Source organism: Dicentrarchus labrax, unplaced genomic scaffold (genome assembly GCF_905237075.1).
Source record: "Dicentrarchus labrax unplaced genomic scaffold, dlabrax2021, whole genome shotgun sequence".
NCBI lineage: Eukaryota > Metazoa > Chordata > Actinopteri > Moronidae > Dicentrarchus > Dicentrarchus labrax.
The window spans coordinates 470,001-572,500 of NW_026136718.1; the positions used below are offsets into that span (position 1 = coordinate 470,001).

General features: G+C 42.7%; 5 protein-coding genes and 1 pseudogene across 8 annotated transcripts; 4 read left to right on the forward strand and 2 right to left on the reverse strand.

Annotated features, from left to right (window-relative positions):
- Positions 1-4,749: 4,749 nt before the first annotated feature.
- On the reverse strand, positions 4,750-30,209 carry ptbp1b (polypyrimidine tract binding protein 1b). 4 transcript variants are annotated; one of them, XM_051375621.1, is made up of 15 exons: positions 30,141-30,193; positions 27,167-27,200; positions 19,766-19,826; positions 18,914-19,086; positions 16,213-16,359; positions 15,897-16,025; positions 15,333-15,443; positions 15,051-15,228; positions 13,178-13,255; positions 12,368-12,492; positions 11,352-11,385; positions 9,593-9,685; positions 9,048-9,264; positions 8,821-8,898; positions 4,750-7,895 (listed from the first exon to the last, which is right to left on the reverse strand). In XM_051375621.1, exons 1-15 carry the CDS (start codon positions 30,146-30,148, stop codon positions 7,763-7,765), a joined length of 1,599 nt encoding a protein of 532 aa, XP_051231581.1. In that variant the 5' UTR covers positions 30,149-30,193; the 3' UTR covers positions 4,750-7,762. The 4 variants fall into 4 exon arrangements, with proteins under 4 accessions (XP_051231581.1, XP_051231578.1, XP_051231579.1 ...); XM_051375618.1 differs by having other exon boundaries at positions 12,368-12,510; positions 30,141-30,192; XM_051375619.1 differs by having other exon boundaries at positions 12,368-12,510; positions 27,167-27,197; positions 30,141-30,163.
- A 2,200-nt stretch (positions 30,210-32,409) lies between these two features.
- Positions 32,410-49,632, forward strand: stil (STIL centriolar assembly protein). Its single transcript, XM_051375691.1, has 16 exons — positions 32,410-32,911; positions 34,926-35,033; positions 35,308-35,423; positions 35,510-35,691; positions 43,546-43,796; positions 43,877-43,960; positions 44,721-44,807; positions 44,882-45,053; positions 45,157-45,257; positions 45,382-45,490; positions 45,643-46,446; positions 46,969-47,068; positions 47,539-47,764; positions 48,099-48,183; positions 48,268-48,521; positions 48,820-49,632. Exons 1-16 carry the CDS (start codon positions 32,832-32,834, stop codon positions 49,355-49,357), a joined length of 3,297 nt encoding a protein of 1,098 aa, XP_051231651.1. The 5' UTR covers positions 32,410-32,831; the 3' UTR covers positions 49,358-49,632.
- A 173-nt stretch (positions 49,633-49,805) lies between these two features.
- serpinc1 (serpin peptidase inhibitor, clade C (antithrombin), member 1) lies at positions 49,806-59,482 on the forward strand. The gene is made up of 8 exons (XM_051375634.1): positions 49,806-49,967; positions 51,178-51,550; positions 51,634-51,849; positions 52,246-52,383; positions 52,518-52,736; positions 54,137-54,311; positions 58,266-58,330; positions 58,739-59,482. Exons 2-8 carry the CDS (start codon positions 51,179-51,181, stop codon positions 58,913-58,915), a joined length of 1,362 nt encoding a protein of 453 aa, XP_051231594.1. The 5' UTR covers positions 49,806-49,967; position 51,178; the 3' UTR covers positions 58,916-59,482.
- A 1,013-nt stretch (positions 59,483-60,495) lies between these two features.
- On the reverse strand, positions 60,496-68,941 carry zbtb37 (zinc finger and BTB domain containing 37). The gene is made up of 4 exons (XM_051375626.1): positions 68,622-68,941; positions 66,682-67,620; positions 66,504-66,603; positions 60,496-65,829 (listed from the first exon to the last, which is right to left on the reverse strand). The coding sequence occupies exons 2-4, from the start codon at positions 67,599-67,601 to the stop codon at positions 65,305-65,307; spliced, it is 1,545 nt and encodes a 514-aa protein (XP_051231586.1). The 5' UTR covers positions 67,602-67,620; positions 68,622-68,941; the 3' UTR covers positions 60,496-65,304.
- A 5,933-nt stretch (positions 68,942-74,874) lies between these two features.
- On the forward strand, positions 74,875-76,413 carry LOC127349775 (growth arrest and DNA damage-inducible protein GADD45 beta). The gene is made up of 4 exons (XM_051375682.1): positions 74,875-75,143; positions 75,276-75,377; positions 75,489-75,711; positions 75,861-76,413. The coding sequence occupies exons 1-4, from the start codon at positions 75,100-75,102 to the stop codon at positions 75,972-75,974; spliced, it is 483 nt and encodes a 160-aa protein (XP_051231642.1). The 5' UTR covers positions 74,875-75,099; the 3' UTR covers positions 75,975-76,413.
- Positions 76,414-98,476: 22,063 nt separating this feature from the next.
- Positions 98,477-100,470, forward strand: LOC127350630 (adenylate cyclase, terminal-differentiation specific-like; annotated as a pseudogene).
- Positions 100,471-102,500: the final 2,030 nt, after the last annotated feature.

Here is a 102,500-nt window from a genome sequence, read left to right on the forward strand (position 1 = left end):
ACTGAAGTTTGTGTCCTGGCCAGTGATGGGAATAACGGCGTTATAAATAACAGCATTACTAACGGAGTTACTTTTTCAGTAACGAGTAATCTAATCGATTACTCTTCCCATCCGAATAACGCCGCTACTTTGGTTTTATTTGCACTACAAAGAGTGTATATATTTGTTATTTATTTTTGGTATAGTGCTTAACAAACATAATTGAATTTTGCCCAGTTGTGGCCTGTTGAGGGGCAATAAATATCAAAAGTTCCAAAACATCTATTGTGTTATTGTATGGATCCACTATATAAACATAATATCTACATACATGGCATTTGATTGGAGGCTAGTCTCACTTTGTTCCACAGCAACATTAAAATAGTTTAGATTTGTGTCCATTGTTTCTGTTAATAATGGATTGTAGTATCGTCCATCTCATTATAATATTCAGATTTATCATAAATAATTGAACATGTATTTTAAGTTCAGTTAAAGAGGGGTGGAGGTGGGGTCACATTGCAGCATTTAAAAATTGACTTGAAAGTAACGCAATAGTTACTTTCTGAAGTAACTAGTTACTTTTATAATTTGTAACTGAGTAACTAATTTAGTTACTTTTTGGAAGAAGAAACTAGTAACTGTAATTTATTACTTTTTAAAAGTAACTTGCCCAACACTGGTCCTGGCATTTCAGGATTTGGGATATAATGAAATCAGTTGCTGCAGGTTACCTGATGTTTGCCCTGACAGCGACTGTGGCTCACTTTGTTTCAGCTACGACTTAAAAATAGGTAGAATTTATCATCCCCTCCCATAAGGTAGCATCAGAGTGGACTCTTAGGATGGAAATCATTGTTGCACATGATAAATGTTGAATTGAATTTGTTTTACTATTTGTCCTTTTTCACTCAGGTTTAACAAGTTAATCAATAGTTGCATTTTCTGTTTGGTCAGAGGTTCGAATCCTGACAAGAAAACTGTGTCAAACTCTTTGAGCTACTTTGCAGTAATAGGACTTAAAAATGTTCCACATCTTTCATACAGTTTGCTTCTTTTGTTTCATCTAATCTTCACCAAACCCGGTGCATAGCGCTATAGATACAGGGCAGAGGTCAATGCTGTCTATTTGAATAATAATACGATGAATAGTAACAATAATGGCATTATTAATATGAACCTTATTTCATGTTTTAGTAAAGTCCAGCGATTTGACAATCAATTGTGTGATTGCTTCAATCAAGCAGACATTATTATCTTCAGTCTATATTTTGCTGATTATTCATATTTGTGTAATTCTTTTTTAATGGCGGTCAATGGGAGTCACAATGTGAAACTCTATACATGCTAAAGTCATTGAATGCAGGCCCATGGAGACGTGCTAAACACATTAAAATGTATTTAATAGCACCACCATGTGGTCGTTATTTTTGAACAGTGAGTTCCTTGGATGAATGATAAACAATGATGATATTATTATTGTGTGGCGGTATTGATTCCCCAAGTCTCAATTCGAGGAACAGGAGCCTGAGAATCAGTTCCCAATTGCATTATAAAAAAATAAATAGAAACCACTTGGAATTACCTCTTAAATAAAAAGTAACAAATGGCTCCTCAATGACTGTTGAATAATGAAACAATGCCTCATCAATAAAGGGGAAAATGGGTAAGGAATTTAATGAAAACAAAACCATGAATAAATAAGCCTGCAGGCAGCAGGTAACTGGGAGGAACTGGTGCCTCTAACAGCGTTCACTCAGTGTTTAGTGACTTTATCTAAAAAATTATAGTCAAGCCCAATAATTTGATACTAGTTGTTTTTCAAAGACAGTTAATAAAGATTTTATCGAGGCCATTTGACAACAATGCTGTCATAGAGGTTCATATCTTAAAGAGCTCATAGTACCCTATTACCCCACTAGAACACTACGTTCTCTGAATGCTGGGCTACTTGTGGTTCCTATAGTCTCTAAAAGTAGAACAGGAGCCAGAGCCTTCAGTTACCAAGCTCCTCTCCTGTGGAACCAGCTTCCAGTTGTGGTTCGGGAGGCAGACACCCTCACCACATTCAAGAGTAGGCTTAAGACATTCCTCTTTGATAAAGCTTATAGTTAGGGCTGGATCAGGTGAGTCCTGAACCATCCCTTAGTTATGCTGCTATAGGCCTAGACTATCGGGGGATTTCCCATGGTGCACTGAGCTCCTCTCTTCCTCTCTCTTTCTGCACTCATTCATGTTCCATTAATGCATGTTACTAACTCCACTTCTTCCCCGGAGTTCTTGTGCTTTCTCGTCTCACAGGTTCTTATCGATCCTGGTGGAGCCTCAATATTACTGATATTATTATTATTATTCATCCCCCATCGTTGCGGCTATTGCCATCATCATCATCTTCATTTCCAGTGTTGGGCAAGTTACTTTTAAAAAGTAATTAGTTACAGTTACTAGTTTCTTCTTCCAAAAAGTAACTAAATTAGTTGCTCAGTTACAAATTATAAAAGTAACTAGTTACTTCAGAAAGTAACTATTGCGTTACTTTCAAGTAAATTTTTAAATGCTGCAATGTGACCCCACCTCCACCCCTCTTTAACGGAACTTAAAATACATGTTCAATTATTTATGATAAATCTGAATATTATAATGAGATGGACTCTTACTACAATCCATTATTAACACAAACAATGGACACAAATCTATTTTAATGTTGGGACAAAGTGAGACTAGCCTCCAATCAAATGCCATGTATGTAGATATTATGTTCATATAGTGGATCCATACAATAACACAATAGATGTTTTGGAACTTTTTATATTTATTGCCCCTCAACAGGCCACAACTGGGCAAAATTAAATTATGTTTGTTAGGAATATACCAAAAATAAATAACAAATATATACACTCTTTATAGCGCAAATAAAACAAAAAAAACTTCAGACAATTGGTAGATATACTGTACTTCAAGTAACAGTGTAACAATATGAGGTGCTTTCAATCTAACATAATAATAATAGCATAATGTGCATTTCACCATTACATTGGTTCCTTTCATTCTTGGAGGGAACAGTAATGACTATACTTCCATTTAGAGAAGGCTACTTTTGGATTATTGGAGCTCGCCATACCTGTCTCTCGCTGACTGACTCTTGTGTTGTTCGTTGTGTGTCCGACTCTGCGTGCTTTCGAACATCGCCCAACTCTACCTCTGATTGGCTGACCATGACTCAACCTCAGCCAGTCGTCAGCATGTACGCGTTTGTCTCGTGCACTGCCCACTAACCGAAGAACAGTAAATAAAAGAGATCTCGTTGGTCTGATGAAAACAAACAGCTTCAATTATAGTTTCTGGCAGTAACGGTAACGGCCTTATTCAGATGGGAAGAGTAATCGATTAGATTACTCGTTACTGAAAAAGTAACGCCGTTATTTATAACGCCGTTATTCCCATCACTGTTCATTTCTACTAGTGTTGTTGTTGCTGTGCACCTGTCTCTCTCTCAGTATATTAAAGGGACATTGTGTAGTGTTGTCAGTATTTTATTAGCTAAAGTCTTCATTCATAAATGTGTCCTCATTGGTGTAACATTACCTCTGCCAATGATCTGACTTATCCTCGTAAGTGAAGAATTTCTTATCTGTATATACATTAGACGGGCAAGTCCACGGAGGCTTCCATGTCATTCCACCATTTTGAAAAACTATAATCACCGAGAGGGACATAAAGCACTAGGCTACCTGTCTCACTAATCCACAACGCGTTCTCGTTCAGAGCCAGCGTCACGTGACTGAAACCAGCTATAACGGAGAAGGAGATCAGTGAGAGGCACATTTGAAAGTCTGCACTGCACTTTAGTTAATAATGGAGGATCATACTAGAGCCACAGGAGAAGGAATCCTCGTCGCCAACAAAGCCAAAAGGGAATTAAAAAGGCAACGTGAGCGGCAAATTCAAAAAACGAGGGTAAACATCGGGGTAGCTTTTCCCAGGTGGAAAGAGCTAATGAAGGAGAAAGACTTTCAAAGGGACGCTGAAGTTGCCTGCTTTCTCCTCCACAGGTAAATCAATGTTACAGTCTAAATTACAAGGTTTTTTTATTGCTTGGGTGTGTAAGTCATTATATAGGCAGCATAACAGTAGAACATGTATAGTTAAAAGCTAAACAGCCTCGTTGGTTGGTGATTAGCAGCTAGCCAGGCTATGCCCACTAGCTACCTCCATCAGTAGCCTACTTTCATGGTCTTACGCCTGGCATCAAGTTGTAATATTATTTTTGTCTCAAGGGACACTTCTATTTTTCTTATTCATGTTAAGAGTGGTCCTGAATGCAAACCCAGGTGTGTTGACGACAAGCCCCGCCTGCGAATGGGGGATGGGTTGGCATAGCTTCTTGGTACATAACAGCTACCGTAGTTGCAACACGCATTTGAAAACGCGAGGCACTAGAGAGCACTATTCGTTTAAATGCAAAATACAATTTCACCACTAGATGGGAGAAATTCCTACACCGGCTACCTTTAAGGTTTATGGACTGATGATATCCAAGATTCACTCACATTTTACTTTAATATGTTAAAATGAAAAACTTAGAACCTGGCTTTATGCAATGTGCAGTTTTAATAGATGATGCCTAATTTGCATATTCAGAAAACGTATGAATCAAACAATAACATGAGCAACGAGACGTTTCATGCTTCATCTGTCTGAGATTCTGTTCTGATGTTCTCAGTTCGCATCCTCACAAACAGTTCATACAGAAAAGAAATCAAACGACACTTAGATAAAAAGTGATTTAATCTGTTTTTTTTTCTTTGTGACACAAACAGTGTAAGGCTCAGAACCGGTCGCACACTTGAATCAAAATATACACGTTTCATCAGATATAAAACCAACAATCAGCTCTCAGACACGTTACTGTGGTATAAAACACGTATGTACAGATTAACACCCCCCGCCCTCCAACCCCACCCACCCACCCTGCACCTCTTACTGACCCACTGGTCCCAGTCCTGCCTCACCCGTCTCACCCGACACCGAAGGTCCGTGATGCATTCAAGTCACCTGGGAAAGACTGACAGATGTAAACGTGTCCTGTGTTTGTGGTTTCTGTTGACAGCAGAACGGATAATAAATAAACTATTTACATCCAGGAGGAGCGTTCTCATTGGTCCATCTGGGAGAAACAGCTGCTCACATCTGTTTGGGACGCACTGAGGACCACCGGGACGTTCTCCCGTGTGGCGTCACAGTCGATCTCCGTTTTGTCAGTTTATTCAAATGAATTTCGTGTTATTTCAAATTCTTACCGTACGCAGACGCAATGTGGGACGAACTGAAACTGATCACTGAGTCCAAAGTACAACAACAGTGACCTCCGCAGCCGGGCGGTCCAACTGGAGGAGGTAAACCTCAATCCTCCCCAAGAACCACCAACAAGCAGGAGCCCAGAGTCCTTTGTCACAGTTAACCTCTTTATTAAAAACTGATCCACGATCAAACTGCAGTTGTCGTTTGCAGAAATTCAACAATGAAATATTTTTAAAAAACGTTGCATTCAGTCTGAGAGATTAAAAATATAAGCTAGCAACAAAAGCGTCGATTCTGCACCATTTCCTGCTGGATTCTGATTGGCTGGTTTATACACAGTCATCAATTTGATCCTGAATATCTGACAACGGTCGTTTTTGGTCCCTAAAACCATGAACGCAACTCAACAGAGACCGAAGTTCTGCCAGCAAGTGGGTGGAAAAAATAAAGAGTTTCAAAAAACCAGCATTCCAGAACCGATCCAGGGCGGTGACATGCGATGTGCTTGTTGTGCTCTCTGCACCATATCTCTGTTTCAGTCAGGAAACAAGGATTGGAGAATGGAGGGAGAGCATTTTAAAGAAAGGGGCGTCCTTGAGTAAGGGCGTACATTCCTTAGCAGCTGTTCAAGCATCTACTAGGATTGGTAGGCGCGGAGATCTCCCATCTGGTGTCGCAAGACCACCAAAACTCTAAATCCACTGCCAGATGTTTAACTTTCATCTGGGACAGATCAACGTTGCGAGAACTGGAGTTCAGGTAGAAGGAAACTTTCTCTGAGCCTCTGGAATGAGACAGGACTTCAGTTTGTTCTGGAAATTAAAGAGGAAGAGGTCTAGTTTCAAAATCCCATCTACCGAACCTCCCAGGTGTTTTGAATGCACCACGTCTGTTCAGGTGGACGTGTGAGCGGCTGGAATGTCGACGTAATAATATTAAGACACACAGATAAACCAAACCAGCTTCTGGTTTCAGTACGGTTCTGACGGCTGCGGGGCTTCTTCTCCGTCAAACTTTGAGAATTAAGAGGAATTGACACCTGATGTACGACTCAGCGCTGCGTTGAAGGCACTCCACTTTACATCTGGTTTAACAATAGAGACTGAAGTCGCACTGGTGGGCTGAATCCAGTGAAGCGGTAGAGAAATCAATAAAAAGATTCCCACAGGAAAACACCAACAGAGCCTAAAGTTCACCATAATTGTGTTTTAAGTCTTTAAAACCAGAAACCTGAGGCAGGCGGATTTGTTTGCATCTAGAAGGCCGTTTTTGGTTTCAGCTGTAGTGGATCACAAACTTTTATAAATAAAACCGTTGAGAGGAGCAACGCGACAGAAAAGACAAGCTAACATCATGATTCACAAATCCAACAGAACACCAAACAAACAAAACAACATTCGTCTGCGGATTGTAAAAGGCAGCGGAGCGGCGGGAAGAACCGCCAAGCTCGCCAAGACACCAAAAACCCAACAAATAAAAGTTCAGGAATGATTAAAATATTGCTACAATATTTGATTTGAATAAAACATGATTGCATACATGGAAATAAAGAAATCAAAAAGGAATAGGAAAAACAGAGAATTGCATCTAGGACTAAAGACCCAGCAAACCCGCTAAAACAGAATCAGTTCACATGTTTGACGCTACAGTAACCAGCAGTACAAAACACTAACATAAAGGACTGAAAACACCAATAAAATACACAGAAAATATGGATATATCTGTAATACATCTCATCAACAGTAAACCTTTACCAACTGTAAACCTGTTTTTTGCCAATTTACAGAGGCATGATGGGAGATTTGTTATAATTATTTATTTTTTTTAAACATGTCAAAGTCGAGGTCACTGACTCCAGGAATAAGGCACAGGGATCATTTGAAGGCTAAACCAGGCCAAGGCCCGGACTAAGATCTGACAGCTTGAGGGTAAATGTGTGACTTCCCAAAGTGTCAGAGCTGATATTTTAAAGACCGAAGTGTTACCTCAGAGGGGAAACTTCAAAGAAGAGGATTAGGACCACAGGAAAACCACTGGGAATCTGAGATTAAAGAAGAATTCTGAAGACAACTCCAGTCCAGAGAAATTAATTTAGAAGGCTGACTTTAATTCCTTGATTCTGGGATTGAAGTCAAAAGGCAAGAGTGGCTACAAGGTATCAACTTCAAAACAAGAAGGACACGAACACGAGTCCGAATTCTGACTACAATCTGAGAATTACTGCTAGTTCCAAACGTCCTCAGAATACTGACTTAATTCCCCGACTTCTGAGATTAAAAGGCAGAATTCTGACTTCCACCAGTGATCCCAGAACGGACCCTAATCCTCTTTGAAGGCAAAAAAAACTACAAAAATAATTTAACACCACACCAGACTTCACGGTGGTTTCTGCAGACATGCGTTGGAATGATCGGAGTGTAGTGGACACCATTGAGTACACTCTCGGAGGAGCGTGGAGGATTCAGATGCTAAAGCCTGAGGCTCAGATGGAGGACTTGGAGAAGGACACCCGCAGATGGTGGTTCTCGCCCAGGTCATGGTTGTGAAACTCGATGAGGGACTCGATGGCCTCCTCCACTGAGCCCATCTGGATCAGAGCCATCTTGTGGTCCTTCCTGAAGGAGAAACGAACAGGAGGTTATCAGACTCTACGGGAAGTTCACATGATTAAATATAAAGAATGGAAACTTCAGGACAAGCCAAACCCAGAGACTTTAGGGCCAAAGACAAGGATAGAGTTTTCAGGGCAACTGTGAAGACTTTGGGGCAAGGACTGGGACTTGAGGGTAAAGATAAAGGTTTTGGGACTTGGTCAAAGACTTCTGAACATTTATTATTGTTCTGAAGCCTTCAGAACAAAGACAAAGGCAAGAATGAAGGCTTCAGAACAACGATAAAGGTTCTGGCAAAGAAGGAAAGCTAAGGACCCAGGGTAAAGGTTTTAGGGCAAGAATGACCAGGGCAAGAATGACCAGGGCAAGCACAGGGAAGGAAGTCCAGGGCAAAGAGTAAAGCAAGGTATGAAGCATCAGGTAGGATAGGGGCTTAAGGACACAGCATGAATTCAGAGATGCAGGACAGGGCAAGGACATGGTGGCTTGGGGGCACGATAACAGTAACGGTTTTAGGATTTGGACAAATACTTCAGGACAAAGATAAAGGCTTCAGAACAACGAGGAAAGCTTTAGGGCAAAGACAAGTGCTTCAATGCAAGGATCCAGGCAAGCATGAAGGCTTTGTGGTGGGACAAGGACACAGGGCAAAAAGTCAGGAACATTAGGGTGAGGGTTCATGACAAGGACATGTGGACTCTAAGGACGAGGGTAAAGGTTTCTGGGGAACAACAAAGGCTTCAGGACAGACAAACACAGGAAAGGAACTTCAGTGCAAAGATGGAGACTTCAGAAGAAAGACAGGGACATTGGGATTAAGGAGGTCAGTGCGAGGGGCAGGAGACTGAAGAGAGAGACAGAGTAATTAATTAATTAAGACATGGATCAATAAAGCTTTGGGTGCAGAGAAAGTAAATGGTTGACTCACTGGAAGAACTTAAAGGCCTTGACCGTGGCTCCTGAGCTGGAAAACAGCATCTTGAGATCGTCCTCAACCACAGACGGGCTACAAGCATAAAAATAACATTTGCATTAAAGACACATTATCCCTCCATACTGTCTCACATGGTTGAGGAATGTTCCTGGTTGTTTCAGCCTGGTGTCGGTGTATAAAGTGCAGCCAGGTGTTGATAATCCTGCAGTGGAAGGACTTACGGGATGTTGGAGAGGTGTAAGGTGGCAGATGGTGGGAAGATGTTAGAGTAGTTTTTGGAGCCGGGCTTCTTGAAGCGGTGCAGGGGGGAGTTGCTGTAGTCTTTGGTTAGACCCTGGTCCTCGTGGCCTTCGCGGGGAAGCTGGACACTGGTGTGTTTGGACAGCGTGATGCGCAGAGACTTCCCGTGCAGCTGCTGGCCGCTCAGGTGGCTCATGGCTGAAAACCAGACAGGAGAAAAACGCTGCTCAAATTCCTGACTAGATTATTTATTGTATTATTTAATTTTTCTTTTCCTGTAATACATGCACATATTTATTTTATTTATTGCATTCTTTAATATGTTTTTCCAGCACGTTTCAGGACTAGAATGCTTATAATGTATATTGTACATACGTATATGTAAGATGTCTAAAATGTCCTACCTATCTCAAGATATCACCACTGCCGAGCCTATAAAAATACATTCTAACTGACTAACAACTGTCACCAGAAGATATCCAGATAATTAGACTCTAGTCTCGAACTGTTGGCCTAAAGAAGTTACCTAGCTGAGCCTGTGTGCTGTCAGACATCTGAACCAGAGCGTTCTCCTTCTTGTTGAACAGGATCTTCACTCTCATCACGTCACCATACACACCTTAACAGAGCCAGACATAGATAAAAGGTTAAACTATTGTTACACAGGAAGTCACACAAACACAAGGATCTACACAAAGCTAGGCCTGTTACACCCGACAGAGAGCGGTGCCTGAAACTGGTCTGACTGCAGCCTGCCAAGCCACTGACCCTTAGTCTAATGGTCAAATTAAACGTATATGGAGGAGGTTTAACTGAGAGATGGGGACTCACTCTGACGCAAGTGCTGAATGTAAAACCTGGAGTTGAAGGGAGAAGCAGCACTTAGACGCTGCCGTCGAAAGCGGGAACGCTAACGAATTTGTGAATTTCATTTAGAAGGCAGGAATTTCTGAATGTTATACACAGGAAATGCAGTGAGGAAATTAAGGGTAAGGGTCAGAGAAAATTAAAATGGCAGATTAACACCACGTAGGAGCTATGAATTATGGGAGTGTTGACTAAAAAAACAAGAGCAGCTGATTCAGCACTGAGGACATGCAAACTGAAGGAAACCCAGCATGCAAACTCAAAAACTCAGGTTTACTGAAATAAGATGAAACACAATAAATGCAGCTTGGATAAGAAAATGAACCACAGAGGCAACTGGAGAATGCTTCTCCACCTCAGTACGATGGAGGGGAACTGAGTTGAGTTTATAGCAACATCTATTTGCCCAAATCCTCCAAACACACTGGAATCTGTTTAGATTTCAGCGTCAGTCACTAATAAGTGAAGCTCACAGTTCAGTGACATCTGCAGGTTTTTGATCCCTAAATAGTCACAAACAGATTTTTAGAGTCTAAATCACTGAGATCTGTGACAGGCAGCATTGTAGACTTTAACAAAATATTCTGACAGACTGATTGTTAAAGCTGCCATATGTTTAATGTCTCTATAATAATCAGTGTGTGTGAGCAGAGAGTGAACAGGTTGTAGTGTAGCTTTGTCCCTCTGCTGCCTGTGGACTGATCTCTATGTGTCTCTATGTAGGGTTGAGGGTCAAAGGTTGTGACCTTTATGCTCCCGAGTGCCAACAGTGGGCAACACTAGCTAACGTTAAATGTCAATGTGCATTATTTTCCATATCTATATGGTCTTTCACTTTGTTAATGTTTGGATATTCAATTAAAGGACCTGTGTGTAGGATTTAGTGCCATCTAGTGGTGAAGTTGCAGAGTCCATCAGCTGAATACAACTCAGCCTTCCAAGTGTGTAGGGGAAACTAAAATTAGCTGTGAAAGGACCTATGGCAGTTCAACATGGCGGACTCTGCCAGAAGAGGATCCGCTCCCTCTGTAGATAAAAACATCTCACTCTAATGAAAAACACAATGATTCTTATATTCAGGAGATTAAACACTAATGTAAACATACATATGAATATTATATTACAGGAATGTGACACACTGGAGCTTTAGATATTAGTTTTGCATTTGCAGAGCCTCTGGTGGTTTTTGGGACTTCAACTGTTGCTGCTCAAGAAGAAGCCTGAATTCAGCACAGAGCAAAAGCTGCAAATATTGTGAATAAACTCAAATCAAAACACGCAAAAAATCTGACAAAACCAGCAGACACTCATTATTTTTCATTAAAAAACAAATGAAAAAGAGGAAAAACAAACAGGAACTTAAAATCAGAACAACCAGGTGGTACTGATAATTCAAAATAAGAAGCTAGTGAACATACCGAAGAGAATAAAGAGGCAGTGGGGCGTAACTCTCTTTAAAGACAGCAGAGAAGGCAGCGGAGGGACAGGACAGGTAAAGGTGGGAGGGCAGGACAGGTGGAGGTGTCCGAGGCGTTTCCATGGCAACAAATTTAAAAAAAAGGGGAAAAAAAGACAGGTGAGGGGTCAATCAGGAGGTTAATTACCTTTGGAGAGGAGGGGTAAGATCATGTCAATATGGAGGAGAACATGTTCACATGACTTGACAGTGTGTGTGTGTGTGTGTGTGTGTGTGTGTGTGTGTGTGTGTGTGTGTGTGTGTGTGTGTGTGTGTAGGACAACAGGGTTTAATGTGAAGCCATTAAAAACATTACAGGAATGTCAGAAGCCAAACAAAGTGCACGATGTTCTTCTGACATCACTCAGGTGTGATTGTTTGGGATTCAGATTGGACTTGAGGACGTGAACCCTGACGTCTGTGTTAATGCGAGATCTCTCTTTAGGGAGCTGTGACCTCTGACCTCTCTGATTGGTTGTAATGTTGGTGACGTAAGAGTTGTTGTGTCCCAGTTTCAGCATCCAGGTGAATAAATCATAAAGTAAACAATAAACAGTAATAGTCTCTCTGACGTCCCCAATATGTTTGTGAAGAGCCACAGTCACAGACGGCTGTTTTCAGTAACCAGGCTTCATTCAGCTCCGCCTCCACACTGAGACCTGTGGGGGACGTCACAGAGACTACAGACAGTTTATTATACAGTTTGTGACAGCTGTGTCCTTCTGAAACATCGGCTACAGACATGCAACTTGTTTGTGTTTGTGGATTTCTCATGAAACAGGTGAACATAAAAGGCGGTTTGGTTTATGTAGATGTGTGAGTGTAGCAGGGACATCGATAATAATAGACATAAACATAAAATATAGTTTTAAAAGTAAACATGAAAAATGTTTGACACAAAGTTTAAAGGTCGATGAGAACTTTGATCAACATGTCTGAGGATGACAATGAAGCAGGACAAGATGGTGAAGGACCCACCTCGGGGTTGAGGTTGCTGATCAGCAGGACACAGACTCCAGCAGGGAGGGGGGGGAATCCCAGCCTGGTAGCCCCGGGGAGGGACAGAGAGGCCAGGCCTCCGGGCAGAGCCGGGCACGTCAGGCCTGGATAGGGGAAGGACACTGGGAGAGGTGAGACGAGTGAACAACGATCGAAAAATTGCACGAGACATCTGAATGACACCAATGACACCAAAACAGGGTTCACACTAACAAATCAGTTTCCAGGACCTTTCCAGGACCTTTCCAGGAGTTTCATTACAGGACAGCACTTGCTCGCAGTCATATAAACTGCAGTTTAAGGCAAACTGAATGTGTCCATCAGTAAGTGTTCATTAACAGTGTTTGTATCCATCAACCATAGCAACAGATAGCTGATCAGTAACAGGCTGTATGTGTGGAGATATGTTCACTGTCTGTAAACCTGCTGTGAAATCACAGTTTATCCACCAACAGCCAGCTTCACTGAGTGACTCAATGAATATTTACCAGAACAACACTGATTATTTACAGGATATTTGCTCATTGTAATCAATTTCCAGGTGTTTCCAGGACTAGAAGAGAAGTCTCTTCCATCCACACTATGATCCTGATAATCCAGCACAGATATGACTGGCTCAGTTCTGATCATGTGACTCAAACTCATGACTGGCTGACCTGTTACTATGGTTACAGACAGCACATTTACTGACACTGATTTCTGCCACTAGGGGTCTCTCACATCCAAACAGTAACAAACAGCGTTCTGATGCAGCGCGGGATCAAGGGAGATGTTGCAGGGGAGACTCACTTGCAGGCTGGATAGTGAAGGCCGGCGGGAAGGCGTGAGTGGCTCCTGCGTACGGAGAAGCTGAGATGATTCCTGGAGCTGCAGAGAAGAAACAACAGCTGAGTTACCGAGAGAGGAAGAAAACAGTGAATCTGTCAGAAAGAAGAATATAAAGTCTGATTGTTAAAATGATAAAAATACAGAATACAGACAGAGAATGGATCAATATATCAGGATAACTCATCTCTGATCAATATTCACAGGAAATAATCAAACTTCAATCAATTAGAGTTTCTGTTATTGTTTTACACTGAATATAATATGAAATGAAGTTGTAGCACATTTCTTTTGTAAAGCTACAGAACTTGTTTGACTCATCAATGTTTTGTAAGTTTGAGCCATGTGTTTATTAAGGTCTGAAATAAAAACAAGATGAGAACTTAAATATTCCCAGCACTTTCTGTGATGTAGTATGCTTGCTTATCATAGGAAGTAATAAGAAATGACTCTTTACATTAAGGTAGTAGCCTAGTGAGAACAGGGTGTTCGGGGAATCGCTTTTTTTTCTCTTTTTCATCAAACTGCAGTTTTTGCAAGTTCCTGCAATTTCATCGCATAATATTGCATAAATATCTCACATATTCCATCGAATTTTTTAAGAAAACGTGCCGCATAATCAAGGATTTTTGCCCGCAACAATCACAAAAAAATTTTTCTGGAAGGACTGATTAAAATACTTTTCTTTGTTTTGTCTTGATGGCGAAGAAACGATACTCAACCGAGGAGGTTTTGTTCGCGGGCGGTGACGAAGAATAAGCACTTTCCTCCGGTCCGGATTCCTTCTTCAATTAGATCATTTTGTTGAAGGAGTCGATCAATACTAATATCAATTATTATGGTTTATTGACATACATAACCTTTTAGCTTAGGTTGTAGGGGAGAGTGGGGTTAGTTGAGCCACCCCTTGTTGCTAGGAAATGGTAAAAAATATTGATCATGTGACCAAATATTTAGGAGGAAGGCTTCATTTCATGGAGTCTGTGAATGTAAGAACCACATGGGTAAAGTGGTTAGATATTTATTTCCAAAAAATAATTTTTCACTCTTGAAAGTGAATTAAGTCTATCATAAGTTTCATGAGAATTGTGTTTAGACCAAAATAGATCATTTTAAATTTGTTTACGGCTCAACTTACCCCATACACTGGGTAAGTTGAGCCATGAGACCACTTTTTTTGGACATGCTATATTATGGAAACAGTTATGTTTACACTCATTCTGTTTGTTGGAAGGGATGCACAACATCCTGAAATATATGCAGATATATTAGTTAGTGACAAAACTATGATTGCCTTGATGTAGTGATCCTAAATATGAAAAATGACTCATCTTACCCCACTCTCCCCTACAGATTTTAGGGACATAAAAATGAGCATCTCTCAAAAACTAAAAAATGTTCTTAGTTCACATAACCTATGGAGGTAAAGAAATATTTTGTTCATGTTTCTACAATTAGAAATATTGTGGATCAATATGTTTTGTGTGTTTATTTAGTAAAATTTGATGAAAAAAGGATTTTTGTATTTGTAGACACTGGCGGACCGTTTCTATTGCAGAGTTTAAAGGGTTAATGACTCCTGATGACGCAGACTGGAGACTGGTGGTGACCTTACACTGACTGACTGCTTCAGGTAAGAACTGGTTCCTCAGGAGTTTTTAGGAATCCCAGAAACTGTTCCACCATCAGCGATAGCTTCCTGTCTGTGTCTGTCTGTGACACAACCTCCTGTTTCATTAGGTGTGTGTGTGTGTGTGTGTGTGTGTGTGTGTGCGTGCGTGCGTGCGTGCGTGCGTGCGTGCGTGCGTGCGTGCGTGCGTGCGTGGGGGGGTCTTACTGAAGGCCGTAGCCATGGCCGGGTGCTCCATGGTGGGCTGGCTGTCTCCGGAGGGCAGGTCTGGTCTGGTGAAGTCGCGGCTCTTCTCGTTGTTGTATTTGACGTTGAGGCTGGTGAGTTTGGAGAAGCTGATCCTCAGAGTGCAGCAGCCGTTATAGATGTTCTGTCCGTCCAGAGACTGAGACACACAGCAAGTTCACACAGTTAGCAACGCCGGTTAAATGCTGAACGGATGATGGAGTCTGTGTGTCGGCACTGGGACCAGCAGAGTGGGACTCTCACCAGTTTAGCTGCCTGGGCGGACGCTCCGTCCGGATACTGCAGCAGAGCCTGGAACTGGCTGTTCTTGGTGAAGACGATGATCCTCAGCACGGTGCCGAACTTTGAAAAGATCTAAGGACCAGACAGGAGCTCGACTTATCACAACATGTGTGAAACCCTCTCCCTGTCTTTATGTTGAGATTGATAGCACAGTAAATATGAAGCTACGCTCATTCTACCCACAAACAGAAACACAACCGACCATAGCATACAGTGGCTGGCTATGCTAACACTCACTAGCTGACCTACTCAAGTGCAGTTCGTCTTTTCACTCACGCAATAAACTGTGTCTGAGGCCCAAATTGTAGTTTTAAGCTCCTATTTTCTTCATTTTATGGCGGTTACTCCAGTGACTGTGTGTTGAGGTTACCTACACTCAATACTGCACCTGAACGCATCCTGTGTAAACACTGTGCTGCATTCAAAGTACAACCAACCTGATGATGTTTTCCATTCTCTGTGTTGTGTTGTGATGTGATGCTAAATGTACAGATGCTAACTTCGACTGGTGGGTGTTGGCGTTACCTGGCAGAGGGCGTCCAGGGAGACGGGGTAGACCAGGTTCTCCACCACGACCCGCAGCACCGAGCTCGGGGCCGCCACAGTCGTGTCCACATGAGACGTGCTGAGGGCACGAAGAGCTGCCTGGGCCCTCTGAGGGAGGATGGAGGGATGAAGATGAACACATGCTAACAGTGACCAGGCAATGTACAGATACTAACTGTAGCTAACAGATACCAACAGTGGCTGGGAGCTACATAGTTGCTAATATAGGCTAAAAAACAGGAACTTGGCAACATAGAGACGCTAACATATGCTAACAGTCCTGACTGAGGTGTACCTCCTGGTTGGGGGAGTTGTCGGTCTTCAGCTCCTTGTGGTTGGAGAACTGGACGTAGACCGGGTGGTGCCTGATGATTGGCATCACTGTGGAGTAATAACCCACCATGTTCTGAGCCGCTTCCTCCGAGTTCATCTCCAAGAAGGCCTGAAGGGACACAGAGGACGGTTCAGTATAGGACCCAGAGGACGGTTCAGTATAGGACACAGAGGACACAGAGGACGGTTCAGTATAGGACCCAGAGGACACAGAGGACAGTTCAGTATAGGACACAGAGGACACAGAGGACAGTTCAGTATAGGACACAGAGGACGGTTCAGTATAGGACACAGAGGACCAGGGGGTTCAGTATAGGACACAGAGGACGGTTCAGTATAGGACACAAAGGGGACTGTTCAGTATAGGACACAGAGGACGGTTCAGTATAGGACACAGAGGACACAGAGGACGGTTCAGTACAGGACACAGAGGACGGTTCAGTATAGGACACAGAGGACACAGAGGACAGTTCAGTATAGGACACAGAGGACACAGAGGACGGTTCAGTATAGGACGGTTCAGTATAGGACACAGAGGACAGTTCAGTATAGGACACAGAGGACGGTTCAGTATAGGACACAGAGGACGGTTCAGTATAGGACACAGAGGACGGTTCAGTATAGGACACAGAGGACAGTTCAGTATAGGACACAGAGGACGGTTCAGTATAGGACACAGAGGACACAGAGGACGGTTCAGTATAGGACACAGAGGACGGTTCAGTATAGGACACAGAGGACAGTTCAGTATAGGACACAGAGGACACAGAGGACGGTTCAGTATAGGACACAGAGGACAGTTCAGTATAGGACACAGAGGACGGTTCAGTATAGGACACAGGACGGTTCAGTACAGGACACAGAGGACAGTTCAGTATAGGACACAGAGGACAGTTCAGTATAGGACACAGAGGACACAGAGGACGGTTCAGTATAGGACACAGAGGACAGTTCAGTATAGGACACAGAGGACACAGAGGACACAGAGGACGGTTCAGTATAGGACACAGAGGACGGTTCAGTACAGGACACAGAGGACACAGAGGACGGTTCAGTATAGGACACAGAGGACAGTTCAGTATAGGACACAGAGGACAGTTCAGTATAGGACACAGAGGACACAGAGGACGGTTCAGTATAGGACACAGAGGACAGTTCAGTATAGGACCCAGAGGACAGTTCAGTATAGGACACAGAGGACACAGAGGACGGTTCAGTATAGGACACAGAGGACAGTTCAGTATAGGACACAGAGGACGGTTCAGTACAGGACACAGAGGACAGTTCAGTATAGGACACAGAGGACGGTTCAGTATAGGACACAGAGGACAGTTTAGTATAGGACGGTTCAGTATAGGACACAGAGGACGGTTCAGTATAGGACACAGAGGACGGTTCAGTATAGGACACAGAGGACGGTTCAGTATAGGACACAGAGGACAGTTTAGTATAGGACACAGAGGACACAGAGGACAGTTCAGTATAGGACACAGAGGACAGTTCAGTATAGGACACAGAGGACACAGAGGACGGTTCAGTATAGGAGACAGAGGACGGTTCAGTATAGGACACAGAGGACGGTTCAGTATAGGACACAGAGGACGGTTCAGTATAGGACACAGAGGACACAGAGGACAGTTCAGTATAGGACACAGAGGACACAGAGGACGGTTCAGTATAGGACACAGAGGACGGTTCAGTATAGGACACAGAGGACGGTTCAGTATAGGACACAGAGGACGGTTCAGTATAGGACACAGAGGACAGTTTAGTATAGGACACAGAGGACGGTTCAGTATAGGACACAGAGGACAGTTCAGTATAGGACACAGAGGACGGTTCAGTATAGGACACAGAGGACGGTTCAGTACAGGACACAGAGGACGGTTCAGTACAGGACACAGAGGACGGTTCAGTATAGGACACAGAGGACAGTTCAGTATAGGACACAGAGGACGGTTCAGTATAGGACACAGAGGACGGTTCAGTATAGGACACAGAGGACGGTTCAGTATAGGACACAGAGGACAGTTCAGTATAGGACACAGAGGACGGTTCAGTATAGGACACAGAGGACAGTTTAGTATAGGACCCAGAGGACGGTTCAGTATAGGACCCAGAGGACGGTTCAGTATAGGACACAGAGGACGGTTCAGTATAGGACACAGAGGACGGTTCAGTACAGGACACAGAGGACGGTTCAGTATAGGACACAGAGGACAGTTCAGTATAGGACACAGAGGACACAGAGGACGGTTCAGTATAGGACACAGAGGACACAGAGGACGGTTCAGTATAGGACACAGAGGACAGTTCAGTATAGGACACAGAGGACGGTTCAGTATAGGACACAGAGGACAGTTCAGTATAGGACACAGAGGACAGTTCAGTATAGGACACAGAGGACACAGAGGACGGTTCAGTATAGGACACAGAGGACAGTTCAGTATAGGACACAGAGGACAGTTCAGTATAGGACACAGAGGACGGTTCAGTATAGGACACAGAGGACGGTTCAGTATAGGACACAGAGGACGGTTCAGTATAGGACACAGAGGACACAGAGGACGGTTCAGTATAGGACACAGAGGACGGTTCAGTATAGGACACAGAGGACAGTTCAGTATAGGACACAGAGGACAGTTCAGTATAGGTAACAGTACCTGGTTCTTGGCTTTGAGCATCAACAGGTTGGTGACGTCTCCGAAGGGCAGACCGAGGCTGATCACCTCGGTCTCTGTGATGTCGTTGGGAAGCTTGCGGATGTGGATGACCCTGGAGGGCACGCCGGGACCTCTTATGTCACCTTTGAACTTCTTACTGTCGTTGCCATTGGCTACGGAGGACAGGAAACAGTTTACAACCACAGAGATACATATAGTCCTGATATTCACGTTATCAATAACGATAAAAATAATAACGAACAAACCCAGCAAGCAGTACGTCTGTGGGCGGGGCCTAACCCAGCGACAGTACGTCTGTGGGCGGGGCCTAACCCAGCGACAGTACGTCTGTGGGCGGGGCCTAACCCAGCAAGCAGTACGTCTGTGGGCGGGGCCTAACCCAGCGACAGTACGTCTGTGGGCGGGGCCTAACCCAGCGACAGTACGTCTGTGGGCGGGGCCTAACCCAGCATACAGTTTAAGGTTACGATAGATTCAGAATATTATATATGTGATATCCCTCAATGCTCCTTTCAAAGCCCCCACACAGTCAATTTACCTCCAGTGGAGCTCTGAGTCTATCTGGGATCATTATTAGTTTGACAGTATTTATTTATTTTAAGTAGAAATTCGGGCTCGTTGTTCGGGCTCGTACAGAACATTTCGGGCTCATGGAGATTTTTTGGGCCCAATCAGCTCTAATTCCAGGACTCAGTATTTCTTTATCTTTTTAAAAGAGCTAAATCTAACAAATAATACTCCTGACATTAAAACATCAAAAATCCTTTCACTCGTTCATCCTGCTGCGGCCAATAAGAACAACAATAAGAGCAACATTAACATATTTCTGACCTGTGGTGCTCATGATATACGGGCCGTTGGAGACGCTGGAGAAAAGCTCGTCAGATCCTCTCTGAAACAGAAACCAATTAGGTTAACCTCCACTGGCAGTTGGCCACACACAGACACACACACACAGACACACACACACACACACAGACACACACACACACTTAGTAAACCAGCAGTCAGGAAACAAAGAGGACAAGTGACAGGAAATGAGTTCAGCTGTATCACAGATTATTATTATATTTTAGAATTATAAACTCTGAATTATTTGTTATTAATCTATATAAACTTTGTCTGTTTGGTCAGAAAAGAGTGAAAATGTTCTCAGAGCTGATTTCATTTATTATCATAGAGACAAACTAAAGCACATTTCAGAGGCTCGAACCAGAAACGTTTTAGACATTTTAGTTTGAAAAATTATTTCAAAAGAATAAATGATTGTCCAGGTCTCTCCCACCAATGGTCTTGTGAACTGTGACCCACTGATGACCCTTAGTGTCTGTCTCAGGACCATATACAATTCCTACCCCTCCTAAAACATTGTTCTCCCACATTATCATCAGAACTGTCCATTAATGAATCAGTTAATTGATCTGTTTCAGTCTACTGCCACCAGAGGTCACTACAGAGCTGCGTTCACTGAGAGCTGCTGTAATGCAGATTTATCTCAAATCATAATAATAATAAATATGATAATAATAATAATAACTTTATTTACATACACATAAAACAGCAGCAATAAAAAATAACAGTAATATAAGAGGTAAACAACCAGGAACACAACAATCAGAGATATAATGAACAACAGATTGTGTGAAAACAAATATTCTGAAAGTGTGTTTCTAGAAGGATTTAAAAGATTATTTGACAAGGTTAATTTGGTCCAGTTGCCCTAATGGAGACCGCAGTCTCCTTAAGTCCTGATCCTGGACTGTGGAGCCACCAGAAGGGTTTCCTGAGGATCTGAGGCTCATAAAGAGTTCAGAGGTTAAATAAAAGTGGTCTAAAGTTATCAGCAGGACCTTAGAATCAACCCCAGCTCTTACTGGTACAGTCAATATCACAGACCACAAATCCTTACAAACATATCCAGTGAGTTTACATGTCTAATGTGTGATTTCTATAATCTAAATTTACTGTTTATTTCATAAATTAAAATGTTAAATTCAAGCTTAATACATTTCTAAAATTATGGAAAATAATGTATGGCTGATTATTTGTATTATAGCAGTGTTTGCCTGTATTTATAGCTTATTGTTTTATTTTATGTTAAATTAAAGCTACAAACTGTATTTTAAAGACAGTAAATTACTGGATTTGTACCAGTCTGTAATTCTACAGTATTGTTGTTGTTTGGTTATTATCTTATTTTTTACAGTGCAGGTCTAACATAATCCAGTGTGCGACCCTCAGCCCCCCCCCGGCCCCCAGCAGGCAGCCGGGGGGGAATTCCTGAGCTGCTCAATGAGAACCAGATGTAGACAAACAGGCTGAGCTTCATTCAGCAGTCCTACAGAGAGAGACTGCAACACTCCTCACTCATCCCTACAATAATACTGATCAATAGCTGTTACTGATCAATAGCTGTTACTGATCAACGGCTGCAACCAACACACGGCCTTTCCTGTCAGAGTTTCACAATGAAAGTCTCCTGCTGGTTGACTCCAGTGTGTAACAGTGAGGAGGATCAATTATTAATATCTATAGATTCATTAGAGGATAATCACCTGAACTGATACCATTTATTGATACCAATACCACTATTGACTCCTATAAACTCAGAGGTCATTGCTCCACTGTCTTCCTGTCTGTTGTTGTTGATGTTTCTATATATCTGTATATGGACATTGTATGTGTGCACATACCTGATCAATAACAGTGATTCAGTGCACGCTGTGTCCATATATTAAATGACTGAACAGGTTAAAGAATATCTGTTTAAGGAAACAGCCAGTCAGCAGCGGCCATATTGGTAATCAGTGAATGTTTCCCTCTGAAGTCGGTCAGACTCACTTCCTGCTGGTGTTTCACATTAAAGGTCTTCCAGTGGCTCAGAGGGCACAGACTTTAAATGTGAAACATCTGCAGGAAGTTAACGTATGATATCGCAGTACTCAATCATGTAGTACATCAATCATCAGTCCATCAATCAATCCATCAATCATCAGTCCATCAATCAATCCATCAATCATCAGTCCATCAATCAATCCATCAATCATCAGTCCATCAATCAATCCATCAATCATCAGTCCATCAATCAATCCATCAATCATCAGTCCATCAATCAATCCGTCCATCAATCATCAGTCCATCAATCAATCCATCAATCATCAGTCCATCAATCAATCCGTCCATCAATCATCAGTCCATCAAACCCCAAACCTCAGTCCATCAATCCGTCCATTAATCATCAGTCCATCAATCAATCCGTCCATCAATCAATCCGTCCATCAATCAATCCGTCCATCAATCATTAGTCCATCAATCATTAGTCCATCAATCAGATACATTTTTAAATAATTTCATTTTTCAAGCTAAAGTACCAAATATTTGTTTGTTCCAGCTTCTAAAATGTGATTTTTCTTCTTCTTCTATCCTATTTAAGTAAAGATGTTAGCGTGTTTGACGTGGTCAGATAAATACTGAGAGCGTTAACGGCGTTACAGTGAGTCTGAGAGCATTAACGTTAACGGCGTTACAGTGAGTCTGAGAGCGTTAACATTAACGGCGTTACAGTGAGTCTGAGAGCATTAACGTTAACGGCGTTACAGTGAGTCTGAGAGCGTTCACGTTAACGGCGTTTCAGTGAGTCTGAGAGCGTTAACATTAACGGCGTTACAGTGAGTCTGAGAGCGTTAACGGCGTTACAGTGAGTCTGAGAGCGTTAACGTTAACGGCGTTACAGTGAGTCTGAGAGCGTTAACGTTAACGGCGTTACAGTGAGTCTGAGAGCGTTAACGGCGTTACAGTGAGTCTGAGAGCGTTAACGGCGTTACAGTGAGTCTGAGAGCGTTAACGGCGTTACAGTGAGTCTGAGAACGTTAACGGCGTTACAGTGAGTCTGAGAACGTTAACGGCGTTACAGTGAGTCTGAGAACGTTAACGGCGTTACAGTGAGTCTGAGAACACTAACGTGAGTCTGAGAACGTTAACGGCGTTACAGTGAGTCTGAGAACGTTAACGTGAGTCTGAGAACGTTAACGTGAGTCTGAGAACGTTAACGGCGTTAGTGAGTCTGAGAACGTTAACGTGAGTCTGAGAACGTTAACGGCGTTACAGTGAGTCTGAGAGCGTTAACGGCGTTACAGTGAGTCTGAGAGCGTTAACGGCGTTACAGTGAGTCTGAGAACACTAACATTAACGGTGTTACAGTGAGTCTGAGAACGTTAACGGCGTTACAGTGAGTCTGAGAACACTAACGGCGTTACAGTGAGTCTGAGAACACTAACGGCGTTACAGTGAGTCTGAGAACACTAACGGCGTTACAGTGAGTCTGAGAGCGTTAACATCAACGGCGTTACAGTGAGTCTGAGAACGTTAACATTAACGGCGTTACAGTGAGTCTGAGAACGTTAACATTAACGGCGTTACAGTGAGTCTGAGAACGCTAACATTAACGGCGTTACAGTGAGTCTGAGAACGTTAACATTAACGGCGTTACAGTGAGTCTGAGAACGTTAACATTAACGGCGTTACAGTGAGTCTGAGAACGTTAACATTAACGGCGTTACAGTGAGTCTGAGAACGTTAACGGCGTTACAGTGAGTCTGAGAACACTAACATTAACGGCGTTAGTGAGTCTGAGACACTAACGGCGTTACAGTGAGATTGAGAACATTACGGCGTTACAGTGAGTCTGAGAACGTTAACGGCGTTACAGTGAGTCTGAGAACACTAACGGCGTTACAGTGAGATTGAGAACATTAACGGCGTTACAGTGAGTCTGAGAACGTTAACGGCGTTACAGTGAGTCTGAGAACATTAACGGCGTTACAGTGAGTCTGAGAACATTAACGGCGTTACAGTGAGTCTGAGAGCTGCCACAGTCTCTCTCCGAGGAACCTGAGCAGGTTTTTATCCGAACAAAAGGAGCTCAGATCTTCTTTCTGCTCCTCTCATGAATAATAGAGCAGAAACCTGAATCCTGCTCTCCTCTGGACCGGTCCCTGCTGTCTGACAGCTGCTGACCCAGAGTCTGCCTCAGGCCCAGGACCAGGACAAAGGGCCCACAGAAACTGAACCACCACACCTCACATCATCACTGACAATCTGCTCTTCATCATCAATAAGGCTGAAACCATTGTTTTCATTGATTCATCTATTGAATTTATTTTCGGTTTTGATCGATCACTTGTTTGGAGCCTGAGCTAACGTCCCCAAATGTCTCGTTTTGTCCACAACCCAAAGATATTCAGTTTACTGACAGAGAAACTGACACCAGAAAATCTTCAAAAATCAATTAATTGATTATCAAAGAGTTGTTGACCGTACAGCTCGCCAACCTGTTAGAGTCCATCTGTCTGTCTCCATATGAATGTAGGATTAGTAATTGTTTAAATTCTCGTTTGTCCATTTTTCTTTAGTTTTTTAGTAGCATAAAGGGAACTGTTTCCACATTTCACTGTGCAGCCCTGTAAGGGACGATACCATTCATGTCTCCATTAGCTAAAATAACCACTGGACCACCGGGCCAGCCACTGGACCACCGGGCCGCCACGGACCACTGATCAACCCCAGATAAAGGAGGAATGAATAATGAGGGTTGTTCGCTGTAGCGCATTCTTTCCAGGAAATGTCTCAGGAATAATTGATCAGCTGAGGAAACCAGCAGCACTCGGTCCATTTAGCAGCTGTCCTGGAGCTTTTGATCGATCTTCCTCTGCAGACAGAGCTCTTCGCAGAATTCACAGTCGTTCAAATTAACATCTTTTCTGAGCATGTGAAGGACTTTTCATCTCATCACGTTCGAATCCTTCTGAGGAAGAACCAGTGATGGGACTGAAAGCTCCAACACAGCCATTAACAGACCATGTGGACCTTGTGGTGAGGAAGTAAAACGAAGTGTGTCTGAATGCGGTTGCACCCGTCTGTCCCCTTTCTTCTTCTGCACACCAAACAGTGACTTCCTGTTTCAACAGGAAACACATCAGACTGAGGAAGTATAGAAACCCCTTCATGGGACCTTTAAATTCACACTTTTAACCAACATCCAGCCTGTAAGTCCAGTCACAAAAACCCCACCTGATAGAACCAGAACCAGAACAGCCTCTGGTGGTCTCAGACCTGCTGGTTTTTATCTAAAGTAGTTTCTGGGTGCTCAGGAGAAAACCCTGAACTGACCCTTTAACGGGAGCCGGTCTGAGCGTTCAGGGTGGTTTCAGATGACTCGCCTGAGGTCAGAGGAGGAAACAGGAGAGCTGTGATCATCAGAGGGACTCCTCCTCCTCCTCCTCCTCCTCCTCCTCCTCCTCCTCCTCCTCCTCCTCCTGTCACTTCCTGCTCTCAGATCACAGCCTCTCTCTGCCTTCATGTGGTTTGGCTCAGATTCTGGTTTTTGTCCTAAAACCGGCAGCAGCAGCGGTCACCACTCTGCTGCCGGACGCATACCGAACACGATTACTGAGGAGAGAGCAGAGGAATGTGAGCAAAGGCTGCTGGGAGATCAGACACTGATATATTATTGTAAAGAGTTTCATACTCTCAGGTCACTTTGAGTGACAGCAGCAGTAATACTGCAGGAGAGCCAGGAGGACCACAGTAAGCTCACAATGAGACACCAACAGGTAGTCTCTCTCCTCCGTTACTTCCCCTCAGTAATAATTACATTCACATTTGAATCCCATCCTTTTGTCTTAAAGCTCCAGTGTGTAACATTACTGTAATATTCACAGGTATAATACCAGTTACATTAATAAACTGTTCATCTTTCTCACAGATCATAAATGACTCTTATTTGTTTTTTGTTAGCAGGGTTTTTGTTGCACTTGCAGTGGCATTGTGAGTGTGTGGCTCTCCACCGCTGTCTGTATCTCCTCCGAGCTCAGACAGACAGCAGAGAGAGCAGAAAGCTTCAGAGTAGAGCTGGGCGATATGCCTTAAAAATAAAATCTCTGATTTTTTCACACCAAACCCGATTTACGATTTTAATCGATTTTTTAGTTTTGACTGTTTTTTAGCGGGTGTTTGTGGGCGGCGGTCCTGTATATCCCACAAAGAGCAACATTTCTCCCACTCGGCTGCATGCCTCTGCTTGAGTTGATCGCAAGGGTCGTTAATTAAATTAAAGCTTCAACAGTTTTAAATCAGTCTGTGATACATTCATGGGTTTGGCTGATACATCAATCGAATACCAGAAATACTCAGGAAGTCACACAGTGTAAATGCCCCTTTCACAATAAAAGAGTTCAGAGCTGGCGTTATTCTGTTACAGGAAGTGAACAGCTGACATTCCCGCTGGGTTTCCCAACAACACAACATGTCCGACACCAGAGTCTCTCCACAGAACCTCATTTAAATGAAACCCACAGAAACAACCGGTAACGCAGAGTAACGCCTGCAGCTCTGAAAGTTTCACACAACAAATGGTGGAAATTAAATTTGATTGTGTTCGGTCCCGGGTCCGGCTGTGTTCAATGGAAAGTCGACACTGACGTTAGCTCATAGCGCTAGCTGCTGTTGGACAGGTCCCTCTCTACAGGAAACACAAACACTCTACTTCCTGTTTGATGGAGACTCCCTTCCATAGAATCACAGTTACTCTGACAATGTGCTTTATTGTATGTATGCATTTTTATATGTCTTATTGATTATAGCAGAGCAGATCAATATCTGTTGACTTTCAGTTAGTCAGAATATTCCCGTTAAAGAAGCTGGAAGCAGAGGATGAAGGACTTTATCAGCTGACTCATTAATGGACTCTGTAGTGAAGCTGTACGCTGCGCTCTTTCAGCAGCCGACTCAAAGCTCTGGTGTCAGACAGTCCTTGAACGCATCAACAGAGGATTTTAACATCTTTTAACAGAAACTCTCAAACTCTCTGTGAGTAAAGAAATAAAGTGACGTTTGTGAGGCAGCAGGAGGGATTCTGGATGAGCTGAATGATGGAAATCAGTGGTATGCTCCTTTAAGAAAGTAATAAGCGTGTTGTTGACTAATCTGATGATCCTCAGACTCATTGTGGAATGTGACTGAATTACTGCAGAGTTTACGACACTGAGCCGCTTCCACGCTAATTACACACAAAACCTCTGAATGGTTCCCAGACGGCAGCGTGTCCGTGCTGTCGGACTCAGAGCGGAAAGCAAACGGCCTGAGAGACGTTCACCGCAGAAAACAAACCAAGCAGAGCAGGAGGAGGCGGAGGAGGAGGAGGAGGAGGGGGAAGGAGGAAGCAGAGGTGCCTACCTTAGTACCAACTGTTATATCTTGGTGGACACTGCTGTGAAGAAAAGACAGCGTGTTAGAAGCAGCAGGGAGAGAAACTCAAAACAACAAGCAAAAAAAGTTAAAATGGAGGCAGAGGAGACGCCGCCTGAGGAGGCGCCGCCTGAGGAGACGGACGGAGGGGAAGAAACCCAGCAGAGAGGAGAGAGACTGGATCTGCTGATTATCGACCTGCGCCCACTAACTTCTGTTCAAACCAGTTCACTGTCATCACATAAAGTCTGAGGGTGGCGTGCGGAGGCGGGGCCTAAAGCTTCACGTGTTTCCATGGCGATTAAGAGATATTTGCAGCGTATACAGCGTATAGAGGGGTTAGCGGCCGACTGTTGCTCTGTGATAAATATCCTCACTGATGACAGAGTTTATACACAGTCGTATCCTGTAGTAACACTTTACTGCTGTCCTACATTGAACTGTGTTTATACATTTATTTTACTTCATACGTACTAATGGAGACACTGAACTTAGTTTGAAGGTGATCTCCTGGAAAAAGGTGACAGTGCTAACGAAAGCATTACATACTGAACACCTGAACACCTGATCACCTGAACACCTGAACAGTCTCTGCAGGAGACCGACCAGAGCTGCAGCTACAAATACTCTTATTATATTTAATATTATTAAAACTAGAATAATATCTTCAAACTGATCATATAGCTACAAATATACAGAATACACTGTATCTATTGATTATTGATCAGTATACACTGTATCTTTATGGATGATATTGATCAGTATACACTGTATCTTTATGGATGATATTGATCAGTATACACTGTATCTTTATGGATGATATTGATCAGAATACACTGTATCTATTGATTATTGATCAGTATACACTGTATCTTTATGGATGATATTGATCAGGATACACTGTATCTGTATGGATATATTAATGACTCCTAATGAAAGAGATATTTAGCTGAAAGTGTCAGTTAACAGAGTTACAGATCCAGAAGCAGGAGGAGGAAGAGTGCAGGTGATTAGAGATCAAACATTATCCCACTGTACAAAGTAATGAGCACAAACACAAACCGACAGAAACAGCAGTAATACTGCGCTGCTGAGCCCCCATAAAGAAACGGCCTTAGACAACATATGTGATTAAATGCAGGTAAAGCAGAGACATGTCCAACAGCACAGCGACACATATCCCCACTTCCTGTGCAGACAGGAAGTTAAAGGACAAAATAATACAGCTGGTCGTCCGGGGGAGGAAATAGTTTCCTTCAAAGATCGGTTCGTATTCTTGTTCACATCCCATCCAGTATTTAGACAATGTGCACTATAACATATGTCTACATATATTCATTTGTCTTTCACTTCATCATTAATAATGTGTTAATGTGTTGGGTGCTTTAATATATATTATTCATTCCTTCTATTGTACATTTGCCTGCAGACAAACTAAAATACTCTCACAACTACACTATTAATTATTAGTGTGTCCCAACTGGATGTGGGATCTATTTGTTGTATAATTAGTATTTTCTAGATAATACAGGCCAGTACAAATGAGCAGGTGAAGTCCTCAATCTGTTCATGTACATATATGTGTCAGAAGCACAGAGCTGGTTTACAGCAAATGAAAAACCGGCTGGTCGGGTTGAAGCTGATGTGACTGTACAGACAGTAAACCAGCTGGAAGAGGACCCCTCAGGGCCTGAATGAGCCCTGACAAAGCACAAATATTCACATCAGGGACTCAAACGCCTCAACGTCTCCTGACTGCACATGACCTGACACTTATTATATTCAACAGTTAAAAAGGTACAGTGAACACAACCTTACTGTGCTAAAACAACTGCAAGTCAACACATACGTCAACAACACTGTAATCAATAGAAAACAAACATGTCAGTTTCTCACTGTTAGTTTTACCTTTGATAACATCAGCTGGAAGCTTCCAGCTGCAGGCTGGCTCAGGTTTCCTCTCTTTAACTCACTGAGTTCAATATAGAGCCTGTACCTGCTATACAACACAACTATTTAATCTGTATAATGTGTAAACTATATTCAGCTTATACGAAAGCATCCAATCTAATTCACTCTGTTTAACAACATCTGAGCACCAGTTCTGTCCCACTAACAACGTTGTGCATTAGTCCATAAAAAAACCTTTAATGTTAAAGAATTCTTCCTAATCCTTAAAATCACAAACACATGAGAACATGTCTCTGAACTTAAAACTAATGAACTGGAACAACTCTTCAATTCGGCACACATGTAACACACGATGCTGCATTAGCTTAAATAAAATCTGCATTTAATAAGTGAGAACTTGAAGTTATAGCTACAATCAGCTTCAATGGAGGCCTGCAGTGTGAATTACAGTTTCACATTACCTGAGCACCGGTTACTTCCGCCCACCTTTAACGACTCACCTGAGAGCTTTCACTAATTCATTAATTCATTAATTCATCAATTCATTAATTCATCAATTCATCAATTCATTAATTCAGCACACGAACCAACATCCATTTAATAAAAGTAAACTTTTACCAGAGCAGGAAACCACAGCACAGTGGGCGTGAGAACAACATAAAGCTGGGCTGGAAGTCAGCTTATAGCTTATTGATTCTCTTCACAACAATTATATCGATTACATCTTAAATACAAGCCTATACGGTTAAAAGAAAGTCGTTTTCACAGGTAAACGAGTCCCCGTTAAATGGCCGGTTTTATAAATGGAGTCTGGTGTAGAGCCCGCAGACAACGGCCCGTTCGGAGGCTACCGCTAGCTCAGTTAGCTTAGCTTCCTGTTCCAACCACAAACACAAGTTTACCGACAGCTGAGCGAACAACGGGAACAACAGCGGCTCTCTGGAGGAACACTGCCGGGCCACACGCTCCAGCGGTTCCTCTCAGGCGTCAGTAAAACAGCCACAAAGTCTATTTAATGTCAGTGTACCCGTAAGTCTGTGGGATAACTCACCCGTCCATTGCACAACACGGAACTACGGAGCAACAGGTTCCAGCCAGCAGGACGCCCAACCGCCGCCGCTATAAGCCCACAAAATGGCGTCCGGCCCGAGGAGCTCTCTCATTGGACGGTTGGCAGACATTGTGGGCGTTCCAGACGGTATCCGGGCGCTGATTGGCTGATTGGATGGGGGCGCAACAACAAAGAGCCGAGGGTCCGGGGGGCGGGGCGGGGGGGGGGTACCGCGTTTTTATGTCTTTACTTTTTTACTTTATTAAAAAACAAAAGATTTGCAGATTTGAAGGTTTTCAGATTATTTTGAACAAAGAAAAAGTTAAAATTTAAAACAAACACAAGACGGGGAAATATTAAAGACTTTACATACACTGTAAAAACTGTTTATGGGATTTCCCCCTTTTATTTTACAGAGTTTTTAAATAGAATAAATAAAAATACAGTTCATTTCTGAAGTGTAAGAAAGTGTAAAATAACCTCTGCATCCTGTGCATCACTACTGACCTCCGCCCAGGGACTACAGAGGAAAATATATATAGCTATATCTGGTGCAATACATGTATTCTGCATTGTCCCTGCTAAATAAATAATAAGTAAATAAACTTTCATGTTATGGTTCAACCAATGTGAGTTTGGAAGAGTTTTCGATCTGAGCTCTAATAATAATATTTATTGAGGTTTTATTGAACAAAGTGAGGCTCTTTCCATAATCAGGCAGATACAACACAATAACTGTTCAGTTATGTGTCTTTCATTTAAGTTATTTTATTATCTTTTTCCGGTTCGCCCTTAACGACAGGACATCACAGAACAGCTGCAGGCATGGGCACTGGAAGTCGGGGCTCTGAGGGGGCCGCAGCACCCCCCAAAATCTGGCATAAACTTATACTTACTTTTTTACTGGGATTTACATGTGCACACAGGTAGTTATTTAAACATTTTATTGGCTAAAAAGTCATAATAAAATGTGTAAACTGTTGCTAATAACTGTAAAATAGACGAACTATCCCGGCCACATTCAAATGAATGGAAAAACCATGAATGTCTGCAGCACTTATGTCATTATATAGACAGAATTCCTCTCAGCAACCCTTCTGCAGGTAAATAAAGCAGCAAACAATTATACAACATGGCCAAAACTATAGAAACAAGAACAGTGTGTAAGTAGCACAGTGTAACAGCTAACAACAATAAAAGAAGAATGTGTTAGCTGTTGATTTATTGCTTTACCAAAACCTGACAACTTTACTCTCTTGTGCAATGAGACGCAACAATGAAAGGACTCTTGTGCCCTCGAGTACACTGTTGTTTCCTGAAGACCACATCAGTCAGAAGTGGTCCTTTAGGTTGGGGTTGTTAGCAGCAGGTTGCTGATGCTGAGAATTGAACCTGTGACTGCTCGGGGACAGTGCAGCCTGTAGCCTATGTTTCTGTGTGCTGGACTCAGTGTCGTGTAACACGCTGATAAATAATTCCTCCATGTGCTGCTTTTCAGGTGATTGCTTTGTGTGTTGGGAAGATAATCCAGCTGCTCACATGAATAATTCAACACACACACTCACTCATTCACAACTAACTCACACTGTGAAAAACCGTCTGTCATTTCCAGCAGCTGAGGCACCAAAACATACCGTAAAATAAATAGTAAAAATAACTGACTCAAAAATCATTTCATGTTATTTTCTATAATTCAAATACAGTTATCAGCTTTAATTTTTAGCTTTTTGTCTTTTTAATGTTTAATTAAAGATATTTAAACTGTAAAAACAATGAAATTACCAATAAATACAGACAAACACTGCTATAATACATATCTATATAATATACAACTACAATTAAATTTACAGCAGAGTGCTGTTATTATTTGATGTTTTCTTGTTTTAATCTACATTTTAAAGTTATAGGATTATAATAAAAGTCCTTATCTGTGAAGTTAGAGTAATTATTGTTGATAAAAACTGTGAAGTTAGAGTAATTATTGTTGATAAAACTGTGAAGTTAGAGTAATTATTGTTGATAAAACTGTGAAGTTAGAGTAATTATTGTTGATAAAACTGTGAAGTTAGAGTAATTATTGTTGATAAAACTGTGAAGTTAGAGTAATTATTGTTGATAAAACTGTAAAGTTAGAGTAATTATTGTTGATAAAACTGTGAAGTTAGAGTAATTATTGTTGATAAAACTGTGAAGTTAGAGTAATTATTGTTGATAAAACTGTTTTCTGACAGTTAACCAACGATATAAATATAGTTTATAACTCACACGCTGCCCTGTGGGGGCGCTGTTCTAACCCCAACCCTGGCGACACAAGAAGCACCAGAAGAAGACAGGGAACGAAGCGATTGGTCAGAATGACACCGGAAGCGCTTGCTATTGGCTGGTTGAGTTGCCCCGCCAGTGGAGAAGAAGCGGCGCCATTATTAAACTGCGTTCAGCGTTTGTTCCCGGCGGACTGTTTGTGGCTGAATTAGTGTCAGTTAGCTTCAGAGAAACCAAAGTAAAGTCGTTTTCACAAAGTTCGTTACTTCACTGAACGTTCAGTTTAACGGACTTCGTCCGGTACGCGGAGCTAACGGAGCTAACGAAGCTAACAGAGGGAGCTAACGCGGCTAACGTTAGCGGAACTCAGCGCGGTGTTTCCCGCGGTCGGTGGCCGCTCGCAGCTCCACTCTGTCGGCCGCTGCACGGATGAGCTGCCCGGTGAAGCTCCAGGCGCTGCCGTCCGCAGTGTTTGAGACAGTTTTTACTCCGGACAATGTGAGAGGAAGGTGAGTTCATGTTCAGGTAACAACACCTGCTGGTGCACCTGTAAACACTACAACAACAACAACAACAACAATAATATAATAATAATAACAACACCTGCTGGTGCACCTGTAAACACTACAACAACAACAACAACAACAACAACAATATAACACACCTGCTGGTGCACCTGTAAACACTACAACAACAACAACAACAACAACAACAATAATATAATAATAATAACAACACCTGCTGGTGCACCTGTAAACACTACAACAACAACAACAACAACAACAACAATAATATAATAATAATAACAACACCTGCTGGTGCACCGTAAAAACAAAAAAAAAAAAATATAAATAAGGTGCACCTGTAAACACTACAACAACAACAACAACAATAATATAATAATAATAACAACACCTGCTGGTGCACCTGTAAACACTACAACAACAACAACAATAATATAATAATAATAATAATAATATAATAATAATAATAACAACACCTGCTGGTGCACCTGCACATTAACGTTAACGGAGAGTGTGAAAACAGCCAGTATCTGTCAGTACTGCAGCTCTGTAAACACAACAACAACAACAATAAACACCATAATTATAATAAACACAATAATAATAATAATAAACACTATTATAATAATAACAATAATAAACACTATAATAATAAACACTATAATAACAACAATAAACACTAAATAATAATAAAAACACTATAATAATAATAATAACAATAATAAACACTATAATAACAATAATAAACACTATAATAACAACAATAAACACTAAATAATAATAAATACACTATAATAATAATAATAACAATAATAAACACTATAATAATAACAATAATAAACACTATAATAATAATAACAATAATAAACACTATAATAACAATAATAAACACTATAATAATAACAATAATAAACACTATAATAATAACAATAATAAACACTATAATAATAACAATAATAAACACTATAATAATAATAATAATAAACACTATAATAATAATAACAATAATAAACACTATAATAATAACAATAATAATAATAATGATGCACTGTGTTCAGACAGACAGACAGATGTGTATATGAAATGGAAATAAAAATATAAACTGTGTGGAAACAATGATCTGTTGTAGGAATATAAAGATATTTAAATATTATGGTACACAGTTTATATCTCAATATCTCATCATTTTATAAAGTCGTCATCAATTATCTGAACTCGTCAGTTGAGTTTATGGTTACGTCTCTAGTCTGTTGATCAATGAGTGGATGGTTAGAAGAACTCAGCACTGGGACTATCTGAACTATCTGAATCCATCATATCTCCCACCAGGAATACACAGATATTATGGGATGTTATGGGATATTATGTGTCAATAACAGGAACTGAAACTACATGAACTGAGTAAATCATCCATCAGCTCAGGAACAGGTTTAAATCCTCTGTCAGTTACCATCAGCATCTCCAACAGGTTCTGTCACCGAAGCACCGAACTGTTGGTGGGTTTATTCGTATGTCTCTCTCTGTGTTACTGTTGCTGTAAGTTGAGCAGTGTTAGAGGAATTATTCCATCAATCAGTGAAGTCATTGTTGAACTCAAACATTCCTCGTCCACATTTAGCATTGTGAGAATTTACTGCTTTATGGTCTGTTTTACTCTAAATGGGACCATCAGTTACTAAATGAACATCATGCTGTATGGAAGAAGACTGAAACTAGAGACTGAGACCAGAAACTCATCAGGAAACTGTTTACTGAGCTCATTCTCCATTAGAGTGAATGGGACCAGTTTATATAGCAGTCAGTGGAGTGCCCCCTGCTGGTTGTTACACAGAATGCAGGTTTAACACACTGTCATTATAAACAGTGTCATTGGTCTGATGTGAAGATAAACTGAACATCTGATTGTATTGATGGTGTTTAGTTGTCGCTCCGGAGCTGGAAGGACTGTTTGTCCACGTTGTTTATCGGCTGAGATTCAGATACTTTATCTCTCCTTCAGAACCTCCATGAACTCTGTCAGTCCGCTGAGTTTCCCTAAATCCAGATCAGCTCTGTGGGATGGCAGCCCTGCAGGAGAGAGGCTCCGCCTCCAGCTCTGCTCTCACAGGTAAACACACACACCTGCAATAAAGTCTGCCATCTAACCACGTCTGCAGTGTTCAGGGTTCCTGCGCAGTCTCTTTTCTAAAATATAAAATTCATCATTTCTTAACATAAACTGATCATAAAAGCGGCTGCGTGACACAGCGAGACTTTTCTTCTTTTCTGTGTGTGTGTGTCTGTCTGTCTGTTTCTCACTCTCTGTCTGTCTCTCTGTGTGTGTGTGTGTCTCTCTCGCTCTGTCTGTCTGTCTGTCTGTCTGTCTGTCTGTCTGTCTGTAGGAAGCCTCGGTTGGTGCTGATGGAGAAAGCTCTGCGATTGGCTCAGCGTCAGGCCCGTCACAACAACAAGCCCCGCCTCCACTGCTTCTTCCTGGGCTCAGTGTCTGTGGACACAGGTCAGAGGTCACCTCATCCTCCTCACCGATTGGTCACTTTCACTTCTCGTATTAACTCCTGTCCTCTGTGTGCTGCTGCGGTCCAGATGAGGAGGGGGTCACTGTGACTCTGGACCGGTTCGATCCGGGTCGGGACCAGGCTGGAGCCTCGGGCCGGGTTCCCTCGGCTCTGCTGCCCGGAGACGTCCTGGTTCCCTGTTTGTTCTCCACGCAGAGCGAGACTGAGGCTGTCGTCCAATCAGAGGCTGAGATACATCACTGCTTCAAGGTGAGTCTGACACCTGCAGCTCCTGTCTGTCTGCGCGTCTGTCTGCGCTGTCTCTCTGTCACCCTGTCTGCGCTGTCTGTCTGTTTATCTGTCACCCTGTCTGTCACCCTGTCTGTCTGACTGTCTGTCACCCTGTAGAGGAGTCGTGTTACATTACTGCTGATGAACCTCCTGATTTTGCTGCTTCATAATAAAAGCTTTTAAATGACAAAATAACTTTTATTGTGAAGGATTTATAGGAACTGAATTAGCAGAGCTCAGTTACTCTGTGTGTTGTGTGTGTGTGTGTGTGTGTGTGTGTGTGTGTGTGTGTGTGTGTGTGTGCGTGCGCGTGTGTGCGTGTGATGTTATGTGCAGTTGCTCTGTTTTCCGTTGTCATGGCAACGTGTCATTTATGTCACCAACAGCTGATTTTTCTCAGCTCATCCAAAAGGTCCTGATGTTTTCTGTCCTCAACAACATGATGCTGATTAATTGTGCTGAATGTGCAGTTTGACTTAGAGGTTTAATTTAAATCTGCAGGTTTCCACATGTCCTGGAAAACCTGGAAAACCTGGAAGATTGATTATAATGAGCAAATATGGTGTAAATAATCAGTGCTGTCCTGGTAAATATTAATTCAGTCACTCAGTGAACCTGACTGTGTACAGTCTGAAACTGTTGGTGGATAAACTGTGACAGTGAACATATCTCCACACATATGGCCTGTTATTGATCAGCTATCTGTTGTAAATAGTTTAATCAATAATGTCAGTAAAAGGATCAATATATCAAATAATACAACAATAAAACTGAAGTGTCTCTCTCTGTCTCTTTCTGTCTCTCTCTCTCTGTGTCTGTCTCTCTCTCTCTCTCTCTCTCTCTCTCTCTCTCTCTCTCTGTATGATGTAACTCTGAACATATTGCCAAGCAAGCGTTTGGAATTAAAAATAATAACATTAAAGGAAAACAATATTTACAATAAATTAGTTATAATCTATACTGTTGGTAATACTGTAACTATGATTGACTCAATCACAATCACAGTCACAATCAATCTCAGTCAATAAGTAATTAATTACAATCAATCAATCAATCAATCAGTTTGTGTCAACTAAAAATGTCATTAAAACAATAGTAAAGTAACTACAGTTAAAACAAGTAGTCTGTTGTCAATATAACAGTAATAACAAATTATTAAATATTATATATAATAAAATATATTAAAATAAAATAGATAGATAAAACTGTAAACGTGTGTGTGTGTGTGTGGGTGTATATATATTAAAAAACAACAACTAAAACAATCAATTATTTTATACATTTATCTGAGTTTCCACTGGTTGTCCTCAGTTGGTGGCATGAGGAGACATATTTTGCTGCAATAATTTGACTTTCTGTGGGATGATTGTATCAGGATACGCTTATTCAATGGTATGACAACAGTCAGATCGGGTGCCCAGTAAATAGGGGAGTTTCTGTGTGTCTGATATAAATTAAAAATTGGGGAATATTGGGGAATATTTGGGAAATGTTTGCGAATTGTTTTTCTCTTAAAGTTTTGAATTTAGGGCATGAGGTTAGAAAGTGCAGCTCTGTCTCTACCTGTCCTCTGTCACACTGGGAGCAGAGTCTCTCCTCTTCTGGTAGCCAGTTCTGTCTGTGGCGACCCGTTTCTATGGCCAGGCTGTGTTCACTCAGTCTGTACATTGTCAACATTGTTCTTAGTTTAGGACATTTTATTGTGCTCAGGTAATTTGCCAGTGTGAATTCTCTTTTTAGGGTCAGATAACATTGTAATTTACTTTGTGTTTTGGTCGTTTCTTTCCAGTGTTCAATATATTTTTCTTTTTGCTTGTTGATAATTTGGTTTGGTCTGATTGAGTTGGTGTTGCTGTCCTGAGGCTGTTGGGGACATGTTACTGCAGAGAGCCTCAGGACCAGCTGGCTGAGGGGACTCTTCTCTGGTTTCAGCTCCTGGTATGTTAGGGCTTTGTGATGGTATGTCTGGGGGTTAACTGATTTTAAGTGATTGTAAAATGTAATTGATCTTTTCTGTATTTTTAGTAGGAGGGGGTATTGGTCGAGTTCTGCTCTTCACAGATTATTTGGTGTTTTTCTCTGCACCTGCAGGATGCTCTTACAGAACTCGCTGTGGAAAGATTCTATGATTGTTTTGTCCCATTTGTCAAATTCATTATTTAGTTTTGGTCCCCAAATTTCGCTGCCATGTAGAATTATTGGTTCTAGTACAAATTGGAAAATTTTAAGCCAGATTTGGATTGGAATATATATTTTAATGTTTCTCTTTATTGCATAGAAAGCTCTCCTTGCTTTGTCCCTCAGATCTTTCACAGCCATGTTGAGGTTTCCTGTGTATGTAATGTTGAGGCCAAGGTAAGTGTAGTTTTTTGTATGTTGTAAGTTAGTGGTGTCTAAATAGAAATTGTGTGTAACCTGATTTCTGTATTGTTTCTGAAAGATCATTATCTTAGTCTTTGCTGTGTTTACTGTCAGGGCCCAGGTCTGACAAAATCTCTGCAGGAGATTAAGGTGCTGCTGCAAACCTTCTTTAGTAGGTGAAAGCAACACTAAGTCATCTGCATATAGCAGACCTCTGATCTCTGTGTCGTTCAGGGTGAGGCCAGGTGCCTTGGAACGCTCTAGTTGGTTCGCTAATTCATTGATATATAGATTGAAGAGAATTGGACTGAGATTGCATCCCTGCCTGACTCCCCGGCCCTGGGAGAAGAACGCTGTTTGTTTGTTTCCAATCTTTACGGTAAATTCACTTTTTGTATACATGTTCTTAATCAGATCATATGTTTCTCCTCCAATGCCACTTTCAAGTAGCCTATAGAAAAGGCCCTCGTGCCAGATGGAATCAGGCTTTCTTGAAGTCAACGAAACATGCATATACCTTTCTTTTCTTAATTTTGAAAGTCTGGAGGGTAAATATATGGTCCAATATATGGCAGTTGGCAAGAAACCAATTTGGCATTTATGCAGAACATTGTGGTCATCAAGAAAGTTGACAAGTCGTTTGTTAATGATGTTGCAAAATATTTTTCCCAGGTTACTGGGTCACATATTCCTCTGTAGTTATTTGGATCATATTTATTTCCGGATTTATGAATTGGGGTTATTAAACCTTTGTTCCAGATGTCTGGAAAAGCTCCAGTTGACAGAATAGTATTGAATAGTTTTAGTATAGCCATTCTGATTTTATGGTCTGAGTATTTGATCATTTCATTGAGGATTCCATCAATACCACAAGCCTTTTTTCCTTTCAGGGACTGGATGACTTCTGTTAATTCTTGTTCTGTTACTGGGTAGAGGGTTTTGGTTGTTTTTTTATCACCGCCTCCAGAGTTTTCCATTTTGTGAATATCTTGTACTGATCATCATTTTTTGTAATATTACTTTATAATTCACTAAAGTGATTAATCCAAGTATTTCCATCTTGGATCGCCAATTCATCCTGCTGGGTTTTGTTTAGGTTGTTCCATTTCTCCCAGAAATGGTTGGATTCGAGGGATTCCTCAGTTTCACAGAGCTGGTTCTTGCTGTGTTGTTCTTTCTTTGTTTTTAGGGTGTACTTGTATTGTTTCAGAGTGGCCTCATATTGACAGCGTATGTTGTGGTTATCTGGGTCTCTATGCTTTTCATTTGATAATTTCCTTAAAGTTTTCCTTAGGTTTTTGCATTCAGTGTCAAACCATTTGTTATTGTTCATTTGTTGAGATTTTGGTTTGGAGGCTTTCAAATTAGACAATAGTGCCAAATGATGAAAAATTGAATTGATTTTGTCCACAGCAGAATTTACACCAGAATTATTGTGGGGAAATGTTTCAGTTAGAAATAAATGAGTTAAATCATATATGTTTTGATTTTCCAGTGCCTTTTGTTATGCCCCCCAGGCTGTCAGGGGTCCATCTGTATGAGTATGTGCTGTTAAACAGTTCACAGGCACTAGGGGCTCCAGAGTTAGACTGGGCCCTTTTCAGATAGATTGTGATTTTGCTGTTGTCTGAGAGGGGTGTGAGGGGGCTGACTGTGAAAGCTCTGAGAGACATTGGATCTAGATCTTTAATGAAATAATCTACCGTACTACTGCCAAGAGCTGAGCTGTAAGTGTAGCGACCCAGAGAGTCCCCTCGTAGCCTCCGCTGACTATGTACAGACCCAGTGTACGGCAGAGCTGTAAAAGCTGCATACCGCTTGTATTAGTAAGCTTGTCAAAGCTCTTTCTAGTAGGACATTCAGGGAGGGGGAAGCAGGTGCTTCCAGGTAAGTGTTTGTCTCCCTGGGTGTTCATAGTGTCAGCTCTTTCCCCTATTCGAGTGTTCAAGTCCCCACAGAGTAATACATTTCCCATGGTTTTATAATGGTTAATTTCCTCCTCAAGAATAGAGAAAATATCTGGGTTGTAGTAGGGGGATTCTGATGGAGGTATATAGATGGCACACATGTAGACATGTTGCTCAGCACAAATAATCTTTTTGTTAATTTTCAACCATATATAAGATTCTTCTTTTTTAATAACTGTGATGGACTGGCTCAGTTCTGATTTACACCATATAATCATGCCTCCTGAATCTCTGCCTTGGGTTATTGTGGGATGTTTTGTTGATGGTATAATAATCTCAGTGTAGCCGTGAGGACAACTAGTGGAAACATCTTCTCTGCACCATGTCTCCTGTAAAACTATGTCAGAGTCTTTTAACTCTCTATTAAAATCTGAGTTTCTGCTCTTTAAACCAAAAGCTGATGATCTCAGACCTTGAATGTTCCAACATGTTATTGTAAACGATTTCATCTCCAAGTGTGATCCATTCAAAAATTAGACAAACACCTTAAAAGAAAAATAATAATAATAAACTAGATATTAAAAAATAATAATGGTAATAAATGAAAAGTGTAAAAAGAGGTAAATTAATAAAATATTAAACTTTGAGTGACATTTTAGAGTGTATCATGTATGAAATACTGTTAAGAGTTGTCCTTATATTACTATTCATTATATACAACATGTTAAACTATTAATAATTGTGGTGTCTCTGCTCTTCCACCATGTAGCTACATGAGGCGAGAGCAGAGCAGGTTTAGCATGTGTAATATTTCTGAGTTCACCAGAGGGGGGTGGGGCTGTGGCACCGCTGCAGCATAGTTCAGCCCAATAGGCTGCTGCTCCTGTAGTCTTGGTTCTGTCGTTGGGAGGAGGGGGGGTATAGGACCTCCAGGCTGGGGGGCTCTCTGGCTGGGTATCAGAGGCCAGTGTTGTGTTGGCAGTGGGGTGGGCTGTGGGTTGTGATGTTGGTGATGCAGTGGATTTGGTGGCCTGGTCATCCTCTCTGACAGCCGGGGGTGGAAGCATGGTGGAGGTCTGGATGGTCTTGAAGGTCGAGGAGGTCCTGGCGGTCTGCGTGGGGTCTGCGTTGTGTGGTTACCCCTTGGAGTGGTAGTAAGGCTCCTTCCAAGGGCAACATCCTTCAGGGTCCTAGCAAGGATGGGGACTGCATTCCTGTGTAGGTGTATGTTATCATACAGGCAGTCCAGGTGGAGAGTCGGGTGGTGGGCCAAGAACACGTTGGGTTTGAGGGCACAGTCCCTGGAGAGGCTGATATTCACTCTGTGAATGGTGTGGGGGTGGAAGTCTCTCCTGTGTAGCAGTGTGGATATGATTATCTTGCTGGTAGGAAAATTGGTGGAAGCTTGCTCAATGACTCTCCTCAGAGAGTCTGCCAGTCTGTCCTGTTGGGACCTTAAGTCGTTGGTGCCTGTTGGATGATGATGTGGCTAGGTGAGCCTAGCTCAGGCACTGTTAACAGCTCCAGGGCTCTCCTGGTGTTGGGGCACCAGATCTTCTCCGTTCTGTGTCTTGGAAATGAGGTCTTTTCATCCAGGAACTTTCCATTAGAGTCCATAAGGAGGATAATGTCAGCCCTTCTGCCTGTGTGTGTTTGTTCAGTCTCAGCTGTCGGGTCTGGATGTGGAGCTGCGGTGGTGGTTTCAGGTCTGGAGCTCCTAGTTGGAGGCTGGCAGAGGCCAGGCTTTGGACAGTTTCAGGGGTCTTGGCTTGGGATGTGTGTATGGAGGCAGCAGGTTGATACGGGGGATTAGAGTCTGACCAGGCTGGGTGAGAGGGGTGGTCCTAGAGGAAAGGGCCCTGTTGTACTTCAGGTGTAGTGGGAGTTTGGCTGGATGTGGTCTGGGTCTGAAAGGTGAGCACAGGGGGTTGTGTGGAGTTCAGTCTGGCTTGTAGACTGAGCCCTGTTCTGTCCCTCTCATGTAGCTCTTCTCTCAGAGTAGCCAACTCAGTTCTGCAGTTGTCTCTGTCCTTCCTAAATTCCTGTACCTCCTCACTGAGATGGTCCAGCTGTGAGTTGACATTGTTCTGTTCTTTCTTGGCCTGGAAGTCACTGACAGTAGGAGAAGTAGGCTGCTGTTGGTCCAGCTGCTCTCTGATCTGAACCAGTTCTATTTCCATCTGGAGAAGTGTTCTCTCATTATGTCCAGAGCCTCAGAGTGCTGTAGCAGGGGAAGATCAGTGTCAGCATCTGCAGGCTGTCTGTCTGGAGCAGGGACAGAACAGGGGGGTTTGGCTCCCAGTGCTGGAGCGATGTTTGTGAGGATCTCCTTTTCCTTCTCAGCACTCAGTCTCATAGCAGGAAAGTCGAGTTCAAACTGTCTCAGGTCGCCTTGTATCATGGCAGTTCCATTTTTGAACAGGTTTACTGTTATTCTGGTGGTGTTAGAGTCATTCTCTTCTAGTACACTTATTTTCCATCCATTACAAATACCTGTTCTCTTTATTGCTGGGTAATGCGAGCTGAACATATTCAGCCAGGCGACTGGTTCATCAGTCCAGAAGATTAAATTGCAGAACCTTCCATCTTTGTGATGGTCCAGGAATAAGATTTCTGGTCTTTCTCGAAGTATTGTTTGTTTATATTTTCCTTTTGCAGTTTTGCTTTTGATAGCTGGGGGGATGTTCAATGGTTTCAGAGTGTGTAGACATCATGATACAGCTGTTGATCTTCAAGGTTTTGTGTTTGTGTTTAAAACAGCACTACTGCTGTTATTGATGCCGTTGCTAGGTAACCACAGTCCAGTATTAGCTTGTTAGCTATTAGCTTGAGTGTTTCAGTTGGGACTTGTTTTATAGTAATAAATGCAAAAACTTACTGATGTCAGTGTCCAGTAGTTTGCTGTTACTTGCTTCAGTCTCCCCTGTCCTCTTCTTGGTTTGTTTTTTGTTTTCTCCGTGTTTCTCTTAAGCTTGATGTTCGGTTTCTGAGCTCCTTCTTCCAACTCTATCTTTGTTCCTTCTTTCTCTTTCTTTCTCCTTCTTTTCCTCTTTTTCTCTCTTCTGGTGTATTGTGGTCACTCCTTTTGCATTTTCCTCATAAAAAGTCGGTGTTTATCAAATTTTTGGACCAAAAACAAGCGTTTTGTTTAGCAGCAAGCCGAAAACATGACTTCTTCTCTCTCTCTCTCTCTCTCTCTCTCTCTCTCTCTCTCTCTCTCTCTCTCTCTCTCTGTCTCTCTCTCTCTCTGTCTCTCTCTCTCTCTCTCTGTCTCTCTCTGTCTGTCTGTCTCTCTCTCTCTCTCTGTCTGTCTGTCTGTCTCTCTCTCTCTCTCTCTCTCTCTCTCTGTCTCTCTCTCTCTCTCTCTCTCTCTCTCTCTCTCTCTCTCTCTCTCTCTCTTCTCTCTCTGTCTGTCTCTCTCTCTCTCTTTCTGTCTCTCTCTCTCTTCTTCTCTCTCTCTGTCTCTCTCTGTCTCTGTCTCTCTCTGTCTCTCTCTTTCTCTGTCTCTCTCTTTCTCTCTGTCTCTCTCTGTCTGTCTCTCTCTGTCTCTCTCTCTCTGTCTCAGGCGTTGCAGCAGTCGGTGAGCAGCAGACAGACTCTGGATCTGTCCCAGCTGATAAAGGTCAGCGGTCGTGTCGTCTGCTCTCAGCAGTCTGACCACGCAGCGTTCGTCCTCAGCTGGTCGTCCGTCTGTCCGTCCGTCAGCATGGATGTTCAGCCGGTCCGAGCCGTTCCCATCATCCCCACGGCCCTGCTGAGGAGTCTGACCAGCATCAACCGACCGCCGCCGCACGCCACCTCGGGCCGCCAGAGAGGGTGAGGACGAGTTCCTCTGGAAGAGGAGTTCATCCTTCTGACGGAGCTCGTCACTTTCTAACTGCTGTTTGTGTTTGCAGGTTTCTGACCATGGATCAGACCAGAAAACTGCTCCTGCTGCTGGAGTCTGATCCTAAAGCCTCCAACCTCCCGCTGGTGGGACTGTGAGTTCATCATGTGTCCGATACCCACAAACCATCCAAGTATTTATTATATTATATATATTAAAATTCAGGCCCTCGAGTTGCGTTCTTTCTCTGCGGTAGAGTCCAGAAAGCTGCTGTTACTCCTGCTGACGTCTGACACAAAGGAGAAACCTTAAAACTAACAATATGTAGTTTCTGCCACTAGGGGGCTCTCACACCAAAACAATAAGAAAACAGGAAGTTTAATGAGGTGGTGAAGCAGCGTGGGATCATGGGAGTTGTTGTCTTCACCACCATTGCTGTCATTGCAGTCAGCTTCTCCCACGCTGTTGGACAGACAAAGGACGTCCCGGAGGGGCTGCGAGCCGAGCTGCTGCTAACGTTAGCTCAGCTTGTTTCTCTGATAACTTAAGATCCAGACGTCCGATGACTAAAATCCTTCATCCGGTTCAAATCTAGAGTTAAAAAGCACCAAGATCTAAACAGTGGATGGTAACAATGTGGCTTCACACTGGATCAACAGTCAATGTATGACAGCTTCTGGCAGACAACCACAACGCTGACGCAGGCACAAAGGGGATATGACGCCATCGACAGGCGACCGGTGAAACGCAGCGTTACCTGAATAAAATGACAGATTTTAAGTCATTTTGAGTCATTTAAAAACGTATTGATCCATCCATCGATGTTGGTGTTCAGAGCTTTATTGTTTTTAATCAGAGCAGCCTGTTATAATATTTGTTTGTGTTAGTTAACTGTACTTCCTGTCATGTGACAGCTGGCTGAGTGGAGTCACACACGTCTACAACCCTCAGGTGTGGACCTGGTGTCTGAGGTTCCTGTTCAGCTCCGCCCTCCAGGACAGGTGAGGTTGCTGTCAGAGGTTCAGGTGTTTAAACTCAGCAGACAGTCTGACTGAGTGTTTCTCTTCTGTTGCAGAGTTTTATCAGAGAGCCGCTGTTTCCTGCTCGTTCTGTTCGGTTCCACGCACAGAGCTCCCCAGTTCTTCCAGTGTCGAGGACCAGGATCTGGACCAGGATCAGGACCAGGATCTGGACCACAGCTAGACTACCAGCTGCTCACAGCCTCCCAGTGTGTCACACTGTACCAGGTAACGACACCCCCAACCCGCAGCTTCAGACACAGCTTCTGTCAGATACTGTAGTGATGAACACCTGAATGTGGTCTAATGTGGACATGTGGACCATCAGCAGGTGGTGCCGGTGGAGGGTCAGACTCTGCGCTGTGAGCTGGGTTCAGAGGATCACAGCAGGCAGAGGGAGGTCTTCAGAGAGGCTCAGACCACCTTCAGCAGGTAACACAGTTTAAGGTGTTCTCTGACTGTTCATTAATTAATTACAGTTCATTCTCAGGTTGTCAGAAACAGACACAAGCAGTCTTCAGTTAGTAAATCCTACACACTGTCTCTCTGTCCTCAGCGCCGTCCCCCCGGCTGCCGGTCTGTCCGTCACCGATCAGGACTCTGGAGTCGAGGATGAAGACCTGTCTCCAAGACCGTCTCCGAGCCCCCACCCCCCCGCTCAGCAGGTCAGTCACAGGTCGAGTTTCAGGTCAGAACGGCTAACAGACGCTGAGGTGCAGTTGTCACGGTAACAGACGTGTCTATGACATCGCCAGACTCTCAGCCAATAGCAGCACAGTCGGTACCTGAGCTCACCTGCAGGAGTTTGTTGTTTCAGGCTCGGAGAGTTCAGCCGTCTGTTCCTGAACTTTCTCTGCTGATCGACGGCAGCTTCACCTCCAACCCTGGCTCCGCCCACAGACCTCCTGCTCCCACCTCCTCCTCCTCCTCGGTTCCCAGACCCACTGCTCCTCCTGCTGCTCCTCCTCACATCCACAGCACCCCCAACTCCAACCTGCAGCAGCCCTGCGCCTGCTGCCCCACCCACACCTACGACTGCACCTCCATCTTCTCCTCCCCAGGACTCCACCCTGCTGCTCCTGCTGCTCACTCCCATCACCACACTCCTCCTCCTCCCTCCAGTCTCCACCCTCCTGCCGCTCACTCCCATCACCACACTCCTCCTCCTCCTCCCTCCAGTCTCCACCCTGCTGCTCCTGCCGCTCACTCCCATCACCACACTCCTCCTCCTCCCAGCAACCGTCCAAGTTCTCCTTTTGTTCCTCCTCGCAGTACTCTTCGGTCCTCCCATCACCACCCTCCCTCCCACAGCTCCTCCTCTCCTCTCCCCAGCCACCAACACACTCCTCCTCCCTCCACTCGTCTCTCTAGTCCACCTCCTCCCTCCACCCTCCTCCCTCCTCCTCCCTGTCCCTACAGCCTCCCTCCTGCTGTTCCGTGGTGTGGTGACTCCCCGTCTCCTCATCCCTCCCGTCCAGCAGCAGACCCCGTACTTCCCCCCCAGTTCCCCCGTCCCTCCTGTGTGAATCAGTGCTGCGATCAGGCGGCAGGAGTCGTAACGACAGACACCTACCAGCTCCTCCTCCAACAGGACCGACAGCTACGCCTCCTGCAGGCTCAGGTATCATCGTTTTTTATTCCACACTTACAGTTCAAAATAAAAATCTGTATAAATTAAATCAACGTGTAAATCAACGTGTATCATGGCAGCGCTGAGTTTAGTGTATATTTCCATTGTTCCATTCATATTACAGTCTACAGTTATATACATATATGTTGTGTTAGATTAAATAAAAGATTAAATTTGTGATGTAAAAAATATGGTTCTCTCATAATCTCAATATAATGTTTTTACCTCATCGTGCAGCTTTAATTGAAATATAAACAAACATCAGGTTCTACTGTAGAGATGTCCTAATAATATATATATTTAACACTAAAGTAAAGGTTTTAGATTAGATAAGAAAGGTTTCATTTAGAAAAGACGATAGAGGTTATTGTGTAATGTAATGTTTTACAGCAGCAGAGTTACACAGAAGGAAGGTAGCACAGAAGGTACAGCAGGTAGGACGGCTGAGGAGGCTGCTGATTGGTCCACCTGTAGCTGTTTGACTGAGGTTGAACCAACTGTTGTTGTGTTTAGGTGCAGATGTTGCTGGAAGCTCAGGGGAAACTTCAGTCCTCCAGTCGGCAGGTCGACGCTGAGACACCCAGGAGCACGGCCAGCATCGCTGTGGGGACAGGTGAGCCTGATGGGACAGGTGTTTCCTCTGGTTAACTACAGGACAGGTGTTTCCTCGGGTTAACTACGGGACAGGTGTTTCCTCTGGTTAACTACGGGACAGGTGTTTCCTCTGGTTAACTACGGGACAGGTGTTTCCTCGGGTTAACTACGGGACAGGTGTTTCCTCTGGTTAACTACGGGACAGGTGTTTCCTCGGGTTAACTACGGGACAGGTGTTTCCTCGGGTTAACTACGGGACAGGTGTTTCCTCGGGTTAACTACGGGACAGGTGTTTCCTCTGGTTAACTACGGGACAGGTGTTTCCTCGGGTTAACTACGGGACAGGTGTTTCCTCGGGTTAACTACGGGACAGGTGTTTCCTCGGGTTAACTACGGGACAGGTGTTTCCTCGGGTTAACTACGGGACAGGTGTTTCCTCGGGTTAACAGGTGTTAACAGGTGTAAGTCATCTCACCCTCTGGTTTTCAGGTGCGAGTCTGTTCTGGGGGAATCCTGTTCAGCTCCTCCCACACCAGGATGTACAAGCTCCTCCCCCCTCCTCACCCACACCTCCCCCCTCGTCCTCTCCCAGCCCCTCCTCCTCCTGCAGACCGCACCCACACGCCGACCTGTCTGTCATCAGGCCTGGGGACGGAGCTGAGGACAGTGACATCACAGGACACGATCCTGCCGTCTCCCCCTCTAGTCACCACAGGTGAGTCTCGTCTACTGATGGAGACCTGAGACTTGTTGTTTAAGACCTGAGACTTGTTGTTTAAGACCTGAGACTTGTTGTTTAAGACCTGAGACTTGTTGTTTAAGACCTGAGACTTGTTGTTTAAGACCTGAGACTTGTTGTTTAAGACCTGAGACTTGTTGTTAAAGACCTGAGACTTGTTGTTTAAGACCTGAGACTTGTTGTTAAAGACCTGAGACCTGTTGTTTAAGACCTGAGACTTGTTTAAGACCTGAGACTTGTTGTTTAAGACCTGAGACTTGTTGTTTAAGACCTGAGACTTGTTGTTAAAGACTTGTCGACTCTGTTCCAGTGGTCTCCAGAGTCCGGTCCTGGGGGAGAGTGTCAGTATGTACGCAGCTGCAGACGAGCAGCAGAGCTTCTATCTCAACCTCATGGTAACTCGGAGCTTCACGATCAATGAGCCAATAAAACTGATAATGTCAGACCGATCAATACGTTTGTCTCCGTTTGTCTCTCAGAATCAGCTGACCAGTCGTCTGCAGGAGTCAGACAGCAGACAGGAAGTGGAGGAGGAGTCCAGGAGGAGGAGCCTGTCTGTGGTTCCCGATCGCTCCCAGTCCTCCCAGTCCTCCCAGTCCTCCAGGAGGAGGAGCTGTGGGGACCCGGTGGTCAGCGCCACCCTGCGACAGCTGCAGCAGCTCGGAGTCCACGTGGACCGAGAGGATCTGACCGAGTCTGACAGAAGAATCCAGCAGACTATAGAGAGCAGCAGGTACTGGACTCACCTGGTCTGAGAGGATTCACTGCGGTTCCAGATCCAGTATTCATATTTTTATACTGACGCTCAAACATACATACAATAAGTTACAGACTGAAATGGGAGGTTTTAGAAACTGCTATTCTTCAAATGGAGTCTGGTGTGTCCACGGTGCTCAGACTGGTTTTACTGGAAATATCTTCAGCCAGAGATGAAGATTGTTTCTGACTCATGAAGTTATTGATCCGTGTATCAGCCGTTCTTTCTCTGATGTTTCTGTTCTCACTGTGTTTGTTTGTGTGTTTGTCGTCAGCACTCTGGCGAGCATCAACCCGACGGCGGTTCTGTCCAGACTGAGCGTTTCCGAGCCAACGGCCAGCATTCTGTTCCCGGGAGGCAGCGTGGATCTGAGTCTGGAGGCCAACGCCATCGCCCTGCGCTACCTGAGCGACTCTCAGCTCAGCAGACTGTCTCTGGGAGGCCACGCCCCCAGTCCGGGCCCCGCCTCCTCCAATGACACCCTCCTGTCGCCTAGCAACATGTCTCTGGCCACCAGGAAGTACATGAGGAGGTACGGCCTGATCGAGGAGGAAGAAGAGGAGGAGGAGGAGGAGGAGGACGCTCACCAGCCACTTACTGAAAATCAGAGGCTCCTCCCACAGAGTCAGCTGATCCGGGACCTGCGGCCCAAAATGCAGCTGTTACCCGGCAACAAACCGAACACAGCCAACAAGGAGAACAGTTCCAGTGGGCGGCCATCTTTAGTAAGGGCGAGCAGCCGTCAGACGGAGGGATCCGTGGGAAACATCCTGGACCTGAGCCGCCTGAGACAGCTGCCCAAACTCTTCTGACACTAAAACCATCAGACTGAACTCTGAGGGAAGATTTTAAAAACTGCTATTTTTTAAATGGAGTCTGGTTTGGAACCGGTCTGCAGGTCTGATTCAGGTCCTGGTTGTCATGGTCAGACTGGTTTTACTTCAGTTTCTCTGTTTCAGGAGTTCATGAAATGTGTTTTTGTGTGTTTGATTGTTTTCGTCACTTCCTGTTTTTATGTGAAATGTAATTTGCAATTTTTTTATATATATTTATAATTTCACAAATAAAATTCTTAATACTTTTAAAACCTGGAGCTGAATCCATATTTATTTCAGTGTTAAAGGCTTTAAAGGGCCAGTTGTGGTCCTGGATCAATACGTGTGTGTGTGTGTGTGTGTGTGTGTGTGTGTAGGCCTACAGGCCTGTTGGTGCGCCCCCTGCTGGTCAGACGTCCGTCCTGTCACTTATTGATCAGCGATCGGTCTGAGGGGGAGTCCAGTTGGATCTCTGAGCTGTTGACTAACAGACGATCAATGTCTCAAAGGTTGCTGTGATGTTTCAGTGCTCTGCCGGACACTGACCTGAGTTCAGCTCAAACTACGCTCATTAGTCAGTCGGAGCGCACGGACTCTACCTACTCAGGTAAGATTTTACTAATTAATCTTCATTCAGAGAATTACTGAAGGTGTCGGGTTCACAGAGGCTCTTCTGGTCGACTGATCTGTTTTATCTCCTTCCAGTGATTGTGTCCTACTTACTGCAGCTGCACAGAAAATATCTCTGAGTTTAAAAGTCAGAAATTAAAGAGATTATCTTTTTATTTTACTCAGATTTATAAGTTTTATTAATGATTATTAAAAGTGTCAGTTTAATCTAAAATCAAATATCAATTAAATCAATTAAAGGTTTTGATCTTTTTAAATCAGCAACTTTTTTCTGAATCTTATTTCTAACGAAAAGAAATAATCTGATATTGATCTTTACACTTTTCATCAAATAATCAATGTGAGCAGATTGTGTCTGTAGACTGAAGAGAATCAGAGTCTCACTGATGGTGGAAATAAAGGTTTTACTTCCTTAAAACAGCCATTTTTGAATGGAGTTTGGTGTGACAGTGTGGAGCAGAGGGGATTTGAACCTTAATAATTCCCATAAACTGAACTGACCTACCTTCTAATAATGAACCTTGGAAACAGCAGACAGTAACAGGAAGTGGAGATTGAATTGAATTGAAATATCTTTAATGTCCCCAAGGAGCAATTTGGTTCACAACAGGTAGCCAACACATACACATTCGCACAAAAACACATAAAAACATGAAATGATGAATAGATAAAAGGGTTAGGGTTAGGGTTAAACCCTCCTGTTTTCTAATTCTGTGGTCTCGTAGTAAAAGGTTGATTCAAAAAGGGGGCGGGGCTTAATGTGAGGCCCAAGTACCCGAGGAACTTCTCTCATCTATTAGACAATTAGCTTTTCTTTACAGAAGTGAACCAGATGCAGAAATATAGTTGGACTGTGTATTTTTAAGTTTTCTTACACGCTTTAAAATCAAGAAGGCCCCCTAGTGGTGGGGGTCCCAAACCCTAGGTTGGGAACCACTGGTTTAATATGGATCAATCCGATACAGTCTTTAATGTTTGTTTAATATAGACATTTGTTTTCCATTCTACACTAAAATAATTCTATAAAAGTAAAAGTTTACCTTCAAATACAGATTTTATAAAATATTGATATAAAACAGTCTGCGTACGATGTACTCGCATCTGTAACGTTAAAACACCTCTAATTAACCTGATTATCTAATAATAAATAATCTAATACTCTAATTAATCTGACTGTCTCTGTCCAGAATGAGGGCTTCTGATTGGCTGTTGGCTCTGGCGTTCCTGCCGCTTGTCTCTGCCGCCCATCCGGACATCTGTAGCGCCAAACCCAGAGACCTTCCCCTGGAGCCACGCTGCATCTACCGCAGCCCCGACCCCGAGGACCCCGAGGTCCCAGAGGGCCCGACCCCGGAGCCGGAGGCGGTCCCCGAATCCACCAACCCCCGAGTGTGGGAGCTGTCGAAGGCCAACGGCCGGTTCGCCCTGTCGCTGTACAAACAGCTGGCCCTCAGCAAGACCCCCGACTCGAACATCTTCATGTCCCCCATCAGCATCTCCACCGCGTTCGCCATGACCAAACTGGGAGCCTGCAACCAGACGCTGGAGCAGATCATGAAGGTCAGACAGAAACTGTTTACACACATTAATCTCAGTGGCAGGACGCAGTCGGCTACAGGCTCCGCCTCTGTTTGTGTCTGCAGGTGTTTGAGTTCGACACCATCAAAGAGAAGACATCGGATCAGGTCCACTTCTTCTTCGCCAAACTCAACTGTCGTCTGTACAGGAAGAAGGACAAGACCACCGAGCTGATGTCCGCCAACCGGCTGTTCGGAGACAAATCTCTGATCTTCAATGAGACGTACCAGAACATCAGCGAGACAGTGTACGGAGCCAAACTGCTGCCGCTCAACTTCAAGGTAACGAGTCCACTCTGGGCTCATAAAGAACTGAACAGGTCTTCCACCATGGTCTCAGTACTGGATTCTGATTGGCTGCTGGGTGTGCATTACTTCCTGATGTAGGACACCGACTGAGTCCAGAGAAATTAGTTCAAAATGAATGTGCTGAAATAAACTAAAAACAACTTGTGAATATGTGATAAATCTGACACTCACATCCCATTGGCTGCTCACCACTGCAGAATAATGTCCTTCCAGGTACATCCGGAACTAATGGACTCTGTGGAGACAACCTCCACGCAGCGTCTGGCCTCCACAGAGTCCATTACTGATTACAGACACCTCGAAGGGATTGTCTCTTACACATCAGATATCTGACCACAGTTACACTAATAACCCGGTTCTGTGCTGCAGGAGAACCCGGAGAAGGCCCGGGTCACCATCAACAACTGGATCTCCAACAAGACAGAGAACCTGATCCAGGACACGCTGCCGGCAGGGGCTCTGGACTCCAACACGATCCTGGTCCTCGTTAACACCATCTACTTCAAGGTGCCCCCTCCTGCCCCCCCGTAGAGACACGATACACGGCTCTTTATTCTGCCGCTGCGGTCCGAAATAATATGGTTAGCAATTATTTCTTTGCGCTTTACTTTGCGCTGACGTGTTCTCGTTCCTTCCCTCAGGGTCAGTGGAAGAACAAGTTCGACAAAGACAACGTGTACAACTCAGACTTCAGCGTCAGCGAGAGTCGCACCTGCTCCGTCAACATGATGTACCAGGAGACCCGGTTCAGGTACCGCTACTTCCCCGATGACAAGGTGCAGCTTCTGGAGATGCCGTACCGCGGAGATGACATCACCATGGTGATCATCCTGCCGGGCATAGACACCAAGCTCAGCAAGGTAGTGCCCCGAATGTCATTGAAAGCTGTTTGGGGACAGGAAATTAAAACAAGGATTGTGCCACTTCTAAGGCTAGGTGGGGGGGTGTTTGTGTAGGTTTTCATATTCAAGGAATTTGCCATGGTAATTTGGTGCAATGACATATAGAAAATATAAATACAGATGAAACCAGAAACAATAAATACATTATAAAAAGAGCCCGAATGTACAATATGGCCGAATACTTAAATCAAATAAAAATTTAAATAAGTTTGTTTCTTCACTTATATATTATATTTAGTATATATATAGTAGTAGTAATATATAATATTACTAAAATAAAACATCTTCCAGGTTCGTCAGTTCGTTCATGCGCTTCCATCCACATAAGATCTGTAATGAGCTGTTTTTTGTCCCTGCAAATATCATTATGTCACACTGCAGTTTCCTGTACAACTCAATCATTTATATTTATTCCCAAATGTCAGTATTTGTTGGAGAGCAGCTGTGAGTAATGAGCTGCATATAGTGAGTGCGGAGTTGCTGGTTTGATCCCGTGTAGCTTAAGAGAGTGAAACCGGTGCAGGTCTGAATGTCTGTACGATGCCTGAACGCTGTCTGTATGATGTCTGTACGATGTCTGTACGATGTCTGTACGATGTGTGTACGATGTGTGTACGATGTGTGTACGATGTGTGTACGATGTCTGTACGATGTCTGTACGATGTCTGTACGATGTCTGAACGCTGTCTGTACGATGTCTGTACGATGTCTGAACGATGTCTGTACGATGTGTGTACGATGTGTGTACGATGTCTGTACGATGTCTGAACGATGTCTGAACGATGTCTGTACGATGTCCGAATGATGTGTGTACGATGTGTGTACGATGTGTGTACGATGTCTGTACGATGTCTGTACGCTGTTTGTAGGATGTCTGTCGATGTCCGTACTCTTCTTACTCTTCTTAGATGTCTTTACGATGTCTGAACGATGTCTGAACGATGTCTGTACGCTGTTTGTACGATGTCTGTACACTGTTTGTACGATGTCTGTACGCTGTCTGTACGCTGTCTGTACGATGTCTGAACGATGTCTGTACGCTGTTTGTACGATGTCTGTACGATGTCTTTACGATGTCTGAACGATGTTTGTACGCTGTCTGAACGATGTCTGTACGCTGTCTGTACGCTGTCTGTACGATGTCTGTACGATGTCTGTACTCTGTCTGTACGATGTCTGTACGATGTCTGTACGATGTCTGAACGATGTCTGTACGATGTCTGTACGATGTCTGTACGCTGTCTGAACGATGTCTGTACGCTGTCTGAACGATGTCTGTACGCTGTTTGTACGATGTCTGTACGCTGTTTGTACGATGTCTGTACGCTGTTTGTACGATGTCTGTACGATGTGTTCAGGTGGAGGAGAGTCTGGACCTGAAGAAACTCACTGACTGGTTGGATCAGATGACAGAAACCACTGTCTCCGTCCACGTCCCTCGGTTCCGGGTGGAGGACAGTTTCAGTCTGAAGGAGAAGCTGCAGGCCATGGGACTGACCGACCTGTTCAGCTCTGAGAAGGCCAGTCTACCAGGTGAGGGGGGGCGGGGACACACCTGGAGGAGGTCAGACAGTGACCCAGGAGGTTCATCAGGTGTCCACATGATCAGGTCCAAGATAAAAGACAACACTGTGTTTAACAGATACAACCTGAGTCCAAGGTCCACATCGATCCATTAATCAATGGTTGTTGGTATCAGGACATCCCAGTGACACAGAGTCTGTTGGAGGACCGGCTGCAGGCAGCGAGGGGAACTAATCACTGTGTGACGTTCAGGAACTGAAATAAACATGGGGCGTTTAGGAACCAATGTGAACAGTGGGAACAGGGGGCGTTGCTGGTTTGATGTTAACAGTGAATTCTTTAACTGGACTTCATGTTGTTGTCTGATCCTGATCTCTGAGTTTATTGAATTTGGTTTTATAAACCTTAAATCTATATAGTTCTGATAACTTTCACAGATATATTTATTTATTTATTTATTTTTGCACAGATTAGAATTACATTAAAAACGACAAAGATAACAAATAGTGTAAAGTGCAGGGAGAGGCAGAAAACCCAGATGGGCTTATTTAAGGCCTCCACCTAAAATTTCATAGTTATAAGGAACAGAAAATGTACATACAGAGAATATTATAACTACATAAAGTAATAACAAACTGATAATAGTGAAAAAGAATATATGACATCAACAACAAGTTATAATGAAAACAAAATAACAATATGAAAACAAAAATATGAACATAATATAAAAGTGTATTTGTGTGTGAATTAAAATTTTAAGACAGCAGTTAAATGGGCTTTTAGACATCTTTTAAAACATTTTATAGAGATGGAGTTTTTTGCGAGATGGGAAAAGGTATTCCATAATTTGGTACCCCTAAATTTAATAGTAAATTGACCTCTGCACGTAGAAAATCTTGGGGGATGAAGATCTAAAGATTGTCGCGTTGGATAAGAGTGAACCTGAGAATTAAATTTAAAATAAGTTTTAAAGTGCTCTGGAAAGGTTTCATGATCTGAATATACCTTATAAATAAAAACACATATTTGAGAGATATTGATGTCATGAACAGTAAGTATCTGGAGTTTCTGAAAAAGAAGTAGAGATGAGACATGTGACTCAGATCAGGTTGCCATCCTAACGAAACGTTTCTGAAGAACCAAAATTCTATGAAGTGAAGTAGGAAAGGTGCTTGCCAATACTATATTACAATATGAAAGATATGGATAAATTAAACTGTAATGAAGTGCAAGAAGACAGTTTGTGGTAACAAGATTACTAATCCTCCTAATTATACCGATAGATTTATTTATTTTTTTTGCTAACCCAGAGTATTTGTGCTTTCCAATTCAAACTCTCATCAACAAAGATTCCCAGGAATCTTGTTGTTGAGACTTGAGGCAACTCAACAGACTGAATTATAACTTTACAAAAATCCTTAGAGTATGATTTTTTGCCACAAAATATTATATAGTTAGATTTTTTTATATTCAGAAATAACTTATTTAAACTGAACCATGTAGCATATCTAGTTAAACCAAATTTTTAATCAGAGAATGGAAATTTGAGTGAGAATAAACTAGAGTTGTATCATCTGCAAACATTATTGGAGAAAGAATATTTGAGACATTTGATAAATCATTAATATAAATAAGAAATAATAATGGTCCAAGAATGGATCCCTGTGGGACCCCACAAAGTAGTGTAGCTTTGTTGGAATAGCATCCATTAATACAAACAAACTGTCTTCTATTTGAGACAGTTTTTTAACCATTCAAACGTAACATCATGAAAACCATATTTATGCAGTTTTTTCAGTAAAATATGATGGTTAACTGTATCAAAAGCTTTTGAGAAATCGATGAATGTACTACAAATAAATTCATTATTTTCTAATGCAGAGGTAACTTTGTCAATCAAATGAAGCAAAGGCATATAAGTGGAGTGATTTTTCCGAAAACCATACTGATGTTTGTAGAGAATTGAATTACATGAGAAAGGATCCTTTTGTGATTTTTTTCTAATATTTTTGAAAAACATGGCAAAATCGATATGGGTCTATAATTATTAAAACAACACGGATCATCCGCTTTAAATAGAGGAATAACTTTGGCAACTTTTAAATCCTCTGGTACAAGAGCCTGTTGCCATAGACAGATAAATAATGTAACCTAGTGGCTGCAAAATTGACTGCTTGACCTGTTTAACTAGGGATGCAGAAATGTCATCATGGCCAGCTGAAGATTCCTTTAGTTCATCAATAATGTCACTTATTTCTTGGACATCAGGAGGCTTAAAAGAAGAGATAGAAGGATAATTTCCTGTAATGAAATCCAGTGGATTACCACAACTAGGATGAACTTTACTGGCTAATTCATAACCAATGTTAACAAAAAATCATTGAATTTTTGAGCTATATCAAATGAATTGTTAAAAGAATTGTCACCATCTAAAAAGATTGAAGGTAACTCTGGGTGAGTCTTTTTTTCTCTAAGCAGCAACTGATTTATAACTTTCCATGTGGTTTTGGTATCATTTGAACACCTCTTACATTTTTCACAGAAATATTTCTTTTTTGCAGATCTAATGGAATGAGTATATTTATTTCTATAAGATTTGTAAACACCCTGGGTAAGGGGTGTAGGATTTGAGACATTTTCTGTACAATTTATTTTTTTTCCTCAGCAGCTTCAGCAAATCAACTGTAAACCAAGGCCTACTTAAGTCCTGACTGCATTTCCTAGTAGAACTGCCTATTGGAAAACATTCATCCAAACTATAGCTAATGACTTTCATAAAATGTTGATATGCAGAATGAGCATTATTTTCTTTCTATAGATCATTCCATGAGATACTGGCAAGCATATCTTGAAATTTAGAAATGTTTGACTTGTTTGCTCATAATTCTTTTGTACATCTTTTTGTTATTTGGTTTAATTTTATTAGGCTTGATTAAAGAGTACTGGAATATAGGAAAATGATCTGACAAATCTAAATATAAAACCCCAGATTTCATTCCTTCACTCAAGTTGTTTGTTAAGATGTTATCAATCAAAGTTGCTGAATTTTCCTTTACTCTTGTAGATTTATGAATAAGTGGGAAAAAGCAACTAGAATAAAGAATATTAAGAAAATCTGTAGTTAATGAATCTAAATTATTTTTTAAAGAGGTTTATGTTAAAGTCTCCTAAAATATAACAAAGTTTATCCTCCTTGTTTATCAAATCAAGAGAACTGGACAGACTTCATTAAAATCTTTGACAGTAGAGTCAGGTGGGCGATAAATAACACCAACTATAACATTTTTTCCACCAAAGACACCAGAGAGCTCCACAAACACTGATTCCACCTCAGCCCTAGCTGACTTCAGGGAAAGATCATCTCTAACTTTAAATTCATAGTCACCAAGAAAAAAGAGATACTCCACCTCCAGATCTATTCTCTCTTACGCAGTGAACTGAATTATAATTTGGTAATTTAAATTTTTCTCTAGAATCTTCTGTAGGCCATGTTTCAGATAAGGTAATAACAGAGAAATTATGTTTGAGTGAAGATAAATAATGAATACATTTGTCATAGTTGCAAGGAAGACTTCTTATATTCAGGTGGAAAGTGGAGAATATATTAGAAGGCATAGAAACACATAAGTCATTAAACTGAGTTTCATCATAAAATCTGCAGAGGTTAGTGGCATCAAATGATGAAAAAAAATGTAGATGTGGGTCAACATCAACATTGTAAGAATCAGTCGCAGAGGAATCAAAAGGCTTAAAAATATGGTCATCAGACTCAGATGTGTTGCAGTAGTCCATAAGGTGTAAATATAATGTACTGTGGATATGTCATTAAAAAAAAATCAGAGTACTGTAAAAATGAATCATAAATATTGATCTGTTGATTAGTGTTAGTTGGGTTAATCAGGACAAAGACACGGTCAGTAGTTAATAATAAAGTGTGTGTGTGTGTGTGTGTGTGTGTTTCAGGGATGTTGGAGGACGGCGGTGATGGTCTCCACATTTCAGACGCCTTCCATAAAGCCTTCCTGGAGGTCAGTGACACACTGCTGACATCACTGTTGACATCACTGACAGCTGCTCACTGATTGGCTCTGTTTTACAGCGAAAGGTTACTGTAGACGGAGAGGTTAAAGTTTCCTCTCGACCAACAGTCGACACCTGAAACAGCTCCTCTGGATCTGTTTACAGAAACGACTGTTTGGTGGATCAATATTTTTGTTGGCCTAAAAGAAGTCTGAAATAATAATAGTGAAATATGCACAATTAGTTAAAGTAATAACATATATATAATATGTACATATATACATATATTATATATTATATAATATATACATATATGAATGTACTTTTGTTACTGAACTCAGAGGAAGTGATGTCAGTGTCCTCTGGGATCCAGAGTCGGGACCGGGTCCTGAGTAAACCTGTTTTGTGGTCTGCAGGTGAACGAGGAGGGCAGCGAGGCGGCGGCGGCCACCGCTGTGGTGGCAATCGGTCGCTCCATCAACTTAAACCGGGAGGTTTTCCTGGCCAACAGACCGTTCCTGCTGCTCATCAGAGAGTCCACCATCAACACGCTGCTGTTCACCGCCCGAGTGGCCGACCCCTGCAACCCTTAACACCCGTCCAATCATCCAAACATTACCCAGAATCCTACACTGAGACGCTGTATGGATTCAGCTCGTCCTCATTCAGCGTCAGCAGCGTAACCTTCTCACCCATCAGTGTGCTTACTGCGTGCTACAGTACACACACATAATACAGACGTTTCATAGCTATATAGCAGAATCAATAATCAATAATAAATACTTTAATACAGTGGAACCGTCAATGTGCAGCTCTCTTTCAGCCATGCATTCATTACTTACTAGTAACAGCTGCTGCATTGTGGGTAACGAGTGAGTAAAGAAAGAGGCGAGTCGGTGGTGGTCGACACTTAAAGTGCTTTATTTCCTCTGAAGGAGATGCGACCTGTGAGTGATCTAGTGGTCATGGTGAAAGAAGCTTCTTCACATTTTTCTGAACTAATAATCAACCTTTGGCCTCACCCCCCCCCCCCCCCCTCCACCAACAGAGACATGCAACAGAAAAGATCTTCACATAAAACCTGTCCGGTTCTTCTACGACACAACTGAAGTACCTCCTCTTTAAAACAAACGTACAGTATTAAAAGTTAATTTACTAAACATTTTTCCTTTGACTCATTTTCTGCTTCGATATATTAGGATATACTTTGAGGAATCAACAGTAAAGAGTAATCTCATTAAGTGAATATATCTAAATGATTTATAATTAGGCATGTTGTGGTCAAGGTTACTGGATATTCATATACTAAACATCTGATTCACACAGTAAAAATAAAACATGTTTCAGACTGAAGCTGAAGAAAGAAACAAACGTTTGGCGTTAAAGCAAACTGATCGGAGCCTCGACCGACTCCATGAAGAGCAGACGGTGGTGATGAAGACGACGATGGTGATGATGAGGAGGAGGTTGGGCTGTTTTCACAGTTTGACTGAAGATGAAACTGAAATGAAGTGAAGAACCATCAAAGAGGAAAAGTCGGATTATGAGCCCCCCCCGTCCCGCTGCCCAGCTGACGCTCGACGCTTTTGTTCTTCCACGAATACAAGTTTGAATGTTTTTAATAGGAAACTGTGAAAAGTTTAATTTCTACCAAAAACCACCAGCAGGTGGCGCTAACGTCTGACCGTCTGCTGCTTTAATACAACACAGGATCAAATAATTCATAACGATATTTCAAATATAAAGTGACGGGCCAAATTCAGACAATCTGATCATGTAACAAAAATAAATAAAAGTCGATCTTTGGTTCTCAAGTTTTAATCGAGTTCAGACTCGGTTCACGAAGACTCTGAACGCAACTCGGATCCGACTTTTCCTCTTTTTACAGATTCCTCGAGCGTGATCAGCTGTTCTGGAAGCAGCTTTTTATTGATCTTAACTGGCTTGAAATGATTAAAGATAAAACTACACTAACACGGAAACCCGTTTCTGCCAATGTGGAAAAGATCGGTCGACATAATGAGAAAGTTTCTCGTTATTCTGAGATTATAATGATTTTCAGGATCCCTTTTTTCCTCACATTGGCAGAACTGGACTTCCATAGACTTCAGCTCAGTGCAGAGAGGTTGAAGACATACGGAGGACCCGGTTCAGATATCGTTAGTGGCCGAGGTTAACTTAACAGTTTCTGTTGACCTCTGCTGCACTGAGTCCGTCTGTTCCCGGAGGTTCTGCAGAACCAATGTGTTCGTGTGGTCGGAGCTGGGCAACATGGCGACAGTGCAGTCCCTCCAGGTCGCTCTAAGCCTCGCACTTCTGATTTCATAACAACTTTTCTAAAAAGTATTTAAGTAATATTTCTGGGTATTTTTTTGCAACTAAATTGTGGGAGAAAGTGAAACTGTCATTATTATTATTATTATTATTATTAAAAGTTAGCGGCAACTTGATCCAGTCAGAATAAAATTGTTCACGTCTTCGTCACAACAATAAAAAAGGGATCGAGTTTTGCGGCTCAACGTCAGATTTACAGAAAAGTTGTGGTGACAAAATTTACCCAGAATTCAGTGAGATTGGTTGAAACTTCCTGGAGGGACTGAGTTCATGTTTGTAACATGAATAAAAATAAAGTCTTACATTTATTTTGTGAATCCTAATTCGTCCGTTAACGTTGCTCCACAGTTACGGAGCCGGATTCGTCCTCAGATTTCAGTTAAAAAATGAACTTAATTAAAAACTGAAATTTTCAAGCATAGTGTTTTTAAATTGATCCATAAAGATTAAAAGTTTGCACGAGGTGATAAATCAGAATCATTATTATTTCTGGGTTTTATGGCTGAAATTGCATGTTAACCTCTTCTGAAGGCAAACCGTCATTATTTTACATTTTATTACATATTATTCTTATTTATTTATGGTGTAAGCCAACTGACACACGTAACGTTAGCTTAAAATACTAAATATTGAAATATCTGACCTGTGTAATATTGATGGAAACAGAAGATTTGAAATTACATTTCACAAAAATAAACCTCAGTTATATAATGTCAGTTAGCTGCATGAATACTACGATCAATAAAACAAAGTCATACATTTATATTCAGTTTACGGTTGAAGAAGCTTATTGATGTGATTAGCAGCCAAAAGATAGAAGAGAATATTTATTTCAATTTCAACGTTGAAAAGAAACTGATCGTATTATCACACACACCAAATGACTTAAGTTCTCTGCAGTGATGTACAGGTGTACTCCAGGACACTGTGACATCACTGCTGGGTGTGGTCACAGGTGCAAACTCTTCAGTTTCCTTATATGGAGCAAAAATACTGTTTTATAAGATTAATAAGATGTAAATAAACGAGGTTTTAGTGAAGAGAAGATGATTGTTTGTGCACACATTCACAATAATAGATTTCTGTGTAATATTTGAGCGTTAATGTGCGACAGAGGCGGTGAAGATATTTACGATGTAAAATAAAATGACCAGTATTTTCTGTGGTACGTTGGAAAGAGGTCTTGCGGTTGTCACGGTTACTGAATTTTACTCCATTTTGCCCAGCCCTGGTCTGTTGTGTGTCGTCGCCCTCTGCAGCGACTCGCAGGCATTTCTTACCTGCTGCTGTTACAGGTGAGCTCTGCGGCGGGTAGCTCGCACTGAGGTTTAGCCGTTAGCGTTCTGCTACGTAGGGAAAAGGTAAACGTCTGATTCACTGAAGAAAAGAAAGAGTCTGTATACCTGATAGTTCCTGGTTTTAGCCTGAAGAGTGAGTGCGGCGGCGGGCGGCGGCGGCCGGAGTGAGGACAGAGCCGCTGGATTCACTTGCATAAAAAAATGTAGCGTCCACTGAGAATCAGATTCACAGCTCTGTATAAAAACAGTAACAGCCCGTCTGCGTGCTACCGAACTACCAAACATCTGAACTTTACTCCGAACTCACATCATTCAAAAAAACATCTTAGTAGTTTAAATATGTTCGTCTGATAATATGTGATTTTATATCGTTCTTATAAAAAGTTCTGGTTTTGATCCCGTCTCTCTGATAAGTGCTGAAGTTATTGTGGAGGGCCAACGTGGCAACGTGGTCTTTCCTTTGGTTGCCAGGTGGTCCGACCTGCTCCCGCCCTCCAGCAGGTGACCTTTAACCTCTGGTGGGGTTTTATTTTAGTCCAGCTCCTTGGCCTGGTTCCTACATCCATCTGGTCTGACAGGGTCCGGCTCCTCGTCCCGTCGCTACCCGATCTATGTCGACCCGATCAGAACCCGTGTATCGTAATGACGCGTTACCTCGACTGAAGCACTCTGATTGGAAGATTAGGTTAGCGAGAATCAACACGTTAGCGTTGAAGTTGTTGGGACTTTGATTCTTTTAACTTTAGTGGAGCTATGCTAGCAGTTTTCATCCACTTCCAGTGTTTGTGCTAAGCTAGGCTACACACATACGGAGACTGTAATCCACCTGAAACATCCGCTAACAGGAGCTAGCTAGCTCACACACATCAGCTAGCTTGTACATTATGTTGTGTTTTGTGTGTTAATGTATCAGCTAATACCAGTTAGCAACTGTTAGCAACTGTTAGCTCCTGTTAGCTCCTGTTAGCTCCAGTTAGCTCCTGTTAGCTCCAGTTAGCTCCAGTTAGCAACTGTTAGCTCCTGTACTGATGTTGGTCTGTAAGAAAACAACAATGAATGAGCCATCTGTTAGCTTCCAAGCTAATGTTGATTTTCTTAATAAATTAACATCAGCTAACGTAAAGGTGGCAGACGAGCTCACAAACATTAGCGGTTTTTAAAAATGTTTGTAATAATTATAACAGTTTGACATAAAAGTAAAAACATAAGCTAGCTTGTAGATTAATGTTCGTCGATATCAGTTAAAAACAAGTAGCTACGAACTATTAGCTCTAATAGATATGTAGGTATGTTTGTAATTGATTGTAATAATTAATAGCTTCAAACAACTGGAACACTATTTGTAGCCAGTTAGCCTGCAGGCTAATGTTAGCATATGATGACAGCTGTATACTCATTAGCCAGCTAAACGTTTTCAGTTTATTCTCCCTGAATGATTTTTTGATAAACTGGAGCTTCAGCAGCAGATTTAACGCGTCATTAACTGCGACAGAAGTTCCTGATCCGGTTGCGACACACTGTCGTCTGTCACACACATTGTCAGAGCAAAAAAGTGTCCAAGAAAAACAAAACAAAAACAAAAACACATGCTTGTTATAAAAATATCTGAGAAGACTGACGGAGATCTCTGTGTGAGTGGATCAGAGCGCCCCCCGGTGGTGCTGTGCTGTGCAGTGCAGCAGCTGTATTGCGTAGTGATGAGAGGTAACTGAGCTGTGTAGCTTATCTGAGGCTGGACGCCGTCCAGTTTTCCTGCTGTAAGTCTGTTCAGTCAACAGGCTGCCAGATGGTCCTTTTTCTAATCTACCAGATCATTAAAAACCGAGTTCGACACTCAATCTGAAGAATTTATACTCGATTTACAGCCAAATCAACAAATCCAGTGTGATCAGAGTTCTTTTCACTGCATCATAAAGCTTCGTTCTCCACCGTGGGACACAAATATATCAGTTTATCCCACAACCTCCTCCCAGGTGAACAGGCGGGGAGGTATCGGAGGCAATGTCCCTCCACATACGACCACCCGGTATTACGAGACCGAAGTCCTGAACTTAGGTCTCGTGATAACACCTGAGCAGATTCTATTAGCCAGAGAAGGTCATGGGATACAGTCGAAAGCTCCATGTAGAGCTAAGTAAGTGGACCTTGTGTTTAGAATATTTAGTAGAGAAGATCATAGAGGTGTTCCGATACCAAGTTTTCCTTCCCGGTTCTGATTCCGATACCAATCCAACTGAACAAGCCTGAATGATTTCATCGTTAACCCTAACCCGGCCCGGCGCAGGTTCTAGCTAACGTTACACTGAAATCAACTTGCTGCTGGTTGTTCCTCGATGACCTTGTTGGTTTTGGTCAGTTAGAGTAAGAATATCAGAATATCAGGGTAAGCCAGTGAGTCGGAGGAGGTTGAAGGACACTGGTGGAAGTATCAGGGTTCCGTTTCGGGGATATGGTATCGGATCGGTGCGCAGATATGAGTACTTGCAGATACCACGTTTTAGGAAGTAACGGAAGAGCTTTAGATACTGGTATCAGAACAACTCTTGTCAAGACTTTACTACATTTTATAGAGTAAAAACTTTATAATAGTCTTAAATACAGAGTTTTAGAAACTGGAGCTTTCGGTAAACCCTCTCGGATCAGGACTGGGATCAGGACTGGGATCAGAACTGGGATCAGAACTGGGATCAGAACTGGGATCCGGACTGACTGATTAACAAGAGATCAGTAGTGTGAAGCAGTGTAGTGTGAGATCTTTATCTATTTACTAAGATTTGATCTAATGTCCCAAAAACTGGAGAACGGGGAAAGACAAGAACCTCCAATCACACTGAAACTGAACTTTAACAGTCGAAGTTTCTCATTGAACCTTTTTGTGCAACTGAATCGTTTAATGCCGACGTGGCACTTGAAGAGCGCGCAGGATTATTATTATTAACCTCACTGCTCCAGATTGTCTCAAGGCAAATACGAAAGACTGGAACTGTTAAACTGGCACTGAGTAGTTTGGCAAAGTTTCCACCAGACAGACTGTTGTGATGCTGCATTGTGAACCTGTAATACCTGTAAATATAAAAGTAGAAATCTGTAACATAAACTCGACGGAGGCAAACGAGGACCACTGCATCGTGTGGCGTATGAGGTTGTTGGAGTGTGTGGCGTTTCTTCATTTTAGCTTAATCTGTTCGGTTTGGTTAGTGAAGGTAGATGCGGTTTAAAGCGGAAAAATCTCAGTTCAGACTCTGAGGTGTCCTTTCTGTCGCTGCGGGTTCAGCGTCCTGTTGGCTCCAGGTGGATCAGACGGCCCCCCTACCCCAACCTCGACACTTCCCTACTTCCCCCATTTGAGGTCAGTCGGGCCCCGTGGTGGAGACTGAGGCCTGGGGACCTTCACTGTACTGGCCTCCGCCGCTGCTGCTCCCGCCCCCGCCCTCCGGCTCCTCCTGGCTGGGGGAGGCCTCGTCGCTCGGCCCTCCCCTGGATGTGACGGAGGCGGTGGTGGTCTCGGGGGAGGCGCTGTGGGCCTCCTGAGGGGCACAGCCTGGGTGGTTTTTGCGGAAGTGCTGGTTGAGGATGGCCTGGAAGGGGAAGCTCTTGCCGCAGACGTGGCAGTGGAAGGGCTTGTTGCCGGTGTGCTTGCGGATGTGGTACTCCAGCTGGTCCTTGCGGGTGTACTTCTTCCCACAGATACGGCAGACGAACGGCGTGATGCCCATGTGCAGGCGCATGTGGCGGTCCAGGCTGCCTTTCTGGTTGAAGGACTTGCAGCAGTAGATGCAGGTGAGCCGTGGGTTGTAGCGGAACCAGCGGTCTCCTACCTGCTCCCTCAGGTAGTCCTCATAGCCACCCATATCGAACGCTGCATGCTCCTCCCCCTGACAGGCAGAACGAAACGTTAATACAGACTAGAACCAGAACAGAACGCAGCAAATTGGGTTTTCAACCTCTTGATCAACAAAGAGCGCTCTTAACCTGGTTTCAGACCGCTGAATCTTTAGAGGTCTGCTAGTGACCCTGTCTGAGGATGGACGTTGGTACCACGTCGATGCCAAAATTCTGAGAAACGTGACGGTACTCTTTTTTTCTACAGTACCGTAGGTAGGTACCGGTCAGGTCTTCCGGACCTGATGGGATCAGCGTCTACGCCTACAGGTATTGTTTTGTGTATTAGCCTGTGGACAAATATTAATGTATTGTTACGAGTGGTCGAGTTTCAAGGTACAATTGCTCAGTCACGTTCATCTAGCTGAGCACTAGTAGGGTTGCATCCCCTCCTCAGACAGCTGAATGGTCACAACTCGGGCTGGGTACCGAACTTCGATACTTGAACGGTATCGACTGAATCAGGTTTCGGTATCAACTACTAAATATCTCAGATTTCTGTACTGCGACATAATTTGAAAACAAAAACTAATTAAAAAATGAAAATGTGAAACTTAATTCATTAAAAAATATACTTTTGTAAATGAACAGATACATTTTTAAGTCTATGTCTTCTATTGATTTTGACTTTGAGGGGAACACCCACTACCGTCCTGTGACTGGTTACCTGGGAGCTCGGCTGTCGCAGCTCGTCCGCCCGGCTCGGAGACTCGCTCTTCGCCCGCTGACGCTCCGCCAGGACGACGACGCTGCCGGTGGGACTGAACCTGACACACAAACACACGTTAACACGCAGGAAGTCGGGACGGCGCTCGGCTCTGAGACGCGTCTTCGCTGTGACTCACCTGTCTGTCTCGCTGAAGCTGGAGGACGGTTGGGCGCTCCGGCCCCCCAGCGCTCCCACCGGCCCCGTCACCAGCGTGCTGCGTCCCGACGTGTCGATCATAACCGTGGTGCCTTCTTCTACCGGCCCCCCCTCCTCCTGGTGCTCCCCGGCGCCGATCCACTCCTCCATCCTCTCAGTCTTGATCCGTATTCGGTCCATGCCACCGCCCTCCTCTGCGCTGCCGGGGCGCTCCGGCTCGCTGCTCGTCTCCACGTACCACTGACCGGCCCGGTTGATGCGAAGGATCGGTTCTTTTCCTGCTCTGCCGGTGGTGGTCCCAGACCCCTCCAGCCCGCTGTGCTCCACCGTTGGCGGCGGGCTGAGCGGCTCCTCTGCCGGACTGACCGCCTCACACACCTCGGCCCCCCCCCGCGGGCCGAGAAGCCGCAGGCCACCGTGGTGACCGCCTCCTCGTGCCACAGCCTCCAGGGTCCGGTTGCCCCTGGAGCCCCGCGCCTCCTCCACGGGCTCCTCATCCATGTCTGCCAGGCTGATCTTCAGGTGGATCCCCTCCAGGATCTGCGTGCAGCGGTCGATGATGTGCTGCATCTGCAGGAAGCTGGCGGCCGTCAGGTAGCTGATGATGTCGGCGAGCTGCAGGCAGAGGCGGCCTGTGTAGCAGAAGGACAGCAGCTGCTCGAACACCGTCGGGTTGCGGATCACCGTCAGCGACACGGTGCTCATCTGGCTCAGAGACATGTGGTCCCGGAAGTACGGCGAGCTGGCGGCGAGGACCACCTTGTGCGCCCGGAAGCTCTGGCCCTGCACGTTGACCACGATGTCGCAGAGACGGCCCTGAACGCGCAGCTGGTTCAGGTGAGACAGAACCGAGTTACTGAAGTCCGGGATGTCCAGCTGGATGCTGCCGGACCGCTCCATGCTGCAGCCTGCAGGGACGCTGTAAGATCAGAACCAGATCAGAACCAGATCAGAACCAGATTAGAACAGATCAGAACCAGATTAGAACCAGATCAGAAGTTTAAAAACAATCTTTCCTGGCACATTTACAGTCCTCCTGTTAATGAATGTGCATTGTCCCTTTAAATACACAAACAGGCTCCGTAAGGTAACACCGGATCAACTCGCTGTCTCGTTACAGTCTGATGATCCACGTTGGTTCTGGCTGGTTCCATTAAACTGGAAACAAACACTTTTATAAAGAACTAACCACTAACCAAACTAACTATTTACACATTAAATGAGCTTTGAAACAGTTGGATGTCAATATATTGTTTGATTTTCACTTTAAATCTAATTTTTGGGAAACTTTCATAATAAGACTTTAAAGTATCTAACAGAACATTATACAAACAAAACTGCATAAAAAGTTCCTTAAACAGGAAATAATCTGCTCAACATTGATCCAAATATCTGATTTAGTACAAACTGATTCACTTTTGATCAAGTTTTAATAGAAAATATCATAAAAGTTTAATAAATGATAGAAACTTTCTCTTGTAACTGAAATTCTGGAGTCCTTGTCCTGGACCTGGTCCTGGTCTGCAGAGAGGAAGAAAACTGATTCATTTATAATCTGAGTGAAGTTTTAGTGTTGGACCTGTCCAGATAACAGATCTGTATGATACTGGATCAGGGCCGGAGTTAGACCTGGATCTGGGTCCTGTCGGTCTGTGATGCTGCTACCAGAACTCACCTGTCGGCCAGGTGACCCGAACAGGTTCAGACTGAGGATGAACCAACATGGAGGATTCACAGCGTCTGACCGGACCCAGGTTCCAGTCTGCCAGCAGGACCCAGACCAGAACCTGACAACCTGACAACAGGACCCAGACCAGAACAAGACTACAACCTGTCTGACAGCAAGAGACCGGGACACAGATCCAAACCCTGTCTCGGGGGGGGTCAGGTAAAGCTCCAGGTGGGCTGCTGGACTCTCACCTGAAGGAGGGGGGGCAGGCAGAGATCGGGTCTGGTTTCAGGGTGCGGTGCAGTCTTCAGTCCTGCAGCTCGGCTCGGCTCAGCTCGGCTCGGCTCGGCCCCGGCAGGCTGCAGCTCCACCCGCCGCTCCTCCAGGCTTCGCGGCTCCAGCGGCGGTCGTGGCGGGTTCAAGGCCGGGGAACAGCAGCTGAGCTCCGGGTCGTCGGCAGCCGCTCCGCCGCCATTCCGCTGGAAGTCGCTCTCGGTTCGGACTCGGCTCAGTGTCGGCTCGGTGTCGGTCCGCGGCCGCTTCTCATCTTCCTTTTTCACGGCAGAAGGGCCGAGGCTGCAGGAAGGAAAGAGGGAAGGAGGAAAACGCGTGGGGCATGCTGGGAAACGTAGTTTACATCCCAGAAGGAGAGCGGGCTCAACGGCCGCTTTAAAGACTGCATTTCCCGGCATGCATCTGCGAGGAGAGGGGTCATCATGGCACTTGGAGTTTGGCAAAGTGGAGTTCACACAAATATTATAAAGTACAAATACTCCAAAGTACAAATACTCCAGTAAAAGTACAGTAGTAATTTAATCATGAATAATAATAATAATAATAATAATAATATATGATATTATTGGATTATAATTATTGATCCATTCAGGGGTTTTTTTTTACTTTTATTTGGTTATTTCTCACAACCTCTTTTATATCAAATATATTTTTATATGTTTCAACAATGTGCTGTATTATTGAATAAACATGTTATATATTAATAAATATCCTATGAATTTACATGTTTAATGTAGAATAATGTGGAAAAATATGTAAATAATCATTAAATGACTGATTATTCTGTTTATTTACAGATATTTACTGTTTATTTACAGATATTTACTGTTTATGCACAGATATTTACTGTTTATGCACAGATATTTACTGTTTATTTACAGATATTTACTGTTTATGCACAGATATTTACTGTTTATTTACAGATATTTACTGTGTATTTAATAATTAAACCGTTAAATTTAAGTTTAATACTGTTAATACAATAATGTAGAATTAGTGACATTAACAGTAAAGAACAGGATTTATATGGATTAGTTTGACAGATTTCTTGTATAATTACAGAAAACAAACATTGAATAAATGTTAATGATTTAATCAGCTTTGGTGAACTCAGAATAAATCAGATTACTTTTAATAACACTGAAAATACTTTAATATATAAAGTAATCCATACAGGGATATTGTATTTGTCATTCTGTGAACAAACGTTTGTAATAAATTCAGTCGACTGGCTGTAATGTGACTTTTTATATATTTTATGATCTGACACAAATAATCCAAGTATCAGAATATTAGTGTAATTTGATTACTTTCTGTTATTTTTGGATTACCTCAACACTGAATTTGTCAGAAAAGAAATCTATTACATCTGTATGTAAAATCAGTAATCAATGACTGCTGATCAGCTGATCAATGAAGCTGTCCACACTTCATTAGTGATGTCATGTAATCAGTATTTTCACATTAAAAGCACAGAGGGATTAAGACTGAGGAAGAAGCTGAAAGCAGAACACAGAGGAGCAATATGTAAATATACATACATTTATATTTACACATATATACAGTATATTTGTAATTTATATACATAAATATAGTGTATTTAATGTACTAATACCTCCCTGTACAGATACTCTACTGAAGGTTTTACTGCACTAACAGTTTGTGATTCTCTCTGATTGATGATCAGTGAAGCGATAATGATCCTCCAATCAGTCATCAATAATCTTCATTCTGTACCTGAAAGACGCCATAAACTCTTATTTTGTCCCTTTAAAGTTCCTGTAGTTCACAGTGACACCAGATTCATTGATTATCAATAGACTGATTGATTAATGGGCTGATGTTCCAGCTGCACTTTATAAACTGTAGTTTCATTTATTATAAAACATCAGATTTTATAAACTCTGAGTACTTGAGTAAAAGTACTCAGTTACTTCCTTTAATAAACTGTTTGTTGTTTCAGAGGAAGTTGATTCCAACGGTGTCGACTGTTAACGAAGGACACGGAGGAGGAAGTGTGTATTCAGAGGAACAACAACGGAGCCACACCAGACTCCAGAGGAAAAACTCACAATTTAAGGACGTGTGAAACGGAGAGGAACGACTGCAGACTGGAGACAGCAGGAGAGTTCACACACACACACACACACACACACACACTGATGTGTTAGTGTGTTTGTGTGTGTTGTAAATTTAAAGCTTTAATTTGTCCGTTTGTGGATTCTGAGATTGAAGAAGTTTGACTCAAAAATATTAAAAATAAACAGTAGTGAATTTTAAATTTTACATTTTGAACAAACTTTAATTTCTCCTCAAACTTTTCTTTTACAGTTTTTTTCGATTGTTCACACACATTTTCTGAAAGCATGCCTCATACTCTCAGACCTCTACACACAAATCAAAACACACACACACACACACACACACACACACACACACACACACACACACACACAATGGGCAAAACCCCTCAATTCTCCTGCAAAATGAAACACACAAACCATCATATGAATAGACATTTATAAGAACCAGTTGAACACTGATGTGCTCAATGTAAAACACTATGATGAATGGAAAACACTTCTTCTCCATTCATCATAATGACTCAGGCCTTTATTGTTCAGTGTTACACTTACTACAGACAGTACATACATAAGTGTGTAAAATATTTGACAATATTGTTTTTATACTCAGAACACACAAATACACTGTAACAAATATATTTTATTTTTCCCACATAAACAATGTACACAGTGTACATCCCAACCAACACATATTCTACATACAAAACAAAAGAATTTACTGTATACAGTTACAGTAAAATAAACTATGCTGCATCCTCTCTTCTGTTTGGGTCTGGCCACAGCACCTCATCCACGTCACAAGCAATGTTTTCCCTGGCCAAGCAGCGGGGGAAATATCGCCTAGCATGGCGAATCCAGCCATGAAAAGCATCAACTGCTATATCTAACCCTAACCTGTTGCCCTTCTATGCTAAAGCTCTGATTTTTTCTGGTGAAAACAAGATATTTTCTTCATGAACATTGTGTCAAATGCAGAGAATTGTGTGAAGTGTTTTGAAAAAAGTGTGTTTTAGAACTGCAATTTGAGTGTAAAGCAGGAATTGTGCTTGTAGTTCAGCAGAATTGGTTCAGTGGGTTGGTGCATTAGTTACATGTTGTGGTCAGTTCCAGAATCTGTGTGTAAACAATTGAGAAAAACTGTAAACTTTGAAATCCATTAAATGAATCATGTGATTCTATTAAACTAATCAATAATGATCCTCCAGTCAGTCATCAATAATCTCAGTGACACTAACGAGACAGTTATTAGTCATTTAAACTTTGATCAATAACTCAATCGATCAATAATTGTTTGGATTTGATGTAATTGTTCCGTGATCATCATGTGATCATTTTCTGTTGATTAAACTTTCTGTTGTGACGAATCAATGACTGATGATCAATGAATCCATCGACACCAATTCATGTATTGATCGTCACATTAAGTGAACTCATTAAAGAATTAATTGACCTTAAAGTCCTTAAATCTTCATTTTAGACCTGAAAGATCCTAAAAACTCAAATTATCTTCTGTAAAAGTCTTAAAACAGTTAAACTTTAGTTTTTATTTTTCACTTTAAATCTGTTCAACACCTCAAACCTCCTTTAAACTCTTTAAACATTTAGTTATTAACAACCTTTAACTATTTTTCTTTTTTCTGTTTATTTACTTTTACTCCTGAAAACTTTTATCTTAAATTAAGTTTTAAACCTTTTTTAAAACGTTATAAAACTAAAATTTTAAGTTTGTTTGTCTTAAACATAACTTTTTAATGTTTTTATAGTTTAACGTCTGAAAACAATTTAATTTTATTACTTTAAATCTTTTTAACTTGATTTAACTCAAATCTTTTAAATAATTTGAACTCATTTTAGAGCTTTTTAAAGAGTTTCTGTGTAATTATTTTCATTAAAATCAGTAATCAATGGCTGATGGTCAACTGATCAATGAAGCCATCCACACTTTATTAGTGATGTCATGAGATCAGTATTTTCACATTAAAAGCACAGAGGGATTAAGACTGTAGTATCGATTGATTTCATCATGTGACCAGCTCGTCACACACTTCATTAATGAAAGCTGATTGGCTGCTGATGAGCTCGTCAATCTGCAGTTTGACCCTGATTAACTCCTGATACCTCATCAATAATCAATCACTATAAAGTGAGTTGTTTGTCTTTAATGTGAAAAGATCCATTAAATGAATAATAAATAATTTTAACTGAATTCATCAAATTAGAAATAAAGTTTGAGTCAAATTGTCGACATTAAAGCAGAAAAACTGAATTTTAAACCTTAAACTTCTATCTTGTAGAAAACTTTTCATTTAAATGTTGATTTTATTCATTAAAGGACTCAAACTTTAATTCCTATATATACACACATATATATTTACATTTATATTATTATTTGTGATTTATTGTATGCAAGCTGTGTATCCAGGGCAGAGGTCACTGTCTCCGCTGAGCTAAATAAAGGTTAAATAAACAATAAATAAAGATAAATAAAGATAAATAAAAGTGAATTGTTCTACAGGGGAGCCAAATGTTTGTGTTTTTCTTAATAAAAACACAATTAATAAAAAAGTTTTACACAATCTGTAAAAATAATTTAAAGTAAATAAGGGAAATGATGAAATAATGAAGTTATAATAATAATAACTGTAGTTTGTGGATCAGACCAGCAGGTGGCAGAACAGGACCAGAGAAAGATCTACTGAACTCCATCCTCCTGGTTCTCACTAAATACTTCAAATGTGTTTTATATTTTATACATTTTAGAAACATTCAGATCATTTAAAAAAACCGAGACATCAGAGACTCAAAACTATAATTTAGTGTGACAAACATTCGACTGAGTCTGTGTTTACTTACTATCTTATCTTTATCTTCCACAGAAACTTTGTCATTACAAACTTTATTTCAGATTCTATGATTCAAAAAATCTAAATGTGAACTGTGAGCATTTATTTTCTTCTCCTGGCATCAGTGGGCTTCCGTATGAATATCACACCTGTGTAATTATTATTATTAATAATTACATTAGTGTGTAAAACAAACAGCTGGTTATCAAGGTAAAAGATAATATCAGTTATATATTAATATATATATCATTATAAATAAATATATAAATCCTATCAGTGACTCAGGTCACTCAGTCTGTTGATAATTAATGTTTCATTAATAATGGAATGTTAAAGTTTAGATATTTAAGGAACCCTGAATGTGAAACCTGCAGGTTTGTTTCAGTTTAACGTTTAAAGTCTCTGCAGAACCTCCAGAACCTGCAACCAACCCACGAATCACTCAAAACTCCCCAAAACTCTGTTTGTTATTGGAAACCCTCAAAACCCCCTAAACGATCCCTGAAACCCTCCCAACGACCCCTCCCCCCTCCCCCCATGAGAACCGGTTTCAGAGTCTCGTCGTGTTCCAACTTGTCCTACTGGTTTCTGCTGCAGGGCCCCGCGGGGCCGCTGGGGGGCGTCTGAGACCTGGTTTTACTCTGCAGACAGTTCACATGAGTCCTGCAGAACCTGGTCGGGGGGGGGGGCAGACAGGAGCACATTGAACATGCAAATAAATAAAAACCATAAATGTGCACTTTATTATGTTGTTTTTGTTGTTATTGTTGTTGTTGTTGTCAGGTGAAGGGATCTGGTCCAGAAGCAGCAGGGGGGGCTGAAGCCTCCAGAACAGGAACTACAGCAGAGTCTCTGAGTGCCCCCCCCCCAGTTACACAATGCACGCACTGCATACGGTGCTGATCACCTGCTGCAGCTTCCCTACCGGACCACAGACCTCTGTGTGTGTGTGTGTGTGTGTGTGTGTGTGTGTGTGTGTGTGTCAGGTGAACTCCGCGGCGTTCCTCGTGCAGCGGGAACAGTCCGGGAGGAGGATCTGTAAATCCCTCCACTCAGAAAGAACCTGCAAACAACCCGAGAGTGAGGAGGAAGAGGAGGAGGAGGAGGAGGGAGAGAGCGGGGGATTCTCCGAAACCACCCACGTGGGATCACCGGCGTCTGCTGCGCGCTCAGCCAATGGGAGCAGAGTCCGGGGGATCTATTGACAGCGGAGGACCAATCAGAGAGCGAGCTGCCGGGCGGGGTGACGCCCACCGCGCACAGAGAGTATAAAGAGAGAGAGTGAGAGCCTCCAGCAGCACAGACTGTCTCTCTCCCTCTGCACGGACTAACTGTCGGCAACGGACTCTGGACCGAGACCTGGACCGAGACCTGGACCGAGCTGGATTACTGTTGGGACTTTACTCCGGGACTGTAACGGACTAACGGACTGTAACTGTAACGGACTGTAACTGTAACGGAGGATCTTTGTCTTTATTGATCTGCTGGATTATTTCTCTCCCTTCAACATGACTCTGGAGGAGCTGGTTGGGTCCAACAGCACCGACATAAAGTAAGTTCTTACCGGAGAGCTGAATCAGGCTGTGTGTGCACTTTGTACAGCTGTCTGTGAGTGCGTGCAGTGCGTGTACTGTGTGTGCGTGCTGTGCGGGGTTCTGTCTCTAACCGCCTCTGTGCTCTGCAGGATGGAGACGGTGAGTCAGGCTCTGGAGGAGTTGCTGGTCGTGGCTCAGCGGAAGGACTGTCTCACGGTGGGAGTGTACGAGTCCGCCAAACTCATGAATGTGTAAGTATGACTTTTAGTTCCCGCACGTTCCCGCAGCTTCTATCATAAACCCGCTCTCCCGTGAGCCTGTGTCGCGCTGACGTTAACCCGGTTCTCTCCTCGGTTCTGCAGAGACCCGGACAGCGTGGTGCTGTGCGTGCTCGCCACCGATGAGGAGGATGAAGATGACATCGCGCTGCAGATCCACTTCACGCTGCTTCAGGCTTTCTGCTGCGACAACGACATCAACATCCTGCGGGTGTCCGGCGTGAGGCGGCTGGCCCAGCTGCTGGAGGAGGACACCGAGGACGGCAACGGCAACGAGCCCCGCGACATGCACTGCATCCTGGTCACTGTAAGTCCAACCTCCCGCTCCTCCTCCTGGAGGAAACAGAATGAACTGAAAACTGAAAATCAACAAATACAAAATCAATATTACCCTTAATAAACACTGTTGATGACGTCATAAATAAATAATAATGATGATGATGTTACCTGTTGCAGAACCCCCCCGTGCAGCCGCTGCAGTGTCCCGCTCTACAGAACATCAGCAGCTTCTGTGAGGAGAGCCGCTGCCGGAACCAGTGGGTCCCCAGTCTGGACCTCCAGGACCGCTGAACCGGGTCCAGTCAGACCGCTTGTGGAGCGGTGAGAACGAGTGGAAACGGTCCAAACAGCCGGCCTCTTTCTGGAGAGGAACCGCGGCGTTTGAGTTGAGCCCGGACCGAGCCCGGACCGAGCCCGGAGCCGGAGCCTCTTCCTGCGGCCTGATGGGCCGATACTGGAGGGGGTGGGAGGGCGCTTGGACGGGTTCTGGAAGCCGGACCGGCCTCCCGGTAGAGGGTCCAGGTCCTGGAGCTACAGACAGAATGAACTCCTGAACCACTTCCTGCTCACCTGAGCTCAGGTGGCTACAGGAAGTGTGACATCATCATGTTTTATTATTTCCTGTTTGTGACACGATGGAGTGACGTCACAGTATTTAAAGGGACAGTAATCTATGTGATCAGCTGTTTATTGAACCTGTTGATTGATCAATAAATTATTGACGGAGAAATTATTGATTTCTGAGTGTTTCATCTGCAGTGTGTGTGTGTGTGTGTGTGTGTGTATATACTGTGTGTGTGTGTGTTGTATATATACTGTGTGTGTGTGTATATACTGTGTGTGTGTATACTGTGTGTATACGAGAAGATTAAAAGTGTTTTTACACATTTTACTGAAACCCAGCGGCTGATGTTTGTCCATATGAGCACCCTTACTTCTCACTGTGGGGTTTGACCATTAGCATCATTAGCATTGATAATCAGCTGATTGGGACAATCCTGACTCCGCCCACACTTGGTTTCCATCTGCAGTGTGTGTGTGTGTATACTGTGTGTGTGTGTGTGTATGTGTGTGTGTGTGTGTGTGTCCTCCTGCTTCCAGTCTTTGTGCTAAGCTAGGCTAGTGACAAAGTGTCACTGTTCCTTTAGCTTCCTGTTAGCATACAGTTAGCTTAGCTTCTATTCAATTCAGTTTGATGGGGGGGGCTGTGGGGGGGCTGTGGCCCCTGTGGCCCCTGTGTATTAACAATAAAGAGTCTCTGACTCAGTTCTGTAGAAATCTGAAACCTTCAGAGATAAAAGCAATGTTTTTATTCAGACTGTTAAAGGTGTGTGTGGAGGTCGAAGGTCACGCTGAGGAGGTGAGACAGGTGAGGAGGTGAGACAGGTGAGGAGGTGCCAGCAGCTTTACCTCCTGGAGTTTCAGAATAAAAGCACTTGGAAGGTCAAACCAGTGATTTATTGAATCAGGTTGAACCATTAAAACGTATTAATGAGTAAATCTGTTCCATCATTAAACATTTAATTATTAATATAATGTATATATATATTCTCTCGGGTTCCCTCGGTTCCTCTCGGGTTCCCTCGGTTCCCCTCGGGTACTCTCGGTTCCTCAGGTTCCCCTCCGGTTCCTCTCGGTCCCCTCCGGTTCCTCTCAGTTCGGTTCCCCTCGGTTCCCTCGGGTTCCCTCGGTTCCCCTCCGGTTCCTCTCGGTTCCCTCGGTCCCCTCCGGTCCCCTCGGTTCCCTCGGTTCCTCGGGTTCTGACCTTTGAAGGTTATTTGTTGGAGCGTGGGGAACGTCCCTGCGTACACAGAGTCCTTCCAGCTGTAACCTGAAGCTCAAACAGCCTCCAGCCTCTGATGTCACATCCTGATGTCACATCCTGTTGTAACGGGGACTCCGCCGCTCTGCTGACGCCACCGGGCTGTTTGTTTTGGCAGCCAGCCCGTCCCTGAGGGCGGACGGGGCCAAGACTCCTCTGACAGCTCGACACAGACGCAGTCCTGAGACACATTCACACACACTGTCAGACCGCCACAGAGCTGTTAGCTGTTAGCATGTCCTATTACTGGCATTGAATGGAAACGTTCACGGCGCCGGTCAACACGACACATTCCTAGTTCCCGCCACTCAGAGAGCTAAGGTTACTGTTAGCAACAGTTAGCTAATGGCAGCTACATTAACAGCCGGAGGACGTCAGACGGACAACCGGACAATATTCTCTCGAGGTCTGCTGGTGGAAGAAGCTCAATATGATAGGATTATTAATAATCATATTAATGTAATATTAATATGATTATTAATGTAATAATAATGTAATATTAATATAAATATGAATGTAATATTAAAGTTATATTAATATGATTATTAATGTAATAATAATGTAATATTAATATGATTATTAATGTAATAATAATGTAATAATAATGTAATAATAATGTAATATTAATATAAATATTAATGTAATAATAATGTAATATTAATATGATTATTAATGTAATAATAATGTAATATTAATATGATTATTAATGTAATAATAATGTAATATTAATATAAATATTAATGTAATAATAATGTAATATTAATATGATTATTAATGTAATAATAATGTAATATTAATATGCTTATTAATGTAATATTAATATGCTTATTAATGTAATAATAATGTAATATTAATATGATTATTAATGTAATATTAATATGATTATTAATGTAATAATAATATGATTATTAATGTAATAATAATGTAATATTAATATGATTATTAATGTAATATTAATATGATTATTAATGTAATAATAATATGATTATTAATGTAATAATAATGTAATATTAATATGATTATTAATGTAATAATAAGTCCTGATTACTCACTGATTTCTCTCAGCTCTGTACACTCCCTGTTCTCGCAGTGAAAAGCATTATGGGTGTGTGCAGGGATCAGGTTGGTACATTCCTTCCATCAGAGTCTGTCAGATTAAACTGATGTCAGATCAGTTCAGTCAGGGTGTGACTGTTTGATGTTAATGTAACCATGACAACAGCTTTTGCTAGCTTTGACCACATAGCAATTTGCTCCCGTGCTAACAGTGTCCATAAGTCAATGTGTCTCTTTATACATTATAATAATGTTCATTGCTGCCTGCAGGTTCTGTGAGCTCTGGTTCAGTTATTGATACTGATTGATACTGATTGATAATAACCTATAAAAGGATCAATGTGACAATGAATCCTCACACTGATCTCAGGAATAGCAGCTTTATTTTGGGCCGAACACTCGGGAGGAATATGTGTCACAGTTATTTCTGTTGAGCTGCAGCGTCCACGTACAGCGAGCAGGCCTTCCTGCCCTGCGTCACGTTGCCGTGGAAACAGATGGAGGCCGACGATTGGGGCCGAGCTGCCGGTGGGAGCCGCGGTTCAGCCGACCGGCACGTCGACGCGTTACGTAGGGAGATCCTGCTGCAGCGTCACTGACCATGTAAGGCTGCTCCAGGAGCCACGGAAAGCATCAGAGGGATGAGTCACAGAGGAGGAGGAGGAGGAGGAGGAGGAAGAGGAGGAAGAGGAGGAAGCTGTGAGAGGCAGAGATCCCTGCAGCATCACAGAAACACATCGAGCAGCAGAGCAGAAAAAGGACAAAGCTGCACAATATCACATTTCTGACACTGAGTTCAGGTTATTGAAGGCAGCATGAACAGGATGAAGACCGTGAATGAATCTCTGCATCCCATAATAATCCCTCTGAACCACAATCAATCTACTTCCTCATGTTTACTGTTCCCTGGGTAAATGGGCAGATATTGATTGGTAGCAGCTAGCGCTTTGAGCTAACATCAGCGTCGACCGTCCAGTGAACACCGTCGGACCCGGAACCGAACAATCTCAGGGACCGAACTGACAATCTCAGGGACCGAACCGAACAATCTCAGGGACCGAACCGACAATCTCAGGGACCGAACCGAACAGTCTCAGGGACCGAACCGACAATCTCAGGGACCGAACCGACAATCTCAGGGACCGAACCGAACAATCTCAGGGACCGAACCGACAATCTCAGGGACCGAACTGAACAGTCTCAGGGACCGAACCGAACAATCTCAGGGACCGAACCGACAGTCTCAGGGACCGAACCGACAATCTCAGGGACCGAACCGACAATCTCAGGGACCGAACCGAACACAGTCTCAGGGACCGAACCGACAATCTCAGGGACCGAACCGACAATCTCAGGGACCGAACCGAACACAGTCTCAGGGACCCGAACCGACAATCTCAGGGACCGAACCGACAATCTCAGGGACCGAACCGACAATCTCAGGGACCGAACCGACAATCTCAGGGACCGAACCGACAATCTCAGGGACCGAACCGAACACAGTCTCAGGGACCGAACCGAACAATCTCAGGGACCGAACCGACAATCTCAGGGACCGAACCGAACAGTCTCAGGGACCGAACCGAACAGTCTCAGGGACCGAACCGAACACAGTCTCACCACACCACCGAGGTGGTTTTCTTGCTGGGACTGAGTCAGTTAGCTTAGCTGCACAGCAGTTAGCGGTTAGCTACTGATCAATCTGTCCATCAGGAACTCTGTGAATGACCTCGGTGCTGTAACGTTATTCCCTGTCTGTCTCTCTCTCTCTCTCTCTCTTTCTGTCTCTGTCTCTCTGTCTGTCTCTCTCTCTCTCTCTCTCTCTCTTTCTGTCTCTGTCTCTCTGTCTGTCTCTCTCTCTCTCTGTCTCTCTCTCTCTGTCTCTCTCTCTCTCTGTGTCTCTCTCTCTCTCTGTCTCTGTCTCTCTCTCTCTCTCTCTCTCTCTTTCTCTGTCTCTCTCTCTCTCTCTGTCTCTCTCTCTCTGTCTCTCTTTCTGTCTCTCTCTTTCTCTGTCTCTCTCTCTCTCTGTCTCTCTCTCTCTGTCTCTCTGTCTGTGTGTCTGTTGGCTGCAGCGGACGTATTGTTGGACGGGGCAGGAAGCTTCAGGCCGACAGAGATTAAAGGTTGACCTTTGACCTCAGACACAAACATTCACACTGAATCGTGATCGGAAATATGAAACAAAGTTAGTGTCTGTCTGTCTGTCTGTCTGTCTGTTTGTCTGCCCAGGTGGAATAAAGTTTGTGTGTTTATTAATGTGAACGTTCATCACTCTGTTTTCTGACTGGCAGCAACATGAACACACACACACACACACACACAGACAGAGGAAGTGGTGCAGTTTCTGGTGTGTGTGTGTGTGTGTGTGTGTGAAGGGGGGCTGGGGGTATTTACTGGAAGACAAACCAGAGCTTCACTTTCTGTTTTTCTCTTTGAGCAGAACTCTGCTGTTGGATGGAAACCATTCATGTTCCTGTGAGGTTGAACCCGAATAACTTTATGGTCCGTGTATCTTTAGGTCATTGGATTTTCCTTTCTGAAACGGGTATTAAAAACAGAAAACAAGTGGTTATTTGATTTTCGTTTCAAAATACAAAAATGAAATACAAGGCGTTTTTCTTTTTCATGGTCAAAAAGGGATAAGTGAAATTCAAAAAATGTTTGGTGACCCATGTACTGAGGCTGAGTTCTTGCTGCAGCGGCCCAGGGTTCGAATCCGACCTGTGGCCCTTTGCTGCGTGTCATTCCCACTCTATGTCCCCCTTTCCTGTCTATTTTCAGCTGACCCTATCAAAAAAACACTTTATATCAAGTATCTTTACTGCACCAGTGTGGAGAAATGCCAAAATAAAAGCCTCATATTTATGCCTCCAGAGATTGCATATTTGACCATATTTGAGGTACTGTAAAAACATTTTGCTCAATAGTTCCTGGCTATGGATGGTATATCTTACTTCTGCACATCTAAAACTACAAGCATACTTAATATCAAGCATTTTTACTGCACCAATGTGGAGAAATTAGACAATAAAAGTCGTCCAAATTTGTACCTCCAAGTGGCATATTTGACCATATTTGAGCTACTGTAAAAACACTTTGCTCAATATTTCCAGTTGAATTTCTCCAAACTGGTACAGTGAAAATGCTTGATATTAAGTATGCTTGTATGTGTAAAAGTCAAATATACCATCAGTAGCCAGGAAACACTGAGCAATATGTTTTTACAGTAGCTCAAATACGGTCAAATATGCAATCTCTGGAGGCATAAATATGAGACTATTATTTTGGCATTTCTCCACACTGGTGCAGTAAACATACTTGATATAAAGTGTTTTTTTATTCATCAGGGGCACAACACTTTAATGTAACATATTTTAATTATAGCTTACGGCTCTAAATACCTTTATTTTGAAAACCGGAAGTAAATACGGCGTTTCTCCGCATTTACCATAATGCTGAGAATACTTGTACACTCGACATTTAAGTGCGGCTGATTTGACCTCGGGGATCGGACTCACGGCTGGATTGACCGCAGTCTACTAGCCTACTGTTTCTTCTCCACAGCACCGTCCTGTTAATGACAACATCCGGTCTCAGAATATGAAACAACAGGCCTTTTTTCTGTTTCTGTTTTCTAGTGATTTTATTTTTTGTTATATGAAATAGAAAATGAAAATCGAATCATTTTTTAAATTTCGCTCATCCCTTTCTGACCATGAAAAAGAAAATCGCCTTGTATTTTAATTTTTGTATTTTAAAACGAAAATCAAATAACCACTCGTTTTTCTTTTTCATGGTCAGAAAGGGATGAGCGAAATATAAAAAAATATTCGATTTTCATTTTCTATTTCATATAACAAAAAATAAAATCACTAGAAAACAGAAACGGAAAAAAGGCCTGTTTTTTCATATTCTGAGACCGGATGTTGTCATTTACAGGACCGTGCTGTGGAGAAGAAACAGTAGGCTAGTAGACTGCGGTCAATCCAGCCGTGAGTCCGATCTCCGTGGTCAAATCAGCCGCACTTAAATTTAGAGTGTACAAGTATTCTCAGCATTATGGTAAATGCGGAGAAACAGCGTATTTACTTCTGGTATTTAGAACAGTAAGCTATAAATAAAATATGTTACATTAAAGTGTTTAATGCGCCCCTGATGAATAAAAAAACACTTTATATCAAGTATCTTTACTGCACCAGTGTGGAGAAATGCCAAAATAAAAGTCTCATATTTATGCCTCCAGAGATTGCATATTTGACCATATTTTAGGGACTGTAAAAACATATTGCTCAGTGTTTCCTGGCTACTGATGGTATATTTGACTTTTACACATATGAGACTACAAACATACTTAATATCAAGCATTTTTACTGTACCAATTTGGAGAAATTCAACAATAAAAGTCCCATATTTGTACCTCCATGTGGCATATTTTCATATATTTGAGCTACTGTAAAAACACTTTGCTCAATAATTCCTGGCTATGGATGGTGTATTTGACTTCTACACATCTAAGACTACAAGTATACTTAATATCAAGCATTTTTACTGTACCAATGTGGAGAAATTGAAGAATAAAAGTCCCATATTTATACTTCCAGATTCCATATTTTCTTATATTTTTGAGCTACTGTAAAAACATATTGCTCAATATTCGAAGCATTTTCATTATACTTCAATAATGCTGCAGTAATCATGACAAAAATTCACACAAATGTTTAATAACATCTTGATAATATAAACACTAAACACAAAATCCTACACAATTCTAATTTGTTTACTTTTCACACAAAATGCAATGCCAGTCCACATTCTTCTTATTTTGCTGCTCTGCTGTGTCCATTTGTAGGTAAAAGGGAAAAATAATTAGTTTTAACTTCAAAACACCATTGTACCTACTGTCTCTTCCTCACATATTATTTTTTATATTATTCAGTGTGACAGCTGTTGCAGGTGGTTCCACATTCAGTTTACATTTTTACAGTCGCTCAAATATAAGAAAATATGGAATCTGGAAGTATAAATATGAGACTTTTATTCTTCAATTTCTCCAGATTGGTACAGTAAAAATGCTTGATATTAAGCATACTTGTAGTCTTAGATGTGTAGACGTAAGATATACCATCCATAGCCAGGAATTATTGAGCAAAGTGTTTTTACAGTAGCTCAAATATAGTCAAATATGCAATCTCTGGAGGCATAAATATGAGACTTTTGTTTTGGCATTTCTCCACACTGGTGCAGTAAAGATACTTGATATAAAGTGTTTTTTTATTCATCAGGGGCACAACACTTTAATGTAACATATTTTATTTTAAATGTAGGTTCGAATTATAGCTTACTGTTCTAAATACCTTTATTTTAGCATTTACCATAATGCTGAGAATACTTGTACACTCTAAATTTAAGTGCGGCTGATTTGACCACGGAGATTGGACTCACGGCTGGATTGACCTCAGTCTACTAGCCTACTGTTTCTTCTACACAGCACCGTCCTGTAAATGACAACATCCGGTCTCAGAATATGAAACAACAGGCCTTTTTTCCGTTTCTGTTTTCTAGTGATTTTATTTTTTGTTATATGAAATAGAAAATGAAAATCGAATATTTTTTTATATTTCGCTCATCCCTTTTTGACCATCAAAAAGAAAAACGCCTTGTATTTCAATTTTAATTTTTGTATTTTAAAACGAAAATCAAATAACCACTCGTTTTCTGTTCTTTAATACCCGTTTCTGAAAGGAAAATCCAATGACCAAAACATACACGGACCATACACGGACCATGCTAACACACTTAAACACTAAACTAAGAAAGTGACCGTCATAAACTTTATATCTGCTCAACATCGGCCTGTTAGCTTTGTCGTTGGGAACATGTTAGCATTTTCTGAACAGGACCAGGACTGTCCAGACCAGCAGAGTCTGGTCACTGATGTAATCGCTAACAAAATCATAGCTCACTGGAGTTGTCTGTCTGGCTGTGTCTTGGCTGCGCGGTGTGGGTCTGGTGTTGTGGTGTGGGTCTGGTGTTGTGGTGTAGGTCTGGTGTTGCATTGTGGGTCTGGTGTTGCATTGTGGGTCTGGTGTTGGCTGATGGCTGATTTGTAAACGGTGAGCTAGTTATTAGCATGGAGCTAACGGTCTAAATAAACTACAGGAACACTGCAGATAGAAACGTTATTACAAATATTATAAATATTATAAATATTATAAATATGATCGTCAGTTATTTATTAACAGTGAAACTCTGCAGACGTGGATCTGATGTGAGATAAATGTGAGAGTGACGTTCAGTATTGTCAGACGGTGTAAACGTGGCTGCAGATGTTCAAACACGTCTCATGTAAACTCATGTTTTCTATGTGACCTCCGCCCGGCGCCTGTTTTCTCTCTGTGACTGTTTCTTTCTCGCAGTGGACACTCCTCCGCCCCGAGTCTCCATCCAACTGCTCCGGCTCGTCCTCCACTTTTTCCAGACCAAAATAAAACCACAACCTGGAGGCTTTGTGTGCAATGCATTCTGGTCCTCAAAGGTCTCTGTGGATATATATATATATATATATATATACTGTTTAGGACTTTAGATGTGCAGCAGCTTAAATGTGTCTGGATTATTGATTATTGGATTAATGGTTTCATCTGCATGAACAGTTGGATAATCTATTTTTAACTCTTCATGTGTTTGTGTGTGAAAACCTACATTTGTAAAGAAAGCTGTCAGATAAATGCAGTGAAGTAAAAAGTACAATGTTTCCCTCCCTGGAGCAGAAGTAGAGTAAATATAGTGAGTTACACTCGACCGCTGCAGGAGGAGACATTCATTAAAGAAGCTTCAGAGAACAAGAAGGTTTTTTTTCGTCTCTGCAGCTCGAACTGTCTGAGCTATAAATATCTCTTCTGGTCCACGGCGGTTATTTTTATCCCAGCTGAGGCTAAATTTACTGAGCCGGGCGTCTCCCCGTCCGTCCCGCCACAGAGCAACCCCCAGCCCTCCCTTCTCCTCACCCCCGACTCTCCACTGTGTTCGGGAGCCAAACCGCAGATCTGAGGCTGCTTTCACTGACAAATGGGTCAAACTGAAACAGAAAACCTCCATTTTCTTTAAGGAGACAGAACACTTACACAGTAACACTATAAAACTTAACGGTGATGAAGCATTTTATGTTTCTGTACAATCAGTGTGTGTGTGTCAGTGTGTGTGTGTGTGTGTGTGAGCAGAGAGTGAACAGGTTGTAGTGTAGCTTTGTCCCTCTGCTGTCTGTGGACTGATCTCTATGTGTCTCTATGTAGGATGAGGGTCAAAGGTTGTGACCTTTATGCTCCCGAGTGCCAACAGTGGGCAACACAGAGTCCAACACAGAGTCCAACACAGAGTCCACAACACAGAGTCCAACACAGAGTCCACAACACAGAGTCCAACACAGAGTCCAACACAGAGTCCATAACACAGAGTCCAACACAGAGTCCACAACACAGAGTCCAACACAGAGTCCACACAGAGTCCAACACAGAGTCCACAACACAGAGTCCACAACACAGAGTCCAACACACAGAGTCCAACACAGAGTCCACAACACAGAGTCCAACACAGAGTCCAAAACACAGAGTCCACAACACAGAGTCCAACACAGATTCCACAACACAGAGTCCAACACAGAGTCCACAACACAGAGTCCAACACAGAGTCCACAACACAGAGTCCAACACAGAGTCCACAACACAGAGTCCAACACAGAGTCCACAACACAGAGTCCACAACACAGAGTCCAACACAGAGTCCAACACAGAGTCCACAACACAGAGTCCAACACAGAGTCCGACACAGAGTCCAAAACACAGAGTCCACAACACAGAGTCCAACACAGAGTCCAACACAGAGTCCAACACAGAGTCCAACAAAGAGTCCAACACAGAGTCCAACACAGAGTCCAACACAGAGTCCACAACACAGAGTCCAACACAGAGTCCAACACAGAGTCCACAACACAGAGTCCACAACACAGAGTCCAACACAGAGTCCAACACAGAGTCCACAACACAGAGTCCAACACAGAGTCCAACACAGAGTCCACACAGAGTCCAACACAGAGTCCACAACACAGAGTCCACAACACAGAGTCCAACACAGAGTCCAACACAGAGTCCACAACACAGTAAGATAGTAGCGTTATTATGATTACTTATTTATTCAAACAGAATATTTTAATGTGCTTCAGGAGTTTTAATGGTTAAAAGTTTCTCCTCGTCCGACTGTTCTTCTTTAACCAATCAGAGATCGGCTTCATCTAAACACAGAGACTCCTTTCTCTGAGTGCACGAGCCCACAATTACAGACCATGTGCTGAGGTAACCCCCCACCCACCACCGGTCTAACCCCACCCACCAAAACCACACTTTGATCTAGACCAAACGCCCCCTCCCTCCCCCCGCTGCTGGAAAACCCTCCAGCTTCTGTTTCTCCTCCAGACCACAAAAAAGAGGGACTGTCTGAGGACGCCAGACCTGCACCGACCAACTGACTGAGGAGCAGCAGGGACAGGGTCTACAGGGACAGGGTCTACAGGGACAGGGTGTACAGGGACAGGAGCTGCAGGGACAGGAGCTGCAGGGACAGGGTCTACAGGGACAGGGTCTACAGGGACAGGAGCTGCAGGGACGGGGTGTACAGGGACAGGGTCTACAGGGACAGGGTGTACAGGGACAGGAGCTGCAGGGACGGGGTGTACAGGGACAGGGTCTACAGGCACAGGAGCTGCAGGGACAGGGTCTACAGGGACAGGAGATGCAGGGACAGGAGCTGCAGGGACGGGGTGTACAGGGACAGGAGCTGCAGGGACAGGAGCTGCAGGGACAGGGTCTACAGGGACAGGAGCTGAGCTGCAGGGACGGGGTGTACAGGGACAGGAGCTGCAGGGACGGGGTGTACAGGGACGGGGTGTACAGGGACGGGGTGTACAGGGACAGGAGCTGCAGGGACGGGGTGTACAGGGACAGGGTCTACAGGGACCTGGAAAACCTGGAAACAAGGAGATTTCCATGTATGGAGAGTTTGTGTGAATGAAACATGAGAACTGAATCTTTTCACAGTTTTTAATAAAGAAAACATAAAAATACATGTTATATTATTGTAGTACCAACACTACAAATACCAACACTGTCAGAGTTATATATGAGTGCAGTCTGCATTCAGACGTACTGCAGTACAGTAAAGTATCTGTACAGTAAAGTATCTGTACAGTAAAGTATCTGTACAGTAAAGTATCAGTACAGTATCAGTAAAGTAAAGTATCTGTACAGTAAAGTATCTGTACAGTAACGTATCAGTAAAGTATCTGTACAGTAAAGTATCAGTAAAGTATCTGTACAGTAAAGTATCAGTACAGTAAAGTATCTGTACAGTAACGTATCAGTAAAGTATCTGTACAGTAAAGTATCTGTACAGTAAAGTATCAGTAAAGTATCAGTACAGTATCAGTAAAGTATCTGTACAGTAAAGTATCTGTACAGTAAAGTATCTGTACAGTAAAGTATCAGTAAAGTATCAGTACAGTATCAGTAAAGTATCAGTACAGTAAAGTATCAGTAAAGTATCTGTACAGTAAAGTATCTGTACAGTAAAGTATCAGTAAAGTATCAGTACAGTAAAGTATCAGTAAAGTATCTGTACAGTAAAGTATCAGTACAGTAAAGTATCAGTAAAGTATCAGTAAAGTAAAGTATCTGTACAGTAAAGTATCAGTAAAGTATCAGTAAAGTATCAATACAGTAAAGTATCAGTAGAGTAAAGTATCAGTTCAGGTGGAGGAAGTAAAACTTTTCTCTCATTATGTAAATCCCAGTGGTCGGGTCTTTCCCAGAATGCTGCAGGGGACAAAAACCTGAGACCAGGACCGCCTCAGGGACGTCCCCCCCCTGCAGCTGTTTGTGGACTGCAACTGATATGCAAATGATATGCAAATGAGACACAGATTCAGCCAATGAGGAACTTCTGTGTCATTAAAATCCTGATTACACAAGAATGCATCAGTGAGAGTTTAATAATGTATAACATAGATTCTATCCTATATAACAACAATAATATATATTCTATTATATATAACAACAATAATATATATTCTATTATATATAACAACAATAATATATATTCTATCCTATATAACAACAATAATATATCTTTTATTATATATAACAACAATAATATATATTCTATCCTATATAACAACAATAATATATATTCTATTATATATAACAACAATAATATATCTTTTATTATATATAACAACAATAATATATATTCTATTATATATAACAACAATAATATATCTTTTATTATATATAACAACAATAATATATCTTTTATTATAAATAACAACAATGTCTTCTTAAAACAGATTTTAATGTTTCTAAGTAACTTTTATTTCCTAAAAACGTTCTTATTTGTGTGTGTGTGTGTGTGTGTGTGTGTGTGTGTGTGTGTGTGTGTGTGTGTGTGTGTGTGTCTGTGTGTGTGTGTGTATCACTGTGTGTGCGTCACTGTGTGTGTGTGTGTGTGTGTCTGTGTCACTGTGTGTGTGTGTGTGTGTGTGTGTCTGTTCTGTGTCACTGTGTTTGTGTGTGTGTGTCTGTGTCACTTGTGTGTGTGTGTGTGTGTGTGTGTGTGTGTGTGTGTGTGTGTGTGTCTGTGTCACTGTGTGTGTGTGTGTGTGTGTGTGTGTGTGTGTGTGTGTGTGTGTGTTCAATCTCAGGTGAGGTCACTCTGTTAACATCACAATGACAGCAGAGGAACCACAGGGGCCCAGTGCATCATGGGAGGTAGCGTGACGGGCTGCAGTCACCTGAAGAACCTCAGTTCACTTTAACTTTCATGTCATTGATCTTTATATATTGATCTTATCAACTGAATATAAAGTCAGTGAATGTGGGTCTGTTAGAGGTTTAAGAGCCGCTCTCTGATTGGCCCCTGAGGGCCCACAGCTGATCACATGAACCATATGTTGTTGATCAGTTGGGAAGCTGTGATCAATGAGCGGGAGACGTGAATACGAATGCAGGAAACGAGAACGTGAAAGCAAACAATCAGTCAGCTGATAATGTGACACTGATGCTAATGCTAATGCTACCTGCAGTGAGGCTAATGTCTTTACAGCAGGGACCGCCCCCCAACACACACACACACACACACACTGCTGACCCCCCCAGACACACACACACACACTGCTGACCCCCCCATCTGCAGGTTGTGGATGTTTCCCAGCAGCACCTGAATGCAGCAGTGCTCCATCCCTGTCTCTGTGGTTACGCGTCTTAACATAGAGTCGTCCCCGACAACGGCTCTGACCGACAGTTTAAACCAGAGAGCAGTTTGACCCCTGGCCCCGCCCACCTAACGAGCAGTAACAGGACGAGGACGGTTCAGGTCCTTCCATCCCCTCCAGCTGCCTCATTCAGGAGCTCAGGGTTCGGTTTCACTCAGCTTCACGCCTCCATTCAACCTGCAGACAATGACACACCTGACCCGCACAGCAACGGGCGCACAGGAGCCGAACACAGCGGGAAAACATCCAGGAAGTGATGTCACAACTCAGTGACAAGCTTTCAACTTTCAAGTGTTTGTGTCTCTGGAGTCTGGTGGAGAGTGATAGTGATATTACGGCTGTTTGTGGTTAAACTAAAGGTCTATCTCTGTAGGGATCCTTTCCATAATGCTGTCAGACACTGACAATAACAACCTGAGTCTGTCAGTGGAACAAACAACAACTACTGTTAGTGGAACAAACAACAACTACTGTTAGTGGAACAAACAACAACAACTACTGTTAGTGGAACAAACAACAACTACTACTGTTAGTGGAACAAACAACAACAACTACTGTTAGTGGAACAAACAACAACTACTGTTAGTGGAACAAACAACTACTGTTAGTGGAACAAACAACTACTGTTAGTGGAACAAACAACTACTGTTAGTGGAACAAACAACAACAACTACTGTTAGTGGAACAAACAACTGTTAGTGGAACAAACAACAACAACAAGTACTGTTAGTGGAACAAACAACAACTACTGTAAGTAGAAAAAACAACTACTGTTAGTGGAACAAACAACTACTGTTAGTGGAACAAACTACGACTACTGTTAGTGGAACAAACAACAACTACTGTTAGTGGAACAAACAACAACTACTGTTAGTGGAAGAAATAACAACTACTGTTAGTGGAACAAACAACAACAACTGTTAGTGGAACAAACAACAACTACTGTTAGTGGAACAAACAACTACTGTTAGTGGAACAAACAACTACTGTTAGTGGAACAAACAACGACTACTGTTAGTGGAACAAACAACAACTACTGTTAGTGGAACAAACAACAACAACTACTGTTAGTGGAACAAACAACTGTTAGTGGAACAAACAACAACAACAAGTACTGTTAGTGGAACAAACAACAACTACTGTAAGTGGAAAAAACAACTACTGTTAGTGGAACAAACAACTACTGTTAGTGGAACAAACAACAACTACTGTTAGTGGAACAAACAACAACTACTGTTAGTGGAACAAATAACAACTACTGTTAGTGGAACAAACAACAACAACTGTTAGTGGAACAAACAACAACTACTGTTAGTGGAACAAACAACAACTACTGTTAGTGGAACAAACAACTACTGTTAGTGGAACAAACAACGACTACTGTTAGTGGAACAAACTACGACTACTGTTAGTGGAACAAACAACAACAACAACTACTGTTAGTGGAACAAACAACAAAGGCAAAAAAAAAAACTAACAGCTAATGAGCTTTACAATTAAATTAAATTTTATTTGTAGAGCGCCAATTCAATTCATTCAGAATCAGGAGGCTCCACCAGGATCAATAAGAACCTGCGAGACGAGAAAGCACAAGAACTCCGGGGAAGAAGTGAAGTTAGTAACATGCATTAATGGAACATGAATGAGTGCAGAAAGAGAGAGGAAGGGAGGAGCTCAGTGCACCATGGGATAGTCTAGGCCTATAGCAGCATAACTACGGGATGGTTCAGGTGAGTCCTGATCCATCCCTTAGTTATGCTCCACAGGAGAGGAGCTTGCTAACGAACGATCACACAGATTACCCACAAGCCATCCTTTGTTAAAGTGGAAGGACCGGCCGCAGTGTCGGGCAGTAACTCATTACTGCCAATAATATTACTTTCTACAGTAACTAGTAGAGTAACTAATTACTGTTGGCCAGGACATTTTTGAGTAACTAGCCAAACACTGTGAGCCGTTAGCACACGGGGCAGTGAAGCTGTGAAGTACTAATACTTATTTTATTCTCTTGGCATTAATGAGCTTCCATAATAATAATAATAATAATAATAATAATAATATAAACGATTAAAGTTTGTCGACTAACAGCTTCAAAGAAAGTTCACTTCTACAACATTAAAGGGTCAAAGTGCCCCCCCCACCTGTTTCATCTTGTAAACAATAATGTTGTTTGTTGTGTTTATGGAGACACACTGGGGGGGGGCAGCAGTGTGTGTGTGTGTGTGTGTGTGTGTGTGTGTGTGTTGGGGGGGTCAGCAGTGTGTGTGTGTGTGTGTGTGTGTGTTGGGGGGGGGGTCCCTGCTGTAAAGACATTAGCCTCACTGCAGGTAGCATTAGCATTAGCATCAGTGTCACATTATCAGCTGACTGACTGTTTGCTTTCACGTTCTCGTTTCCTGCATTCGTATTCACGTCTCCCGCTCATTGATCACAGCTTCCCAACTGATCAACAACATATTGTTCATGTGATCAGCTGTGGGCCCTCAGGGGCCAATCAGAGAGCGGCTCTTAAACCTCTAACAGACCCACATTCACTGACTTTATATTCAGTTCCTGACTCTTTATTACAGTTTATCCTGATAACATTTCTGATTGATTTGATTTGATTTGGATTCTTATTGTTATTGTGATCAATAAAACATATTTTTAATATCTGTATGTTTACAAATATCACATCAATAGATATTGATCACGATAGATCAGCTGATCACTGAGTGGAACTGATCAATATATAAAGATCAATGACATGAAAGTTAAAGTGAACTGAGGTTCTTCAGGTGACTGCAGCCCGTCACGCTACCTCCCATGATGCACTGGGCCCCTGTGGTTCCTCTGCTGTCATTGTGATGTTAACAGAGTGACCTCACCTGAGATTGAACACACACACACACACACACACACACACACACACACACACACACACACAGTGACACAGACACACACACACACACACACACACACACACACACACACACACACACAGACAGTCACACAGACAGACACACACACACACACACACACACACACACACACACAGGGCACACAGACACACACACACACACACACACACACACACAGTGACACAGACACACACACACACACACACACACACATACACACACACAGTGACACAGACACACACACACACACACACACACAGTGACACAGACACACACAGACAGACACACACACACACACACACACACACACACACAGACACACACACACACACACACACACACACACACACACACACACAGTGACACACACACACACACACACACACACACACACACACACAGGGACACAGACACACACACACACACACACACAGTGACACACACACACACACACACACACACACACAGTGACACACACGAGAAAGAACACAAGTTGAAGTCTTTAGGAAATTAAAGATACTAAGAAACATTAAAATCTGTTTTAAGAAGAAAAGAAATCACTGACTCAGCCGACCTGATTTTATCGGGCAGATGGTTCCAGATCCTCGAGTCCCTAAACGCTGTGGAACAGACAACTGACCTCTGCCCGGGGATCTAAAGGTATGAGCTGTGTACGTAAAAGGTCACAGATACAGCAGAGAGAGACCATGTAGACCATGTAGACCTGGCAGAGCTGGTCCCCCATGTACAAAGGCTGAGTCCGTGCTGCCGCGGCCGTGGGTTCGAGCCCGACCCTTTGCTGAGTGGCATCCTCTCTCCCTCTCTGCCCCTCTTTCAGTCTAATAAAGGGAAAAAGCCCCAAAAATAAACACAATAAAACAAGAGCAGCTGTTGGTCCTGCAGTCGGTGGATAGGTCGTTGGTCCCGGCAGGTAAACAGGCTGCGGTGATACAGGTGTGATGAGATGAAGGCGTGTAAAATGGTCTCTGCGTCTTTAAAAGTTAAAATACATAAATATAATTTAATATTATTTGCATGTGGGGGTTGAATCATTTGAGTATGGTTTATGTTATTAAGAGGTTTCATTGCCTGTGGAAGTTAGGAGGCGCAGAGGAGCGCAGGGTTTCACCGCAGTGAGAGAGTTTGTTTGAAAGGCATCTGTGGTGTCCTGCAGACATACAGAGTGTGGATGAGCTCAGGTTATCAGTTTCTGTGTGTTTGACTTTATGTAACGTTACTTCAGCGTCTCCTTGGCCTCTTCACATGCTAGCTAGCATTAGTTAGCGCTATGAGTCAGGATAAAGACGATTAAAATAAAACCAACCACTGCTGTTAGTGGACAGACTTTGACGATGTGAGGATTAACGTTAGTTTACATTGCAGCTATTGGAGCTCTTTGCACTAATATTTTATCATCTACGTCGGTGAATTAAGGATTTATTTCCACCAAACCAGAGTTGGTGATTGTTGGAAACACTAACAGAGACGCTTTAATGAGTTTGATTCTGTTTCTGTCCACTTCAAAAAACAATATTGGGGGCTTTTATTGCCTTAATGGAATAGTGACAGCTGATGACAGACAGGAAAGGGGGGCAGAGAGAGGATGACACGCAGCAAAGGGCCACAGGTTGGATTCAAGTGGTCAGGTGGTCAGCAGCTTTAAAGTATAAAAACTAAAGTAAAGCAGTAAAAGTACGTTTACCTCTGAGATGTTGTAACACTCAAGTACCTCGAACTAGTACTTAAGTGTTGTACTTATAGTAAATGTACATCAATCAACTGAGCCCCACCCTTCCTCCCTCTGTGTTTGTTGGACCTGGGGGGGGGGAGACAAAAATAGGCTATAATAGACCTCCGACCGCCAACTCAACAGCCCCCCCTCCCCCCAGTCCTTGCCGACCCCCCAAACCCACCACAGCGGCTTCTGAAGACCCTCCTAACACCCCAAACCACCTTCACCACAGGCCTCGCCCTGCAGAGGGGGGGGGCTCCGACCACAGCACAGCAGAGCCCCCCCCGACAAACAAAAGGAAGAAAATACACTCTGACTACAAACTGCTCATATAAAGAGTTTATAGTTCCTACAGGTAAAAACATTTTATCAGCTGAAGCAGTAAAGAGCTCATAGAAAGTGAAACAACTTCCACAGAAAATAACAACAGAAAAGTCTGTAAGTTACGAATATACGCAATTACAATATGTTAGAAACTGTACTACCTTTCAAAATAAAGGATTTTTCTGGTTGCTGGTTGAAATTCCTGATTTCACTGCAGCTTTTCTGAAAAATTGCGATGCAGGTTGTTGATGCTTTCAGGGATTTATAAAAAATATATACAACAGTGTAGTTTAGAGGAGATAGAGGCTAAAAATATACAGTACATATTATTTATTTATTACTTATATTAATAATGTAATGAAATTCTATATTTATGCATGTAAAACTGCACTGTACAGTACAGAGACACAACACACACACACACACCACACACACACACACACACACACACACACACACACACACACACACACACACACACACACACACACACACACACACACACACACACACACTCACACACACACACACACACACACACACACACACACACACACACACACACACACTCACACACACTCACACACACACACTCAGTGTTGTGAAAGCACTCATGTCGAGGCGTGTCTCTGCAGTGGGAAGAAGAAAATGTGCAGATAGCGTGCAGCATAAAACAGCTCATCCCAAAATATGTCCCAGAACAAACACACACACACACACACACACACACACACACACACACACACACACACAGCCTCAGTGTGACTCACGCTGGTTTCATCAGCGTAAACTCAGAAAACACCCACAGCAGACTCGGGGCTTCGCCCTGCGGCCGACAGACGCAAACACACCGCCGCGCCGACCCACACACACACGCAGCTGACAGACCAAACTCTCCGAGCCCTGACTCAGACCAGAGCCGGCTCACTTTAAATAGCCCGGGTCCAAATGTCAGACCGGTCTGACGCCACATGGAGAGAAGAGAAACCGTCAGAGTCCTCAAACAAACCGACACAGAGTCCCAGAGCGGAGGACGTCTCTGCGTCTGCAGCCGAGAAAACCTCCAACAGTTTTACATCATCTTTACGTCTGTTCACACTCTAACATTATAACAGATTTATTTATTATTAATGCAACAGGAAGGTGAAGAGAAACATTTGGACCCTTTAAGGTCTCATCCTCAGTTATATTGTTCCTCTGTTTAACAGTCTGACAGAACATTCACACACACTCACTTTGTTTTTATATAGGATCCAATCAGCAAACAGTCAGTCAGCATGAACTAACTGATTCAACCAATAATATCTGACATTCACCCGTCAATCAATCTGCAGCTGTTAGTGACACAGAGTGAAGACTCATTAGTTAGCTAGCTAGCTAACAGCATGGCTGAGGTAGAATTTGAGTCTTTACATTGACTTTGTTTGAAATCTGCTCCCACAAATTATTTTATTTACCATTCAATTATTCACAGCACACTTTTTTATTATTATGTGATTAACATTAAGAACAACAACAACAAAGGAAAGAAACAAACAAAAATCCAACAAACAAAACAAAGTAAATAAAACACCTTTTAAAGATGTGTTCTGCCTTTATTGTTATTTTTCACAATAAATCTACTTCCTGTCCTGTTGAGACACATTGTCACACACTCGGCTGTCATTTTGTTAAATTCAGATGACGCTCTGTAGCTTCCGTACGTTCTTTGCCTTTGATGCACAGTAATGATAATAAAGAGTGTTTGCTGTGTGTTTCTCAGGTGAAGATGTGTGAATGTTGTTCAGGTATTTTAATTTCAGGGTGGAAGTGAGTGCAGAGCAGCTGACTGAGTTCACCTGAGCTTCAGGTAAACCGGCACTAATTACTGTCATCTTCATAAACAGAAATCATAAACCCGGCTGGAGTTTGGCGCTGAGTCAGACGTCTGTTTCCCACCCAAAATGTCTGCAGCTCTGAATCCGACAGGCAGCCAATAAAAACCCTCCAAGAGCAGATTAAGAGTCTGAACACACGTCTGACCTGCAGGGAGGTCTCACCTGTTCAGACTCTTCAGGAGGAAGAAGAGACGCTGCAGCCTGACAGACGCAGTTCAGGGAAGATTCAGTGTCATTAAGATAATAAACTGTGAACATTTAATAAACTCTGTTTGTGACCTCTGACCTCGTTTACCTGAGGAGGTGTGAAACAGTCGGAGGTCAGCTGAGGTCACGACCCCCAGAGCTCCCAGCATGCTGAGCGGGCAGTGCTCACCTGTTGCTGTTTAACACACACACACACACACACACACACACACACACACACACACAAAGGGTTTTATTACTGCTTGGTGCTGAGAGAGAGAAGATACACTGACTGACTGTAACAGGATGTCAGTCTGTAGTTTCCCTCTTCACATAATCACTCTCTGGGGCTTTTATTTTGAAAGAACAGCCTGGTTGCACACAGAATTAAGAGAATAAAAGCACTGATCTGTTATTAAAGCAGCTGATAATCGATCAGCTGATGGAGCGTCTGCAGTCTTTATCAGCGTTCTCATCAGTGTTTGCAGTTTCTCGAGCTCTGAAGGACTCGAGGTGTGAATCTGCCCCCAGCTGTTGACCCTGCAGCAGAGGGGTCAGAGGGGTCAGAGGTCAGCTGGAAGACGTGTCAGCAGATCTGAAGACTTCTGAGAGTTTTTTAGTCGGTTTATTCTTATAAAAGCATCAAATAAAAGTACCTGCGAAGGTTAGTGAGTATTTGTGCTCCTGCAGTGAACGCTCGCAGTGCTTCCTCCCCCTCTGAGTCAGACTGCAGGCCATCTGAACTGGTCACAGGTCAGATTAAAACCTCTCGCTGTGACGTCACAAGTGGAAATAAAGGCCTTAAAAGTCAAAACCTGGAGATAGAAAACCTGCTCAGGAGGTTTACAGACGCTGCAACAGCTGCTGAGGGTTTCTGACCCCCACAGACCCCCACAGACCCCCACAGACCCCCTGCTGCTGTCGGGCGTCCCCTCACTGACAGCAACAGATTTAAACAGTGAATGTGAGGAAGCAGTGATTACATTGTCCTTAGGGAGAGGTTTATGTAACGTTACTGCTCAGTTTTCTGCAGAATGACTCGTTCAACTTTTAACTTTAAAGTCAAACAGCACCTACTTTCTAACTGGACTCAGTGATTCTGGTTAAACCGGATCAGATTTTATGGAAAAATATTTCCTGGTTTTCCCTCCGACGTCCTCCGGCTGCTCAGCTTCAACTCTCTGTGATTAACAGAGTTTCCTGATGGACAGTGAAGTAACCGCTGCCAAATGGAGCCGGTGTTAGCTTGTTAGCTTAGCCATCAGAGCACTGGGGGAGTGTTGGTGTTCACAGCAGCAGCACCAGAGCTTTGGACCCCCGGGATCAGGCAATGTAACCGGGATCAGCAGCTTCTGTGGACACAGCGAATGTCTCAGAGGACGCTGACGGAGACAATGTGGGACTGACTGTGAATGGCGGGATAAAGACAGACAGTGATATCAGTCAACTCAAAGTAACCAGTGAAATCAGAATAAATATTTCTTGACTTTTTGGTGCATAACACTAATAAATAAAAAATATTTATATATTTACTACAAAATATGTAAAATATGAGTTGAGCTGCAAAAGACATGCTTTAATGGCCCCTCAGATGGGTCCTGTGAGCCCTCAGGTGGGTCCTGTGAGCCCTCAGATGGGTCCTGTGAGCCCTCAGGTGGGTCCTGTGAGCCCTCAGGTGGGTCCTGTGAGCCCTGTGTGGTTGTGGGTCACAGATTGTCTGACTGGATGTAACAGAGCTCTAATCCCTGCTCTGAGTCTGAAGGTTGCGTCTGTGTGGACTCAGACTGTCAGTGTTGTCACATGCCGGCTGCATTCCTCACATTCCTCTCCGGCTGCTCTTCCTGACGCAGGAATGCAGCACAGCAGCGGCAACACCCAGAAAACCATCCAGCAGCAGCTCCAAACATGAGAGAAAATCCATTTATGGAAAAGGTTTGATGGTTGATGAAGCCTGCAGGCTGTGATGTGGACAGACTTTTTGACACTGGGGGAGTCTGAAAGGAGACAGTTTAACAGAATCTGCAGACTGACTCTGGATCTGTGCAGACACAGGAGGAAGTTTAGGGAAAACTCTAAAAGCGACTGATTCCTGACTGGACCCTGGTGGTGCAGACAGCTCTCAGACCCTGAATCACTGTCTGTAAATGCAGTGTGGGAGTCAGACTGTAGGAACCCAGTCTGCAGAGTCTGTGTGGTCCCTCTCTGGTTTCTGCAGAGATGGATTAAAGTCTGCAGTTTGGGTTTACCACACGTCTGGAGCCAGAAAAGCCTCATTTAGGCCGAGACGGGCGGAGTCAGCGTGGAGCTGAGGTGGAAAAAACGACCACAGCTCGGTCCGATAGGCTGACAGTTAATGACTTTAATAAAACTGTATTTTTAGAAAAGAGAAACTGGGCCAGGAGATTTTTAGATTTCTGTCAGTCGAAGTCAGTATGAGGAACCAAAACCTCTAAATTTAATAGAAATATGGGCCTTTCAACAAATTCACGAAAACCTTGAGACAGAAAAAACAGCAACAGAAACCAGTAACAAGAACCAGTAACAAGAACCAGCAACAGAAACCAGCAACAGAAACCAGTAACAAGAACCAGCAACAAGAACCAGTAACAAGAACCAGTAACAAGAACTAGCAACAGGAACCAGTAACAAGAACCAGTAACAAGAACCAGCAACAGGAACCATTAACAAGAACCAGTAACAAGAACCAGCAACAAGAACCAGTAACAAGAACAGTAACAAGAACCAGAAACAGAAACCAGCAACAAGAACCAGCAACAGAAACCAGCAACAGAAACCAGAAACAAGAACCAGTAACAGAAACCAGTAACAAGAACCAGTAACAAGAACCAGCAACAGAAACCAGCAACAGAAACCAGTAACAAGAACCAGCAACAAGAACCAGTAACAAGAACCAGTAACAAGAACCAGCAACAGAAACCATTAACAAGAACCAGTAACAAGAACCAGCAACAAGAACCAGTAACAAGAACAGTAACAAGAACCGGCAACAAGAACCAGAAACAGAAACCAGCAACAAGAACCAGCAACAGAAACCAGCAACAGAAACCAGCAACAGAAACCAGTAACAAGAACCAGCAACAAGAACCAGTAACAAGAACCAGCAACAGAAACCAGCAACAGAAACCAGTAACAAGAACTAGCAACAAGAACCAGTAACAAGAACCAGTAACAAGAACCAGCAACAGAAACCATTAACAAGAACCAGTAACAAGAACCAGCAACAAGAACCAGTAACAAGAACAGTAACAAGAACCAGAAACAGAAACCAGCAACAAGAACCAGCAACAGAAACCAGCAACAGAAACCAGAAACAAGAACCAGTAACAGAAACCAGTAACAAGAACCAGTAACAAGAACCAGCAACAGAAACCAGCAACAAGAACCAGCAACAAGAACCAGTAACAAGAACCAGTAACAAGAACCAGTAACAAGAACCAGCAACAGAAACCAGCAACAAGAACCAGCAACAAAAACCAGCAACAAGAACCAGCAACAAAAACCAGCAACAAGAACCAGCAACAAAAACCAGCAATGTTTGTGGTTCTGTTGTGATGATTTTTGGGTGAATTTATTTACACAAATGTGCTGCCATGTTTTTATCACAATTTACATTTAGGTGCTAATACGCATTAGTTAATAGGTAATAAGGGCCTCATAAGATTATATAAAGTGTTAATAAATACATAATAAAGTGTGTATAAATCTTAAAAAAGCAACAGAAGCTTAGTAAAGGTTTAACAGTGACATTAAAGGTTCATTAAATTCAATAAAGGATTATAATATTATAATAATATTCCTTTAGTTTCTCAGTGAGACGTTAACGAGGACAAAAGAATGAAATGAAATATATTGTATAACAATAATGAATGTTGGTGGAGGTGAGGATGCGTTCAGGTACAACCAGAGCAGATTCATTGTTGTTGTTCAGCGTTACAGAGAGGCTGACCCTCAGTATGACGACAGCCTCGCTCTCTCACCGTCCTCCTGTTGTGACTTGTCTCTGCAGTCGATGCAAATGTACTGCAGTTTGAACCCTGAGAGCTCAGACGTCAGCAGCTCTTCTCTCTCACATTCCTCGGCTCATTTGCATGCTGTTTGCATCTTATTTGCATAAAGAAAGACATTTCTTATTCCTCTCATTCTGTCCATGTCTCCACCCTCCACCCACGCCCCCGTCCTTTACCTGCCGGCAGGATGAAAGACACCTGAACCCAAACAGGAGAAACCCAGAGTCCGGGACAGTAGAGCCATGTGTCATCACAAAGGAATATAATAGTTTTAATTATTAGCTGTTCACATTTTGAAGAGAGAGTCAGTGTCACCCTCTCATGGTGTGTGCCTCAATACTCTCCTCGTGCTACTTCACTGGCAGGATTATTAGTATCTACTCTTTAATCTGTCTCACTGCGGCAGTTTGAGCCCAAAATAATCCGATATTTCTGTGATTTAATGTCAATAAACGGATCAATATGATGCTGAAGTAACAACATCATGATGGCCATTAATAAAACGCTGAATTCAGACGTTGCTCGTCGTCTTGCCGACAGACCCGTTTGAGTGATTTGATTGGTTGGTTCGTATCCTGCACATATTTATGATAATGTTAGCAGTTAGCAGTTTTAGCTGTTTGTGGTCCCTGCAGCAGGTGTCCTGTAGCAACAGCTGCAGTGTTTAATCTGCAGATCTGACTGTGTGTTTGTTCTTTTTATGTTTTTGTATAACTGTAGTAACGGGTCAGGTGACTGACACATTCACATTGGCAGGAATAGGCTTCCGTAGGTCTGCAGTCAGAGGACAGGAAGTCTCACAGGTTCAGCTGCTGTTTCCTAATAAAATGAGAGTGAGAAAACCCTTAAAACCTAGAACAGCATTGATTCAGAGACGTCTCTCATGAGTCAGGTCGGTGCTGAGGAGTTACTGAGATGAGTTCGGGGCGGCGCAGAGAGACGGTGAGTCAGCGGAGGGAAAACCCAGAACTCAGAGACACAACAGAGACCCAGACAGGAAGTCTCAGTCTGCAGATAAACAACAGAACATCTGGACGGGACAAACACGGTCTGATCCAGCAGACCTTCAGACTCTTACAGAATGTTCAGACTCAGTCAATAATCACCTTATTGATTTCAGATCAAACTAACCGTACTTCCTGTCTACTCATTAATCCAGATGTTACAATAATTCCAATCAATCAATAACTTTCCACCTGAAAACCAGCAGGTTCATTTTTATTTATTTTTGATATCTTGACTTCACAGATTGATGATTATTCACAGATTGATGATTATTCACAGATTGATGATTCCAATAAAAGCTGCAGTGAGTCACGTTGGACAGAAATAGATTCTATCACTTTCTCACACTGACACTGACTCACTGTCGTACATTTACTCTCTCGCTCTCAGACGGATGAGCGTCCCGGGATCGAACGCAAACGAGGCGCTCTCATTAAACCCTCAGTGGCGTTTTAGTCATTCTGTGGTTAAAAACTCTTTAACAGTCATCACAAACTCCACAGTCGGCTCCAGGAGGATTCTGGGAAATGTCTTTGCTCAGGACAGTTGATAACGCACAAGTGACATCTG

Excerpts from the sequence above, each read along its gene's own strand:
- serpinc1 (XM_051375634.1), top strand. The coding sequence starts at position 51,179 with ATGAGGGCTTCTGATTGGCTGTTGGCTCTGGCGTTCCTGCCGCTTGTC. Across the intron at positions 51,551-51,633 it reads CGCTGGAGCAGATCATGAAG|GTGTTTGAGTTCGACACCAT; the intron begins GTCAGACAGAAA and ends TTGTGTCTGCAG. Across the intron at positions 52,384-52,517 it reads TTAACACCATCTACTTCAAG|GGTCAGTGGAAGAACAAGTT; the intron begins GTGCCCCCTCCT and ends TCCTTCCCTCAG.
- stil (XM_051375691.1), top strand. The coding sequence starts at position 32,832 with ATGAGCTGCCCGGTGAAGCTCCAGGCGCTGCCGTCCGCAGTGTTTGAG. Across the intron at positions 32,912-34,925 it reads CCGGACAATGTGAGAGGAAG|AACCTCCATGAACTCTGTCA; the intron begins GTGAGTTCATGT and ends TCTCTCCTTCAG. Across the intron at positions 45,258-45,381 it reads GCTCAGACCACCTTCAGCAG|CGCCGTCCCCCCGGCTGCCG; the intron begins GTAACACAGTTT and ends CTCTGTCCTCAG.
- zbtb37 (XM_051375626.1), bottom strand. The coding sequence starts at position 67,601 with ATGGAGCGGTCCGGCAGCATCCAGCTGGACATCCCGGACTTCAGTAAC. Across the intron at positions 66,604-66,681 it reads AGCTTCAGCGAGACAGACAG|GTTCAGTCCCACCGGCAGCG; the intron begins GTGAGTCACAGC and ends TTTGTGTGTCAG. Across the intron at positions 65,830-66,503 it reads TGCGACAGCCGAGCTCCCAG|GGGGAGGAGCATGCAGCGTT; the intron begins GTAACCAGTCAC and ends TCTGCCTGTCAG.
- ptbp1b (XM_051375618.1), bottom strand. Across the intron at positions 19,827-27,166 it reads ATATAACAGTTGGTACTAAG|AGAGGATCTGACGAGCTTTT; the intron begins GTAGGCACCTCT and ends TTTCTGTTTCAG. Across the intron at positions 11,386-12,367 it reads TCAGCAACCTCAACCCCGAG|AGAGTTACGCCCCACTGCCT; the intron begins GTGGGTCCTTCA and ends CTGTCTTTAAAG.
- LOC127349775 (XM_051375682.1), top strand. The coding sequence starts at position 75,100 with ATGACTCTGGAGGAGCTGGTTGGGTCCAACAGCACCGACATAAA. Across the intron at positions 75,144-75,275 it reads TCCAACAGCACCGACATAAA|GATGGAGACGGTGAGTCAGG; the intron begins GTAAGTTCTTAC and ends TGTGCTCTGCAG. Across the intron at positions 75,378-75,488 it reads TCCGCCAAACTCATGAATGT|AGACCCGGACAGCGTGGTGC; the intron begins GTAAGTATGACT and ends TCGGTTCTGCAG.